The following is a 144,179-nucleotide window of genomic DNA, read 5'->3' as shown; positions in this document are numbered from 1 at the left end:
TAATTATTTTTAAAAATTCTAGATAGAAAATGTAAAAACAATAAATGTTTTTGTTATAAGCAGATTAATTTAATTTTTTTTGTCCTAAATTTAAAATCAAACCAACTTTTTTTTTTAAATATGGGGGATATGATGTATCATAATAATGTAATGTAATTTAAGAAAATACTATTTTAAAAATACTTAATGTTTATTAACATTCCATAATTTATTATTTTAGAGCTCTCCTTTTATATTAAAAATTTTGTACGTATTTGTTTATAAGTGACAGGCAAAGAACATTTTATTGTTTAGTATTAAAAGTATTTATATTTAAACACAATTAAAGCAACATTGCAATTTATTATCTTTCACATAATTAAGATAATTTATTTTGTTTTAATAAGGAGATTAAAGGACTATAAACAATTAGTTCTTAAGTAACAAAAATATTAATATTAAAACAACACAAAAGCTATATTGTTGCGTATTTTCATTCATTTAATTAAGACAACTTCTTTTATTTATAAAAGGAGATTAAAGGACAAAGAACATTTAGACAGAGAGAAAAAAGCAAGGCCCTCCCAACAGGCTACACCCTTAGCATATAAACAGAAACAGGGGGCGCTGGGACCACAGGCAATGGATAATATATTTCTTGAAAATTCTGATGGTGACAGTGGAAATCAGGTACATTGCAAAGTTATCATTTAGTACAGAAAATGTATGACTTAGCTCAATTTTCTTAGGAATCCAAATGTAAATTGTTTCTTGTATTTTAATTAAATCTAACAATTTGTATTTACAAAAATCTCTTCTCTTATAATTTCAGTCAAAAGTTCAATTTTGTTTTCATTCAATGTCTATATTTTTTTTAACATTTTTCACTCATTTTTACATTGAAATTTCTTAAGTCATTAAAATTAAGCTCATTTTGAAGCCACCATTGATGTGACAATGGAAAATACTTTTTTAAAAATAAAAATTGAAAGCAATAAGCTAAACTAACATATTTATTTCACAGGATAATCCACTAAATGGTGTTTCCAAGGGTTCTTATTTTAATTTTGTTCAAGATGACCATGATACTGAAGCTGATATTCATGATAGCGATATTCAGGTAAGAAAAGTTAAGGATTATACAATATATCAAATTACCATTCTACCCATCTTGATAACATTACTTTGTTAAAATAATAATGGCTTTTATATTTAAATTTCAAAATATTTTTCATGTCTTGATTTGATTGTTATAACTTAAATAAATATGACACCTTGTTCTAGTTTTAATACATTTTAAAAATAAGAATTGCTCTTCATAATTATCAACTTAACGTATATAGAGAAAATCACAAAAGTAAGATTTAAAATGTATAAACAGGTTAAATACGTGTTGTCATTAAAAACTAAATGTTTTTCATTTTGTAAACTGAATTATACATAAAAAATTCATAACTTTATATTTGCTATATGTAATTTTTTTTTCTTTTAGGTTGAAACATCAGTTTTACCATTTGATAATTCAGCATTGTATATACATAGTGAGGGTAATGACAATACTGACAACAACAGCAGCATTTACAGTGACTACAGTTATCAACCAAATAATAAAAATTCCTTAAGTCCATTTTACAGGAATGGGTGAGTTAATCACTTTTTTTACACTGTACTTTCTAACTTTAAATAAGAAATATTTTTAAAATAACACTTTGGAAATTTTGTTAATAACTTGAAATTTCTTAAATTCACTAACCAATTAGGTTTACATTGAAAGAAGCAAATATTCTTTTATTCTATTTGTTGTTAAGGCAAATAGTTAGTGTAGTAAAGTGATAAATAAAGATTTGGAGTTCATATAATAAGGAAAAATTGCTATTACATTATTAAAAAAAAGTATTATAAAAATGTAAATAATAACAAGATAACTTTCCCTATTGATTTTCAAATGATATACATTTGTAATTGCACTATACACTGCTATCAAATTCAGTTTGGCACATAAATATAAAATTTCTTTAACATTTACTTTGAAAAAAAAATGTAGGCCCCTACTTTCTTTACTGTTCATTAAGAAATTATCTTATTGTTATGACTTACCTTCATCAAAATTTTCCACCGTAGATCTTTGAGTACATTTAGAGGCAGTACGGACAGTGACATCAGCAATACTGGTGTCCCCTCAGAGAGTGCCAATAGTAAAAAGATGTTGCTGCCTGGCTCCTTAGCTAGAACAAAACTACCAGAGGAAAGTGGGGAAATATGGGAAAGAAGTGATCCAACTTTAGGTGCCATTTATGTCAATGTAAGTTGTTTATTGATCTATACTTTAAAAAAATATAAACTTAAATGTATAAATATTTATTTAGCCAATTTTATTTTCAAGTCATTATGTTAAGTTTGAAAATAGAATACATGGTATTTATGATATTTAAAATTGCATCAGAAGGGTTATGTTTAAGGTTAGTGTTATGGGCTCAAGTGAATTTAGAAGATATCTGCAAATTAACCAATTTGGTTGAATATTATTAAGTATAATTTTTTAATTTGTATTAAAAACTAAAAATGAAAATGTTTTTTAGCCAAATCTAAGATTTAGCAAAACGTTGTGTTCTACTTTCAGGACAACCTTGATGCAGATGCTAGTGTTGTTCCCACGGCCCAAAAGCAAGAACTTACAGTTTATTTTTAGTTGTTTTTTTTTCTTCAAAAGTAAGCAATTTATCATGATATTTTTATCATGATATAAATCATTTGATGTTATTGACAAAAGTACAAGAAAGTTATTCTGTAAATAGTGTTGTATTAAAATGTATATATTACAACTTGTGATATTTTCATTTTAATTAAAAATGAAACATAATATTGAATCCTGTAATTCTTTTCTCACTAATCAAAACATGATATATATCTGGTTAGAAATTTCTAATTAATCCAAGGCTGACGCCCTCATAGAAATTTGGTGGCTTTGAAACATGTTTTTCTTTTGTTTTAAACTTTCTTAGGCTCATAAACAAAAGAAATTCTTGTGTAAATAAAACGTAGTATTGTCACATATGTATAATAATTTGCAGAGGGAAAGTATAGTTGAAAAAATATATTTAACACTTTTAAGTGTTGTGTTTCTTTACTGACAATTCATAAAGACTTCCTCAAATTTGTTTAATATATTTGTTTAAAGATGCATTTAAAAATAAAATCGTTCAGCAAGTAGTATTTTATAAGTATTGATACAATTAGCAGTAGTTTTTATATATTTTAAGAATATCTATTTAATGTTAAATAATTAGTTGGCTTTTACTATTAGCTCTAAAGTACAATGCTCTTCCTTCTCAGCTTCAATTGTAAGTGATAGGTTAAAATAAATTTTTAGTTTAGACTTTTTATCCTTATTAATACTTGTTTTGATTCTTAATAATTAACTTATAACATTTTTAAATTTGTTGCCAGTAGTGAAAATAATAACTGTTAAAATATTTTAGAAATCTTTCAGAAATCGTAGAAAATAAATTCAAGTATCTACAAAATTTCAGATAATTATTGAACTTTAATAGTAAATTTTATTTGAATGGTAGTTTTTAGTGGAATTGTTATATATGAATCATTTTTATGAACATTATAGGATAAGGGCTTACATATATGATTAATTTTATGTCTAGATTTAAATATAAACCAAATGTTTTAAAAAAATATTTTAAATTAAACTTTTTGTTTCAAAAACATACTATTTCAAATGAATGGTATTATTTTAAAATTGCAATTTAAATCATACAAATAATAAGTTAACTATGTTTTTGTAAAAACAATAAAAATATTCATAAAATAATAGGATTAGGTCCCTGTTCATTTTTATCTATTTATTTTAGCATGATTTTAGAAACTTTGCCAAAATTGTTGTTTTTTTTACAACTTACATAAAATCATTAGTATGTTTTTTTTTAAAATTTGGAGCTATTGAAAAGTTGTAAATACTTTATATATATATATATATATATATATATATATATATATATATATATATATATATATATACATCGCCTAATCTATGAAAATGGATTCATTGTATTTAAAAGTATTATTTCTCTTTTGACAAACTTGACTTATGATTAAAATATGTGTTCCTTCATGTAAAAATAACTTTAAATTTGAAATGATAAATTACATGTAGAAGTCATGATTTTGACTTTAATTGTTAATGGATGTGACCATATTGCTCCAATGATTCAATTGTACTGAGAGGTCAAAGACAGTTCATAACGTTTCTAAAATGTCTTTCATTGTGAATAAATCCTCATAAAATGTATTGGTTATACTCCATAAATGATATATTATATTGGCGAACCCACTTACCCCACCATGTTGTCATACTTTGACATGACCCCTCCCCCCCCCCCCCCCCCCGCCCCCCCCCCCCCCCACCACCTCTCTCTTTTCTCTAACATGGGGTTTTATATTTTCTTACTATAAAATAATTTCCTTTTCAATGTATATCATCTTGTTTACATTTAAATCCGATGTACAAAAATATATATTCTACATCTCATTTCTTCATTCCCACAAACCTACCCAACAGTTAACATCACAAAAAAAAAATCTCAACCTCCCCGCCCCCAAGTATGTAATATCATTAACCTCTATACAATCTGGATAAGCCTAATAGACATTGTGCCATTTTCTTTATAGGCTTATTTCTAACCATGTTTCTTTATATGCATATTGAGAAGTAATTCATAAACATTTGTTTTCATTTTTTCAGCATATTTATTATTAATTACTCTTTGTTGTTGTCTATTCATTCTTTGTTTCGTTCTGATATTTTAAAATCTGGATTAGAGAAGTTGATATTACGAATGTACTGTTTTGTACAAATGAGAATGTTTTAATAAAAATTTTATAAATTAAAACTGAACTCTAATGTTTTACAAAATTGTGATCTTGACAAAGTTCAAACATAAGTTCCACCTTTTGAAAGGGATATAATTATACACTTTACACATTGAATTATATTTATTGTGTAATGAAAACAATTAGCATATAACCTGTCAAATTTATACCACATAGCTATTAAATAAAATAAAATAAAAGGGTTTCGTCGTTCATAACATTTTAGTGAAGGTATTAAATAGTGACACAGGCTTTTCTTTATACATATTTAAATAGTGATGCAGTATTACATTTTTAAAGAAAGCCATTTTATTCTAATGTCAGAGCATTTATAAAAGCTTGTAATTATAAACTATTTTTAAAATAAATTTTGCAATTATTGTTTCTGCCTGAAAGTTTGCTGCCCCACATCCATACTGACCCCGCCCTACCTGTATGGTGACCTGCCCCACCTGTATGGTGACCTGCCTTTACTGCACACTGAACCCACCCCCACACCCCCTATCCCTCTTACGTGACACACCCCACTCTATTGTTATATGCCCCATCTCCACAAAGAATATCCTTCAAATCAAACTTATCACCTACACTATCTCCTAACTTACCTCTAGCATTCAAGTCCTGAAAACAAGATTCAAAGATGGAACGCTTCAAACCACAGTTTGTTGTGTTTAAAAAATTTAAAAATGTAGGCGTAGGTCTACTTCTTTTGTATGTCATATGCATTAAATCACCATGAAGACTTATTCGAGTCAAGTACGCATTAGAGCTGGATGGACTCAGGGACGGTCTACTGTATTGAACCCGGATTCGAACTTTCGACTAAGCAGTCTAGCTCTCCACCGCTAGGTCACTCTGTCCCTTCATTAAATATAACCATCTCCGCATTACGCCAGGATGTCAACATTTGCCAATGTCAAGATGACATTTACGTCAAGTGTGACAAGTAGTGGGGTGGGGGTGGGGGATGTAGGTTACCAACTTCTCTTTAACCAATTATGTAAACATATACTTATGCCCATACACACATATGCTCTATAATCATTTATGCACAATGGCCTACATCAGGGGTCTCCAAACTACGGCCCGCGGGCCGGATGCGGCCCGCGAGGTCATTTCATCCGGCCCGCGACGATCTTATTGTCCACTGAATAAAAGTTTGTTGGAGATGGCTGAGGAGCTTTGCACAGAAAATTCAAAACTATTTTTAAATGTTGCTTTGTGTGCAAATACAATTACTCGCCGTGTTGCAGACATTGGTGAAAACATAGTGACTCTAATAGTGAAAAATGCAAGCAAGCTTCGCCATTTTTCAATTGCAATGGATGATTTGCTGGACAGTTGTTCCACCTCAACTTTTTGTGTTCATTAGAGGTGTGAAGACATGAACATAATACAAGAGCTGGCTTCCCTACATAGAATTATGACATTGTTACCGAAGTGGATATCTAACCATAGGTAGTTCAGAGACAAACACAAAATCGCAAGATTTACCATATTTCACATCAGTAAGATTGCTAATTTTGCGAGAAAGTTCTGAACAGAGTATTTAAGTTAAGAAAAAAATAGGTGACTTCCTTAAAGTAAAGGGAAGTCATAGCCATTATTGTCTGATGAAGAGTGGGTATAGAAATTGGCCTCTGCTGCTGACATAACTAGTCATTTAAATTTTCTTAACCTATAACGGCAATAGAGTGAAATCTTGTTTCTGATCTATACACCCACCTAAAGGCCTTTAGATACAAACTTGTCATATTTTTGGAACATTTACAGGCTAACAACTTGACACACTCTCAGCAGTGCAAGGTCTTTATGGCTGAACCAACCACTGAGTTCCTTAGAGACACGTTCAAAGAAGGGCGGATGGGTTTTCATACGTTTTTACACAAGGAAGACATTCCTAATATTAAAACTTTTGCATCAAAGTACCTTTCAAATTTTGGAACAACATTTTCAAGAATGAAATACGTGAAGAACAATTTGAGAGCAAACCTCGAGTGGGGTGGGGGACATTTGAAATTTGTTTATATTTCTATATAAATTATAATTCGTGGGGGGGGGGCGGTAGACGTTCTTCGAGGTGGGGGGGGGGGCTGAAAAGATGCCTTAAAGAAACTCTGGCCCCCGAACTGATATTTTATAGTTAATGCGGCCCTCGGGCTGAAAAGTTTGGAGACCCCTGGCCTACATGAAACTACTAGCCTGTAGATTTTTTATAATGGAACATTTTCTTCATACCTAGAAATTAGAAAAGACAATTTTAGCTACAATAGCCAAAAAACCAGAAAAAATGGTTTTAATACAAGGAATAATTCAATGCAGTATATTCAAATACTTTTCCATGGATTGCCCAACTTCGCATGTATCAGACATTTTCTTTTCATAAAAAAGTCTTAATTATTTCCATTTAGTTTTAATTGTGGCAAAAAGACAAAACAAATTCAAAGCAAAACTGAGTGGAAAAAAGATTTCCAAATGTTGTGGGGAAACGTTATAGATAGAGAAAACATCAATGGATTTCTGAAAAAAAAAAGTTTCCTCAAATTAAAAAAAAATTCATAAAAAACGTTTTAATAACAAGCTTTTATGTAATAATGCACTAAAAAGTAGAAAATAAATAATAGACGACTATTTAAATAATTATAAAGAAAAGCGTGGGTCACTTTATTATTTATTGGATACCTTTACTAATGTTAAGGAAGACACCCACGCTTTTCTTTATAATTATTTAAATAGTCGTCTATTATTTATTTTCTACTTTTTAGTGCATTATTACATAAAAGCTTGTTATTAAAACGTTTTTTTTATGAATTATTTTTTTCAGTACTTTACATGTTTTATTTACAATAGAGCTACATGACTAAAAACCATTGCGCGCCTACTGAACGTGATGGCGCAGCCATTGAACGTGATGGCGCAGCTATTGAACGTGATGACGCGTGTGGTGTGCTTGGATAGACATGCCTACTAATTCGGTCCAAATTTTAATTAAGTCATAAAAAATTAATTAGGCATCCAATTAAGTCAAATTTAATTTCAGATTGCATTGTCTTCATGTCTTGACCCACGTGCCTAGTGTGAATCGTATCGGTCAAGTAGAAGTTTCCGAATTTTCACTCCGGCGTTTCGGTCTAGACAGACTGACGACTGACGACATAGGAAGCGAGTTAAATAAAAGCTTGTAAAAACCAAATGAGATTGAGCTACGTCTTTGAGGTCGTAATGCATAACAACGCCATTAAAAATTATATTGGGCAAAACCTAATTACAAATGAAACGAACGAATAACACTTGAATCATAAACAGGACGTATTTTTCAGCCCAGGGCATAAAAACAAGTCAAGTAAAAAATGTAACCTGCTAGGCGCAATATTCCATTGCCCGTATTAAGATCTCGGTCATAGGAATGTCCGGGGCAAAGATCCTGATTTGTAGTGGAAGCAGAGTTTTCTTTCCCCCCCCCCCTTCCCCCGAAGAAAGTCTACCGCCCCCCCCCCCCCCCCTAACGAAATAGAATTTATATAGAAAATATATACTTTTAATAGTGTCCGCCCCCCCCCCCCCCCCAAATTTTTTTTATAGTCCACCACCCCCCCCCTCCTCGGCAAAAAAAATCTGGAAGAAACACTTAGTGGAAGTAATGTTGACCCTAATAAAAATAACACAAGTAGTCCAAAAGTTTTCATAGGCTTACATATAAGATTTTGTGTAGGCAAAGACTAATTAGTTTGATTAAGTTTTTAATTTATAAAATATCATTTTATCACAGTGGTGATCTGGTAGTCGGTAAATATTGCTAGGGTTTTCATTTTCTGTCTTTAATGTAATTTCGGGGGGGGGGGGGGGGGGGAACATCTAATGAAATACCTATAGACGGAGCTACTGTATTTGGCGAGGTGAGTACAGGCCGAGGTTTGGATGGTGAGTGATAGAGACAGAGAACAATGCACGTCATTTGGTAAGCGTAGACCCTTATGTGATGCTTTATAGTCAAAACAAGGTAATTAAAAAGTCTAGTGACAATTTTAGCGCAATTTCCTTATGTTATCTAAAAATAGCTCTGTCGTAGCGTAAATCAAGAGCAGGGTTAGAAAACCATTGGTTAGTTATTAAAAACGTTTTTTATTTTAAAAAATTCAGTATTTTTACATGTTTTATTTACAATAGAGTTACATGACTAAAAACCATTGCGCGCTAGCTTACCGAACGTGCGACTTGAAACATGTACCAATCGATTCCTGCCATAATTTAGAACAATATTGCCGAAGAAAGTTTTCAAAAAATATCCTTTCGTTTGGTCACAAAATTTTTTTTGAATTAATTAAAATTTGGACCGAATTAGTAGGCATTTTTATCCAACCACACACACACGCGTCATCACGTTCAATAGCTGCGCCATCACGTTCGATAGACGCGCAATGGTTTTTAGTCATGTAACACTATTGTAAATAAAGCATGTAAAGTACTGAAAAAAAATTCATAAAAAAACGTTTTAATAACAAGCTTTTATGTACTAATGCACTAAACAGTAGAAAATTAATTATACACTACTATTTAAATTACTATAAAGAAAAGCGTGGGTCTCTTCTCAAATATTAGTAAAGGTATCCAATAGGTACTAAAGTACTAAAGTGACCCACGCTTTTCTTTATAGTAATTTAAATAGTAGTGTAAAATTTATTTTCTACTTTTTAGTGCATTAGTACATAAAAGCTTGTTATTAAAACGTTTTTTTATGAATTTTTTTTTAGCTATTTATTTGTTACTTTGCTATGTTACTAATCATGTTGAACGAGTAGTAAAGCACATGGCGTTTTGACCAATTACTATTATAAAAATAAATTTTCAAACAAGTTTAAAAGTACTTAGGGCCTATGAATTAAGTGGAACGGGCACACGTGTCTAGTGAAGCAATAATTGACTCCCGCCCACATAAAAACGAAAAACACTTTCAAAGTGCTGACTGAAAATGAGTGAAATTGATAGCACTCTGAATATAAATTATCGGTATTGCGATCTTTCAGTAAGTTGTTGCGTTTGAACTTTATAACCCGAGCATAACTAAGCTGTCCACATGTCGGGTCACTTAATGGTGTCACCCCCTCAGAGGCGTAGCGACTCTTCCCGGGAACAAATTTTACGATTTGCACCCCACCTCGAACTTTTGATTTGCACCCCCCCCCCCCCCTCAAACATTCGATTTGCACCCCACCCCCCCTCAAATTTTTCTCTATATATTTTACTATTTTTGCCTTGTGTCACCCCCCCCGTAAATGGTGTCACCCGGTACGGTCCGCCCCCCCGCCCCCCCCCCCCCTCGCTACGCCTCTGCACATGACTCCACCCACTAGGCCATGATGGCTACTCTAGATTTTTAAAAAAATACAATTTTGAAATAATAAAAAAAAACTTGGGGTTTCGTTCATTTTTTTAAGCAAATAAACTCAACCCAAAGGAAAACAACACTCGTGACCAGCTTAAAGACATGCAGAGACGCAAAATAGAGCGTTATAAACCCACCATAATAATTTTTTGTGCAGGTTATATTTTATTAATTTTTTTCCAAACTCTTATAAAAAACAATAACTGCGGTTTTATTCTGAAATATTTACTGGCTGGGTCAGAAACATGTAGCCTTATACATTGTTTTTTTTTAATTGACAAAAAGTCATTTGCCAATGTAGACGCGTGTGGACAGAGGAATGTGGAAGTGTTTATAATCAATAATTATTAGGGACGTCTAAATGGATGATCCTTTGATAAAATATATTAATTTTTTTAAATATCAAATACTGATTGAGCGTCACTAATTTCTGATGTAATTTCAGAATAAAAAATAATTACACTTAGGACGAATGTTTCTAATATTAGTTTAACTGACTAATTAAAATTGTATTAAAAGCAAGCGTATTGAATTTCAAAATTATACAAAAATATTGTTTAATTATAAGTAAAACACGTAATATGAAAAGTTGTCCGAATGTGTCATTGCTCCAATCGCCATCTGTTTTTTTGACTCCACTTGAAGATCAATCATCGAGATCATTTTACGATTCATTGTTCTGAGTGGTCATACGGTCGGACGAGTACCGAACTGGGTTGTTACTAATACAACCATACGATTTATCGGAAAGTATTTATTTCCATGAGTCAGCACACCTATATTTAAAACTGTATTAGTTTGCGTAAAATAGTTTATTTTGGGATAATTAAGCTTATGGAAATATTTAGAGCCAAGCTATGTTATTAAATAAACCAGGAGTGATCTCCCCTAAACTTTCTCAAATATTCTATGGGATGGCAACTCGAAATATAGACATGATTTCTGTTTACTTAAACTTTTAAAAATAGAATAGAATCTAGTAAAAAAAAAGAATTGCGCACCAAGTGAATGCCAAATAAAAATGTGCATAATAGTGCGCAATATTATTAGTGCCTTATAAATTTACATTCGTTTTTAGAGAAATCGGAAATAGCGTAAATTAGTACTTTCGGTCAACGGAAATTACTCAAAATTTGACAGAAGGTAGAGAATTAGATCTTTTACTTACATGTGAAATTTCATTTATCTATCTGAAATAGTACTCAAGTTATAGGCTTTGAAAAATTCAAAGTAAAAAAGTACCACTTCCGTTTATCGGAAATCGCTCAAAAGTTAATACGGATCTACGATTTTGATAAAATACTTATATATGGAATTTCATCAACCTAGCTGTAACGGTATTCAAGTTATCGTGTTTAGTATAATAAGGACTTACTGCAGGAAATAACTAGAAACTTGGTTTTTATTCAAAGTTATTAAGGGTTTGTTTATATATATATATATATATATATATATATATATATATATATATATATATATATATATATATATATATATATATATATATATATATATATATATATATATATATATATATATATATATATATATATATATATATATATATAATCCTATATATATAATAATATATTATATTGTTATGTAATATATTTGTGTATATTAAAAAATTTCACGTATAAAGCGAGAATTGTGCTTTACATTTTTATGGGTAATGTTTGTGTTTTTAGACATCGAAAATATCCAAACTGCTACCTGATACGAGGGTGAGTGATTTCTGAATTGAAGACCCGTAATTTAAAGCCGCGCATTTATAATATAAGATTAGATTTTAAAAAAAACAATAAAAATAAACAACGAAGAAAACAACAAAGATGTATTTCATATGTATTAAAATAATCTTGACATATTTCAATGCTAATTTGTGCCAATATAAATGCTTAAATAAAAATATTAAAAAATAGATTTAAAAATCTACATAACGTGGCCGTCACCTTAATTGGTAACATGAAATCAATACTAATCGGTCCAATAAATGTCTTGTAATTTTTCTCTCCCCTTGAACATTTTTAAGTGGATAAAAAAAAAATGTTTCCTACAATGAAATCCCAACACCAGGTGCCTGGGTGTATTTAAAGACGGTGTAACACAACCATAGAAAAAAATATTATCTCAAAGAAAGTACTCAAGATATAAAATATGTGGGTATATGAAAGCTGGCTAACTCATTACATTACGGCATACAGTGTGGCTGTATGTTACCTATATCGAATCATTACATACACTGAAATAAACACCTATTTAGTGTATCTAATATAAATACCTTGCAAAATTTGTGTATAAAATTAAAAGTTTTTACAAAATAATCTATTTTTACGTTATATCAGGGGGGCGCCAAAATGGGTTGGAAAAATAAATTGAAAGGTGTGCAAATCGAAATCTCGACGGGGGGGGGGGGGGGGGGTGCAAATCGAAAGTTTGAGGGGGGGGTGCAAATCGAAATCTCAAGGGGGGGGGGGGTGCAAATCGAAAAGTTTGTCCCCGGGCGCCGGGAAGGGTCGCTACGCCTCTGCGTTATATGCTTTGCTTATATAAAAAGAGTTAAGGTTTATTAATATATTCACTTTGTAAGTCAAGATTCAATAAATCGGGAGTGATCTAGGGATATAGACATGATTTTTAATCCATTTTTATTTACTTTAACTTTTAAAAATAGAATAAAATCTCGTAGAAAAAAAAAAGAAATGTGCATCAAGTAAAGGGCAAATAATATCTGAATAATAGTGCGGAATATTATTACTTATACATTTCTATTACTTTTTTGAGAACAAAGAAATATTGTAAATTACTACTTCCGGTCAACGGAAATTACTAAAAAGTTGACAGAAGGCAGAGAATTCGATCTTTTACGTACATGTGAAATTCCATTTATCAGATCAGAAACTACTCAAGTTTTAGGCTTTTGAAAAATTGAAAGTAGAATAAGTTCAACTTTGAGTTATCGGAAGTCGCTGAAAAGTTGATGCAGAGCTACAAATTTATATAATTCTTATATATAACATTTTATCAACCTAGCTTTAACGGTACTGAAGTTATCGTGTTCACAGACATACACACACAAACATACACATATAGACACACGGACAAAGCTGCAAAACTATGTTTTTCCCACTCATGGAGGTTTAAAACGTCGAAAAAGATTTTTTGCACGATTACAATACTTCCTCTATATTTCGTATACGAGAAAGTAAAAAGCGCATAAAGTTGAATTATCCTTAAAATCTAAATGTTTTACAAAGAAATACTTCTATGACAATACAAACAGGTAAACCACCTGCTGTTGTAAATCACTAGAGAAGTGGTTCTGAATTTACAACCCTAATTAATGCAGTCTCTCAGTTGCACGGAGGCGGTATGGAAAGGGTGAGGATGTGATGCCAACGGTACCCTGGAGTGAAGGTAAATTGTTCTCATCTTCAGGAAGGAACTTGAACTTCTGAAACAAAGACGCCATGTAGAGGTACAGTTCCATCTTGGCCAGAGACTCGCCTAGGCACGCCCTGCGGCCCATAGAAAATGGAATAAACTCGTCAGGAATTTGGAGGTTACCATCCCCATCAATAAATCTTTCAGGTCGGAAAATTTCCGGATCTCCCCAAATGTTTTTACTTCTTAACACTGAGTCAAGATTTGAAATAATTTTCGTCCCTTTTGGTATGGTGTATGTTTCGAATTTCGTATCAGCCAAGCAGTCGTAAAGAGTAAATGGAAATAGGCTAGCGATTCTCTGTGTTTCCATGATGAAAGCAATCAAGTATTTCAAGTTCTGTTTGTCCATCATGTTAGGGGCTCGTTCTGTTCCGACCTTCTCTAAAATTTCCTGGTACACTTTCTCTTGTAGGTCTGGATGATGAATGGAGTACAGCAGACACCACAAGATTGTTGTACTTGTAGTCTCAGTCCCTGCGACAAAAAGATCATCAATACACCGAGCTAAGTTTTCATAACTTAAATGTGTCGGCTGGCCGGATTTTTCTTTTTTCTTCATTGCTTGAATGTATGCCACGATAAAATTATCAACATTTTCAGGATTCAATTCTTTCCCGATTTTTTCAACCATTAATTCGCTGTTTCTTTGAAGCTCATTCGTCGCATTCAATGCCTTTTTTGCTCCGAAGAAATCAAACGGCAAATATATCAGTGAAGGAATAATGTTAACAATGTTAAAAACGTCGCTGTATTCCGACAATATACCAAAGAGACCAATAATTTTCTTAAACTGTTGGTCATCAAATTGAAATCGTTGGCCGAAAATTACAGAACAAATGATATTTGACACGCTCATATTTGTCAGTGATTTAATGTCAGACAATTCGGCTTTCAACAGAGACAATTCCTTCAAGTATACAAAAACCTCCTCGGAAATTTTCTCCGCGAGTATATTTTTCCCCATGCCGAGATTTCTGAGGATGGTCAATGCCTCTGCTCGTTGTTCTTTCCATAGCGGACCTGTCGAAAAGATGAGTCCATTGTTTCTTGTGGGTACGTGGACTCCTAAAAAATCAACAGTTGTTCTTCCTGTCAATGTGTCAGCCTCTGTAATTGTCACTTTTTTAATTAACTCATAATCATTAATAAAAATAAAATCTTGTGTCCCCATACGAAAACTGAACATGGGGCCAAGTTTTTCAGTCCATTCTTTGAATTGTTTTCTGGAATTTTCGGTATCTAGCATATACAAGTGTCCGATAATTGGTAAACAAATTCCTGGAGATGGCGGTAGGTTCTTGGATCTACTGTTCCACCAGAAAAGCGTGAGAATTAGAAGAGATGTAAATATTATCCAGTTTAATAAAATAAACGTTGAAAACAATTCGGCTAGCATCTTTTGACCTGCAGATCAACAAAAACATTAATCATTAATAAACAGAGCACTATTTTGTATTGTCTCTTTCATTTAAAGGGACTTTTTATAAAAATCGCAACGTTTGTGTTTGGACGAACTTTCCGACCTTCCCGTAATTAACATCTTTAATAAAAGAAGAATTTCCTTTACAAGGGTCCACTTTTATTTGTTTCACCTAATCTCTTCCTCAAGAAAAAATGTAGTACTTTTAAACATGTGTTCTAGATTTAAAATAAAATACTAACTCCTGTTACAGATTAATTATGCTAGATCTTACTTTATATACACACATACATACACACATACGGAAAGAATTGCAAACCGTTTTTACTTTCTCGTAAATACGAAGTATAGAGAAAGTCTTGTAATCGTGCGAAAAAAAAGAAGAAAAAAACGAGATTTTTGCAAATCTCGACGTTTTACACCTCCATGAGTTGGAAAAACATAGTTTTGCAATCTTGTCCGTAATTAATAAACCGGGAGTAATCTCCCCTAAACTTTCTCGAATATTCTTATATAAAACAACAGGGGATGGCAACTCGGGATATAGACATTATTTTTAATCCATTTCAAATACTTAAACTTTATAAAATAGAATAGAATCTCGTAGAAAATGTAATTGAACACCAAGCGAACGCATAATAGTGCGGAATATTATTAGTACTTTATAAATTTACATGCGTGTTTTTTGAGAAATCAGAAAAAGCGAAAATAACTACTTTCGGTCAACGGAAATTACTTTAAATTTGAAAGTTGGCAGATAATTAGATTTTTTACTTACATGTAAAATTTCATTTATCTATCTGAAATAGTACTCATGTTATATGCTTTTGAAAAATTCAAAGTAGAAAAAGTTTTAATTCCTGTTATCGGAAATCGCTCAAAAGTTGATACGGATCTACAAATTTGATAGAATACTTATACATGAAATTTCATCAACCTATCTGTGACAGTACTCAAGTTATCGTGTTTACAGACACACACAGACACATACACATACATATACACACACACAGACATACGGACAAAATTGCAAAATTTGTTTTTCCGACTCAGGGAAGCTGTAAAACGTCGAGATTTGCAAAATTCTCGATTTTTTTGCACGATTACAAGCCTTTCTCGATACTTCGAATATACAAGAAAGAAAAAAATGAATTTAAAATCATATCTATATCCCGAATTGCCATTTCTCGCTGTTTTATATTAGAATATTCGAGAAAGTTTATGGGAGGTCACTGCCAGTTAATTTGCCTCGATTACGCGTAAAACGCCGAAATTTTGATAAATCTGGATTTAGAATTTGTGCCCTAGTAAATTAAGTCCCCTATAGGCCTACTCCGTAAAACTGAAAACTGTAAAAATTTCATGTGATTTTTGTGCACGATTCCAATACTTCCTCTAAATGCTGTATACGAGAAAGTAAAAAGTATGAAATAACCATGCGTTAATAGAAGTTTAATTTTCATTACCTTTCTACTTGCTATATATCAAACAGAAATTGTATGCTACTCAAGCTTGGTTGGGCTGCACCGTGTGGACTGAATTTAATATCGTTGCAGCCAGCTTCGACGTGGTCTGTTGAAAAGTGGGCCATGGTTCGCTTGCGCCTTGCTTGGACTGGCAAAGCGGGTGAGAAACCAGTGGCGTAGTTAGAGGGGGCGGCTGCCCCAGGCGCCGTCAATAGGGGGGGGGGAAGGAGGGGCGCCAAGAGGCGTAGCAGTGTTTCTTCCAGACTTTTTCTCCGGGGGGGGGGGGGGGGCACTTGATATTTCCGCCCCCCCCCCCCCCCCCGAAGAAATGCCTGGAAGAATTTCTGATGGATAGAAAAAAGTAAGAAGCTAAATTAAGTTGCAAATGTGAACAATAAACATCCAAAGTTAAGGAATTTACTGATTTTTTTGCCTAGTAAAAACTGGAGGATTTACTCTGGTAGAAGTGTGTTTAAAATTGTTTGTAATAAAAAAATAAAAATATTAGTCTTAAATTGTGAAATATACTGGATAATAATATTCAATTGCATCTTTTATTACTTGTCGAGTATAAATCCAGGATACATGTGTTACATCTCTGTTATTACAACTACAGTACTTTTAAAATCGTGCTTGATTATAACTTATCTTTTACAACTCGTAACTATACAAAAAATTGATTCAGATAACCAAATAAAACAAATCTCCCAATTCCTTTCTTTTAAATATGCCTACTGTTGTAAAAATGTTAAAGTTATAGTACTGCTTTCTATGTCCGATGGAAAACACAATATGATTATAATAATCATGTAACTTTATATTACTTTATTATTATTTCATTATTTGCAGATCTGATAATAAAGTAAGCTAGTGTTGTAATAGGGCATATACTTACAAGTCGTATTTTATATGCTAAGCAAGATCAATCAGAATTACATTATTATTTTAGGGAGAGCTCACGTTAAATAAACAATGTTTGACATGATGCGTTGACAGCTACAGTTTGCACTGTAGAGCGTGGGCGTTGATGTCAGTCTAAGGCTGCGGCAGACCAAATTTTTTCATCTGACGTCAGGTGCTGTCCAATCTGCCAAAGAGGGGTGCGCCGAGAGGCGTAGCCACCCTTCCCGGCGCCCGGGGACAAACTTTCAATTTGGCGCCCCCTCGGGAGCAAATTTTCAATTTACACCCCTCCCTCCCTCAACTTTTCGATTTACATCCCCCCTCTAACTTTCGATTTCCACCCCTCCTCCCCCCCCCCTTAAACTGCAAAAATTCAGCTAAATTGACTTTTTAAATTTGATTTTACAACCCATTTTGGCGCCCCCTCAGTTCGGCGCCCGGGGACATATGTCCCCTCCCCCTGTCCCCCCCCCCATCGCTACGCCTCTGGGTGCGCCCCAGCGGTTACACTGCAGCCCGTCAGAACGATTGCCTGACTAACGGCAAGCATTGTTTTCAAAACAAAAATGGACGACCTAATGCAGATTCCTTTTTTAGCAGAAAACATGCTTCTCAAGATTTTATTACTAAACGAAAAGGAATGGGTTAATCCTATATTTGCTGAGAGAGAAAAATGTGGCGAATTCCACACATTGTTGCCAAAAACTGCTGGAGCAGCCCCAGAAATTCTACGAGTACTTTAGAATGAACAAAGACACCTTTGCGTACATACTCAACACTATTAGGCCGTTTATAGAAAAACATAGTAGCTTCAGGAAATGCATTTCTCCAGAGGAACGCCTGGCGTTGACATTGAGGCAAACAGTGTTTCTTCCAGACTTTTTTCTCCGGGGGGGCACTTGAAATTTTCGGGGGGGCGGTAGACTTTCTTCGGGGGGGCGGACACTGTTAAAAGTATATATTTTCTATATAAATTATATAAATTTCATTTCGTTCGGGGGGGCGGTAAAAAATTTTCGGGGGGGCTTCGCCCCCCCGAAGAGATGCCTGGAAGAAACTCTGGAGGCAAATATCTGTAGTGTTAACACACTAAATAGCATATTTTGTTACAGATGTGTTCTATACATTTAAAAAAAAGCAATAACTAAGCTATAAATGTATTAAATTAGGTTGGAATGTCCCAGTAGTGGGGAGTAGATCAATACAGTCATTACCTGCTTCTAGTGTTTAATTTAATCAATTTCTTTTCCAGATACCTATCTACTGGATTAGCCTTCAGATCTTTGGCCTTTTCATATCGAATCGCCCACTCAACTATTTAAAGTGCAAAGGAGTTTTTACATAGTGGCAACTGAAAATTGGAATTTTGTAAGAATTTCTAGGATTATCTGTCTGATGTGTGAGTTTGGGGAAAAAAAACATGTAAAGAGATTTAGTATGATAATACTGTCATTATGTTTTAAGAAATAATCGCTTGTTCACTATTGTTCATTATAATAACCTCTCCTAGACAGAATGTTTAAGATACATGAGTACGTAACATTATTTAGCAATGGAAGGACACCTAGCTCCGTTATAGGTATCTGTTCAACGATAAGAATGCCCCCCCCCCCCTCCACTTGATGACTGAACCAGCCATAACGGTCAAAACAATTTTTCCCTTTGTGCAAATAAAATATCAAATATCTATTAGCAAAAATCTAAATTGTATCATTAGATTGAACCTGTTATTTGTTTTTTTTTTTGTCTGAGATCATTAAATTCCTGAGATTATGTGTAACACATACCATGGTTACCAGTCATGGTGGATATGTTATAATTTATTTGGTTGCGGCCCTTGTGGGACCGCAACTGTGATTTTACCCGTGTTCCCATGCCATGTGACCTCTGGGACTCTGGGTAGTTTGTAACTGTGTCCGCGGCATTCAAACCCCAGGCTGCTTGGACACCTACGGTGCCGTTGCCTATGTTAACTTGGTCATGTAGACCTAACGGAGGTTTTGTACATTATATTTTACTAGCAGTTGGTACCCGTTTCACGTGGGTTATAGGTTTATATTTTTTATGTTATAGGCCTACATTTTTCAGAAGAATATTTTATAAAATAGTTTTTGGTCAAAACGCAATGTGCTTTAGTACAGGTTTAACGATATTAGTGACAAAGCAAAGAAATAACTAAATAGCTATAAGTCCGACACAATTAAAATAACATAGGCTACCTATTACTATTAGAAAAAATATAACCAAATTATATACATAATTAGTCAACACAACACCATATCGAATGCACACATTGATTAAAAGACTTAAATGATTCCGTTAAAAACCCGGCTTTTCAATGGTATTTATGTTGTTTTTTAAAGTAATTTGTATTAGTTTTGGCCGAGGAAATTGTATAAATTTAATAAATTACGTCTCGATAAGTAAATCTATAGATCTAAATCAAATTTTAATGAAATTGTTCATTTCTTCTTTTTCTAAAATTGGAAGATTACGCCATTGGTTTTGTGTACTTTCCGTACTTCAAACATATGACATGTGACGTCATCGATTTCGGCGTTCTTGTCTCAACTATAAACACTTTTTCCGGTTGCATAATTAAAACTGTTTTCCTACATTTGAATATGCTTTTATTTTTTATTTTTGTTCTTTAAATAAAATTTTGTTTATACATTTAAAACATCTGCCATATTATTTTCAACAAAAGTCCGTCTCAAGTTCTCCATATATCGCTGAAGATTCTGATGTGATATCCTGCGAAAATATTTTGCGGACAGAGAGAGAGAGAGAGAGAGAGAGAGAGAGAGAGAGAGAGAGAGAGAGAAGTGCGCACATGGGCTTTTATATATTAGGATATTGTTTTTTATCATACTAGTGCAGACTAGGTATGAAAAATATATTATGTAGATTACTTGTGTATATTATTCCTACTAGTGCTGGGTATGGGAAGTATCTCATTTAGATTACTTGTTGGTATTATTCCTGCTAGTGCTGCATGTTGCGGACTAGTTAAGTTAAGTATGTATCATTGTAATACTTGTTGGAAGTATGGTGCACTAACCGTAACCTATTTTATGACACCCGTGTATTTTTGTAGCCTACACGTGGAAGTAATCTATTGTTGATTTCATTTGTTTTAGGGTTATATAGCTGTTTATGGCGTGGACATTCATGAACCAGCCGTATACGGAGTTGAAATAAAGCAAGGATCTAACAACCAAACGTCATTTCGTTGTGTGTTATCTCCCAGGGTCAGTCCTTTTAAACACTACACCTCAGTGGGTAATATTATCCCTACTGACTCAATTGAGGTAGTATTACACACATAACGCTTTAAATTAATGTTTCAAGTGTATTTATTTTCTAATTGAACTTTAAGTCAGTAGTTCTAACCTTAATAACTGATTTAGCCTTACAAACTCACAATCACATACGCAAAAAACGGATAATCTATAAAAACAAAAGCACACATTGACATTTGATAAACTAACGAATCATGTTAAGCTTTTAAGCATAAGTTTAATGAAAACGGTGATACTCTAATGTGATGAATGCAATGTGTAAAATAGCTTTAGTACACACATATTAAAAGTAAGATTTCATTAAAAAATCAGTTTAACACCCCAGCTCATTCTACACCCGCCTGGACGCCTGTCTGTATCATCACGGTAATAATCTGTCCACTGATTGGCCACAGCACACAGATCTCTAGAAGGGGCGGGGCCGCACTGTCCGCCATCGCCGTCAGGGTACCACGAGAAACACATCTTCGATGTTCTCATCCACAGTGGTGCCGAACTTGGGACCTCCAGCTTCCACTGCATCCTGCAACCACCGTTCCGCCTGTCAGTGTCGTCTCGGTACTCTGGTGTGAAGTTGTTGATGTTTGCGCAGAGTAAAGACGCATCCCCGCCTCCACATTGTCCACCATCTCCGTCAGCGTACCATTGGTAACAAACTCTAACTTGGTTAAACCAAGTTGGGAACCCGCTAGACTGGAGACCCCACTGCATACGACATCCGCCTGCGCGTCTGTCTGTATCGTCCCTATACACGGATGTCATAGAATTTGGTTTCGCGCAAAGAAGATTCGCTGCTCCACCTCCGCATTGACCTGCATCGCCGTCAGCCCGCCATTTAAAACATAAATTTGTGTTGTCTGAAAACCAATTAGGAACGATAATCTGATCTTCTATAAACTTCCCTAAATCCTCAACCTCGCTTTCAACCAGAAGAGCTTTGTTAAGCATTGTCGTGACTCTTTCATTACCTCTGTTCAAAACAGCGTCGTCGGATTTTCTTTTAGCTGCAGCAATAAGTCGAATCAACTCGTTCAAATAACTACGAAGAACGTAGTTTCTAACTGCTGTCTCCATGGACGTTCTCTTCGTCTCGTCTGATATTAGATCACTGATTGGTTTAAGCTGACCAGAAAAGAGCCATGGGTCAAGATCGACACTAGGTTGCCATCTCTGGAACCCGCTTTGGGTCAGAAGATTTGTGTCGCCCCCGTAGTACTTCACAGTTTGCGTGGTGGAGCTTTCAAATCTTTGATCAACTGTGGTGGATCCAGTTACCGTTCCTCCGCGTAAAGAAATGATTTTCAAGAAAGATGCCTTGGCGTTTCTTTGAATCTCTCTTTCTGTTTGGGAATAAAAATAATCTGTGTTTGTTTCAAACAGCATCCAGATGAAACCACCGAAATTGGCACTGGAGAAATAGTGAGTACCAAACTCATTGATAAACCGGTTGTAAGCAATAGGGTTAGAGGCGAAAGTTCCTGTAAGCATTCGATCTATGTAGATTTGGGCAAATCGATCCAATTCAAGAGCCCACGACGGGTTGACGTCAACACGAGTTGCTGACTCAAACGACGACACGTCACAGATATACTTGGAGCTGTTGGTGATTGTGTTCTGGAGCTTCTTGTAGTTCTGGCTGGCTGAGAAGGAAAATTTAAACAGAGAACCTTCTCCGCCCACATCAGAAGACATTGAGCGTCTGACTTCGTTGTAGGTTTTGTAGATGTTGACGTCAGCTGTCAGCCATCCTCCCGGAACTGACGTCATATGCCAGATCTGCAAAACGATAAAATATATTAGGTCTTTGTTAAAAATTAAAAGCAAATAAGTAATAGGATATAGTTCAAATTGACATTTGACCCGGAAGATATAGAAATTGTTGACGTGGTTTACGGACCTCCTAGTGACTACATACATGTAGGGACATGAAGCAAATAATTCGCAGTTTTCTTATGAACTAATGTACTGTTTATTTAAATAAAAACGCAGTTATTTAACTACAGAATTAACCACATAATGTCTACATCCAACAAGAGAAGAACAGGTGTAAGGGGTGACATCAAACAAAAAAAAACTAGTTGGTAGAAGTACGTTGGTAAATTTGTTTATTGTCAGTTCTCATTGTAGATTACTTTAAAATGCAAGAATACAAAAACAAATGCAGTTATATAGACCTCGCGTGACATGTAACAACTTGACGTCAATGATTCTAACCTACAAAAGATGCCCACCTTGGTATACACACATAAACGAGAACAAAAATGTGTAAAAAGAATATTTTTAGCAGCAGAGCGGCAGGGATGGGTCGGTGAGATGCGCAACGGAAAACTGCGCACAAACAAAGCGCGCAAGAGCATTTTTGTTTCCTCAGTTCGAAAAATTACAAATATAGACAAAAAATAACTACATGTACATTTTAGCGTAATAAAAAACTTTTCCGCGAAATATGACGGCATTAAAGTGTATTAGTATAACTAGTTATCATTTGCGCATTTTTCTGAGAACATGATTGGGCGGACCAAGTCTGCCGCATAAATTCTACCATAGTAAACTTCGGATCTCACCTGGTCAGGTAGCTGGTAAACCGTCCCTGCTGGACTTCTCCAGTTCCTACCACTGTTGCAGGAGAAATTGAGCACCGGATTCTTAAAGCCGCTGTTGCCTTGGAAATCGATGGGCGCCAAGTCTAGCGTGGTGATGTCAACACCTCGGAATATTTTCTGAACACCAGGGGGCGGGTTGGAGCACTCCGTGACACCAGAAGCACGTGTTATCAACAGGCACACGGAAGCGAGAAAACCCAAGAGATGCTGGTAGACTACCATCTTGTTTGAAACTGGAAAGAAATTACACAATTATTGCACTTGTTATAAAGCTGCACAAAAATAAAGTGGGTGGGGGAGGGTTTATAGTGGTAAGTAAATAAATTTAAATGTTCCACATCGTTTAAAGCAGATTTGGGATTACACATAGGACCTACAACTCTGGATCATATGATAACAAATAATCACGAAACATCTGAATGAGCAATATTTGTTATTAGCAATTCAATGAGTACGGTGATTTCAGAATCCATTTACAACCACATAATAGGCTCAAATACATGATTACAAATACTCTTCGAATTACAATTCACATATTCACATTATATATATATATATATATATATATATATATATATATATATATATATATATATATATATATATATGTATATATATATATATATATATGTATATATATATATATATATATATATATATATATATATATATATATATATATATATATATATATATATGTATATATATATATATATATATATATATATATATATATATATATATAGGGAGAAAAATCTTCATAAAACGAAATACTTACTTAGCCAAAAACGCATATATAAGGCTATGAAATGTGTAGGCCTACTGGTGTTATTTATAATGGGGCTGACAATGCAAACCAGGATCTTTGTCTAGCACATTTTTTATCCGAGGTGACCTATATAGTGGCTGGGGAAAACAGAGTTGAGTAAATTACCGGTTTTTTTTTCCACGTAGCTTCAAGTTGTGGCCGAACATTACGTCCGGTTTGAGATCCTGGTTTTATAAGTATGTTCCTTTTTTAATTAGTTCGGTTATTTAAGTACGTTCCGTTTTTAATTAGTTCGGTTATTTAAGTATGTTCCGTTTTTAATTAGTTCGGTTATTTAAGTATGTTCCGTTTTTAATTAGTTTGGTTATTTAAGTACGTTCCTTTTTTAATTAGTTCGGTTATTTAAGTATGTTCCGTTTTTAATTAGTTTGGTTATTTAAGTATGTTCCGTTTTTAATTAGTTTGGTTATTTAAGTACGTTCCGTTTTTAATTAGTTTGGTTATTTAAATACGTTCCGTTTTTAATTAGTTTGGTTTGATAAGTATGTTCCTATTTAAAATTAGTTTTGTTATTTTAGTATGTTCGATTTTTAATTAGTTTTGTTTCGTAAGTATATTTCGCTTTTAGGTTTTATATTATCAATGATGACTATGTTCGTGTTTAATTAGGTTTTGCCCGTTAAGCGTTTCGATTACTGTCTTTTTAAATAATAAATAGCACTTTGGTTAAAATCTACATCAGGGGCGTCGCTCTAAGCCTGAAGAAAATACACCGATGCATAAAACCTTGCATACCTTTGTAGGCCACATATTAATTTCTGCGAGGTAGTAAAACATGAATTTAAATGGTTTTTACATCTTAGCAAAGACATTAAGAATGAAGAAAGATTTTAGCATTAAAAAAATATAAAAAAGTGGATTACAAAGATTAAATTCTAATTTTTGCAGATATTTTCGTAGGTCTTTAATATTTGTTGATTTATTGCTATAATAACACATGTATTCGTAATAATCTTGACCACATATTTGGTACAGAATTCAAGTTAGTAGAGAAAAGCCGTCTGGTATTGCTTTCTATTGTTACTATAAAGGGAATATTTTGCATGCGAAGTAGTCCTTTTATAAATGTGTATTATATATTGAAAGTATGTATGTGTTATCCAGTGTCTAGAATATGCTAAAAGGATTAATAAAATTTCGTATTTGTTTGTCTTACATATTTTCTAGTTTCGAAAGAACCATACGATGATTAGACCTACATCATATAGACCACTTGCAAACGTTGTATGAATATATAGATATCGATAAATATATATAAATTATAAATGTAGTAGAATATTATATGTATATATATATATTTAAATTATTAATATACAAAGGCATATATATATATGTATATATATATATATATATATATATATATATATATATATATATATATATATATGCCTATATATGTATAATATGCATTAGTATATGTATATAGATGCTATATTATTATGTATATATCTAGAGAGGCCTTAATACTGATATGTTCGTGGAAATTCGAGACACCTAAACACGTGCTGTATAATGTAACTAGGCATACTGCCTAGCTTCGGTTAGATTTTCAAAAACATGATAATTTGAATACTAATTATTTAGTGATGGATGAGGTGTGGAGTGCTTAAATTTAAACAGTAATGCTAATTTTAGAGAAGATGTTGTTGTATGTTGTTTAAGTTTTCAGAGAAAATATCTGAAAGTACGCAATGTATGACTAAAATGGAATTAAAACTACAGAGGTTCCATTAACAGTATATCTAATAATGTATATTACATTTACTTTTAAAATTTTTTTTTTTAATTTAATAATGATACGTAGCTTAATTAACAACTTAATTGTTTACTAAAACAAATGCTATACTTTGTCATTTTCTGTTTCTGTTTAAAATAGTATACAATTATTTGAAAAATAATTATTTTAAAAAGGTTACCTCCCTTGAAAATGGACCTATGACGTATGTCTTTGTTTACTTTTTTTAAACAAACAGTTGCTATGCTTATATAAGAAAATACGAAATATGAACATATTTAACGACTACAATGGCTTTTTCATACGGGAATAAAGTTTTTTTGTTATCCTTCAGGGTCGGTTTACGACCTCAAATAATATTAAGGGGATTGTACGTCAATTTATATATATATATATATATATATATATATATATATATATATATATATATATATATATATATATGTATATATACATATATATATATATATATATATATATATATATATATATATATATATATATATATATATATATATATATATATATTTCACATAAGGAGAATTTCACTCGCGGTCATCTTTTAGCCTTGGTCGAGGGCTTTGAGTCTGACCAACAGTTTTTCCTTACGGCCTAGTCATCTATAGAAGTGTGTGCAAAACATTAGCATGATGTACAGAGGTTAAGTAACCTAAAAATTGTGTTGAAAATTCCCTGTTTTTCCCATAAAATACAAAGATTATATAGGGAAATACAACTGGTCAGTTTCGACCCATTTCCCGATTTTCCCGGACATGGCGAATTTTTTGTGACACCCCAAGGCGTTCTCCTACCACCTCACAAAATATCAAGGGGGGTCGTCGGAGGAAAAAAATTTTCGTAATAGAGCTCATATAAATAGAATTTCACTCGCGGTCACTTTTTAGCCCTCGTCGAGGGCTTTGATTGAAATCGACAGTTTTCCCTAAAGGTCAAGCCATTTACCTAAGAGTATGCAAAAAAATTAGCCAGATATACTGAGTGTAAGTACCCTAAAGTCTGCGTTGAAATGGCCCTCTGTTTTTCCCATAAAATACAAAGATTATATAGGGAAATACAACTGGTCAGTTTTGACCCCTTTACGAAGTTTTCCCAGATGCGCCGAGTTTTTGGTGACACCCCAAGGCGTTCTCCTACCCCCTCACAAAATTTCAAGGGGGGTCGTCGTCGGACATTTTTTTTTCGTAATAGAGCTCATATAAAGAGAATTTCACTGGCGGTCACGTTTTAGCCCTCTTCGAGGGCTTTGAGTGAACCCGACAGATCTGCCCTACGGCCAAGCCATTTACCTATAAACATGCCAAAAATTAGCTAGATGTAAAGAGGGTAAGTGCCCTAAAATCCGTTTTGAAATGACCATCTGTTTTTCCCATAAAATACAAAGATTATATAGGGAAATTGAACTGGTCAGTTTTGACCCCTTTACGAAGTTTTCCCAGATGCGCCGAGTTTTTTGTGACACCCCAAGGCGTTCTCCTACCACATCACAAAATTTCAAGGGGGGTCGTCGGAGGAAAATTTGTTTCGTAATATAGCCCATATAAGGCGCTGGTCCGTCGAGGTCAGTTTTGACCCCCTCTCCGTAGACTTTTCGTCCAACCGTCACCGCCCCTCGTGTTCAATCGCCCCAAGGCACCATCGTGCAAAATTTGACGCGCCAGCGGCGCCGGAAATTGCCCTATCGGGCACTTGACCACTTTGCTTTAAATATATAGATACAACTAGCTGCATCCCGTGCTCCGCCACGGTAAATCTTTTTTAAATGTACCAACTTGGGAACAGAACAAAACTAAACACAACACAAACGAACGCAAAAAAAAACACAAACGAAAAAACAAACACAACACTCATAATATAAACACATCTTAATTGCAATCATAAAGGCATATTTCTCACAGTCTAGCCCATAGCACCAAATCGCGCCCTTTCCGAGCGCCGGCGGACGCGTCTGACACAGTGAATGACTATAAAACAGAGGCGTGGCGACCATTTCCGGCGCCCGGGGACAAACTTCCGATTTGACCCCCTCAAACTTACGAATTGCACCCCCTCCCCTCAAAAGTTCAATTTCCACCCCATGCCCTTAAACTTTCGATTTGCACCCCCCTCAAACTTTCGATTTGCACCCCTTTTGATTTGAAATTCCCCCCGCTCAAACTTTTGATTTGCACCCCCCTCAAACTTTCGATTTCCACCCCCCCCCCCCGGTCGCAATTTTTTTCCAACCCACTTTGGCACCCCCTAAGGTTGGCACCCGGGGACACATGCCCCCCCCCCCCCCCTCGCTACGCCTCTCCTATAAAACCCCCCGCTTGTCCGCAAACCGAAAGATAGAATAATAATAAATAATATACAATAAATAATAGGCAATATTTAAAATATCCGTGTTTTACCTACCATTTATCACTTTATCAATTCACGCTTTTTTTTCCAGTACTTTAAATTTTAAAAATGTACAATAGAGTTTCATAACTAAAACCATTGCGCACCCAATGAACGTGATGGCGCGTCTATAATATTGCGGAATAGTTGATTAAAAATTATAATTAGTAAACAGTACATTCAGTGAATAAAATAAATAAAAGATAGCCTTTTATCAATCAATGCTAATTATAATATTCCAACAATAATGTACTCTTACACGTCTGCATAGTTTGCATTCACATTTTGCTAATTATATATTCCAACAATTATTCCGTCTTGCAGATTTTGCATTCACATTTTTAGCGTGAGTTCAATTTATTTTTAAAATACCTCCCTTGGCAAAATTACTAAACAGTTAAATTAGATTTTTCTAACCTACAGCTATTATGTTATTAAAATGTATCCACTTTTTCTGGGAATATAAACGAAAATAACATTTGATATTGATCTTTTTAATATGTTTGAGCAATGTGCGTGTATTTAATATTTTCTTTACGTTATGCAAAAAGTAAGAACAGTGGCAATTATAAAATAGCTCTATGTCATTATATAAACAAACCCTACTCTATTACTTATAATAAGACACTGCGGTGCACTGAAAAGCACAGTATGGTGCGATGTTTACTTTTATGGTTCCAAAATCTATAGCGATGACGGACTGACACACGCTCAGCCCGCTTATAATACAGATTCCGGTAGGCTTAAATAATTTAGTGTTATGTTTGTGATTTTCCCGGATCTATCTCCGCAACTGTTTACATTGAATAGACCATTCATTTTTTTCCTATAGAAAGACCTATAAGGGATTGATGAGTGGGGGCAGTTATACATCAGAGTAGTAGTTGGGTTGGTCAAAAAAAGGAATAAAAACAGACAGCATGCAAGCATAAGCGGTGAAGAAATGTTTGGAGTCATGAAAATCTTTAGCTGTCCTTGAGATCAACTAGGCAACATTGTAACTAAATAAAAAATGTATGGCTAAAAAGATTGCCTGAATATAGATATTTAATTTTGAGTTACACTTTTAATATTGTTATGGTTGAATTTAACAGATGTTCGAGCAACTCAATTTGCATTGACTAAAATTATTTCGTAAATACCTTTCACATTGCATTGACTATAGTACTGTTTTCAAACGAATATTCCTTATGATAAGAAATATATCATTAAAGACTCAACTTGGAAATCCCTCTCACATAAAAAGAACTTCTGGCCTGTGTTGTGGTGTGTCCAGGCAGCAGAAACATACTTTAACGAACTGACCCGCGACGTAGCATACGCCGCTATCTAGTTGTTTTATTTTCTACTGATCAACAATTCATAATTTGTGAATTCGAATCGTGTTTCTTAGACCTTTAACGTTAGAGCCAAGTTAAGGAGTAGATTTAGGGAATGTTTTTCAGTTTAATTATTATTATCCGCGTTCTAATTTATGTTTGTAAATTATAATGTTTAGTTCAGTTTTCCCACCAAAGTACTATAACAAGCAAAATAAACAAACATTTATTTAAAGATCGTGTAGTACCTTAGCCTATACAATAAAACAAAGATGTGACACAAACAGACCCACTCAAAACTTCAGACACAACAAATAAACACATCGAATTAAGAGAATTTGTGATGTTTTAAATTTAGATGTAATGAAATTCTTATCATTTTGCTTGTTGAACACTAGAGAACATCTTGGTTGATGTATACAGTATAGTTCATTGTTTTTCTGACCTTTCAAATATTATAAATACGATCTTATTAAAAAATCAGTTTGACTCCCCAGCTCATACGACATCCCCCATGCCTCTCATCTGTATCGTCGAGGTAATATTCTGTCCACTGATTGGCCACTGCACACAAATCTCTAGAGAGAGGGCCGCGGCACTGTTTAGCATCATTGTCTGGGTACCACGAGAAACACATCTTTAATGTTCTCATCCACAGTGGTGCTGAACTTTGGACCTCGAGCTTCCATTGCATCCAACACCCACCGCTTCGCTCATCAGTATCGTCTCGGTACACCGGTGTGAAGTTGTTTATGTTAGCACAAAGTGGTGAACCAACACCGCCTCCACATTGGTCACCATTTCTCTCAGCGTACCATTGATAACAAACTCTAACTTGCTCAAACCAAGATGGAAACCCGCTTGACTGGATACCCCACTGCATTCGACATCCCCCATGGCGATTATCAGTGTCATCCCTATAAACAGTCGTCATAGAGTTAGGCTTCGCACAAAGAGTGTTGGCAACTCCACCGCCGCATTGATTTGCATCATTGTCGGCCCACCATTTAAAACATAAATTTGTATTTTCGGTAAACCAATTAGGAACAATTATCTGATCTTCTATGAACTTCCCTAAATCCTCAATCTCGCTTTCAACCAGCAGATCTTTGTTCAGCATTGCCGCGACTCTTTCTTTAGCGCTGTTCAAAACAGCGTCGTTGGATTTTCTTTTCGCTGCAGCAATAAGCCGAATCAACTCGTTCAAATAACTGCGGAGAACGTAGTTCCTAACTGCAGTCTCCATGGACGTTCTCTTTGTCTCGTCTGATATTAGATCACTGATTGGTTTAAGCTGGCCAGAAAAGAGCCATGGGTCTAGGTCAACGCTAGGCTGCCAACTCTGATATCCGTTTTGGGTCAGAAGATTTGTGTCGCCTCCGTAGTATTTCACAGTTTGTGTGGTGGAGCGTTCAAATCTTTGATCAACTGTGGTGGATCCAGTTACCGTTCCTCCGCGTAAGGAAATGATTTTCAAGAAAGATGCCTTGGCGTTTCTTTGAATCTCCGTTTCTGTTTGAGAATAAAAATAATCTGTGTTTGTTTCAAATAGCATCCAGATAAAACCCCCGAAATTGGCACTGGAGAAATAGTGAGTGCCAAACTCATTGATAAACCGGTTGTAAGCAGTAGGGTTAGACGCGAAAGTTCCTGTTAGCATTCGATCTATGTAGATTTGGGCAAACCGATCCAGATCAAGAGCCCACGAAGGGTTGACGTCAACACGAGTTGCTGACTCAAAAGACGACACGTCACAGATATACTTGGAACTGTTGGTGATTGTGTTCTGGAGCTTCTTGTAGTTCTGGCTGGCTGAGAAGGCAAATTTAAACAGGGAACCTTCCCCACCCACATCAGAAGACTTTGAGCGTCTGACTTCGTTGTAGGTTTTGTAGATGTTGACGTCAGCTGTCAGCCATCCTCCCGGAACTGACGTCATATGCCAGATCTGCAATACGACGAAATAAAACATATTAGGTCTTTGTTTAAAAAAAAAGAATATTGCTTAAATTGGCATTTGACCAAGAAGATTCATTGAGCGGTGTCGTGGTGTGCAGGCCGCACCTAGTGGCTACATGCATTTGGGGACATGAAGCAAATAATTCGCAGTTTTCTGATGAACTAATGCACTATTCATTTAAATGAAATCGCAGTTATTTAACTACAGAATTAAACATATATTGTCTACACCCAACAAGGTAAGAACGAGTGTAAGGCCGGGTGACATCAAACATAGGTTACTATAGTAAAAAATCGGATCTCACCTGGTCAGGTAGCTGGTAGACCGTCCGTGCTGGACTTCTCCAGTTCCTACCACTGTTGCAGGAGAAATTGAGCACCGGATTCTTAAAGCCGCTGTTGCCTTGGAAATCGATGGGCGCCAAGTCTAGCGTGGTGATGTCAACACCTCGGATTATTTTCTGAACACCAGGGGGCGGGTTTGTGCACTCCGTGATACCGGAAGTACGGGTTGTCAACAGGCACATGGAAGCTAGAAAACACCAGAAATGCTGGTAGACTACCATCTTGATTTAATCTGGGGAAAAAATGACACAAATGTTGCACTGATAATAAAGCTGCACAAAAAGAACGGGGGGGGGGGGGGGGGTATAATAGTAAGTAAATAAATTGAAATGTTCCACATCGTTAAAAGGCAGAATTCGGATTACACAAAGGACCTACAACTTTTGATCATTTGATAACAAATAATCACGAAACATCTGAATTAGCAATATTTGTTATAGGCAATTCAATGAGTACGGTGATTTTATTTTACAACCACTTAACAGGCTCAAATACATGATTACAAATACACTTTGAATTACAATTCCCATATTTACATTATCTATATACTACTAAAAGTCAAGTTTGTTTACATGTTTGAATATTTATTTGTTTGCCTGATCGAAAATTGTGATATGTTCGACTCTATCTGGAAAGCTGTAAAATGGTATGCAGGTAGAGAATAATTTTTTAATGCAGACAGACTGTTGATCACAAATTTATTTAAAGACGTTAATTAATTTATTGATTTATTCCTACGCAGAATAACCCATTTTTTTTTAAAATATTTGAAAAGCCACTAGACTCGGCGGGACCGTGACGTCACAGGTTTTTGTTTACTCTTTAGTACAATAAAATGGCGGCGTCTATTGAAGAAAATTGTGTTCCCATTCAAAAGTTTAACGCGTTCTAAATCTAATTTTCTGTCGGTCATAACTTTAACAATACGTCCGTTTGCTGTATTTATTACGTTCCAACACTTATATCAATTTTCAACTGTCTTTTTCATTTAGTTTTACGATAAATTTCTCTAGATCTAAAGATCAGCTATCGAAGGAAATTTATGAATCTAGCCTAGATCTAGATCTAGCCTAGATGTAGGTCACTAGATTCAATGTAAATTCTACATCTAGAATCTATTTCAGGCCTTAATTATTTTATATAAATCTTTGTTTGGCTTATTTAAGATAAAATTTAATTTGAAAGTTAGTACTACTAGACTTATTTTTAGATCTAGATCTAGAATCTATACGCGTAAATCAAGTTGCATAAGGAGACACATAGTATAGTATAAAAATTCACTTGTGACGTCACGAGTAAATAGCTAAAATGGTAGCGTAGTCAGCTCTCATGCAGGAGGCACGGGTTCTAGACCAATATGTCAATGAAATTTTTTTTTTCAATTTTTTTTTTAGATGTGAATGATAACGTTGCCTATCTGAACTTGGCAAGATACAGGGCAGGTGAAGTAGAGTTCATCTGTTTCTTTGTCCTAAGCATATGAAAGGATAGTGTGGTCAGATACATGCTCGGCTGGAATTGTTTTTTAAACGATAAAAACATGTTGTCTGAGACTTGGCAGGACACTGGGCAGGTGAAGTAGAGTTGAGTAGGTCACCTGTGACGTCAGTTTATGAAGGGATAGTCCGAAATCGGTGTTTTCGGTGTTTTTAAAAGATAAAAAAACATATATTTGAATGTGGGGTCTGTTTTTTGTGACGATAAGTGACACTGCAGTAGCGTACCGAGGAGGGGGGGGGGCGGTAGGGGAGGGGAGGCGGGGGGGTGGGGAGGGGAGGCGGGGGGTGGGGAGGGGAGGCGGGGGGGGGGAAGGGGGGGGTGGGGAGGTGGAGGGGGGAAGGGGGGGGGGACATATGTTGGGGCGCCAAAATGGTTTGGAAAAATAAATTGATAGGTTGAGGGGGGTTCAAATCGAAAGTTTGAGTGGGGGGGGGGTGCACATCAAAAGTTTGAGGGGGGGGGGTTCAAATCGAAAACTTTGTCCCCGGGCGCCGGGAAGGGTCGCTATGCCTCTGAGTGACAGACGTGATGTTTTTTGATGGATGACCCCCGAAACCCACAGTTATCCAACGGATGACGGGTATTCTAGTATATATATAAAACGAAATACTTACTTAGCCAAAAACCCATGTATGAGACTGAAATGTGTAGGCCTACTGACGTTATGTATAATGGGGCTGACAATGCAAACCAGGATCTTATTCTTTGTCTAGCACATTTTTTTATCCGAGGTGACATATATACAGCTTGGGAAAAACAGCGTTGTGTTAGTTACCATATTTTTTGTCCACGTAGCTTCAAGCTGTCGCCGAACATTACGTCCATTTTGAGATCCTTGTTTTATAAGTATGTTTCGTTTTTAAATAATTCTGTTATAACCAGTGTTTCTTCCAGACTTTTTTCTCCGGGGGGGCACTTGAAATCTTCGGGGGGGGGGGCGGTAAACTTTCTTCGGGGGGGCGGACACTGTTAAAAGTATATATTTTCTATATAAATTATATAAATTTCATTTCGTTCGGGGGGGGGGGGGGGGCGGTAAAGAAACTCTGGTTATAACAAGTGATTAAAAATATTGTCTATATCCCGAGTTGCCATCCCTTTTAGTGTTATATAAGAATATTCTAGAAAGTTTAGGGAAGATCACTCCCGGTTTATTTTTTGATGTGTGCACTTTAAAGGTCGTAATAACCTCGTTGCAGATGTCTTGTCGTGTAGGCTTGTATGAAGAAAGTCATGGGGGTAGGAACAGTGGCGTAGCCAGGATCGTCTCAAGGGGGGGTGCCAATTTTTACCCGGGGACAAACTTCCGATTTGCACCCCCCCTCAGACTTTTGATTTGCACCCCCCTCATACTTTATATATATATATATATATATATATATATATATATATATATATATATATATATATATATATATATATATATATATACCGAGGGGTCTATGGGGGGGGGGTTATGACCCCCCTAACCCCCCTCCCCCCTGCCTACACCACTGGGTAGGAACAGCAGAACATCATAGGTAGTTTCCAAAAAAATAGCAATATTAACAGAAAGTGATATTTCAACGCCAGGGGTAGACAAAGGTACAGAAAATAGTCCAAGTAAAGACAGAACAGTCAGAACCGAACGGGATCCGAATCTACCATTCCACACGGCACCTATTCGCCTTCGCCTTCCATGCATCAAGTCAGACGTATAACCGCCTCTGCCAATCAGCCCTACAAAAATAAGGCTTTCAAGGCAGGCCACTATCATAGCTTGTGCAGGTAGACGCGGGGTGGCTTTGACCCTTGACCCGAATGATCAGACCGCTAGCTTTCAATAACACAACAAGGACCAATATTCGACCATACAAACGACACACACAAATACCGGGACGATGATACAGACAAATAGTAGCTTCCTTTAAATGGGTGTAAACGTGTAGAGGGAGTGGAAGCAGGCGTTGTAACTGAAATAGCAATATTAACAGAAAGTGATATTTCAACGCCAGGGGTAGACAAAGGTACAGAAAATAGTCCAAGTAAAGACTGAACAGTCAGAACCGAACGGGATCCGAATCTACCATTCCACACGACACCTATTCGCCTTCGCCTTCCATGCATCAAGTCAGACGTATAACCGCCTCTGCCAATCAGCCCTGCAAAAATAAGGCTTTCAAGGCAGACCACTATTTTCTGTTGATATTGCTATTTCAGTTACAACGCCTGCTTCCACCCCCTCTAGGTAGTTTCCAGATTCGTAATAGTTTCCTGCAGCGAAGTTATTCAACTTGTATAAGAAATAGTTTATAGATGCATAATGCGTAATCAAATGACCTTGTCTTTCGTCGTTTTTTACCATCTACAACTTCACCTGCTGAACCATGGTTGGAGAAAAAACAGCTATGGTTACCTCCACCATATCGGCAAGAAATCCTCAAGTTGGCCCATGAAAACCCGATGTCTGCACATCCACTTTCTGCCTCAGGGGATACTGCTACTAAGCAGATGGAGTCTACAACATTCAATACTCAAACTTCTGTTGGTTTATAGCTGAAAGACCATTCATCTTCAACTTGTAAATAGCATATCATTATCCGGGTTTTTCCTATTATTTTGACTTGTTTGCTTTTTAGAAGGTTTTTAGATTGATTAAAAGTTCTACTACTTTCAAAAGGTCTTTTTTAACCCTAGACAATAGATTTCGAGTCTACGAACAGTTTTTTTTTCTAGTAATCTTTTATAGTTTCGTATAATTCATCAGTCTAGAACCATCCCAAAAGAATCCGGGTGTTGCGTAATATATATCAGTAATAGATTTACGTAACAGTTCTACCTGTGAATTCATTGAGTGACCTTGTTTTCTAAAACTGAGTTATTTAAATGTATAGAAACCAGGCGCTATATTTATTGTATCTGAGTTGTTATGGCGCTCGTTTGTTCATGATACCACCCAAAATGTATGAAAGTCTTGAGTCCCCCACTGTAATAGTGAGGTAAGCACCCTTCGGCGATCGCCCGATGGTCAATGGCGTCGCGGGACGCTCTAGAAGTCACCGGTTACACTACCGCAGGGTCGCCGGCAATCATTGAATCGCATGTGCCACCGTGACCATATCGTATTTTGCTGTTTCAAATAAAAGTAGGCGCCATAGTGCTTGCGGTGATCAGTGGTGTCAAATTTCATCCTACTGGGTTGCTGCCCCTTCAAATTAGTGTAGTGTTTTATAATATATTTAAAGAAAATCATGTATTTTCTCATTTTTAGTGCATTATTACATAAAAGCTTGTTATTAAAACATTTTTACGCATTTTTAAATAATTCTGTTTCACGAAAACAACATTTATATTATAATTTTTTATTTTATCTGACTTTTCAAATATTGCTAATACAATTTTCTTAGAAAATCAGTTTAACTCCCCAACTCATACGACACCCTCCATCCCTGTGATCTGTATCATCACGGTAATAATCTGTCCACTGATTGGCCACAGCACATAGATCTCTAAAAGGGGCGGGGCCGCACTGTCCCGGATTATCATCTGGGTACCACGAGAAACACATCTTCGATGTCCTTATCCACAGTGGTGCCGAACTTGGGACCTCGAGCTTCCACTGCATCCTGCATCGGCCGTCTCTTGAATCAGTGTCATCTCTATATTCAGGCGAATAACTGTTGACATTAGCACAAAGTAAAGTATCTGCTCCGCCTCCACATTGTCCACCATCTCCATCCGCGTACCATTGATAACAAACTCTTACTTGGTTAAACCAAGATGGGAACCCGCTAGACTGGAGACCCCATTGCATACGACATCCGCCATTGCGATGGTCAGTATCATCCCTATATTCAGATGTCATAGAGTTAGGTTTCGCACAAAGAAGATTAGCCGCTCCACCTCCGCATTGACCTGCGTCATCGTCACCCCCCATTTAAAACATAAATTTGTGTTTTCCGTAAACCAATAAGGAACAATTATCTGATCTTCTATAAATTGCCATAAAGCTTCAACCTCACTTTGTACTAGAAAGGTTTGGCTCAGCATACCAGTGACGTTTTCTCTAGCGGTATTCAAAACATCATCTTGGGTTTTAAGTTCAGCTGAGGCGACAAGCCACATCAGTTCATTTAAGTAACTTCTGAGCACGTAGTTCTCAACTGCTGATTCCGTTGACTTTTTTTTTCTTTTCGTCTAGTATTAGATCACTAATTGGTGTTAACTGGCCAGAGAAGAGCCAGGGATCTTGGTCAACACTTGGCTGCCAACTCTGGAATCCGTTTTGTGTCAGGAGATTTGTGTCGCCACCGTAATATTTTATTGTTTCTGTGGTTGCTTGTGAAAACGTTTGATCTATTGTAGAGGTTGTCGATGTACCTCCGCCATGTAAAGAAATAAAGTCTAAGAAAGATACCTTGGCGTTAGTTTCAATATCGCTTTCTGAGTGTGAATAAAAGTAGTCTTTATTTGTTTCAAACAACATCCAAATAAAGCCACCAAAATTGGCACTGGAGAAGTAGTGAGTACCAAACGTATAGATAAATTTAAAGTAAGCAGCGGGATCTGACTCAAAAGAGTCTTTAAGCTTTCGGTCTATGTAGTTTTGGGCAAAGTAATCCAATTCAATTGCTTCAGATGGGTGAAGGTCTACGTGAGTCGCTGATTCAAATGACGATACTTGATAAATATACTTGGATTTATTGGTGATTGAGTTCTGAAGTTTCTTGTAGTTCTGGCTGGCTGAGAAGGCAAAGTTAAACAAAGAACCTTCCCCACCAACGCCGTAAGACATAGATTGTCTGACTTCGTTGTAGGTTTGGTAGAAATCGACATCAGCCGTTAGCCAACCTCCAGGTTCTGACGTCATTTGCCAGACCTGTAAAACATAATCTGCATTTTTTTAAAACTGCCTGTTTAAATATTATATAGGTACAGGGGCGCAGCGAGGGTGGGGGGGGGGCGGGAGATGCGGACCGCACCGGGTGACACCATTTAGGGGGGTGACACCAAGGCAAAAAATAGCAAAATATATAGAGAAAAACTCGAGGGGGGTGCAAATCGAAAGTTTGAGGGGGGGGGGTGCAAATCGAAAACTTGAGGGGGGGGGGGGGTGCAAATCGAAAGTTTGAGGGGGGTGCAAATCGAAAACTTGAGGGGGGGTGCAAATCGAAAGTTTGAGGGGGGGTGCAAATCGAAAACTGGAGGGGGGGTGCAAATCGAAAGTTTGAGGGGGGGGGTGCAAATCGAAAATTTGAAAGTTTGTCCCTGGGAAGGGTCTCTATGCCTCTGGGGGGGTGACACCATTAAGTGCCGCACCGGGTGACACCCGACCTCGCTACGCCACTGTATAGGTATTTACTTATGGATAAAAGGCGGCTGAGAAAAGTGCTACCACACCTTCCCTTCCTATACCCCGGTCAAGAAATATATGAACTCTACTTCATCTGCCCAAGGAATCTCTAGGTCTAAAGAGTATTCTTTTTCTTTAACTTATGGATAAAAATATTTAATACAGTTTACGCTTAAGTTTAAGTTAATTCTGAGTTTTATTTTTATATGTGTATGGGTATTCTGCGTATAGTATTTTAAAAATTTGTTTACCTTCTTTCTTTGAGCTACAGACGAAAGTAACTAATTATCATTACTGTACTGCATTGTATTGTTATTTTGTACTTTAGATTAAAAATTTCTATTGTTTGAGTAAAAATGTACGTCCTAACATCACCCCATTTTCCCTTTCGTATTCTCCACGACTTCTAATGTTAAATAAATCCCACCTGATCGGGGAGCTGTTTAACAATCCCACTTGGACTCTTCCAGCTTCTGTCGCTATCGCAGGAGAAGTTCAACACTGGCTTCTTAAACCCATTGTCGCCTTGAAAATCAATGGGCACTACGTCTAGACTAGTGATGTCAACACCCAGTATCATTTTCTGTACACCAGTGGGCAAATCAGAGCATGCAGTGAAACCGGAAGCACTTGACATCCATGGAGCCGAGAGAAAGGTAAAGATGAGCCAAAAGGATATCATACTGGAAAAAAATATAAAATTATAAAATCATAAATTATATAAATATGTTAGATATAACGCCACCTTTAAGAGCCTTTGTTCAATTCTGCGGATGGGGTTGCTGTTGACCAAATTCAATTAAGTATTTGTGGAACTGGTTAACTGTTTGTAATACTCGTTCATTAAGTGCATCAGGTGGAAGGAATACTATTTGCCTGAATATTACCCGCCTTCCAAATTTCCTCTCAGTCTATTTCTTCCAGGTTCAAGTCAATAGAGTGTCCCTGAGTACACCTACCTCTTATATGTACTCTTATTTCATGTTAAAGAAAGTAAAAGAGGCTGGGCATCGTGCTGACCACCTTATCCCTTCATATGCCGAGGTTGAAGAAACAGGTTTACTATACTTCACTGGTGCAATGGATCGTCAGGGTTGAAAAGGGAACTTCACTTTTATTTTTTTCCATATTTACGTCTAGAATACCTCGCGTAGTTACATCACGTGGATACAGTAGGGTTGTTCGGGGGTCGGCGTGGTTGACTCGGTAAAGCTCGTGGTTGCTATGCCAGATAGTATTAGTTACCTCACAAGTTAAAGACAGTTACAAGTACTATGGACGTTTCGACCCAAGGTTTTCGTCAGCACACAACAGCGTGATTACAGATTAGACAAATAAAGACAAACAGTAACACATTTTTTGACTTAGCTCGACAGTGAAAACACGTCTTGTCTGCTAGCCTTCTCACGCGTCTTTTCTTTTGGATATCGTGGCTAGCAGACAAGACGTGTTTTCACTCTGCTCTAAAATGTTCCAGTGTGCTTCACTTAGTCCTAGAATTTGTAGCACTTGTAGTTTGTCAACTATATTGCAACTTGAGCGCATCTACCAGTAGAGTTCGGACATCCCATGTTCTCAAGCCGTACGATAGTTTTTGGAGGAAATGTTTCTATTCTTGAGTAGAGTAGTCGTCATTACGGGACTATTTTGACATTTCCCACACAGATTCATAAATCTAATATGTGGAGCTCGGCTCTCGCCTCATTCAGTATCTTGTCGTATTTAGTTTTGTTTTTTTGTGGACCGTCCACTATAAAACTGATTATTAAAATTAATTTTAAATATTAAAAAAAATCTCCTTACCTTAGCGAAAATGAATTTGTCAACTGCAGATAGATTACATGAACTATATTTATAATGTTTTGAATTGCCAACTAATCTTTCTAGAAGCTATAGAGGCTTATGGAGCGGATATTGCGTAGTAGAGGAAATTACGAAATATGTCAACCTCCTACCATCGCATGCTGTGAAGGAAAATTGCCTCCGTTTTTGAACATGATTGTTTATTACTACTGCACGCTTTAATCAGTTATCGATCAGCTCATACGGAGACACAATTCTATCCACACACAACATTTTTGCTAGCAGTTTCGTCTATGCTAACAGTTTAGTCACTTTTCATTCAATAGAATCCTGTGCGTTGCATTGTTTCGTATTTCCTTGATTGAAACGTAGCTTCGGTTCCCTGTAGAACACAATGATTAGTGTGGGCAGTACATTGCGCTGGGTGACAAGAAAGATGCTCAACGGAAAAAGCTTTTTTCTGTTTGCGCTTTTTTCTGTTGCGCATCTTTCTGGGAACCATTGCGCTGCTGCTTTTTTCTCTCCTTACATATTACTTTATTTCAAATTAAATACAATTACACCAACAAAAACATCTCAAAAGTTTTTTGGTCCATAAAGTTAGGCTTTGTCATAACAAATGCTCAACTTACATTGGTATATATAGGCTATTTATATATTTAGGCTATATATATATATATATATATATATATATATATATATATATATATATATATATATATATATATATAAATTTATATAAATATAAACAGAGACTATATATAGTCCTTTATAGTGTGTTATAAGTTTTCTCACAAATCAAATGTGTACTCGATGTGTAAGTTAACTCCTGAAAGATAAGCTCAGCATTGAAATCCCCACCAATTCCTTCGGCCACTGCTGTTGCACAGTATTTCAAATCCTAAATTAAACATGCTTTTTGCCAACAGCTATAAGTTAAGACACAATTGACACAATTTTTTTTTGAGGGCGGGGGGGGGCGATTTTTAATTAATCCCCTTGCCTAAGCCACTGCATATAACATAAAAGTTGTTGAATATAAGAGCTGGTGTGAAAGCTAGTTAAGTCATGGTGTGTGGGGCTCAACTGGAATAGGCATTGCTAATATAAGCACCACATGTTGTGATTGTTTTTTTTTCTCTGATGAGAAATGATCATCTAGTCTCCATGCTAGCTTAAGTTTCCTCTGCAACAAAGTTTGGAAGTAATATCACATTTTGGTACAACATTTGATTTATTCATTTCTGTACACTTAATTAAAAAAAAACGAATTTAATCAATTATTTTGGTCAAACATTAAAATAAAAAAATTCGTGAGGTAAACATAAAAAGATGTGTCTGTGTTGAGTGCTGTGACACATGATAGATCAAACATAGGCTACCATAGGTTGGAACAGACTTAGTACTCCACAATTTTAATCAGAGTGTATTGCCGGTAAAGCTAGTATTACATACATATTTTAACATAATTAAGACTAAAATTAAAATACTTAGAACAGTGTTGTTTTGCTTTAAGAATGACTACGACTGAATTATTATTATTTCATATTTTGATGTTTTCACAATAATCTGCAAGAATAGTTGGCAAAAAGATATGATAAACTAAAAGCTAAGTAAAATAAAACTTTTGGTACATAGCTCTGTTTGTTAGAGCATACAAATTATGTAATCATACCCTCCAGTTACAAACTATATCATTTTTATTTTGCACTGATCACATCACCACTATTTTTTTTGTTGAACTCACGACCTACAATGAAAATCAAAACAAATGAAAATATTAATTTGTATCTATTGAAGATAACAAAAAAGCATACATTTGGTAAATTAACTTGGGACAAACATTGTTGTTTACTGTACAAGCTGATAGGAAACTGTAGTTACATTAGCTATGAACTCATATGTAACTCTCAACGCCTGAACTGCTTGAACACTACTAACAGTCAAGAAAATGTCAACAAAATGCTGGCTGTCACTTGAAGTACACAAAGCACGACCTTAATTGACAAATGGTTTTGAAATAGTTTTGTACAAACAACAGTCTTTGAAACAGCTCATTGTAAGGTTTTAACCCCCGGATGTTTATGTTTTTTTTTATGACATCATCATACCAGATCATCATCAAACAGGTCATCAAAATCTGAAGAAGAACGAATATATTAAGAGCCTAGACAAAACTTAAATTTTAAGCATCTCTTGTTTGTAATGACATTTTTTGTTTGTTAAATATACAGAAAGGTAGACTCCACTATTATATGACTTATTCAAATTATGTATAGAGCAAATGAAATAGCTGTGTCTGCCTTACCACATAGGAAAATACAACCAAAAACTAATATTCAAAATCTTCAAAGAATAAGCCTATATTGAATTTTAGAATAATCCTAATAAGATGTGTATAACCTAATCGTTTGCATGGATCAGAAAAATGAAATGTTTTAAAACCTTCCAAGGTTATGTGGTTTCGAAAACACAGTTGTAAAAAAATAACTCACCATTGAAAAAATCAGAGTGGACAGCTTTTTCGTTGGCAGCAAGATCCATAAAACATTTAAGGTTTCTGTATAAAGTACTAATTAAGTCACTCTGCTAACAACAATCGATGGGTTCATTTAGCGGGCAAGTATTTTTAATCAAGCTTTCTATTTGATTACCATTTTTAAAGTATTGGAAACAGGTTTAATAAAAATCTTTTTAATAACAAGCTTTTTATATATTTATATACTAACAAAAGAAAAAAAATGATATTCTTTAACACACACACGGTAACATAGAGAAATAAACAACATGAGCTGTAGTATGTGTAACTACAAATTCGTCAACCACTTCTGACACCATTGTAACAACAGTAATATCCAATGTTGATAGGATGATACGGTTGTTGTGGGTTCGTTTGATACACTAACACAACAGTAGTTTGCAACTTTAAACTTTATTTACAATATCCACAATGAAATGATAGTGATCCATAGTAGAAGAAAACAACTGTTATAGTACAATCAAGAAGCAAAGTAACGTGGTGACATCATACTACACATTCACAGGCAAGCACACCTCGTTCACCTTGCGCTCCACCTTTTATACACAACTTTCTCTCTCCTTACGTCAATGAACGATCTCACAAAAAAGCATGTAGTGTTAAACAAGACGCCAAGAAGTCACAAAAGCAAACAATCAAGTATTGACATAACATTAAGTTGATCATAGTTAATGACCAGTTTCAAGTTGGTAATTTCTGTGATGTAAGTTGTTGTTTTTATTATTTTTTTTATTTTTTTTTTATTTTTTTTTTTTTGCATCAGTTGGGACCTGTTTTAAATTTTATTTATACTTATCTCAAAAAAACAACAAAAAAAAAGCAAAAAAAAAAAACAGCGCCACTCTTCTGAAAATGGTCCTAGTGGGAATGGCCACTACCCCTAGCTTCTTCTTCAGAACGCCTGTTTCTAATCAAATTAAACGCCAAAGAGTTTTCAATCTCAATTTTCAAATGTGTTGAGTTAAGAATATAAACCTGTGTGTAGAAGGAGATATCACGTTTACACTTGCGTGTATGTATAATGATCCATATGTATAATCTGCTGGTTGGTTTGTAGAAAGCACATAATGAAACAAGCATCCAATGAAACAAGCATGTACATTTTATATTTCAAAGCTAACTCTTTAAAAAATAAAACCCACAATAAAACAATTAAGTGAAATGTATATGTAAACGCATGAAGATAATAAAATCCCTCTTCCTCCACCTGGGAAAAAAACAATTTCACAAACCATTGCAAATTTTAAGAAAAAAAAAACACCTATATAATATCAATTTTAAATGCACTACAAATAAAGAAATAAAACAAGGTTTCACTATTTTTAAATAGACGTTTTTTTGTTTTTTTGTGTGAAATATTTGACACTTTTAAGCAAGAAACGATATAAAAAGTAAGGATTCCTCTCTAGACATAGCTATTTATTGGGCAGATGAAGAAGGGTTCATATTATTATGTTTTTTTTTACCTCGGCATATGATGAGATAATGTGGTCAGCACTAACCACAGCCGTCTTTACTTTCTCTAACATGACTTAAGTATCCATCAGAACTGGGTAGATCAGGGACGTTCCATTGACTTGAACCCGGATTCAAACTCGAGTCTTTGGTATTAGCAATTTAGCGCTCTACCTCCAGGTCACACCGTCCAATCCAAGAAACGATTAGCAACCAGCCAATAAAATATAATAAAAGCAATTAATTTTTATTTTACTTGATGACACCATTCCCGAAGCTTTAGAAGGAAACCAAACAGTAATCAACCTTTCCAGAACTGTAAGTAGATCAAAGCTTAGCTGGACTGAGTATTCGTGTCGTGCATAAATATGAAAATTATAAGAAAAAACAGAACTAGGAAGATTCGGATTCATTGCATGTGATAATTTGAATACAGATTCTATTACTGAGAAAAACAAACAGGTCGCAGCTCTGCCCACTAGTACAAATTTTATAGACACGATTCCATTGTAGACTAAGAAACTAATTGTGCCTCTCTTCTTTATCATCCAGAAAACACATAATTGTATAAAAGCATTGTAAAAACTCATGAATAGATAATTCGAGACATCTCCGTGAACATCATTTAAGTAAGGAATATCTAAGCTTTCTGTTTTTGTATTTTGCTTCAGGTGTTCCATGACTCTTTGTATTTTAGCTGCAAAGAAAAATTAATAATTTATTTCAGCTTAACTAAACATTTATGAGCAAACATTGGGCAGTCTATATTTTAGGTTTAAGTATTTTTTTTTGTTGTTGTTTGAAACTATTCATTTTATAGATATATTTTTTTAAGCTGCCTTAATTAATAAATATATTTATTGTGTCATGTTGTATAGAAAAATAGCAATCAGTTTCCCAGCTATATTCACGGATAACTAGATAGATATGTTTAAAACTGTTGTTCCTACGTTTAATATTGCATTAAAATTGAACAACATTCAAACCGTAAACCCATTATTGAAAATATAAAAAGACGATATAAACAAAAAATCTCTCAACATTTAGAACGCGCACCACATAACTTTAAGTTTAAGGCGAAGATTGTTTGGGAAAAACGTCTGCAATGTTTCTTTTAGACATTTTTAGTAGGAGGGTTGGGGCACTTAAAACTTTCAGGGGGTGGGGGGGAGGCACTGGTTTAAATATATATAGTCTCCATTTAAATAAAAAAAAATTCAATTAGGTCCAAGAGGGGGGGGGGGGAGTGCCTTCCTGATAAGATGCCTTAAAAAACTCGACAAGGTCTTCTTGTCTTACAATGATTTCTATGGTACAAGTTGATCTATCAAAAAATATTGTTTTAATTGGATAATGCAAATATATTTTATCGGTCGTACATTATAGATATAAAGTAAAGAATCAAGCGATCCATTGGCAAGATAAAGTAGTTTATATGTTTCTTAGACTCGGCAAATGTTGGAAAGGTGTAGTCTGTACTTTGCCCTGAAGCTGGGTAGACTCACTAACTTGGACACAGATTCGAACTTGAGACTTTCGGGTTAGCAGCTTAGCGCTGTACCGCGTAAGCCACGCCAATGGACATCTAATGCTTCTTTAGAATGAATGCAAAACACATTTTTAAAAATTAAAATAAGCATCTAGAGTGAAGCAGCAATGTTGTCTAAATAAACAATGTTTGCATCGCTCACTATTCTCAAAAATCAATTTAGATACATTACGCTTTTTTTTTTATTTTTCGCCTTGAGCTGTGGTAATTTTTGGCGATAGATAAAAATGACAGTTCAATTATTTGAACCGCTTACTTGCCGCTAGCATAAAATTCCCTGATATTTTTTCTATGAGCTATCGTTAGTCTTAGAACATTCTTCCACTTTTAAATGACTATTTTTATGAATTTGTATGAATTAGTTCTTGAATTATTTTGTTGAAAAACAGTTGTCTACAACAAGCACGTGAGCTCGTGTTAAATTAAGACTGCTAAAATTAAATAATGGAATAATCGTTATTGTATAGAGATCCAATGGCTTAAAAGTTAAAAATTGAGATCGGAGTTAGTTACAAATTGCCTAAGGGAACAACTTGCGAATAAAATGTCACTGGAGTTATCGAATATCATTTATCCTCTTGACTCACATACAGGGGACGTAATAGAGCATATCAATGACACACAATTTCTACAGTCCTTGGCTTTAGATTAGACCTAAGGATTTTTTTTTAAAGACAATAATAGTCTCCATGGGCCAAAACGTTTTCGGTTAACCTCGACTTATACACAATTCTATCGACTGACACGTAAGTGTTTTACCTGCAAAAATGTAAATGGAAAAATGTTCAGAAGTCACTTTAATAATATTTATTGTATTCAATTTTTTCAACACATGGACGCCTATACATTAAACGTTTTCTAAATTTATTTTGGTATACGTTGCTCAAATGTAACCGATGTAAAACACGAATTTTAGATCAAAATAAAATATATGTATTTTTCAGATCAAGTTTAATATATTATTTAACATTTAAATAAGATTTTCAACAAGTGAGTTAAATGTATAAAACCATTGTATTTTTTGACGTGGAAAAGACATATATACAGGTTATATATATATATATATATATATATATATATATATATATATATATATATATATATATATATATATATATATATATATATATTTATATGTTAAAACTATCTCACACACCCACTGTGCCTGCCTGTTTTAACTTTACCCTACCAGCTTCGCCAGCCTGTTATAACTATCCCACGCCCACTACGCCAGCCTGTTATAACTATCCCACACCCACTACGCCAATCTGTTATAACTATCCCACACCCACTACGCCAGCCTGTTATAACTATCCCACACCCACTACGCCAGCCTGTTATAACTATCCCACACCCACTACGCCAGCCTGTTATAACTATCCCACACTCCCACTACCACTGCATGTTGTATTTCTAAACGTAATAGTAAATATTTAAAATCGGTTGTGGTTACTAATCAATGCATTAGTTATGTCTTTATAAACAAATCCAAAATTATGTATACTACATCTTTAAGTAGTAGCCTATTTTTTTTTTACGCTCCCATTACAATTTTTCAGACGTGTTATCTTACCGGTTATAAATCATTATTAAAATTATTAGCATCTCACCTTGATAATAGATCGATAGGCTGACTAACTATTTTGAAACGCTTAAAATACAGATTTAAAATGTTAAAACAGTTGTATGTTTGTTTTCGTTAAAATAAAAGTTAAAAAAAAAAACAGCATGTTTCATGTTAGCTCATAAAAAAAAAATAATAATTGTGGCGCTTTTGCTTTACTTTAATTATTAATTTTTTAATTTAATTTTCCATTGACTGACTGCTTAAATAGGAAGGCTGTGTCATTCTTGTTCGCGAAAGTGATTCAGAAAAAAAGTAAAAGCGAATGCACACACGTTTACTTGTTGACTTCCAAGTGACAGATCAATAATGCGAAATGAATTTCCCTTCACATTTCTCACTATTGACACATTAATATTCGTTTATTCATCTCATTTTCTCAGCATCCAGCGTGAGTTTTGCCAGAAAGAAATGGAGACATATATCTCGCAATCAACCAACCTGAACTCGCTGCCCATAAATGATGCGGCGTCAGACACTGACAACAACCGTCTCTTTTATGAAATCGTCAACGAGATTGGTCTCGGTACACTGGTTGTCTTCTTTGGTCTGCCGGCCAATGTCATTAACCTAATTATATTTTACCAACACGGACTCAAGAACAGCAATAACCTTGTGTTTTTTTGCCTCTCGCTCACAGACCTCGGTTGCCTGGTCTGCCTACTGTGGTTTGGGATCTGCAAGAATCCATTAAACTCAGCCAGCTTGAGTTATACGCCTGGCGAGTGTAACATAACTGGGGGGTGGTCACGTGGTTATTTCTCGCGAGTGACCGGATGTATAACAGCGTACATCGCAGCGGTACGTTACATGTGCATCACTTACCCGCTCCGGTTCCGACACACGCCGAGCTACGTGAAAACTTTTTTCATTCTACTGTTCATCTACACACTGTGCGCTGCGCTGATTATACCAGAAAAAATCATGGCCTACATCGGTGGGAAAATCAGTACTTACAACAATGAAAGTTATATTGACCTCTACTTGAAAAAAAACTGGTCAGAGCTTGAAAAAATGTCTTCTTTTATTCACTCAAATTTCGGACTTGTGATATTTCTTGCAGTTACATGTTTCACCATCCTGCTTGCGATCAGCCTAATGAGAAACTCGAACGTACGCCGATCGATAACTTCCAACGCGGAGCTCTCAAAAAACGGAAAACAGAAGAAAACAATAAAAATGATTACACTAATCGCCTTCATACAAATCCTAACGAACGCCACAGGTGTTGCCATTGGCATTACGTCGTTCATAGAGCCAAGATTCACCCTGCGGGGGGAATTTTCGGACTTTGTCTTGACGGCTTGGACGTTTGCGAATTTGTTGGAGTCCTTGAATTCTGCCGTGACCATTGCTATTTTCTACGTTATGAGCTCGAAATTCAAAGCAACATTTAACAACGTTATTATGAGACAGAAATAATTTAGGGTTAATAAGATCAATATAAGTTAAAACCAGCAGTATATTAAATAGGATTAAAACTTCTAAATAAGTAGATTCTTATTCAATTATTAGAATTCAAATACTAAAACTATTTCTTTCTCTCTCTCGCTAAATATACATAGGCCTAAACATATATCAATATATCCATCTACTTATATATATCTATCTGTATATCTAAAAAGCAATGTATGTGTGTGTGTGTGTGTGTGTGTGTGTGTCTTTGATGCATTACTACACCTCTAATCACATCGCAGTGAAAGTTTGGGAAGTTCTAGTGAATATTCCTGGGAAGGTTTTTCTGCGGAAAAAAACAACTCATATTCGCAGGGGTGGCGCCCCGGCAGGGCGCAATTTGTTTTCTGTAAATAAACGGTATATAAAAATAAAAGTCGATTTTGGTTTGACACCGTTCATCCGATTGCCATAAGACTTTGGGGAGTTGATTAGAACACTACCGGGGGGGGGGGGGGGGGTCTGCAAAAATATTCTTTAATTTTGCAAGGGCGGCGCCGCGGGAGTGCCATTTTTCTATATGTACGGTATATACTAATAAAATACGATTGCGGTTCGACACAGTTTATCCGGGTGCCATAAAACTTTAGGGAGTTGATGAATACTCCCGATAAAGTTTCTGGGGTGGGAGAAGGGTCTGGTGGGTAGGTGGTGGTGGGTGGGGGATTTAGTTTTGCATGGGAAGCCCCCCCGGCAGGATGCCATCTTTACCGTGAGCGGTATGGCGACTACGTTGGGTCCAAACAGCGTGATAGACAATCAATAGAATGTGGCGTTACAAACGCACACTAAATTGAACAGGTGTGTCCACCGGCGCCCTGGTAGGGTGCAATTGGGCTGCAAACAAAAATTTCAGTTTCGGCCCCTAAAGGCTCACATGGGCTCACATGTAATACTTTTTATTTTAATAATCAGAAAAACTAACCAAGGTTAGATTACTAACTGGGGTGTTTCTTTTGTCCATAAAAAATCAAAACAGTTTTGTTACTTTGCGAATGATGCAATTAGCATCTATTTTTAGACAATCAATCAGAAATTGAGATCGAGCATCTAATAATAGACTATTATTAACGCTAACATATTGCATCAGTCACACTGATGTTTAAAGCACGTCAAATACTTTTTTACGTGCTAAAGAAAATAATCCTGTCACTTGAGTCACTTTTGCGAATGAAGCAATCTGCATCATTGTTAACAGGATGCTATTTGGCACGATGGCGCCTGTTAGTTTCAAGGAGCCAGGGACCGTACGTGGCGCCTAGGCGGTAGTGTAATCAAGGGGAGGTGCTCCTGAGAGCGCCCCTCTACGTCACTGACACATGGGTGGTCACCGAAGTGTGTTCTACCTGATTTTTTCGGTGAGTGATTAATGTACACATAAGGTTTTCACGCGGTAGTGTAGGTAAACCCGTGTCCCGGTATTTATGATCCAAGCGCAGGCATTGTTTACATTTAAATAACTCACTTTTAGAAAAGAAGGTCACGCGTCTAAGAACATATGATTGGTAACGCGTTGCTGAAATCCTTCTAATATATTTCGTCAAACTTTCTTCTATCCCCGGGGGACGGGTACGCTTTATATATATATATATATATATATATATATATATATATATATATATATATATATATATATATATATATATATATATATATATATATATAAATAAATATATATATATATATATATATATATATATATATATATATATATATATATATATATATATATATATATATATATATAAATAAAGCAATGCATGTCTGTATGTCTGTGTGTCTGTCTTTGAAAGCATTACTACACTTCTCATCACATCGCTGTGAAACTTTAAGGAGTTGCTGAGAATTCTCCCGGGGAGGTTTCTGCAGGAAAAAAAATAGCAAATTCGCAGGAGTCGCGCCCCAGCAGGGCGCGATTTGTTTTTTCTCTATGTAGTGTGTATTGTAAAAGGTAAAAGTTGATTGCGGTTTGACGCCGTTCCAGGGGAGGTTTTTGTAAAAAAAAAATACTTTTTAATTTCGCAACGGCGGTACCCCGGTATGGTGTCATTTTTCTCTATGTACGGCATATAAAAATAATATATCCGAGTGCCATCAAACTTAAGGGAGTTGATGAATACTCCCGATAAGATTTCAGTGGGTGGGGGGATTTAACTTCAAACAGGCGGCCACCGACAGGATGCAATTTGGCGCCCTGGTCTTTCCCGTGAGTGCTATGGCGACTACGTTCGTTCTAAAAAGAGTGATAGACAATGGATAAAATGGGACGTAATTGTCGCTCACTAAATTGAATCAGGCGTGTCCGCCGGCGCCTTGGTAGGGTGCGGTTTGGCTGCGAAAAAAAAAATTATTCAATTTTGGCCCCCAAAGGCTTACATGGGCCCCTGAGGGCTCTTTGATACATATTTTTAATAATCAGAGAAATTAACCAAGGTTAAGGGGTCGGCGTGGTCGAGTCGGTAAAGCTCATGGTTGCTAAACCGAAAAGTCTCGAGTTCAAACCCTCGGGCAGATGAGGCTCGTTAGCTGGGGACAGCCACTCTTCTAGGAGAGACAACTCCAAAATTAAACAACTGCTGCCTTGTAGTTTGTTCTTGGTTGGACAAAGGCTGTGGAAGCAAATCCAAAAAGAAAAGCAGGCTGAAATCGGAGTCAATGGCCTCAATCGTGCATAACCAGTTGACACGTAACGCTTAATTGTGTTGGAGGCGTGGTCGAGTCGGCAAAAAGCTCATGGTTGATAAATTTGAACAAAGTCTCGAGTTCAAACGCACTGGCAGATAAATCTCGATCCCCTTCAACACTAATAATTAAAAACGAAGAAGAAGAAGAAGAACCAAGGTTAGATTATTAACTGGATTATTTCCTTTAGTCCGTAAAAATTCCTGTTTCGTCACTTTGCGAATTATGCCATTAGCATCTATTTTTCGACGATCCAATTTGAAATTTAGATTGAGCTTCTAATAATACACCATTTGTAACGCTAGCTAATTGCATCATTCACACTGATGTTTATAACACGTCAAATTTAAAAAATTCTACGTGTTAAAGAAAAAAATTCTGTTGATTTGTGCAACTTTAGCAATCTGCATCATTGTTTCAGGATGCTATGTGGCGCTCTGGGTTATCCTGTGAGCACTATGGCGCCTATGTTAGTTTTAAGGAGCCAGGGGCCGTACGCTGCGCCTCTGCACTCGTGTAAACAGGGGGCTCGCGAGAGCGCCCCTCTAAGTCACTGACACATGTGTGGTCACCGAAGTGTGTTCTACCTCATTATTTCGGTGAGCGATTAACGTAAACTAAAGGTTTTCATGCAGTACTGTAGGTAAACCCGTCCCAATATTTATGGTCCAAGCGCAGGCATTGTTTACATTTAAATAAGTCAGTTTTAGAAAACAAGGTCTCGCGTCTAAGATTAAAGGATTAGTAATGCATTGATGAAACCGTTTTTATATATTTCGTCTTTCTTTCTTCTATTCCCGCGGCAACGCGAAGGACGGGTACGCTAGTATATATATATATATATATATATATATATATATATATATATATATATATATATATATATATATATATATATATATATATATATATATATATATATATATATATATATATATATATATATATAAATCAAAGTTGATATCACAATACAATATTATGGAGGAAATGATATAGGAAACTTATACAGAGCAATATTAAAAGTCGAGCCGACCCGCGGCACATCATACGCCGCTATTTAATTGTTTTATTTTCGACTTTTCAGTAATTCATAATTTGTGAATTCGACAGTACCAGTGCTGCCACTGAAAATATTTGCTTTAAAACACTATAAGTAGGACGATACTACCACCACCCTCCTTTCCCCCAACTCCTGCCCTACACCAACACCCCCCCCCCCGTGAAAAAGCCTTCTCTTAGTTACCTCCCCTAAGTTTAAAATCGCTTCAAACTAAATTATCTGCCCATAATAGTCGTCACTAAACCTGCCTCTACGGCTCTCGTATTAAAAAAAAAATTCTTTAATGATGTTGCTGTTTTCTTTATATATATATATATATATATATATATATATATATATACATATATATATATATACATATATATATATATATATATATATATATATATATATATATATATATATATATATATATATATATATATACGAGAAAAATGGCCCGTTGAGGAAGGGTACAACGGGCGCTAGGCTGATAGTGCTGTCTCTTTTCTCTAAACTAAAACCAACCCACCCCTCCACACACACCCCCACCCCCCACACCACCCCCCCCCCCCCACACCACCCCTTCCCACACACCGCCCCCCCCCACCCATCCCACCCCCCCCCCCCCAAAACATGTCTACCGTCCCATTCAACGAAATATAATTATATACTTTTTTCAGTGTCCGCCCCCTCCCAGAAAATTCTACCCCCGCCCCCGAAAATTTCAAGTACCCCCACCCCTCTCCGGGGAGGAAAAATTCTGAAAGAAACACTGGTGTCGCGCTTAGCCACTACCCGAAGAATTGCATTAAAGAAATTGCAAGAAAACCACTTTTTAGATTAGACACATTAATTAGGCGGTAATTTTATTATAGAGTATCGATGAAGAAATTTCTTTTGAGTTAGGGAGGGGGGGGGGGCTCAGACGTTCTTACGCGGGGGTGGGGTTCGCCCCTACCCGAAGAATTGTATGAAAGAAACTCTTCACGCAAACCACTTAGATAAGACAAAATTTCCTTTTTATTCAATGTTTACTCTCCGGTTTGAGATTATTTTCTACTCTGTGCTAAATGTGTCGACGTCATACTTCGTTTTTCGAAATACTATGCATGTTTTTAATTTCCTTGTGTTTTCTCTAGAGCGTTCTTGTCAGACAGAGCGTTCTTGTCAGATAGACAGACAGCGAAACTATTAGTATTAATAATTCACTTCTTGGATACCCTAGAAAACACCAAGCTGTAAGCGCGCCTAGCAGCCCCCTCTCTTCCTCTCTAGATACATCCCTACCAACCCCAGCCCCACATGGTCTGGTGAGCTGTGGTTCACGCTAAATGTTTACAATCATAAGTAGTATACTAGGACCCTTTTGATTATTATTTGGGTGGCGCAGTCCGCAGGTACAACGAGATATAGGAAAATACTCACCCACCCACTGGGTGAGGGTGGGTGAGGCGGGTGGGTGAGGGTGGGTGAGGCGGAGGTACAATGAGATATAGTAAAATACTCCCCCACCTGGTGGGGGTAAAGGTGGGGGTGGAGGAGAGGGGGAGTAATATTGGAGAGGGGTGGTGGTGGTGGAGAGGGGAGTAATGGTGGGGGGTGGAGGAGAGGGGTTCGCTAACGCCGACAAAAATAGAAAGTTCTTTCTCTCAACATCCATTTAACCACAGCTGTTACTCATTAGCGACAGCTGTTACTTATCGATTCACCGGCTAACCTTCCCGGCGCTGCCCGTTTTTTAATGCGAATGTATTGATCGACCCGCATCGAGCCCGTGTATACATTAACCAACATGCGACAGCTGGTCCCCCACTTAGCGTTGGCTCTCGGCTTTTTTCATTACCTTGTTTTTAAGTTTTCTGATACGCGTATGCTACACGTATGCTACACGTATACACACACACACACACACTAAAATTAGAACAAAACTCTTCTTATATTTAATTTGTTTATTAACGTTTTTCCAAGGCATCAAAGGCTTTTAAAATATCATCCTGTAAACTTAACAGGCGCTCAAAACACACTCGACTCATAGTAACACCAGAATTTGTAGGAAAATTAAGATCGGTCCCATCTATAAGCTCTCTAAGATTTAAAGTGTTTTTGTTCATGAATTGGCTGACAATCGCCAATTTAAAGCCGGTGTGATTCGTCGTTCGTATTTCCGTCACTTTATTGTTACATCTGGCCACAAGTATCCAATCTTCAGTAGACATCTTGAAATAATCTTTTATAATTAGTTGCAATAATTTGAAGTGTTAAACGTGTTATAATACGATCGTTAATATATTGACGACTCGCTGACGCCGAAAAGGGTTGTAATATAGCTTTTAAATTTGCACCGCGAGCTTTCTTCAAAACAAAATAAGCTGCATATAAACCACAACTGTTGGTTAGAAAATCTTGTAACACTCTTGAATTGTAAACGAGTGGTCTGTTTGAATTATTTTTTATAAAAGACAAAATGGCTGGCTGCCGAGGTGGTAATCCAAAAATATCGAAATAAGTAAATTGCGATAGACCGTTGAAAAATAGACCAACCCAATGACTCCCTGCCTCCGCGGACGAATCTAAATTTATAATGAACGCCGCTTGCTTCGTTCTATCGAGACGTGCGGGTAACTGATCACACGATAAAACAGCAAAGAGAGTCGTGCGTCGGACAAATAAATCCGCGGTCAGTATACTTTGTAGTTCTATTGTATTGAATGTCCTTTAAATGGTGATTTAGGCGGTGTAATCTGTCAGCACTTGCCTCGTTTTCGAAATTTCTAACACCGAATCAAGTTCAGCATACACAATAACTTGAATCGGGTCAGCTGTAACTTGTGAAAATTTAAGTTCAATAGAAACAGGTCCCGATTTAGCCTATTTAAATTGTTCACCATCCAAAAGACTAGGGCGTAAATCAAAAGCAAACACGGTATACCCGTTCTTAAAGTTTTTATAATCTATCCCATTCCCAACATCTTTTCCAACCATACCAAGAGAGAGGTTACTATTGAAAAACGCTCTAATGGCTTGTTTCTTATCAAAGTCCATGACCAGTGGTTTTCCCGATAACGAGCGTCCATCAACGCTTACATTTAAATACGTCAAGTGAAAATGTTGAAAATTGAAGGGGTTTTTCGTGTAACTTCCATTAAAGGCTGTAGAGGCGACTAGACCGATCACTAAACGGGTGGGTGTTTGACTCATATACACATTGTCTTGGTTGTGACTTAACATACCTTTCGGTATAGCAAATGATTTTATAACAACTCGTTTAAAAGGGTATTTTGCATTTGTTGTCGTTAAAGACTTTTCGTGTGCGATAGAAATGGCGGGGTTAAGTCTGGCTTTTCTAACCACCAATGCTGAGTACGTTATAACCGCTTTATATCCCTTGTTTAGTTCTGCTGTCAAGAGAGTGAAACTGTCTTTTGCGGGTGTAAGTTTAATTTTAATGTCAACACCATTCAGCATATACCGATCTTGGGCGAAAATGTCAGAGCGTATACGTCCCATCATATCGATCTCATGACTTTCAGCAGCGGTGGTGCGGCGAATCCTATACCCTTCATTATTGTCATCTTTGAATTCCTCGAAATAACAGGCTAAGTCCCTCGCATAAAGAGCGGCCGATAGAGACCCGTGATTTAACGTAGCCTCCAGATAGGCGCGTAACGGATAGGTGTTCTCGCTAGCAGTAATTAGCGTATCGTTTAGAGAAATATCCACTTGTGAAAATAAACCGTGCAAAAAATAATTGACGGGTGCGAGATCAACGTCAGGTGGTATTGAATCACCATTCGCTAAGGTCACTTTAGCGCGCACGTGTAAATAAGTATTAAACAAATCTAGATAGTCTTCACTGTTACAAGAAATGGCATATTTCTATAGGTGCACTTTGTGCCAAGGATGCCAGGGGATGTATTTCAACAAATTGACCCTCCTCGACAGCCGTTTGTGTCGGGGGTGTACTAAATAAATCCAATCAAGAATGTAAGCAATCACATGAACTCGGTTGAATAAGAGCCATGGTTAAGCAAATATATCTGAATACTTGGGATGCTTCTTCTTAGCACATGTTTTAGAGTGTTTGTGGCTTGGTCTGCGTGGTAGTTTTATCTCTTGTTCGAAGGGTTCACCTGGTGGTCTCGAGAGCCCACGCTTTCTTCTCAACCCGCTTCCTTATTGGTTTTGTCCCAGGTGATCAACGGCGCCTTGCAATAAACGATGTCCAGCTTCCTTGGCGTGTTCTTTGAACGATTCTCCAACGTCTCTTCCCGCTAATGCGTCGTTCGCTACTTGTAACCCAGTACTAACACCTTCTCTGAGTAAAGCCTTACCTCCCGTCTTTATCCAAGAGAGGACCATTCGACCTAGACTTCTAAAGAAACCACCAATACCGTGTCCTCTCAGGTTTCGTCCACCGATAAAAACGGGTAAACCATCATCGTACTGGTTACAGTAAAAATCTTCGTACAATTTAGGGTTTCGGTGTAAAAGTGTGTTTCACCATGGTGTGAGTTATTCCAGATCGAAATGTTTACGTGTTCTAAAATGGAGTGTCAACACTGACGTTCCCATTGTGAATGAGAGCGTTTGTCCCAACTCGTCGCATAAAAGTATTTCCACAGTGTTGAATGAAAATCGGTTCAGGGGGTTGTAGTGGGGTTTGTCGTAAATACGAAAAACGGAACTTGGTTTCTTCTCAACGATCGGTACGGTCCGAAGCAAAGGGACCATGACATCACCAACCGGTCTCGTTTTTACGAGGTCACGATAGACGAATACCGTTTTTACTTCGTCTTCAGCGAGATGTTTCTCTCTAACTCTACCAGGAACATGCAAATAGCCTGTCAACCTGTCACGGACGGTACTTTCTATTCCCGCCGCAATTACTTTTACGACAACTTTCTTAAATACCTTGTTACAGTTTAAAGTTATAACTTCCACTTTTCCTTCATCTACCTCTCTTTTTACTAGATTGTTTATAGCGTTAACAAGCGAGTCTATATATTGATATTTGGACTGTCGTAATCCATGTAGAAAAAGGTTAACGTCTTCACCTTCTGTGCTGGAATGATACTGGAGCTAAATTTCATGTTCTCTAAGCATACAAAACGCGTTCGGCATTTGAATCTCGACCAGACCAACTTCGTAGTGTAAACTCACATCGATAGTCTGTGGTAATTTAACGAAAAAATGCCCAGCCTCATTGTCTGGAAATACATTTGGTGATGTATTGCTAGGCAGGGTCACATAAAAACTCATTGTAAAATTTTGGTCCTTGCAATGGTTGGGTTAGGTAAAATATATCCGAGACAGCTGGATAACAACACGACCCAAAGTTTTCCCTCTTTGTCGTCGACCGTGCCACGCGTCAGATTAAATAGTGAAAAAGCAATGACGACAAATATAACCAACATTTGAGAGATGAAAACGATTTCCGGACGTGTCCTTAGTCTACCGAACCAACTCGAAATGGTCGAACCGATAGAAAACGTGGTGGATCTAGGTCTCACCACGATCCCACCGAACGGTCTGAGCGTTTCTTCCACCAAGGGCTCATCCAGATTTAGGCTTTTACTGTTTCCTCCATCCTTAGTCTTATATTTCGAAATGTCTCTAGCTGAAATCCAACTGTTGAATGAAGGGTTATAACCGAACCACTTGACTAAATACTCTTTACCACCGACACCCTTTCTTTCTTGTATAATTTGTTCGATGCGGTACACTTTTTTGTCCCCTACTTTCTGAAGCTCCTCTTTGTAAAACGAACCTTTCACTTCTTCACCTGAATCATCTTTCAAGACGTACGTTACGGGCGTTGTTGTGTTAACTCGGCTCACCGTAAACAGTTCTTTGGCCACGAAGGGGTATAACCCTTTTTAAACGTGTTTCGGCTTTGGCCGATCCGTACACGATCACCTTCGTTAAATACTTTTCGATAAGTAATGTCCCCTGGCTCGTATAAAGTATTCCAGACCCTTTCTTGATTAGTCAAATTAACATTCACAGGGGCCATACGAATACTCCCAGGCGAATTAGCTAAACACATCGATGCAGGTCACTAGGTAAGAAGCACCACCATTGTACTTTCGTAACATGCGCATATCTATGAGATCCGCTTGAAACTGGTGATTTATCCCACCGGTGATGGTGGCGCGCCTCTGAAAGCGTCGCCGAAGAGGTTTTTGTAACGTGTAGGTATCCTGATGACTTAACCAGGGGCGTAGCGAGGGGGTGGGGGGTGGGGGGTGCGGACCGCACCGGGTGACACCATTTAGGGGGGTGACACCAAGGCAAAAAATAGCAAAATATATAGAGAAAAACTCGAGGGGGGGTGCAAATCGAAAGTTTGAGGGGGGGTGCAAATCGAAAACTCGAGGGGGGGGGGGGGGGTGAAAATCGAAAGTTCGAGGGGGAGGGGGTGCAAATCGAAAACTTGAGGGGGGGGGGTGCAAATCGAAAGTTTGAGGGGGGGGGGGGACGCAAATCGAAAATTTGAAAGTTTGTCCCTGGGAAGGGTCTCTATGCCTCTGGGGGGGGGTGACACCATTAAGTGCCGCACCGGGTGACACCCGACCTCGCTACGCCACTGGACTTAACCATTCTTTAATTTTCTTAGTTCCTATTTCAGGGTGCTTAAACACGCCGCCGTAAGCACCTGGTCCACTAGGGTCATAGTAATGTCTTTTTAGTGTTTGGTTTTTTCCCACGCGTCCCATTTGGTAGTGCTTGTTTTAGTTTTCTTACTTCTGGTACGTTTCGAGGGTGGTGTTTTTTCTACGTATGCCTTCTTTTTCTTTGAGGGGCGAATTTCAGAGTCAGGCGAGACGGATTTCGTTTTAGTTTCAGATTCTGTTATGTCTACCGTTTCTTTTTTAGGTTACGTTATGTTTTCTAGTGGTTTTTTAACCTCGGTTGTTGGGGTATTCACGGTGGGTGGTTTCACATCGACTAATCCTAGGGACTTGTTTCTATAATCGCTAAGTCGCGTCGTGTAGAGCTGTAGTGTCTTTTGATATTGTTTCACTTTGTCGTGTGGTGACAAATCTTCCCTATTTAAGATATGTTCCATTTGCATATCCAAAAGGCGTAGACTATCGTTGAGTGTGTCGTTTGGTACATAGGTTTTTTGTTGCATAGACTCTAATATACGAGGATCCATTAAAAGCATTTTCCTGGCCATCCTTAAAATCCCAAGACACCTTTAAGCACACCGAGGACTGGTCCGAGTAAAGCACCTAGGAAACCGCCGGTCTGCAAAATTTGCTTTCGTCTTTTGACGGTTAATTTCTTTTTGGTAAGTTGTCTCAAGTTCACTTTGTGACGATGCAAACGTCTCTTCTGACCCGGCGTGAGGGGAACGTTGCCTTTTTAGACATTGTGACAGCACTCGCATAACGTTTTACGAGTTGTGGCGAAGCATTTTCGACAACGGCTTTCACGGCGGGTGGTTTGGCCCGAGCCAAAAACCTTAGCATTTCACCTTGTCGTTTTACCGACTCAGACATGGTTGCTTTTATTTTGGGACGTAAACAACTTGCTGCTCGTTAGAAAAGATACAACTGCGTAATCTCAGATTATCCGGTGTTTCCTGTCGAAGGTCGATCAACAAATAACCATGAGGGGCCGATGTTGCGTCCTTAAAACTTTCCTGGACATACGAAACGCGACCGGGGTACATTTGTTTTGCCAAATTTGTAATTTGTGAACCGTCTCTAGGGTTCTTGAACAACACTATGTAATGCGAATTGAGACTGATGGTTCTTTGTTCTTTATTTTTCCCGAATAGGTTTTGGACAATATACATGACACTAATATTACGATGGTGACTTCCTTTCGTAAACAATTTTGTAATTCGCTCATCTGTTTCCGCCATCAAACCATCGATGACGACTAGACGTCGACGATTTCCATCCCCCATTGATCCATTTTCTGAGTCAGGAAGACCTTCCACAAACTGAACGTTCTTCATGGTATCAAATAAAGGCTGCCACTCCCCGTAACAGTAATAAATTTCCTCAGGTGCAGGATCCATCATCTCTGACACCTGGGATAAAAACGTTTTAACAAATACCGTTTTACCACTCCCAGTTGGTCCAGCGATCAGAGCGGTAAAGGGATGTTTCCATCTCGGATCCATCGTTTTAAATGGTTAATTTTGCTTCCAGTCAAAAATCTTATATAGGATACCGAGTTACATAATTTACAGGGACAAGTAACAAAACAATGACACACATCAAAAAATCACAAAAGACCGTTTATATAATAAATTTTTATTGAATAAAAAAAAACCCATCAGCACACAGTCACGGTTCTGTTTTATTTACATATTTACATTAAAGGCTCGTTAAAGTCATGGTTGCTAAACTAAAAAGGTCTTATATGTCTAGGGGAGATGTTGTCACATTGTCGGCGTCTACTTGTGTAAAACTAAGAAAGTGAGTTTCTATGTTGGGAATGTCTGTGAGAAGTTATTCTATGGGATATTCGTTGAGGTGATAGAGAAAAAAAGGTGGTGGCTGGTATGACCTCGACCGCATATTTTGTATTCGGCCTAGTGTGTTGTGCGTAGTTTAGTATGTCTGCATTGTTTAAGTGTTCTAAAAAATCTTGAAAATCTTGTCTATTGTGAATTAATTTAGGAAGCTCAAGGACGCATGCATTATTATTACTCAAATGAAAGAACCTATATTCCCCTGTTTCTTTATGTTTTAATATTGTGTGATGACTGTAGTTGATTTTGAAGCGTTTAGTTTGTGCAGTAAAAATGGTGTCTATAAGTTTTGAATTCCAGTCTATTTGTGTAGTGTCTAGTGGGTTGTGAAAAAAATTGAATGTGGATAAATGTTTACCTGTATTAGCGTGTGTCTGTATGGCATCCCAATTGTCAATGTATATGTTTTGCAATTCTCTGTTTAGGTTATAAAGGGTGCCAATTTCGTCTAATGGTAAGTCAATTTCGTTTACGTCTTCTAAGTGTAGGTCTACCACATCTCCTCTTAGGTCGTCTACAGGAAAAATAGTGGCGTGTGAATTAACCGTACTGTCTGTTTGGGTCGCTGATGGGGGTTCTTCAGTTTGTCTATCGGTCGCGGAAGTGGTGTCGGTTGGTGATGTTTTGTTGGTGTGTGCTATCGTAAAGTGTTTCGTTAAATTTTCTCGTCGTGTAAATACTTTCCTGCAGGTTATACAGGGATGTCTTCGTCGGTTGTGTACAGAGTCATGATTTCGTTTCAAATCGTTTTTGCGGGTGAATACAAGTTCACAGAGCTCGCATGTGTATCGGATCACGGTTAGGTCATCTTTAGGAATAATATCACTTTCTAAATTAAGGTCACTGTCGTGCGGTGTCTTTACGCGTTTGTCGTTTGATATGTCGTCATACGTCCTTTGTCGTTTTAAGGGCCTAGTGTTGGTCGCAGTAAGGTCTGTTTGGGTCGCTAATGGGGGTTGTACTGTTTGTCTGTCGGTTGATGATGGGGTGTCGTTCGGTAAGGTTTGTTTGCTGTGTGCTATAGTAAAGTGTTTCGTTAAATTATATTTTCTTGTAAATACTTTCCCACAAGTTGTACAGGAATGTCTTTGTCGTCCGTGTGCAGAGTCGTGATGTCTTGTCAAGTGATGTTTAAGGGTGAATACTCGCTCACAGAACTCGCATGTGAAACGGGACTTGGTTGGGTGGTTGGTTGATTGGAATGATTGCATCTTATTCTAGTGGTTGAATCAGATGGATGACTGGGTAGGTCGGTGGCTGTGGAATAAAATAAATAAAGATTAAAATAAAATACATAAAATAAAATACATATGAGAACTTTCAAAACTTTAGTGGGGATACTTAAAATAAAACTAATAAAAAATTAAACTTACCTATGGGTTTGAACGTGTAAGCCGGATCTGGGGTTGTGTAGCTGGATGTGGTTGGATCCTTTGGTTCAGTGGATGGATCGGAGATGGGTGGGTAGCTCAACAGGGTCAGTGGATGGCACGGCTGTGTCGATGGGTCGGTTGTACACTAAAAAGGAATACATTGACTACTTATTTAGATAAATAGATATTTAAAGGGTATTTTAATTGGGTTAGCTCCCTTAAAACAAAAGTAATATTTACCTTACCTCGGTGTACGATACAAAAGTAAATTAATTAATTAAAAGTTATTTTAATGTGGTTAGCTCCCTTAAAACAAAAGTAATATGAACCTTACCGTTAATGTTAATTGCGAAGGTTCCGTAAACACTAACAAACGATGCGGTCTGTGGTTATTTAGGTGGACGTATTGGTTGAGTCCTAAGCTGCCGTGGGTTTAGTCTCGGGGGTCAAAGGCGGTCTCAGGCTGGATAAATCGCGGTGATGCTTGCTTTGGAGTCCTAAGTCGAAGTGAATTAGAACAAAATTTTCGCGTTCATTTATACGGCTGCTCGGTCTAATTGTGGGACCAGCTGTCGCATGTTGGTTAATGGATACACGGACTCGATGCGGATCGATCAATACATTCCCATTCAAAAACGGGCAGCGCCGGGAAGGTTCGCCGGTGAATCGATAAGTAACAGCTGTCGCTAATGAGTAACAGCTGTGGTTAAATGGATGTTGAGAGAAAGAACTTTCTACTTTTGTCGGCGTTAGCGAACCCCTCTCCTCCACCCCCCACCATTACTCCCCTCTCCTCCACCCCAACCATTACTCCACCTCTCCACCACCACAACCCCTCTCCACCATTACTCCCCCTCTCCTCCACCCCTTTCCACCATTACTCCCCCTCTCCTCCACCACCACTCCCCCTCTCCCCCACCACAAGGTGGAGGAGTATGGTGGTGGAGTATTTACTATATCTCATTGTACCTCCGCCTCACCCACCCTCACCCACCCGCCTCACCCACCCTCACCCAGTGGGTGGGTGAGTATTTTCCTATATCTCGTTGTACCTGCGGCCTGCGCCACCCTCTTCGCCCACCCTCACCCAGGTGGGTGGGTGAGTATTTTGCTATATTCCGTTGTACCTGCTGACTGCGCTACCCAAATAATAATCAAAAGGGACCTAGTATACTACTTATGATTGTAAACATTTAGCGTGAACCACAGCTCACCAGACCATGTGGGGCTGGGGTTGGTAGGGATGTATCTAGAGAGGAATAGAGGGGGCTGCTAGGCGCGCTTACAGCTTGGTGTTTTCTAGGGTATCCAAGAAGTGAATTATATATATATATATATATATATATATATATATATATATATATATATATATATATATATATATATATATATATATATATATATATATATATATGTATATAAAGAAAACAGCAACATCATTAAAGAATTTTTTTTTAAAAATTACGAAATCCTAGTCAAGAAACAAGCAACCCCTCAATACCATAGGATTAAATGGCACAGAGAGTACAATACAATAGAAATATGCGACACTTTCAGGAAATTACATAAGAAGCAAATAACACCCAAAGAAAGAGAGATTAGCTATGTGTTAATATTTAATTCAACACCAATCTCACGCAACACCAAGTCAAGCAAAAACATTTAAATTACATGCCAGACCTGCAAACGAAACATACACGAAACAGAAAAAGACATTTATTTAGAATGCAGTACAATTCAATTAGCAAAACAAACACTAAAATCCATCATAAAAACAAAGCAAACAATCACTGCATACAAAGCTATTACATTTAACACAATCAACAAGACTGGAATTGCAACAGATGACGATGACAAACTGATTGCGACAGCCGTCTTTAGATCGCTAGTCTGGTATTTACTTTATAAGATTAAGAATGGCGGAATTTAAATATACAGACAAAGCTGTAAATGATATCTTTAAATCGAGACTTAGATCAAGACTCAGTCAATACACATACAATTTCGACGGACAGCAGACAGTATAAAACACAGACTATTAAAATAATTATGTATAAGTGCCATTATGGTGGGATATTCTTTATGGTCTTCTTTTTCCCACAGCAACGGTATAGTCTTTGCCCTCATTGAAAACAAAATACTATTTCATCAAAAAGTGTCGATATGGCCTTAGCTTGAGACTACTGCTCTACTAAAGCATGCCAAATTTGGCCTTGATCTGCAAGTTTTTCTACTAGGATTATAGAAGACTCTTGTATATTGTACACGTTTTGAAGCTTCATATGTAAGACGAGTCAAATACGGACTTGAACAGTTTTTACACTTCTCTCTCCACTGCACAGTCACATGTCTTTTCATGACGTAGAAAGTAGAACATCACTTGCCTCATCCGCAAGTTAAGCCTAAAGGGGAATAATTTCCATTAAACAAAAAAAAAAAACAAAAAAACATAACACCACTCTCCTCCCATTTGGTATCGAATTATTTTTAACTATGCATCCCTTTTTTTTGCTTTCTACCTTTCTATTTACAATTTTTGTTAATATTTCCTATTAATTTCTCACTTTTTTTATATTTTAAAAGAATCTTAACAAAACTGTAAAAAACATTCAATGGTAAATATACAATTTTCGTATTTCTATGATTTTAATTACCTTCATTTGAATTGTTGATCGACTAATGCTTTTTAGTAATGTTCACCATGTTCTTCTTCATGTAATGATACTTTTTGTAAATGTTAAAATTATGCTACAGACTAAAGCACACACACACATTTGTATATGCTTTTGTAATTATTTCTATTTGAAATATATATATATATATATATATATATATATATATATATATATATATATATATATATATATATATATATATATATATAACCGATATAATATCAATTTTAAATGCACTACGAATAATAAAATAAAACAAGGTTTCACTATTTTTAAAATAGACGATTTTCTGTGAAATCTTTGACTGTTTTAAGCAAGAAATGATATCAAAAAGTAAAGATTCCCTTATAGACATAGCTATCTATTGGGCAGATGAAGAAGAGTTCATATAATTCTTGACCTCGGCATATGATGGGATAATGTAGTGAGCACTAAGCCCAGCCGCCTTTACTTTCTCTAACATGACTTAAGCATCCATCAGAACTTGTTAGGTCAGATACGTTCAATTGACTTGAACCCGGATTCAAACTCGAGTCTTTGGTATTAGCAAACTAACGCTCTACCTCCAGGTCAGTAGCGTAGCGAGGGGGGGGGGACATATGTCCCCGGGCGCCGACCTTAGGGGGGGGGGCGCCAAATTGAAATTTTGAGGGGGGGGGGTGCAAATGAAAAGTTCGAGGGGGGGTGCAAATCGAAAATTTGCTCCCAAGGGGGCGCCAAATTGAAAGTATGTCCCCGGGCGCCGGGAAGGGTCGCTACGCCTCTGCTCCAGGTCACGCCGTCTAATCCAAGAAATAATTAGTAACCAGCTGTAAAAATAAATCAAAATTCAAACATATTGGCACAATAAAATATAATAAAAGCCATTTGTTTTTTACTTGATGACACCATTCCAGATGCTTTAGAAGGAAACCAAACAGCAATCACCCTTTCCAGAACTGTAAGTAGATCAAAGCTTAGCTGGACTGAGTATTCGTGTCGTGCATAAATATGAAAATTATAAGAAAAAACAGAACTAGGAAGATTCTGATTCATTGCATGTGATAATTTGAATACCGATTCTGTTATTGAGATAAACATACAGGTCTCAGCTCTGCCAACTAGTACAAATTTTATAGACACGATTCCGTTGTAGACTAAGAAACTAATCGTGCCTCTCTTCTTTATCATCCAGAAAACACATAATTGTATAAAAACACTGTAAAAACACATGAATAGATCATTCGAGACATCTACGTGAACATCATTTAAGTAAGGAAGATCTAAGCTTTCTGTTTTTGTATTTTGCTTCAAGTGGTCCATGACTCTTTGTATTTTAGCTGCAAAGAAAAAATAAGAATTTATTTCAGTTTAACTAAACATTTATAAGCAAACATTGAGCAGTCTATATTATAGGTAAACAATGATCAATTGCACAGTAATCAAGTATTTTTTTGTTGTTGTTTGAAACTATTCATTTTATAGATATATTTTTTTAAGCTGCCTTAATTAATAAATATATTTATTGTGTCATGTTGTATAGAAAATATCAATCATTTTCCCAGCTACATAAACGGATTACTAGATAGATATGTTTAAAACTGTTGTTTCTACGTTTAATATTGCATTCAAATTAAACAACATTCAAACCGTAAACCCATTATTGAAAATATAAAAAGACGATATAAACACAAAAATTTTCAACATTTAGAACGCGCACCACATAACTTTAAGTTTTAAGGCGAAGAATGTTTGGGAAACGCGTCTGCAATGTTTCTTTTAGATATTTTTCTTAAGAGGGTTGTGACACTTAAAATTAACAGGGGGAAAGGGGGCACTGGTTTAAATATATATAGTCTCTATTTAAATTTTAAAAAATTCAGTTAGATCGAGGAGAAGCGGGGGGGGGGGGGGGGGGGAGGGGGCAGTGCCTTCCTGAAAAGATGCCTTTATAAACTCGGCAGGGTCTTCTTGTCTTACAGTGATTTCTATGGTACAAGTTGATCTATCCAAAAAGATTATTTTAATTGGATAATGCAAATATATTTTATCGGTCGTACATTATAGATATAAAGTAAAGAATCCTCTTTAGACCAAGCGATCAATTGGCCAGATAAAGTAGTTTATATGTTTCTTAGACTCGGCAAATTTAGGAAAGGTGTGGTCTGTACTTTGCCCTAGAGCTGGGTGTACTCACTAACTTGGACACGGATTCGAACTCGAGACTTTCGGGTTAGCAGCTTAGCGCTCTACCGCTTAAGCCACGCCAAATGACATCTAAAGCTTCTTTAGAATGAATGCAAAACACATTTTTAAAAATTAAAATAAGCATCTAGAGTGAAGCAGCAATGTTGTCTAAATAAACAATGTTTGCATCGCTCACTATTCTCAAAAATCAATTTAGATACATTACGCTTTTTTTTTAAATTTTGCGCCTTGAGCTGTGGTAATTTTTGGCGATAGATAAAAGTGGCATTTCAATTATTTGAACGGCTTACTTGCCGCTAGCATAAAATTCCCTGATATTTTTTCTATGAGCTATCGTTAGTCTTAGAACATTCTTCCACTTTTAAATGACTATTTTTATGAATTTGTATGAATTAGTTCTTGAATTATTTTGTTGAAAAACAGTTGTCTACAACAAGCACGTGAGCTCGTGTTAAATTAAGACTGCTAAAATTAAATAATGGAATAATCGTTATTGTATAGAGATCCAATGGCTTAAAAGTTAAAAATTGAGATCGGAGTTAGTTACAAATTGCCTAAGGGAACAACTTGCGAATAAAAAGTCACTGGAGTTATCGAACATCATTTATCTTCTTGACTCACATACAGTGGACGTAATAGAACAAGTCAATGACACACAATTTCTACAGTCCTTGGCTTTAGATTAGACCTAAGGATTTTTTTTTTAAAGACAATAATAGTCTCCATGGGCCAAAACGTTTTCGGTTAACCTCGACTTATAAACAATTTTATCGACTGACACGTAAGTGTTTTACCTGCAAAAATGTAAATGGAAAAATTTTCAGAATTAACTTTAATAATGTTTAATGTATTCATTTTTTTCAACACATGGACGCCTATACATTAAACGTTTTCTAAATTTATTTTGGTATACGTTGCTCAAATGTAACCGATGTAAAACACGAATTTTAGATCAAAATAAAATATATGTATTTTTCAGATCAAGTTTAATATATTATTTAACATTTAAATAAGATTTTCAACAAGTGAGTTAAATGTATAAAACCATTGTATTTTTTGACGTGGAAAAGACATATATACAGGTTATATATATATATATATATATATATATATATATATATATATATATATATATATATATATATATATATATATATGTTAAAACTATCTCACACACCCACTGTGCCTGCCTCTTTTAACTTTACCCTACCAGCTTCGCCAGCCTGTTATAACTATCCCACGCCCACTACGCCAGCCTGTTATAACTATCCCACACCCACTACGCCAGTCTGTTATAACTATCCCACACCCACTACGCCAGCCTGTTATAACTATCCCACACCCTATACACCAGCCTGTTATAACTATCCCACACCCACTACGCCAGCATGTTATAACTATCCCACGCTCCCACCAGAGTTTCTTCCAGGCATCTCTTCGGGGGGGCGAAGCCCCCCCGAAAAAATTTTACCGCCCCCCCAAACGAAATGAAATTTATATAATTTATATAGAAAATATATACTTTTAACAGTGTCCGCCCCCCCGAAGAAAGTTTACCGCCCCCCCGAAGATTTCAAGTGCCCCCCCGGAGAAAAAAGTCTGGAAGAAACACTGGCTCCCACTACTACTGCATGTTTTATTTCTAAATGTAATAGTAAATATTTAAAGTCTGTTGTGGTTACTAATCAATACATTAGTTATGTCTTTATAAACAAATCCAAAATTATGTATACTACATCTTTAAGTAGTAGCCTATTTTTTTTTTACGCTCCCATTACAATTTTTCAGACGTGTTTTCTTACCGGTTATAAATCATTATTAAAATTATTAGCATCTCACCTTGATAATAGATCGATAGGCTGACTAACTATTTTTAAACGCTTAAAATACAGATTGAAAATGTTAAAACAGTTGTATGTTTGTTTTCGTTTAAATAAACGTTTAAAAAATACAGCATGATTCATGTTAGATCAAAAAAATATAAATAACTGTGGCGCTTTTGCTTTACTTTAATTTTTTTATTTTTTTATTTCCTTGTTCTATTGACTGACTGCTTGAATGGGAAGGCTGGGTAATTCTTGTTCGCGAAAGTGATTCAGAAAAAAAAAAAAGTAAAAGCGACTGCACAAACGTTTACTTGTTGGCCTCCATGAAACAGATCAATAATGCGAAATGAATTTTCCTTCATATATCTTACTATTGACACACTAATATTCGTTTATTCATCTCATTTTCTCAGCATCCAGCGTGAGTTTTGCCAGAAAGAAATGGAGACATATATCTCGCAATCGACCAACCTGAACTCGCTGCCCATAAATGATGCGGCGTCAGACACTGACAACAACCGTCTCTTTTATGAAATCGTCAACGAGATTGGTCTCGGTACACTGGTTGTCTTCTTTGGTCTGCCGGCCAATGTCATTAACCTAATTATATTTTACCAACACGGGCTCAAGAACAGCAACAACCTCGTGTTTTTTTGCCTCTCGCTCACAGACCTCGGTTGCCTGGTCTGCCTGCTGTGGTTCGGGATCTGCAAGAATCCATTAAACTCAGCCAGCTTGAGTTATACGCCGGGCGAGTGTAATATAACTGGGGGGTGGTCACGTGGCTACTTCTCGCGAGTGACCGGATGTATAACAGCGTACATAGCAGCGGTACGTTACATGTGCATCACTTACCCGCTCCGGTTCCGACACACGCCAAGCTACGTGAAAACCTTTTTCATTCTACTGTTCATCTACACACTGTGCGCTGTACTGGTTATACCAGAAAAAATCATGGCCTACATCGGCGCGAAAATCAGTACATACAACCAAAGCTATATTGACATCAACTTGAAAAAAAATTGGTCAGAGCTTGAAAAAATGTCTTCTTTTATTCACTCAGTTTTTGGACTTGCGATATTTCTTGCGGTTACATGTTTCACCATCCTGCTTGCGATCAGCCTTAAGAGAAACTCGGACGTACGCCGATCGATAACTTCCAACGCCGAGTTCTCAACAGCCGTCGACGAAAAACGGAAGAAAACAATAAAAATAATTACACTTATCGCCTTAATACAAATCCTTACGAACGCCACAGGTGTTGCCATTGGCATTACGTCGTTCATAGAGTCAAGATTCACCCTGCAGGGGGAATTTTCTGACTTTGTCCTGACGGCTTGGACGTTTGCGAATTTGTTGGAGTCCTTGAATTCTGCCGTGACCATTGCTATTTTCTACGTTATGAGCTCGAAATTCAAAGCAACATTTAACAACGTTATTATGAGACAGAAATAATTCAGGGTTAATAAGATTAAAAATAAGTTAAAACCAGCAGCATATTAAATAGGATTAAAACTTCTAAATAAGTAAATTCTTATTCAATTATTAGAATTCAAATACTAAAACTATCTCTTTCTCTCTCTATTTATATATATATATACATAGGCCAATATATATATATATATATATATATATATATATATATATATATATATATATATATATATATATATATAGCTTTTGAACACCATTTTGTGTGGTAATAAAGCGGGAGTGAACTCCCCTAAACTTTCTTGAATATTCGTATATAATGCTAAGGGAGTTGACAACGCCAGTTCAATCGGAGTAGGCCTAAAGACATGTTTTTTTTTTGTTTTTTTTTTACTTTATAAATAGAAAAGAATCGCGTAGGAAAAGAATTGCGCACCAAATGAATAGCAAACAACGCGTGTATAAAAGTATTTATAGTGCGAAAAATTAGTAGGCCTACTTCATAAAGTAAACATTAATATTTTAAAAGTTAATTAATAATCTAAGTAAATAACATTTATCTTCCGAGTCTTGACCTACGTGAAAAGTTTCAAATTAATAGGTCCGGTAAAAGTGTTCAAAATTTTGCTCGTAGGTTTTCATTCATGACGGACATAAATTTTTATGGTTTTTGAAGAAATCGGAAATGGCATAAGTTCTACTTCTGGTCACCGTAAATAATTCAAAAATTGAAGGAAATTTAGAAAATAAGATCTTTTACTTATACGAGCTGACTCGCGAAGTAGCATACGCCGCTATTTAGTTGCTTTATTTCCCACGTTTTCTTTAACTTGCTTTCGCGTCTGTTTGTTTGGTTCTCCAATCAAATCTTGCGATCGATATTTCGGGCACTTCCCAGTTAGCTAGCGCGCTGAAATTTTCAGGGAAGCTTCGTTTCCGATGACCATAGAATATTCAATTTTTATTATTACTAAATTGATCCATGGAAACATTTTATTGAGCATTTTAGACCGCTATATAATTGTAGTAAAAACGTGGGGAAAAGGGGACATAACCCAGTAACTGTAATTTGATGAAAACAAGGTTCGGTACTCTCCCTCTTTGCTTACTGAGTAGTGTTCACGCGTTGTTTGTGTACAAACAACCGTAACAACTGGTGGCCAGAATGGGGGAGACGATATGGTCGAGTGGTTGGGCACACGATTGCTATCCCACTCGACACGGGTTCAAATCTATGTGTTCTAGTCAGTAACGTATTCACACAACGTGTTTTTTACGAGTTGTCTTTTTACGAGTTGTCTTCGTTTACCCAAAAAAAAAGTGAAAAGATAAAATCGATAGCAAGATTTTAATGCAAACAAACAGACAAAGACTAAAAAATAGAAAATAATAATCATTAAAAAAGTTTAAAAAAACCCACGTTTTCTGAATGAACTAAAAAGTAGAAAATAAATGCTATACATCACAATAATGCAAGCGATCACTCTACTATAAGCGATCAAAACGTGGGACGCCGTGATTTTCTTACAGTTTCTAATACTGTTGACTCTCTACAAGCTCCCTAATAAAAGTCAATAGTATTATCTAATCAATAGTAATATAACTTTTACTTCGGCGCCCCACGTTTTTCATCGCTTATAGTAGAGTGATCGCTTGCATTATTGTGATGTATAGCATTTATTTTCTACTTTTTAGTTCATTCAGAAAACGTGGGTTTTTTAAAACTTTTTTAATGATTATTATTTTGTATTTTACATATTGTCAACACTACCAATGCTGCGACTGTAAATATTTTGCTTTAAAACATTATCTGTAGCTAGTGAAGGACGATTATCCTCACCCTCACTTCTCCCCCCCCCCCCCCCCCCGTGCAAGCAGCCATCCGTGACGACAGTTTACAGACGACAATGAAAAGATCAAGAAGAACGTGTTATTGCCTCCACATATATTATTCGTTTAAAAACTAAATTATCTGCTCCTAATAACTAATAGTCGTCACTAATTCGACCCGAATGTAAACAGCTCACCAGAGGGGGGGGGGGGGGGGGGTAGCAATATGGTTGTTGAGCTTACCTCTTGGTGGTGTCTCGCATGGTCTCAATGAAGAGAAATTATATATATATATATATATATATATATATATATTATATATATATGAAATTTCATCTATCTAACTGAAACAGTAATTCTGTTATAGGATTTTAAGAAACCGAAATGGGAAAAATTTTCACCGAATCAGAAGCCCATGTGGCAACACTAACCAAATTCTATTTATATTTTGGTATGAAAAAAAATTATTTCCTGGACATTTTTGTATTCCTTTTAAGCCTACAGAAACATTGTGACTATTTCCATGTCTTTTTTTTTTAGATGAATGCCATTTGCAGATGAAGTGGAGTTCACCTATTAGTTAATTTATTATCTGCATGACCGGGGAGCCGGGGATGGTGTGGTTGAATATGAGAGCATATGACTGCTAACCTGAAAATCGAGTTTGAATCAGTGTTCAAGTCTGTAGAACATCCCGGAGTCCACACAGCTCTAATGGGTACCTTACTCACGAAAATTAATGGCAGCTAGACATAGTGCTGACCACACTTTACCATCATATGTCGAGGTCACGGAAACAGGTGAACTCTACTTCACTTGCCCCATGGACCGACAGGTTCAAAAGTGAACTTTATTTTATATGTATAGGAAACGAATTGAATTGCCAGTTCTGTAGCTTCCTTTACTTAATGTCAGATGCTAATCGTAACCAACTCTAGACTTTCAGGTAAGCAATTGTGTGCTTCATCCCTAAACCATGCTATTTATTTGTAATCTTAATGTAATGGTAAAAACATGAACACCAAAATCCTAAATCATATTATATTTTTTAAAAGCACTGACTCCAATAATTATAACAAATGTATTTCAAGTTGTGTTTTTAAACCCATACAAGTTTTCCATTAATTTTAAGACATGTATAAATAAAGATTTAATATATACACAAAAATAGTCAATAAGTAAACCATTTTATTTTATGAGAGAAGCAAACCATTAAATCAGTGCAGTAAAGAAATCATGGGACCAAATAGGTAGTACAATGTATGTGTTGGCTGTAGCAGTTCTCATGAGAAAGTAAATAAAATAGTTTAACAAAACTCCTGAACACTATTAACAGTCAAGAAAATGTCAACAAATTACTGGTTGACACTTAATGTACATGGAGCATAAGCTCAAGTGACAAATGGTATTGTCTAAACAACAGTTTTTGAAACATCACTTTGTAAGGTTTAAGCCCCAGAAACGTTTCTTTTATTTCATGACACCATCATGCCAGGTCATCATCATCAAACAGGTCATCAAAATCTGAAGGAATAAAAAAAAACATAAAAACATAAGAGCCTTGAGATAACATAAATTGTAAGAATGTTCTTTTTTTTGTGAAGAAAAATGTTAAAACTACAGATTGGAAGAATTCTACTATTAAATGAAACTTGTTCAAATTATAGATGGGTCTGCCATAACACATAATAAAATAAAACAAAAACATAATATTCGATTTCAGCCAAGTCTCCTCATAAGATTTTCATAACCTAATCATTTGCATGAGTCACACAGGTCAAATATTGAAGACCCTCCCTGGTAATGTGGTTTTAAAAAAAAGTTGTAAAAAAAAAACAACTCACCATTGAAAAAATCAGAGTGGACAGCTTTTTCATTGGCAGCAAGATCCATGAGCAGAGCTGTAGAACCTCCAGCCTGGAGATGAGATACATAATAATCACTACATACACAAGTCATTCCCTACATTTGCTGAGGTCAAGAAACATATGAACTCTACTTCATCTGCCCAATGGATAACTAGACTAGGTTTAAAAAGATTTCTTTTCTTACACTTACACAAGTCAACAATCACTTCAATCAGGATTAAATAATGAACAGAAAAATCATTGGCCCAGTCACCATTTAAGTCAACTATCAGAATTAAATAACGAAATGAATAATATAATAAAAATGAATACAAGTGAAATTGTAAAAAAAATAACAGCATTAAGACATCCTTTATCTGCAAAAATAAATGCTGTAAAAACTCATTGAACTCTTATAGGTTAGGTAACATCCCCTTAAAAAAAAATGTTTTTTAAGAACCTGTGACTGTGGAATAACATTTGTTTTCCTATAATTTTAACACAATTTTAAGTAATAATTATGATATGCCTAAGCTAATAATGGCAGTATTTATAATGGTCCACCATCGCTACATAACTATCTATATCATGTTATATAATCCCACCATTGCCCAAAATAAATCACTTTTTAAAAAAATCACATCTACTCATTATGATTATCAGTCAGCTTTAAATAAATATTATTAATGAGTCGACCAGAGATATTGCATACACAGCTATTTAGTAGTATTGGTCGCTACCTTGGAGGCGTGGCTGGTTGCAAACAACAATATGGCGTACAGACCTGATGCATGACTTTCAACAATTTTTCGTCATAGTTACATTGGCCTTCTTAGAATTACTTTTAAAAATGTTTACCACAAGCAAATTGGCGGGCCTTTACGTTACAAAAACAAGCTATAGGTGGCAGGGCTAAATATACCAGAAAAGCATTTTAAAATTTGTTTAGGAGAATGAAGGCTAAATTTAAAAGTCTGTGTCATTAAAATTAATAGAACTTTTAGAATATCAGCCCGGAGAGGTTGGTGGTTGTAGAACCATTAGGTTTATCAGTCTATGAAAAAATAAATCAAATAGGCTATTGCAAGCACTTTTTTTAATAAGAAAAGACATCTGAATGACATCTGAATGACAACCAAATTTTTAAACCATGTGAACACTATTAGGTGATCACTAGTGAGGAGCTCTGATGCATAGGCAATTAAAAAGTCGAACCAGGTTTGTGGTTTGCCTTTGCCTCAATCGAAAGAGTGATATGATATGATATAACACGTGCTGTCATGGAGAGGTGTGTCGTGTCATGGCAGTGAGTGACAATAAATATTAAATTAAGTAATTTAGTTTAAAATGAACTAAAAGCTTCAAAATTAGTGCCTAATGGCTAATGGGTTAAATAATATATATCGATGTCTATTATTCAGTGGTCATGATTAAATTGAAAATTGCGTAAGATTTAGATTTAGTGAGAAAATCTATAGGCCTACTAGTTAGATCTAGTTGTTTTATTTACTACTTTTCAGTAATTCATCATAATTTGAATTAATTTGTGAATTCGACGCTACCAATGCTGCGACTGAAAATATTTAGCTTTAATGCGACTATCAGTAGCTCGTGAAGGACGATTATCCTCACCCTCACTTTCCACCCTAAACTCAGTAAACAGTGAACACAAACTAAACTGGCCTAAGCCCTAAGCTAAACTAAATATATTTTTTTTAAAACTAGGCTAAAAAAACACATAGGGTAATCTATCATTTTAGGGACATAGAATTGCCCGCGACTAGTAATGTACGAAAAAGTTACCTCATTGTCAAGGCTTTAATAGTAGTAGGCCTATATTGTAGGCCTATATATATCAATATAGGCAAGAAATTAATTTTAAACAGCAGTGTTTGCGAGCAGGATTTGCTATATAAAAAGCGACCATCTGTAAGTTAGAGTGGCTTCCTCCTGAATCTCGCGCTATAAGTTTATAAAAAAAATACTTCAACAAGATGGCTGCTATAGTTAATGAGCAATGTTGCATCTGTTGGAAACATCGCTAGTTTTCATTTATTACTGAAAAGTTTTAATTTAATTGTTTAAAAACAGGTACATAGGCCTAAATGAAACAGTGAAACATTTTTGTATTTTTCAAAACATAAATCCTCCTCAAAACGTAAAATAATAACTAAAATTTAAGGAGTCACCTGTTTTTCACATTACTAGTCGCGGGGGATTTTACGTAGAGAGTCTACCTAAAACGATAGATTACCACACATAGATAGTAGATAGTAGGTTGAATTATGGATTTTTTTAAAATAAAATATTCTGTTATTTTAAATACACCATTAACTTCCTTACCCCTTAAGAGAACATTTGACACCACATTTAAATATCTAGCTTACTCGGTTGACAAGAAAAGAGAGAATTTAAAAATTATCTTAAAATGGAAAATGAACGAGGAAACAGCATTCTTACTCCTCGACCGGCATAACATTACGTCGTGGACTTGTGTGCACGAGCTTTTAATTCCCGCCATGGTAATTGCGTCAGCTTAGGTAATTTACTCACCGGAAAATAACAAAAAGCAACTGGTTGATAATAAAACTAGATCTAGTTATTTTTATTATTTATTAAGTTCTACTCTACATGTTATTCATACCATTTTATGAAATAATGAACACCTGCATAAATCAAATGACCATAATAAATATTTTTATTTCAAATTCTAATTTTCTAATTTTAAATAATAAATATGCTGACGTTCATACATGGTATTAGTTTTAGTGTATTTTTTTTTTTACATTACATTTTTTTTCATGTTGAAAGCATGACGTATGTGATTTTTTTTTTAAAATAAAATCTCCAAACATCGTCACTCGCGTGATTGCTTGCTTACGTTTACTATCCCATGGATGAAAAATCCCACCACGGTCACGGGGTCACCGTGACTTCAGCAGGCCTATAGTACACGTCATAGAATGAACACGCGTACACGAGATGGTCAGTGTCTTCACTTCTCTCTCTCTCCCCCCCCCCCCCTCTTCAAGCAAATTGAAAAACAGACCTACTTCCCTATTTCTGGACATTTTTTTAAAAGTTCGGTCTTTTTTTTTTAAAGTTCCATATCAGGCATGCTAGATTATTTTTTTTAACTAGATCTGTCTACGTCTAGCTTAAAAAAATAAATAAATAAACACTTAAAATGCCCGTAAACAGATTATTTAGCGCCAAAAAAAAAAGGCTGCTGAACGAGCATTTTTTTTAAATACGCAGCAATGAAAAAGGCTAACGGCCGATCAATTAAGTCTAAAAATCGCCCGTAATTAGGCCTAGCTCTGAAAAAGGCCACTGAACGAGCATCACTAATTATATAAACGAATAGGCCACGCAGCGTTGACGAGGTTAACCACCGGTCACGAATTAAATTCAATGCAGCTACTGTCGGCCCACAGTGAAGAAAAAATCAATATACTAATAAAATTACTAATACAATAATAATGTCCATAATTTTACTTTTTCCGCACATGCTACAATTGAATTATAATTAAAATACTAGACTTAACAGTTCATTCCGCAAAAAACAAAAACTAGTTGTTTCTGTCTGGCAACTAGCGTAACAATGACGCAACGTTACTAAAAATAGCAGAGAGAAATTGTCGCATGGTTACTTACGGGGTAATTGGATTTTTGGTAAAGATCATCCATAATACTGTAAATATACATGGTAAATATCTCAATTATATATTAATCTACTGTTATACGGGCCGTTTTCCCGGTTATACGGTCATTTTTGGCCGCGGTTCAGTTTATACGGAGAGTGCTCCACTAGAAATCCTCTCATTATTTACAACTACAAATCTAGCGATTTTTTCTGGCATTCTAAGGCATATTATCCATATTATTAGCATCTTGTGTTAAAATAATGATAAGAATTTGCGAGATTAACAGCTTTTTCATTTGTCGTGGATAGGACCCCTAAAATAAACGTAAAAACCGTCAGAAAAGGGTGTTGGGAAATTGCGAGACGCGAAAAGCGAAATGGCGAGGCGGGAAAATGCGAGAAGATAATGCGAGACATACCTGCGGAATCAAGGGTAAATAGCGAGACACTTTTTGCGAAAAAAAGTTTTTTTTCATGTTTTTTACATCTTTATTTATTGAAATTATTCTTTTTGTTTTAAAATAAACAAGCATGTAGCCATACCCTTTAACACGAGTGTTGTTTGTTGTTGTTTTTTATCGATTTTATGATATATATAGACAGATACTAAGAAGATAGATAGATCTATATCTAGATCTATCTATTAAAAATTCCTAACATCGTTGCTGTGCTACTGTCATCGCCCGCTCTCGTTAGCGAGAGCAAAAATCCCGTCTCAGTCGGCATTAATTTTAAAAATCTAGCCCGCTCATGTTTATACAAACGTGAATTGGTATAATCTTGTCAGCAGGAGAGATATTCTGCAACATGTATTTATGGATTGTTGTACTTGCAAAAAGTGTAAAAGTATAAACAATTCTAAAAAGTGTAATTTATTTTTTATTAAGTAATTTTAATTACAAACAAAATTTACAAACAAAATCTCAAACACACCTCGTCACACCATCTTTCACAGCATAGTACATCCAACCCAGTTCATTAGACACCTAATTATACTGTGCTAACACAGAACACGAATATGAACAGAATGGAAAAAAAAATGCGTCTGTAGATAATCTGAATAAAGTCCGCTGTCGACAAAACTACCATTTAATAGCTAAAAGTTGTCATCCATAAATGACGTCACACTTTTTGACGAATTTTACCCCCACAAAAATCCAACCCCCCCCCCCTCTCACCCAATAAAATGACGTCACACCTCAGCCTACAACCCCCCTCAAAATTGCAGTTGATTTCTTTTTTTTAAAAAACATCGATATTTTCCCAAAATCTTGTCTAATTTCTGTCAAAATAGAGTATTTTAATCAATTCCTATTACAATTTACTAAAACAGATTTCTAAAACGCGAAATAACGTCTAACATTGCTTTTTTATAGTGTGACGTCACAACATCTAAACCCCCCCCCTCATTTCTATGCAACAATACAAAATATGTTTGCGGCGGCAGCGGATTCGGCCACGGTGATCTTCAAAGACGGTAAATCAGGCGGCCTCGGTGTTCCACACAAAAGACAGAAGTTGATCTATCGTCGGCGGTATTTCCATCAGTTTCGAACAAGGTGGTATTCTAAGTCGACACAAAAGATGGGGGGGGGAATTCACAAATCATCAGTATGTCCAGCGGCGGAAAAATCGGAAGTTTTAACAATGTAAACTAAACGTCTTTGAAGTCTGGACCAAATAACACTAAAAATCGGGTGCTGTAAATTTTTCGCAGAAATCTTCGCATTTCAACACCACCCAGCGTAAGTATCGGCTTGTGGTAAAATGCGAGACAAAAAAGTCACGTGACCGACCGTTTTCGCGCCCTTCTCGCATTTTCCCGCCTCGCCATTTCGCTTTTCGCGTCTCGCAATTTCCCCACACCCGTCAGAAAACGACGCGTGACGTTTCAGGGTCAGAGGTCAATCCAGCCATCTAAGCAATGAGGCGGCCTAGTAGATAGGCCTAAAACAAATTTCAAATTAACAAACAACTAGGCCGCCTAACAACCAATTTTTTTTTTATTTTTAGGCCTACCTCTTCCATTTCCATGTAGGATCCTGCTCCTTCGGGAAACATTTCGTCTGCGACAATCGCAGCGGGTCTCATTTTACTAGCAATTTTGAAGCTGTGCTGTTTATTATTATTGATATAAAAAAGATAAGGCTAGGTCTAGTCTGGATCTATTCACCGCTCAAGCAAAATCAGTTAGTAGACTTCTCTCAATGTTTATAACCGGAAGTCTAAAGGTCTAAACCTGCTTTTTAGTGAAAGAGATTTACAACTACCAGAAAGACGTGTCTAACTCCCGATAAAACAAAACAAACAAAAAATACGAAGAAGAAGAAAAGATTTTAGAAAATAATGGATAATGGTCAGCATATCTTAAAATTATATATTTTTAAAATAATTAAAATAAATGTGAGGGTAATCCCTTAGTTTAGCGTCGGTTATTATTCCGGAATCGTATAGCAGTAAAAAACAGTAAAACAATGCCAAAGTCTGTCACACACTTCCGGAATTCACCGGAAGTACCGTAAACCATACTTTATTTGGCGTCTTCTTTTATTTTTATACAGAATGTTTAAAATTTGGATAGATTTATTTTTGTAATCATTTTTACATTTTGTAATCATTTTTACTATTTTCGTAATCTAGATTTTTTTACTTGGCCTAGCAGCTAGATATCTAGCTAGATCTAGATCTAATTAATTAGGCCTAATGGTCGCAAATCCGCTGCAAGCCAAAAACATTAAATTATTACATTTGATACATTATTTATATTTATATTAATATATGTTTTTATTTTTAGATCTACTAATTTAAATCTACTATTATATTTATTCTTGTTTCCTTTTGTCGATTAAACTTAAAAAAATAAAACATTAATTTACTACAATCGACTTTCAATTTATTATTATTTCAATGGTCAAATAAACCATGGTTTACCGTAACTCTAATTACCGAAACTCAACAAACATTACCCGATAATTTCCGACGCTAAACTAAGGGATTACCAATGTGAGAATCACACAATTTTAAAGAAAAGTTAAAAAGAGTTTTAAATAAATAAGTCAATGTCTCAGTCAGCGACGTAGGTAAGATAGGGTAATGGACACCAGCGAGAAAAGTCTCAAAGGTATTTGAGAGGTGTATAAATTCATTTAAAAATCATGCACAGCGTAGTTACAATAAATATGGTTATAAAATCCTGTCTATCTGGTTTTTTTCGGACTTTACTAAAGATTGGATGTATTTGATGTTTATAATATTTTCGGTAACTAAATAAAAATTTAAAAAAAAGCAAAAACAATTTGGTTTTCACGTGTAATGGCGACATAAACAATGGCATCCTGCTATTGGATAGGCCGCCATTGATTTTATTGTACACATTGTAAGCTAAAAATAGAAAACTAGTTCATGGGGTTTTAAATTTGCATTGTTATTTAAAAACTTGATCTGCAAAGTTTTGTAAACAAATAGTTATCGATCACTAAGTTACTGTACAGCCAATCAATATTTGTCTTACGAAAGGGAAACATCCGGTTATAACTTAGGCTTGATGAAAATAAATAGAAATGTAGCCTTAAACTCAACAAATTATTTTCAAGTTCTCTGGATTTGCAACTTTTATAGCATTTATTCTAAAAATATAAAATTTCTAAATTAATTTTAGGCTTAAGTTTTTATTTTTTATTTTTTTTTACGGTCTAAATCTAAAAAGCACGTTTTTACTCCATGTCAACAACATTGGGGACGGAATCTCGTCAACTCGCTCGCCTCCATTCTCAAGACTTTGTGCGTCAGTAAATGCGGAATAGGAAAAATGCGCAAACAGAAAAATGCGCTAATACAAACTAATTAGGCCTATACTAGTACACTTTAATTTTGTCTTATTTCTTTGAAATATGTTTTATTATGCTACAATGTACATTAAGTCACTCTTTGTTTATGTCACGAAATGCTCGATTTAAGAAAATAAAAATGCCCCTGCACACTTTTTTGTGTGTAGTTTTCCTACGGTCACCAGTTTTATTAGGCCTAATCATTAAACTTAAAATTTGAAACAAAAACCTGAATTTGTAGGTATCCACACCTAGATCTATATCCACCATTATTAATCCTAGAATCCTTATAAGCTACTATTAACAAATCTGCTGTGATTGGACATTTCAATGCATCACATAAATTTCAACGCCATTTGAAACTTATTGTAAGCCTATAAGTGGCATCAGCATTGAGTTGCATCATCTTTAAATAAGCAACTTAATTCTTCCATACTGTAACAATAGAATTTCTCACCCCGTGTCTGCCAGGTGACATTTAGTGAGCCCTGTTAAAAATTAAGATAACAAACATCGTCGTCATTTATCTTTTATATTTCATTTTAAGATGATCAAGATTAATTCCTTAGGCAGATATCCAAGCATCTATAATAATAATCGTAACACAAAGAGAGAGCTTATTGGTCATGAACAGAAATAAATAAAATAAAATATGTTTGTTTGACAGATTATTGTATTGTTCATATTATAAATATTTGAGAAGATTGTATAGACCTATTGATCATAAATGTACAAGCTCCTTATCTGCTAAAACATTTTGCTGTGAGATAAAGCACTAAAGAGAAATAGCAATGTAGTAAAGTGTTGCTTGAGAGGGTGAAAAAAAAAGAATCTGTTATAATGAGGGGATAATCTTATTATTATTGCAATATTTAGATCTGCAATATTTAGATCATGTACACTGTAAAAAAAACTTCACATTAAATAGTTTTTACAAACCACAAAAAGGATTTTTACAGATATTTTGATTTATCACTTCATTTACACACACTTTTATTCTTATTCATTTTAACAATTTAATTTAAATACGTTTTATAATGAAATATTTTGGCATTGAATGCAAGAAAAAATGCACATCAAAATCAAAACGTTTTTTTTTAAGTCACAACCATCAGTAAACATAAAAATTGTAGTTTTTTTTTTAAATTGAATGTGTTCTAATGTTTTGAATATATTCATACATTTAAAAAATAAATCTGAAAATTACATTCAAAACTGTTTAACTTGTGACTCCAGTTATATTATTTCTTACACTTGTGACTGTACTGTTCTTATCTGGCCATATTTGCAGCATCTATTGGTATGGGTGTCCCACTGATCGAAGATGCTGAATCGGAGCATAGAAATGCAATGAGTTCAGCTACTTCGGATATAGGAATCAGTCTACCCATGGGTGTACGTTTATCTGCAAACTCAGCCTGCAAGGGTCAAAAAACATTCTGTAATACATCTCTGCATTGATTTGGTTTCAATTTTGTAAAAAGATATTAAAAATCATAAAGATTTAATCAAACGATAATAATGAAAAATTGAAAATGCTATGGTCATTTAAACCATCGTATGCTGACTTACTTTGCTTTCCTCAACAGTCATACCAGTTTCTGATGCCAGCTTTTCAACTTGACTTAATCCCACTTTGGAAAAAAAAAATTGACAAAATTTAGTAAAATAATAAAAAAAAAAACATCTTGCTATTCTTAAAAATTTGTCACTAGACATATTTAGCTAGAATGAAACAGTGTATTTTGTGACTTAATGTAGAAAACCAGAGTAGTAAGGTTACATATAACTGTCCTGTATGTAACAATTATTAACAACATTTTTTGACACTATCAGGTTTAAAGTGTGCTAGCAATTTAGCTTTTTGTAATGCAGTGCTGTGTCAAAATAGCCAATGACAAAACATTTCCTATAAAAAGTTCTTGCTAAATCTTAATTATGACCAGAGACTTAGGCCTACACTTCTGTTCATCAAATTGTTTAGTGCCTAAAATGAAAAATTGTGTCCAAATTTTATTACATACTTGGTGCATCTACATATCCTGGGCAGACTGCATTACAGGTGACACCAAAGCGTGCTCCTTCAATGGCAACAACCTAGGAAAGATGTGACATCTAACTAATTTTAGGGGGACTGTGCAGCAAATAAATTAAATTTATTTTTGTTAATCTTAACATTGTATAGTAATGGTGGGATAAATATTGAAACAATATGTAGAAACGTTTAAACAAAGGGTAGCAGCATTGAAAATAAATATATAACTAATGATGATTACATTCTATAACATGGAGGTTATTCATTTTGTTACACAGTATGTTATATAGGATTTGGACATAAAAGACTAAGCTATTAAAAAAAATTATTTTAATTTCCTTTACACTAACGTTGTTTTAAGAATATTGTGATTCTCCCTAAAATGTGTGATACTAATTATTTATTTTAAGTTTGCTAAGTTTGCTCTCATATAGTATGGGCCACATCCCTAAAATTTAAAGTAAAATGTATAAACCTTCAAACGAAATTATTGGCCACATCCAATCTTACCCTGGAGAAACCAATAAGTCCAGCTTTTGAGGCACAATATGCAGATTTGCCAGGGTCAGCTATCAGCCCCATTTGAGATGCCATATTGATAACTCTTCCCCATCCTACATATGAAATAGGATACATCTGTAACTTTTCCCTTAGAACTTCCTTAAAAATTGTATAAAACAAAAACTTTCTACTTCACTTATCTGAGATTAGTTTAACTATTATATTTTCTAAAGTTTAAACCGCTGCATACAGATTAAGGTTCCTTAAGAAAGAAATATAAAATCTTAAAAGTTTGCAATATTGTTTTCAAAATCCAATGCAATTTAACTTTAAATAGCAATAACTGATTAAGTTGTAGTTGTATAGACTGTGGCTGGACCATAAATGCATACAGGTTAATAAAAAAGAATGATTATAAAGATAATGCTTAATGTTAATGTAATGATTACCTTTCTTCTTCATGCTTGGAAAAAATGCTCGGGTCAAAATAAAAGGAGCTGTAAGATTGACAGCTAATGTGTCAAGCCATACCTCTGTAGGAAAACTTTCTAAAAGGCCCCGCCCTGGCAAGCCTGAATAGATTGGAATAATAATAAAAAAGTTAGATCACATAATTTTTGTGACTCAAATATAAGAAGAAATTGTTTTTCAAAAAATGACAATGGTGATATAATATGCCTACATTGAAATGGTGTAACAAACTTGCTGTTGGAATGAGGGTCATAGCAAGGTAAAAAAAAAAGGGTTAAACCCTATGTGGTGAAATAAGTTTATTAAACAACTAACAGTTTTTTAATGCCCGGTGACATTTTTACAACTACCCTGTTATACAAAAATTATTAGTTTATTCCTATGTTGAATAAAAATCATGGACTATACATTAGGCAAAAATTCATGAAATTGTTAGGTTCATATCTGAAAACAAATTTTAAACCATTGCTACTAGTTACAATTGGTCTATTTCAAAAACAAAATGTAAAAAGTATAAAAACTCTTTTATAAGAAGTTAACATTATGCAAGTACCTGCATTGTTGACTAGTATATCAACACCATCAGGATAAGCATCAAGTACATCTTTAGCAAACTGTTCAGTTTTTGTTGTTTCAAGGAAATCTCCAGGGATAAATTTAAATTCACCGTTGTATTTTCTTGAATAGATAGTTTATAATAGGTTAACGTTTATTAAAACAAAACCTGTTGTTTTTTTTTTATTTATTTTTTAACATAGCTATGCATAATGTTTTGCAGATTTCATTCCAAAGTCTTTACTCTGTAATTATCATCAGAAAACTTTTTTATAATCATTTTACAGCAGAACATTAATTACTAAACACAACTTGTTTTGAAAATTATTTTCAAGTTCTTGGACAAGTGGTTGCCTACATCATAGGCATATATTCCTGGCAAGTGAAAATACTGAAACAGTTTTATATCACTGATTTAATTCTTTTTATCTGAGATCTAGTAATATTTCTGTTATTTCCTTTTAATGCTGAAAGGAAGAAATTTACTCAAGGTTATTAGGTTCAATATCATTCTTTTATAGCCTACTGCTTTTACAAAATATCAACATAATAGGTTTACAATAATAGGAAAGTACATGGGTCACAGTTAAATTTCAAAAGGCAAGGGTCAGTAAATTTTTGTGTATGGCTTACTATTCAGCATCATCTAGCATCAGTTCTACTGGTATATGGTTCACCACAAAAGGTTCTCCTGTGTTAAAAATCCTTCACAATTTAGCCAACCACTTCTATAACAAGAATTAATCATATGTTTAAGAATAATCAGCTTTTGTAGTTCTAATTTGTGATTTATGCACAGAGTAATACTATACAATTTTATGATAGGATTTCTACATAACTTACGAAGTAAACTCCTGCAGAAAGTCCTCAATCTTTGACTCCTCTATCAATCCCGTGAGAACCACTGAACAGCCTTTGCTAGCCAAACAATGGGCTATCCCTTTCCCAATACCAGTAGTAGAGCCAGTCACTAGTGCAACTTTTCCTTTCAAAGTTTCTGCCATTCTTGTAAATTAAGAGAAATACATTAATCTATTGCTTTTTAAATTAAATGTATAGAATAATTAAAATTAAAACACCTAAGCTATTCATAATACGGTAACTAATCTATTGTAATTTAATAGTCTAGGGCCTATTATAACATATATGTTCTTTTTACTTACTAACATTGATTTATTAAATTTACAATAAATTATTATATTGCAAGTTACTTTGTGACTATATGAAAATATATATATATAGGCCTATAACTATATATATATATATATGTATTATCATTATATACACACACATATATATATATATATATATATATATATATATATATATATATATATATATATATATATATATATATATATATATATATATATATAAATATATATATATATATTATATATATATATATATATATATATATATATTATATATATATATATATATATATATATATATACATATATATATATATATATATATATATATATATACACACACACATATAATAATATATTTAGTGATAGAGCAGCATATTTAATAATTAATAACTGGATATTAATTTAATTTACTACAGGGTTATAGAATTATAGACCTCAATCTTAGTTTATGCTTTTAAATCGTCATAAATTAAATAGGTTTTTCTATCTAATCGTGTCTTGCTTTTTAATTATTAATTAATGAATATAAATGCGAATCAAAGGTAGAAAAGTTAGACTACCGTGCACTAAAACACTGGGCCTACCCCACACTAAATCTAAGCTTGAGTTATTTTATTTTTTTAAATTATAGAATCTAGATCTAAATATAGGCTGGGCCTATATGCTACATTTTAAACTGACTCTTTGGCATTCGCGTATGCATTATCAAAGTGGATGCAAGTATTGCAAGAGGAGTCAGACTTTGTTCTAGCCTGCACTACAACCACTATCTATTTATTTATTACGTATCAGTTAAACTTTCCCTTGACCACTTATCCCAACGTCTTTTTCCAATCGTGATACTACTCACAAAAATACTTATACACAATACACTTGCCTTGTCTGCCAAACAACACAGTGAATCAATCAAACACACATCCAGTGAGTTAGTCAGTGTTTCTCCCAAACATTTTTTTTCTCTGGGGGGGGGGGGGGGGTCGGGCACAGGTAAAAGTATGTTTTTTACAAAAATTCCATTTTGTTCGGGGGGGGGGGGGGGGGGGTCAACTTTCTACGGTAGACAGAGATCCCTCCCCCCCCCCCCCCCCCCCACTGAACTGCCTGTGGAGTTAGGCCCGAACTAATTTTAAAGTAAACAAAAAAGAAATGGGGACCTATTTAGAATCTTAGGGTTACCGGTGTCCACTAAAGTAAGTGCTCTACAGATCGCTCCCATCTGTCGAGGTCAGAGATTGACAACAACGACTTGTAAAGAAACTTTTATCTTGAGACCTATTCTATTCTCCATGTGTCATGCGTTGGCTAGATCTATAAGACTTTGTAACCAGCAGTAGGCCTTTAGGCTACATTGGTAAAATTAATGGTAACATTGATACTAATGTAACTCATACTAAACGAAGTGGAATATCATAAAAATTAGAATTAAAAAGGACTAGACTAAATACATTTTCTTTTAATTTTAGATGCAGTGTTGCTTTAGGCTTTAGGGTCGTTCTTGAAAGACACAACGCTACTTTAGACGATCCCTTAATTCTTACAGTTACATGAAATCGTCACTAAAATCCAGGCCCCACAGAACTACTTCCCAATTTCTAGACCCAAGTTCAAAGATCAGAACCCTGTCATCACATTTATACCAGACTTCCTAGACAATATTGATGAGTTACGGTTGGGGGTCATCCTTAAATGACGTCACGCTTTTTTGACGATTTTTACCTCCCCCCTCCGTCACATGTCGTCACAAAAAACCAAACCCCTTCCCCTCCTAATTGCAGTTGATATATATATATATATATATATATATATATATATATATATATATATATATATATATATATATATATATATATATATATATATATATATATATATATATATATATATATATAATACAGATGTATGTAAAATTGTTTTCTCTATAATTATTTTATGTTATGTTGTCACACCCCCCCCCCCCCTAAATGGTGAACCCAGTGCGTTCTGCACCCCCGTCCCCGACTCGTGACGGATCTGCCTAGGGTGATATGGATAAATTATTTGGAGACAGACCTAAGGCAGCTGGGAGTGCATATGTTCAAGAAAGCAGACAATTCTGAGTAGAAAAAGTTTATGAACCCATCAGGTCTAGGAACTTCATAGGATGTAGAGCCACACTCGAAGAATTGGAAAGGTGAACACGAACGCATTTTTAAAAAGAACCCTATTGTAGGAATATTAGTTCTATTAGCATACGGCTATAAGGTTTAACCACGCATCTGAAGCCTACTATATATTTAAGTACTGTAGTAAAATATAAGTGTATTACCTGTTCCTTACTAAGCCTCGTTATCTTTGTCTTGTTTAAAACGTACAGTGACAGTCGGCAGATGTAAAGATAAGAAATAAAAAAAAAACACACAACAGTATCGTGTCTTTGAATAAATTAACAGCCAGGAATGCGTGGTGACGGTGAATCTAAAATCTAATGTTATTTTTTCTTCTATCCAGGGTAATTAGTGTTTATTAATCATGTCAGCCCCGAACTCTAAACTATCTGAGCATTTTTTTAAATAACCAAACAATAGGCTATTTGTTAAATATTGCAATCAATAAAATATTTTCCATTAGTGTTTATGAACCATGTCACACACGAACTTTGAACTATATGAACATTTAAACTATTTTTTTTTCAATAATAGCCTAAGTATACCTATTTAATAATGCAACAGTTGTCTTAGAGATTTTAAAAATAGAATAAATAGAATTGACTCTCACCAAAATGTTAATTCTTAGGTTATAAATAAAACTAACCTAACCAGTTATGAGTTTTACACATACGGCCTGCAGTGTTTCTTCCATTTCTTCCAGACTTTTTTCTCCAGGGCACTTGAAATTTTCGGGGGGGGGGGGGGGGGCAGTAGACTTTCTTCGATAGGGGGGGGGGCGCTTGCCCGCCCCCCCCCCCCCTAAGAGAGATGCCTGGAGAAAACTGACGGCCTGATGGGTAATAGTAATAGTATAGACCCTTAAAAAGTTTTTGTCATATAAAAGTTGTTAGCCTACATTTTATAACACTATGTTGTCAATCCCATAACTGCCACTAATACTTAATCACATATTCCCAGGAAAGGACTATTGTAACATATTTCTTTATTTTTGTATACATTCATAAAGTAAAAGAATCTTAAGTAAATGATCACTTCAATAGACCAACACCCGCCCAGTGTTTCTTCCAGACTTTTTTCTCCGGGGGGGGGGGGGGGGACACTGTTAAAAGTACATATTTTCTATATAAATTATATAAATTTCATTTCGTTCGGGGGGGGGGGGGGAGATGCCTGGAAGAAACTCTGCACCCGCCCCTCCTTTGATTACACGATGCTGCAGAAAATATGTTCTGTGTTTGAAAACAATACACATACATATTTGAAACGAAGTATTTTGCTATTTATAACATAAAAAATACAGGAAACTAGAAACAGTAACTTTTTTAACAACGAACCAAAAATATTTTTCTACAAAAAACTAACTTTTTTTTAACTAATCAGAACACGATAACAATCCTTATCTACACTTTGGAAAACATTCTTTTTCTTCCAAGAGGCCACAAGAGAAAGACATTCACATCTTTAGTATAAAGTGCTGAGGTGTTGCACACTACTATGGCTTTATGTCTCAGGTTTGGTGTTGTCGTCTGGTTGTTGTTGATCTTCACGTCTGCTGACGCTACTGATTTCGACAAGGTCAAGCAGTGGTTAGGCGTGGGTTACGACTTGGTCAAGGCTAATCCAGCGTACGGCAACGATGCCTCGCAAGGTAAGGGTTAGGGCCATAAATCGTGTTGTAAAATAGGATGGGTGTAGTTTATTTTCATTTGGCATTTTGATAAATATTAGCTTTGTTAAAAAAGGTGACTAAATCAATCACGAAAGTAACGAAGAAGCTTTAGCTGGAAGCTGAGTGGTACCGAATAAAGTGTACTTGATCTAGATTCAGTTATATTTGTTATGAATTGTAAAAAACTAGCAGTGAAATAAAAAAAAACGCAAAACAATGCGTGATTCCTCATATTAATAATATAGATGCTTGAAAAGTACTTTTTATATATTCTTATTTTAAAGTAGTTACTGATTCCATACATACATTATGTGGTTGTACTTTTCTTGCCAAGTCATCGGTATGATAATCGATTCACTTTATTTCGATTAACAAATAGTTACTTTTGTGTTTAGCATCAGACCCTGGGTTCCACCCCACTAGACGAATTTTACACTTAAGCAACCCGGTAGCGTCAGACTCCGCAAGTCCGGAAGTCGAGTGGGTGCCCAGGGCGACCTGCAGTAATGGAACCGTCGAGAAGACGATTTTCAGCGGGAAGAGCTATCAGCAGAAGTTACTGGAGTATGTCCACATTGATAGCCAAAGCGACGCTGATATTCTTAGTGTGGCTTTTGTTGAAAGCGACCGTAAGTAGTGATTTTTGTTGTTGCTGGAAGACAGTAAATAATGTACAAAATACTAACTGCGTTGGTTAAAATATAAATCGTCTTCACGGATGTGTAGGAACTATACGCTTGGAATTATAAATGATAAATGCCTGTGTTTGCCAGATGAGTAAATATTAGTAGGTTGAGTAATCAGATTATTACGTATAGTTTTTTTTATTTCTGAAATATAATCCGGGCTTACAAAAAGAATACCAGCGCATATTTGGTGTAAACAAAATTAAAACCATAAAATAAAACAATTTTTTAAGGGTCTGTCACATTTAACACATTTAGTCCCCTCTTATCTGTTATAATAACAAATGCATCGATTTTAAATGAGAACCTTACAAAAAAAGTCCTAGAATAATAGCATATTTATATTTTGTTTCTGATCGGTGGTGGTGTGTGTATCCAGGTATGTAAACGTGAGTATGCGTGTGCAACGTCGTTGCTAAATATGTGCTTAAAATACAGTATTTTAAAACTTCTGTTTCTGATCGAGTTTGGTGCGTGTATAGAGGTATGTAAGTATGTGCAAGTGTGTGCAATGGCGTCGCTGAATAATTTTCTGAATATGTGTTTAAAAATAAATTATTTTTAAACTGTGGTTATCCGAAAGTAACGTAGCACCAAATAATATATAACTCAAGATACGCTGTTTATCACACCCCCCCCCCCCCCCCGCCCCCGTACAGAATACAAACGAGTGGTCCGTGACACCGACGAGGCAGCGTCTAAGCTCATCCACGAGATCGACACCCAGTGCACCATGGGAACCGTCCGGTACAAGACGGAACTTCTGGCCACAACCTTGATTGACACAGCCTTCGCGCATGCGGTCTGCGCACTACCCACAACGTATGCATCGGGCCCTTACCTGGACTTTATTAAAAACTGGGGAACGGTGAGTCATTAATATCTGGACCTCATTAGGGGCTGGGGAACAGTGAGTCATTAATATCTGGACCTCATTAGGGAGTGGGGAACGGTGAGTCATTAATATCTGGACCTCATTAGGGGCTGGGGAACGGTGAGTCATTAATATCTGGACCTCATTAGGGAGTGGGGAAGGGTGAGTCATTAATATCTGGACCTCATTAGGGGCTGGGGAACGGTGAGTCATTAATATTTGAACCTCATTAGGGGCTGGGGAACGGTGAGTCATTAATATCTGGACCTCATTAGGGGCTGGGGAACGGAGAGTCATTAATACCTGGACCTCATTATGGGCTGGGGAAGGGTGAGTCAATTATACCTGGACCTCATTATGGGCTGGGGAAGGGTGAGTCATACCTGGACCTCATTAGGGGCTGGGGACGGTGAGTCATTAATATCTGGACCTCATTAGGGGCTGGGGACGGTGAGTCATTAATACCTGGACTTAATTAGAAAGTGAGAAATAGCTAGTCATTATAACTTGGTCTGTATTAGAAAGTGGGGAGCGGTGAGTTAATTATACTTAGACTTTATTCGAAATATTGGGCAACGGTGAATCATTAAGGGTTAATTTTAAAACTAAATCAAGAACTTTTAAATTTAATTTGGTATGGTAGTTTTAACTTGACTGAGGAATCTCGTTTGTTAAAAGCTCGACAATTTAAAATTTGATAGGTAAGCTGTTAGTTTTGTCTGGTGAATTTTGGATAGGCTGGTGAGAAATATGTTGGTAGGTTCGGCATGGGAATGCTTGGTTAATAGGTAGGTTTTCGACTGGGAGTATATTAAATGTGGCTAAGTTGGTCAACTGGAGATTTTGTAGGTCGGACAAATGAATACGATAAGCTGATAAGGTTACCTGAGCACTTAACCAAATGTTTGACACAAAATAGCTTTTTAAGTTAATAGCGTTCAATGCAATTATTATTCTTAGAGATGTTGTGGTGAAAGATTTTGTTTATTTAGACAGGCCACTACACACTAAAACACACACTACAGAAATCATGATTATTAATTAATTACTATTATTAATTAATTACATCGGTTTTCCCCTCAGCATGCTGCAGTAGGATTTAATTACGGATACGCTGAGGTACAACAGAAGGAAGGAAGTCGAAGGGACTTCATCGCTGCTCTCATCCACGCTGTAAGCTACTTATTGCTACTTATTGATGTAGTGTTTTGAAAGCCAACTTCATCACACTTGTAACTTTAAAAAAAAACGATGCTGACGATCATTACAAACCAGTCAAGTTTAGAAATTACTAAGTAGTTGTCTAACATTACATTAGTATCATGTTTAGAGCAACGCATGATCAATTTTTCCAAGTTTCCCTAACTTGAGTCAGGCACCCCCGAACGAGGTACAATCAGGGTGAGTGTACCCGGGATCCGAACTCGGGACTGTAGGGTCTTCAGGCATGTACTTAACCATCCAACCACACCGCCCCTTAGACTAAATAATAACATCGTTATATAACTACCGTTACGGCCTTTTAAATAGACTAATAGATTTTTTTGTACTCCAAAGCTAAGATTATTTTAATCAAGATCGGCGCAGTTATATTTAACTGTAGGCCTACAAACTTAAACCTGTTTTAACTTTTCGTGTTCAGCAGATTACATAGTGCAGTATCATATTGGTTATTTGTATTGAGAATATAATCTACACGACCAGTTCAGTGTCTGTGTCACCCCCCATATAAAAATAATTATATGCTAATTATATATATATATATATATATATATATATATATATATATATATATATATATATATATATATATATATATATATATATATATCATTATATGTAAGCCTACGAAGGCCTCAAGAGACATACGGTTGCAATTGGTGTCACATCCCTCCTGTGTTTTTTCTCCGAGGGTGGGGGGGGGGGGGCACTTGATATTTTGGGGGGGGGGGGGCGGATGCCAGTAAAAGTATAAGTTTACTAAATAAATTCTATCTCTTTCGGGGGGCGGTAGACTTCCATCGATGGGGGGGGGGGGGGGGGTTCGACCCCATCCCCCCGAAGAGATGACTGGAAGAAACTCTTCATCCCTCTCATTTTGCTTAATAGCGTTTATTTGTGCGAACATTAATCAATCCACCTTTTAATTCTTGTGGGGAAGGAAGCATCGTTTTCATAATTAAAATTATTAGATTTGGTGTCACCCCATCCCCGATCGTTGATTGACTTATCAGTTATCAAAAATAATCGACAATACCTTTTTCCCCACGTGATAGCCCTAAGTGTGCACATTTTATAGTAACGTCATTTATATGTCGGTTAATAATACAGCTTGATGATGCATTGGTTTCTCTATACTTAGCAAGTTCATATCATGGTGTCCTGACCCCCACCCCCTTTCGGGACCATCAATGTGTACTTAAAGAGGTTTTTAAACTCTAATTCATAATTAGTTACCCTTCAAAAAGAATTTTTCTTTTATATAATTTGCAATTTTCGCCTTGGTGTCACCCCCCTAAATGGTGTCATCCGGTGCGGCCAGCACCCCCGCCTCGCGACGCCTCTGGACCAGTTCTTTAACTACTTATAAAAATACCAGTAATTTTGAAATCCAGTCCGTTTGCAACTAAATAGTTTTATATTGCTTGTTTATAAGTGATTCCTCCTTCACCTATTGCTAAAGTCAAACATATCTCTAGAAATGAGCCCATGTACAGGTATATGCCTCAGGTGTATCACCAGTATCTCACAGCGCTAATAGGGCTTGTAAGTAGGTCACAACTTCTCTTTCTCGTACTTGCCAGCTAGTAGATTTCGAGACCGTAGACTTACAAGCCCTATTGGTTATCACCAACTGCTGATTTCTCGATCACCGTCTTCTCTCTCCACAGGACAGCTCACAAGTACAAAACACTGGACCCGTCAATAACTACACGGAATCGTTCACTGTAAAAACAGAGATCATTGCTTCATACAATGTTCAGCATCTACAGGTTAGAGCTTTCTTTTCTTTTTTTCTTTAATAATCTTTTTACGTGTGTTATCATCGCCAAACTTTCAACTAAATTTAGTGAAATTTTATGAATAATATGTTAAAATTTATTTTGTTCATCTATCACAGTAGTGTGTGAAAGGATAATCGCAATGAACTACATTTTATATTTAGGTATTTGTAGTAGGAGTGATTGGCATGTTTTACTTAGCCCAGTAATCTGTTAGGTTTATTTTCGGGAAATCGAAGTAGATGCAAAGTTATTCGCACTTTCAATAAAACACAATATTTCGAAAGACATGTTTTTGGATGATCTTTTTAAATGTTGTTATTTTACTCGAGGTGTTTGGAGAAGCTTCTGAAAGTTTTGTTATTTTACCTCTGACTTTCGGAATACCTCAAAGTTTTTGTTTTACTCATGAGGTTCGGAAAAACCATCTCAAAGGTTTTATTAGTTTACTTATAAAGATTGGAATACCACACAGATTTTGTTATTTGGCTCATTAATTTCGTAATACCTCAAAGTTTTTGTTATTTTACTCATTAAGTTCGGAAAACTTAAATTTTTTCTTGTATTAATCATGAAGTTCGGGGCAACTTCTCAAATTTTTGTTGTTTTACTCTTAAAGTTCGGGGAACCTTCTCAAATTTTTGTTGTTTTACTCTTAAAGTTCGGGGAACCTTCTCAAATTTTTGTTGTTTTACTCCTAAAGTTCGGGGAACCCTACCAAACTTTAAAGAGAGGAGACAGCCAAAACCCCGAGCCCATCGACGTGACGCTGCTGCCAATCAGTGAAGTTTTGACCAAGGTCCACTGGGAAACATCCGGCCTACCGTCCGACTGTCCGGCTAATTTGGCCACACTATTGCCACAGTATGCCGCTAATCTCAAGACAGCTACCACCGAATACGCTAAAACTTTTGTTGCTCCTTCTGCGGGTAAGTTAAACCAAATTATTTGAGTGTTTTCTTTAATAATAAATTAAATCTTTTTTTATCAATATTTTTTAATTTATAGTTTACATGATACATAATACACAAAACAAATATATTTTTGTGAATTAAAACTGGTCTTGTTCAAGAAGATTTAAGCAAAGCTATTTAATCAATTACAATTTTTTTAAAATTATAATTATATAATAATAATTTCATTGCTGTAGCACTGAAACGCTTTAATTTGTGTATAATACCTTGAGGCATACGTTTGATAAAAGAAATCCGCCATTTCAAACTCCGTGTTGACTTGTGTACATATCCAGCAAAATTCTGTTAAGTCCCATTTTGGTCAACCATCCAGTTTGATTACTTCAAGCCACTACTGTTTTAAGATCAAATTACCTACTTCATATTTCAAATGTTTTAAACAGCTTAGTGTTTCTTTCAGACTTATCTTTTCTCCGGAAGTGCACTTGAAACTAAACTTTGGAGCGTAGGAGGGAGGGAGGGGGGGGGGGGGGAGGTGTGTGGACACAATTTTCCGGGGGTGGGGTGGGGGTGGAAAAATTATATATGTTGATGAAAAATTCAATTTCGCTCAGGCGGTTGACCCCCCCCCCCCCTTCCCACAACCCCTAGAACAGATATCTAAAAGAAACAGCGTTTAAACTGTCTGGAAAAAAAAAAACAGCGTTTAACCTTCGAATTTCCTCTGTAACAGAACCAGCGACGTTCGTGACGCCCCTGTCATGGCCAGCCTCACAGTTTGGGCTGTTCAAGCCTCTGCTCGGCTGTTCCAGTGATGGCGTCTCCAAGTTTGAGAGCGGCGTTAGAGAGTTCTCTACTGAGACGACATTCAACAACAACAAGTGGTCTGCACCCTTACATTTGGCTGGTCAGTCTGTTGGGTACATGGGGGGTGACGTCATTACATTTGGCTGGTCAGTCTATACAGTAGATGGGCGGGGGGGGGGGGGGCGAGGAAGGGGGAATATTTGGCTGGTGAGTATGTTGGGTATATGTGGGTGGGGGGATTCGGCTGATGAGTCTGTTGGGTAGATGGAAGGGGGGGGGGCAATATGGACAACAATGCGTTTGTCTGTCGAGGTTGTTGGGTACATGGGGGGGGGGGGAGATGTACGTCATTCCATTTGGCTGGTGATAAAATTGTTAGATGCTGGTAGGGTGTGGGGATAGACGTCATTGCATTTGTCGAGTCGGTAGAATAGATGGGGGAGGGGGGGGGGGGAGGGATGAAAGTCATGTTGCATTTGTCGTTTGTCTGTGTCATAGTTAAGGTTACTACACGCTATTATTTTTACTGTCACCACCGCCGTCACTTTAAACTAGACCACAGATTTGTATCAAAGAAAGACATAATGTATGTATCACGGAATATTTAACACTATCTCATCATAACTTCAATTTTCTACATCTAACTTGAATGATGATGACCACTGACTAAGTATACTATTATACAATAGGAGAAGATTTCCAAATTTTGTTTTCTTTTTCTTTGTAGGCGAGTTTAACAAGAACAAAATGACAAACGAGTTTTGTGTTAAAGCTGCCAAGACTAACGCTTATGATTGGCCAAAAGGTTCCTACTGTATCCATAGATACAGTGGTGCTTGCCCTACAGGTAAGGGAATTAGTCCTGGAATTGGTTTTTGTGTGTTGTTACAGGTAGGTACTTTAGGACTGGAATTGGTTTTAATGTATTAGCCTGCTTAAATATTGATGCCCTCGGTTTAGCCGTTATATGTTCGTGTTAGGCTTATATTCAAATTGAGATCAGGGTTTTATGGTTGGGTAAATGTACTTAGTGTAGGGTAAGCTGTAACGTTAATCTAGAAGGCGTGTAGGGTTAAATATATTATAGAGGCCTATTTTTTTCTAAGTTTAAGTGAAAGCTTGGTGTAAAATTGTTACATGTTTTAATAATGGATGAGTGTAGATTATCTCTTTACTTTAGGTTTCAGAAAGGGTTACATGTAATTAATCTATTTTTCTTTCAAATTTCAGTGAGGGATAGGTTTAATATGTATATTTTCTGTGAGGGGTATAAAATATTTCTATTCCTGCCAGGGTTTACCGAGGGCTGGGTGTAAATTTACCGAGGGCTGGGTGTAAAATCTTTCTATTCCTGCCAGGATTTACCGTGAGCTGGGTGTAAAATATTTCTATTCCTGCCAGGATTTACCGAGGGCTGGGTGTAAAATCTTTCTATTCCTGCCAGGATTTACCGAGGGCTGGGTGTAAAATATTTCTATTCCTGCCAGGATTTACCGAGGGCTGGGTGTAAAATATTTCTATTCCTGCCAGGATTTACCGTAAGCTGGGTGTAAAATATTTCTATTCCTGCCAGGATTTACCGAGAGCTGGGTGTAAAATATTTCTATTCCTGCCAGGATTTACCGAGGGCTGGGTGTAAAATATTTCTATTCCTGCCAGGATTTACCGAGGGCTGGGTGTAAAATATTTCTATTCCTGCCAGGATTGACCGAGGACTGGGTGTACAATATTTCTATTCCTGCCAGGATTTACCGAGGGCTGGGTGTAAAATATTTCTATTCCTGCCAGGATTTACCGAGGGCTGGGTGTAAAATATTTCTATTCCTGCCAGGATTTACCGTGAGCTGGGTGTAAAATATTTCTATTCCTGCCAGGATTTACCGAGGGCTGGGTGTAAAATATTTCTATTCCTGCCAGGATTTACCGAGGGCTGGGTGTAAAATATTTCTATTCCTGCCAGGATTTACCGAGGGCTGGGTGTAAAATATTTCTATTCCTGCCAGGATTTACCGAGGGCTGGGTGTAAAATATTTCTATTCCTGCCAGGATTTAGTGAGGGCTGGGTGTAAAATATTTCTACTCCTGCCAGGATTTACCGAGGGCTGGGTGTAAAATATTTTTATTCCTGCCAGGATTTACCGAGGGCTGGGTGTAAAATATTTCTATTCCTGCCAGGATTCACCGAGGGCTGGGTGTAAAATATTTATATTTCTGCCAGGATTTACCGAGGGCTGGGTGTAAAATATTTCTATTCCTGCCAGGATTTACCGAGGGCTGGGTGAAGTGGGACGACGAGGACGGCTCAGACAATCACAACAACTTCGCCGGCACTGTACCTGACGGTGACTACACACACGACACACGGATGTTATTCTGTTGCAGGTAAACACACCGCCTGAGGTACACATCAGTATATCGCTACACACCTTCATACATAGCCGACCTATGTTATAGGTGTAATAGTCTCCTCAAGGATTTTAACAAGGGAGATGACTCAGTTATTACGACTTATATAAGGATTACACAAGGAGTTACGTTAACCTAGGGAAGCAGAGGCAATGCTTTTATTAAGGCCTGTAATATTTAATTACACCTACTTAATGTCGACGTACTCTGTTTTCTTGACTCATAATTATCTTACTTGGAAGTTGAGCTTTTCCAGAAATAGGGTAAAAGAGTGGGTGCTATGCAGATTGACGTATAAGCATATTTCCTTCATGAGCATAGGAAACAAAGGAAATGTAGATCTAAACCCCACTGTAAAAAATATATATACATGCACCGAAATGTAACATTCGCCTGTAAAAATTAGAAATGTATATAATTTAAAGACTACTTTTGAACCCTATTATGTTACTTCTTTAGCAACCGTATGTATATACGTTTTTTTAAACCAATGTTGCGTAAACTTCTGGAACTATTAATACACACATACGTTTCATTAAATAAATTACTCAGTTTGTATTTACTAGGAGCCCCTTTGTTATTCAAAGGGTACATTGTGCTTTTCAAAAGTTATGCCTTTATGCATGGTATATTATGTTTTATTTTTTGTGTGTCTAACAACAAAATCGTCATTTTGTATTTTAAAATTGTTACTAATTTCTTCTAATACTAATTTCATATCACTCTTTACCTTTTAGAATGGACGGGCCGTCAACATTTAAAATCCTACTCCCAAATCGATCACCGTTTTTCCTGCTCCGGTTTGGAGTAAGTATTCTTGATGTTGTAGCTGATGAAATGCATATTATTAATTACTAAAGCAAAATATAAAAACTTGCACTATACCAGGAGTTCGATAACGTTGCCAGATAAAGTATTAAAATTGTCAAACATTGTATATCTACCTCAAACGAAAGAGAACATTGTAAATGCTACCCATAGTTGCCTCCTAGGGGATTCAGTTTTCCTATACTATCAAGAACAAATTTGAACTGATTGTACATACAATCAGTGTTTCTTTCAGGCATCTTTTCTGAGGGGGTGGGGGTGTCATTAGGGGTAAGGTCACGAGGTCTATGATGACATGCTTGAACTATTATGAAGGCTAATGTCAAAGGTGAATAATGATATGCTTGTACTGTCATTAGGACAAATGTCAGGAGGTCTATTATGACATGCTTGTGTTGTCATTAGTTGAAATGTCGGAGGTCTATAATCACATGCTATAAATTTCATTAGGGCAAATGCCAGGAGGACTATAACGACATGCTTGTGTTGTCAATAGGGTAAATGTCAAGAGGTAAATGACATGCTTATACTGTCATTAGTGCAAATGCCATGAGGTGTTTAATGACATGTTTATACTGTCATTAGTACAAATGTCAAGAGGTGTATAATGACATGCTTATACTATCATTTGGGCAAATGTCAAGAGGTCTATAATAACATGCTTGTGTTGTCATCAGGGCAAATGTCAAGAGGTGTATTATGACATGCTTGTGTTGTCATCAGGGCAAATGTCAAGAGGTGTATGGCATGGATATCATAGAAGAGTGGGAGGAGTTTGACACTGAGGACACGTTCCATGACAACGCTGACGACCACCACGCCCCCTATCCTGATGATGGATCACTGAATAACATCAAGTTTATAGTAAGGTTTTAGGTTAGATGTATGGGAAGTGATCTGAATAACATCAAGTTTATAGTAAGGTGTTAGGTTAGATGTATGTGATGGACCACTGAATAACATCAAGTTTATAGTAAGGTGTTAGGTTAGATGTATGTGATGGACCACTGAATAACATCAAGTTTATAGTAAGGTTTTAGGTTAGATGTATGTGATGGACCACTGAATAACATCAAGTTTATAGTAAGGTTTTAGGTTAGATGTATGTGAAGTGTCATGAATAACATCAAGTTTATAGTAAGGTGTTAGGTTAGATGTATGTGATGGATCACTGAATAACATTAAGTTTATAGTAAGGTGTTAGGTTAGATGTATGTGATGGACCACTGAATAACATCAAGTTTATAGTAAGGTTTTAGGTTAGATGTATGTGAAGTGTCATGAATAACATCAAGTTTATAGTAAGGTTTAGGTTAGATGTATGTGATGGCTCACTGAATAACATCAAGTTTATAGTAAGGTTTTAGGTTAGATGTATGTGAAGTGTCATGAATAACATCAAGCTTATAGTAAGGTTTAGGTTAGATGTATGTGAAGTGTCATGAATAACATCAAGCTTATAGTAAGGTTTAGGTTAGATGGATGTGATGGACCACTGAATAACATCAAGTTTATAGTAATGTTTTAGGTTAGATGTATGTGATGGATCACTGAATAACATCAAGTTTATAGTAAGGTTTTAGGTTAGATGTATGTGATGGATCACTGAATAACATCAAGTTTATAGTAATGTTTTAGGTTGGATGTATGTGATGGATTACTGAATAACATCAAGTTTATACTAAGGTTTAGGTTAGGTGTAGGCTATATAAAGTGGGCTGAATAACATCAAGTTTATAGTAAGGTTTTAGGTTAGGTGTAGGCTATATAAAGTGGGCAGAATAACATCAAGTTTATAGTAAGGTTTTAGGTTAGGTGTAGGCTATATAAAGTGGGCTGAATAACATCAAGTTTATAGTAAGGTTTTAGGTTAGGTGTAGGCTATATAAAGTGGGCTGAATAAAAACAAGTTTATAGTAAGGTTTTAGGTTAGGTGTAGGCTATATAAAGTGGGCAGAATAACATCAAGTTTATAGTAAGGTTTTAGGTTAGGTGTAGGCTATATAAAGTGGGCTGAATAACATCAAGTTTATAGTAAGGTTTTAGGTTAGGTGTAGGCTATATAAAGTGGGCTGAATAAAAACAAGTTTATAGTAAGGTTTTAGGTTAGGTTTAGGCTATATAAAGTGGGCTGAATAACATCAAGTTTATAGTAAGGTTTAGGTTAGATGTATGTGATGGATCACTGAATAACATCAAGTTTATAGTAAGGTTTAGGTTAGATGGTTGTGATGGATCACTGAATAACATCAAGTTTATAGTAAGGTTTTAGGTTAGGTGTAGGCTATATAAAGTGGGCTGAATAACATCAAGTTTATAGTAAGGTTTTAGGTTAGGTGTAGGCTATATAAAGTGGGCTGAATAACATCAAGTTTATAGTAAGGTTTTAGGTTAGGTGTAGGCTATATAAAGTGGGCTGAATAACATCAAGTTTATAGTAAGGTTTTAGGTTAGGTGTAGGCTATATAAAGTGGGCTGAATAAAAACAAGTTTATAGTAAGGTTTTAGGTTAGGTGTAGGCTATATAAAGTGGGCAGAATAACATCAAGTTTATAGTAAGGTTTTAGGTTAGGTGTAGGCTATATAAAGTGGGCTGAATAACATCAAGTTTATAGTAAGGTTTTAGGTTAGGTGTAGGCTATATAAAGTGGGCTGAATAAAAACAAGTTTATAGTAAGGTTTTAGGTTAGGTTTAGGCTATATAAAGTGGGCTGAATAACATCAAGTTTATAGTAAGGTTTAGGTTAGATGTATGTGATGGATCACTGAATAACATCAAGTTTATAGTAAGGTTTAGGTTAGATGGTTGTGATGGATCACTGAATAACATCAAGTTTATAGTAAGGTTTAGGTTAGATGTATGTGATGGATCTCTGAATAACATCAAGTTTATACTAAGGTTTAGGTTAGATGTATGTGATGGATCACTGAATAACATCAAGTTTATAGTAAGGTTTAGGTTAGATGGATGTGATGGATCACTGAATAACATCAAGTTTATAGTAAGGTTTTAGGTTAGATGGATGTGATGGATCACTGAATAACATTAAGTTTATAGTAAGGTTTAGGTTAGATGGATGTGATGGATCACTGAATAACATCAAGTTTATAGTAAGGTTTTAGGTTAGATGTATGTGATGGATCACTGAATAACATCAAGTTTATAGTAAGGTTTAGGTTAGATGTGTGTGATGGATCACTGAATAACATCAAGTTTATAGTAAGGTTTTAGGTTAGATGTATGTGATGGATCACTGAATAACATCAGGTTTGTGGTAAGGTTTTGGTTAGATGTATGTGAAGTCGCCTAATCCTTAAAGTAAGGTTTTAGGTTAGATGTATTTGAAATCTTTAGTTAAGTATTCTATGGCATGAAAGGTAAAACGCTGAAATATCCCAAATTCTAAATACTTTACTTATAAAGGTAAAACAATTAAATATTCAATATTTTAAAAACTTTACTTGTAAAGGTAAAACAATTAAACATTCTATATTTTAAAAACAATAAAATATTCTACGACCAAAAATCTTTACCCGTAAAGATAAATACAATGAAATATTCTATATCCAGAAATCTTTAAAGATAATACAATGAAAAATTCTATGCCTTGAAATCTTTGCTTAAGTAACAATTTGAGTCGTGGTTTGTCAAGATTTCTTTATTTTCTTTTTCTTAGCTGTGTTACTACCAACCCAGCAGCAATATGCCAACCCCTAGCTCCGTGGTTGGTTAAAGTAAATAGACGTCTTTGCTCAACCTGACACTCTCTTAATCCACACACACAGAGATTATGGTTTGGATCAGGGATGTAACTGTATATCAGATGTCAACATTTTATTGAGATCTAAAGTGGACTGGTTTATTTATTTTATTAGCGGTTCCCCTACTTGGAGGCGCTTCATGATTATTGCTAAAATCGTTTTTGGAAAAATAAAACTTTAAACCTGAATACTTATTTAATTGTCGTTTATTATGTTCGCTACATGCTTATGAAGTAAAAAAGTAAGGATTCCTGTTAAGACCTAACGATCCATTGGGCAGATGAAGTGGAGTTCATGTTTCTTGACCTCGGCATATAAAGGAATAATGTGGTCAGCACTACGCTCAGCAGCCTAACGTGAGTTAGGTACCCATCTGAGTTTGGTGGACTTTCCACTAATTTGAACCTTGATTCGAACTCGAATCTATCGGGTTAGCAGTCTAGCACTCCACCGCTGCGCCACGCCGTCCCATTATACATGTTTATGATTACAATAAAATGAAAGAGAGGCGCCAATCGTCGTTTAAATTATTCTTGAGGAGCATATCAACAAACATTTATAAAATGCCGTTTAACATGTGTGTTTCTTTGTTTTGCTTTGTATTATTACAATATCCAACTTTATCGAATCTGAGTTTTAATGGTGAGAGAAATTCAGTTCAGCGCAAGAAAAAACATTTTTGAAGAAAAAAAACGATAAAATAAGTTGGTTAAGAAATAAAAAAAATCGCTGACTATTTAAAAATAAATACTGGAATGGAACTTGATAACACTAGTGCAGTGGCGTAGCTAGGGGAGAGCGGGTGGAGGGGGGGGGGGGCGCAAAAGGGGTTGAGAAATGAATTTAAAACCTCATTTTAAGCTGAAGTATTAAATTACACACAGTCGAAAAATAAACTACTACACGGCTTTACACACTGATTTAACAATTTTTTGGCACCAAAATAAAAAAAAGATTACGGGCTATTAACTGGAAGAAGCGCCACAATCCATTCCTAATGGTGTGTGTGTGTGTGGGGGGGGGGGGGGGGTTAGTCTTTTTATCTCCCTACCACACCATTTAAAAAGATGTGGGCATCTCAAACTGACTTGAATGAACAGGAAATAGCCTAGACCGCTGTATTGACTTTTGAGGTTGTTTAAGTAAACAGTAAAATATACACAGGGAACACGAGCTGTATTTTTTATAGATAAAGATAAAAAAATGGAAAACCATTTTTGCTAAAACAGACTGGTTTTACGCAACAAATATAATTTACGAATTTCCTAGAATTAATATACTTTTTAATATATACCAATGTGTATTACTTTTATAAAGAACAAAGAGAACGCACACATTAAGCGGTGATTGTTTTGAACGTGGGTGTTGTTTGATAAGTTGAACGCCCTAGTATTAAACACATTTTGTAGGTTTCTGATTTTATTTTCGCCTTTGGATGCAGGAAATCAATCGGCGAGATCAAATTGGTATAGATCGACACATTAAAAAATATGTAGGCCTAATAGTCTGTGTATTGTGGATCTTTAGTAATGTTTCATTAAATGCACAGCGTTATGATTTATTTACAAAGCTAGATGTTATAGAAACAGAAAAGCTCTTATTATCAGTTTATTTCGATCCGAGTAGCAACGAAAAAGCCTTGTTACTGTATTGTACTTTGTTCCCAAAGTCTATGCGTTTTTTATCACAATTTCCAACACATGTGTCATTTGTTATAACAAAGCCCGAATATTTATTTTTTGGTAATTTTTTAAATTGAATTTAGTAATTTAAATCACTAAATGCAATAACAAAAGGGAAATAGTTTGTTAGCAATCCAGCTGAACATAACTAAAAGGTGGATAATACGTGATTTGAATAAAAATCTCGCAAGTTACTTTACAGTTTAAAGAAAAATAATGTAAATCACGAATGTTTGTGATAATAAAAGATTTAAAAAAATGAAACCAGAAATACAATTTTAATCCGTGAGTCGTGATGAAAAGGTTTTGACTTCGTGTCATGTAGAAATTTCTTCCTCATCCTTTCCTCTGTAGCATCTGAAAGTACTATATTTAGAAATAGGTGATTTCCACCACATTTTCAAGTAGGTACTAAATTACTTCATTGAAAATGAAGAATGACTTAGTTTTCTAACTTACCTAAAATCACAAGCAACATTGTGAACTTAATTTCACCAACGGAATGACAAAATTATAGTAATCAACTATAATTTGAAAGTAGAAGGTGATTTCTCATTTACACACAAGGTAGGATTATAGTAAAACTATTTCCAATATCTAGGCTTAATTAATTTTAACATTTTGCCATAATCAACAATTTTTAATTAATAAAATTTAATAAAATCCTTGAAATCGGACTCGATTTAGTTACTTATATAAGTATAATATTAAAACTTCTTTTCAAAAGCCGTGTTGTATTTACATTAGTCTCGTTAAATTTAAGATATTTTAAGATTTAATGGTCACAAATACACCATTTCGTGTTGCATTCGTGTTTTCATTAAGCTTCATTTTATTGAAAATACATCAATATTTCTACAGGAGATCTAAAAATTTAGAGAACATGACTAAAACAGGATTTAGTACCTATATCAGTTTACTAATCTTCTTATTGGTGCTAACCAAACGATCGCAGCCTTCTCCCACCAATCGTACAGTAAACTACCCCCCACCACACCCCCTACAATTTTTCAAGTCGAATCCCTCCTCCAACCACCTCTCCAACTGTTCCTTTGATCTAGGCACCAACCTCTGCGATTGCTCAAGTCTCGGCTACACCGCAGTACCACAACTGTACAACTGTCTCACGCTGGATGTATCCAATAATTCCATCTCCACCATCACCAGCACCGCCTTCATCTTCATGAAAAATTTGGAAATCTTAAACCTCAGCAACAACAAAATTTCCGTATTACAAGTTTGGTTTTTTAACGATCTTACCAACTTAAAGCATCTAAGTCTAAGAAAAAATACATTAACAATGAATTCAACTAATTTCCCTAACGGTGTTTTTAAAGATCTGGTGTCATTAATCTCTTTGGAGATTAACGAGAACAATCACAACCTTGACAGCGATGATTTAATGTATCCCGTTGATGCTTTATCTGATCTTAAAAGTCTTGAATCTCTAAAGATGGATGGTCTTAAGAACAAAGATTTTGGAGATTTCACACCATTGACAGAACTACGGGTCTTATCCCTTGGCTCCGGGTCTAAAGAATTTTGTCATTTAGGAGAAATTGACGACACAACTTTTCAGTACTTAGGAATGTTGCGATTCCTAAACATAAGCAACTGCGGAATTCACGGAAACAGACTCAGCCCCAGTACATTTTCAATGTTTGAAAATCTGGAAACTCTTGATATTTCAAACAACGAAGAACTGTATGTCAAGCGTCTGTGTTCAGCTATAACAAATGACACGACTAGAAATTTAAAACGGCTGTACGCGAATTATATTAACCCCAGATATTCAATCGGCGTGGCACTGAGTAGAAACACTATCGAGGATTTACCATGGTCTTTAGAGGCGATAGAAGCCAGAGGTAACAGCTTTGAGTCTGTGAGTGCTGATATTTTTGAAGCGATGCCTCCGATGTTATCTTATCTAGATTTAAGTGAAAACAGGTTTATTTTCGACGCGTATCTCAAAAATATTTCTTTGATGGAAAATCTTGAAACGTTGATTGTAGATGGAGGAGATGTTGTGCATGACTTCCCCATACATTACCATAAAACCGACAATTTCGCTGATAAAATTGTCAAGCCCATATCAAAAAGATTTCAACAAAACGAGATTAAAAATGAGAATGATATAACTTTCATTCTTCCAAAAAAGTTAAAAGTTTTAAGTCTGAACAATGCAAATCTAAACTATATACTAAAACAAATACAACTTGACCCCAGGAATGATTTGAGAGAGCTCCACCTCAACGGTAACAATTTCCCTCAATTAAGTGGCCCTCTAACTGGCCTACAGAACCTTAGAAAACTATTTATCCGGGGTTCCAGAGTTCAAAGAATTCATAGAGCATTTTTCCAAAATCTAAAATCATTGACAACTTTAGATTTGAGCATGAACAATATCGGATTTTCTCTTTCAGAAGAAGAACAGCCCGCTATTTTCCAAGATTTGAACAATTTGTTACTTCTAAACTTAAGTTAAAATTCGATAGAACACACACGTTTTCACGAGCATGTTTTTAACGGCTTGGAAAAACTTCAGGAATTACATCTGCAGTCGAATCGATTATGGGAATTTAAAACCGATATTCGGAAAATGATCCACCTGAAGGTGTTAAATCTTTCCGATACTTCTATGGTCAGGCTTAGTCGTGAGGTTCAAAACAGCCTAGACATGTTGAAAAAGGAATACAATTCGACAGTAACGTTGGACCTGTCTAGAAATCTTTTTGAATGTGTCTGCGATAATCTAGATTTTATCGAATGGTTAGTGCAAAACTTCGGATCAAAAGATTCATTGGAATCGCAGACCTACTTCTGCGAGTATCCAGATACATCAGAGGTCAAGACTATCACAGACGGCTACCAAGAAGTAATTCGAATCATGATGGGCGAATGCCGGCCAAAGACGACTCTGTTTCTCATAACAACAGCAGGGTCTATGCTAGTGCTGTTTGTGATTGTGGGTGCTGTCTTATACAGGTTCAGATGGAAGCTGAAGTATCTCTACTACGTGGCGTATCTAACTTTTAGAGGAAAGGTTACAGTACAGAAGACAACAGAGTTTTCTTACGATGTGTTTGTGTCCTATTCCTTCTCTGATGAAGACTTTGTTCTACAAACACTGGCAGTAGGTGGGTATATTGCTAGAACTTCACTCCAGATGAGTTATAAAGGTTTTATTTTTCCATGCTTTTAAAAACTATTAAGGTATTGTTATTATTATTTAATGCCAAGTATATTTCAATAATTTAATTAAACCATTGAGCAATACTCACTTAACATGTGGTCAGTATTTATATTATATATTATATTATATATTTATATTAGCCTATATATTTATATTATATACTTATATTATATATTTATATTATATTAATATAGTTCCTTTTGGAGTTAAACTTCAACTATACTTATAACACGCATTATTTTAGCTAAAGTATCAAGACGTTTTAAACAATACAAGTTAGTTATTCTAAACCGAAACATTCTGAGAAATGTGTAATAATCAGCTACTACTTTAAAAACTCAACGCTTTACATTGAAAATAAATATTCCCTTTATATACTTGTACACTGACGGGCAAAAGTGCTAGTATTATAGATGTTTAGATAGGCCTACATAATGTATGTTTACTGTTTAACTATAACCAGAGCTGGGGTGCCGAGGATTGAAGCTACATGTGCACGGACGGGACTTTAAGGCAGGAGATTTCATCGCCTCCAACATCGTGCGTGCCATCAAGGAGAGCAACAAGACATTGGTGGTACTCACGAGAAGTTTACTGGCCAGCACATGGTGCAACTATGAGCTACAGGTGAGAGCAGGAGCTGACGACTATGTGGTGGGGGTTAGGTATACATGAGTCGATTTGTAACAAGTTAGTATTGTGATACAATCGACATTTTGTGGTAGTGGGGATGTAGAGTAAAAGCTATCCAAACCTGACGGTCTAGGGGCAAGTAAAATAAAGTGCATCTGTACTATAACTTCCTCGAATAGCATTATGCCCAGAGTGCAGATGTGGGTAGGCCTCATTTTATTTAACTGCAAGACGCATAGTCTTAGTCAAACATTTTATTCTTCTGTCTTGAACTTTGTGAACAGCAACTGATATCGAGTGATTTTTTTTACACAAGTAAAAGGAAGTTTAACTAAATAAAACGGCAGGTGTGGTGCATCGCTTCCTGGAAAAAAAGAAATTCGACATTTGTTTACTTAAAAAAAAATATTCGCGGAAAATTCGTTCGCTTGTCAAATATTTATTCAAACTCATTTTTCTTTCAATTAGAAACTATGCGGCATGATTTTTAAGTTTACATCTGTAAACTATTTTCTAGAAAAATTAAACTGTATTAAAATAATTGAATGTTATATCTTTTTAATAGTTAATATCATGGACGAGTGTTCAGCATCAAATCAGCTAATATACTTATTTCTAAACGTAATGTTATAATATGCAGCATAGAGTTATAACTTAAAGAAATAAGCCTAGCAATAATTTAAAAAACGGCCGAAAAATTTCCTGCCGTTGCCATGGTGAAAAAAATCCAAGACGACCATCATCACCATGACAACGGCAGGAAATTATTCGGCCATTTTTTATTTTTAAGATTTAACTCTTTGAGTTATACCTAATGCTTAATATTATAACATTATGTTTAGAAATAACAATTTTGGCTTATTTGATACTGATCACCTGCGTCCCATTACAACGTTTTTGATGTTTCAGATGGCAAACATGGAGTCTGCTTACACAGGGCGTCAAGTTCTGGTCTTCTTGTTGAAGGATCAGATTCCCATCAAACAGTTGGGTAGAGATGTCCTCTGTTACGTCCGCACCAACACGTACATAAGTTATCCGAGAGGTTCGGCTACAGGAGATGTGGATCATATGGCAGTCTTCTGGGATAAGTTGGCCGACGATCTCAAGCAGTAGAGGCTTGAATGCAAAAACAGTCACGAATTAAAAAAATAAACCGGGAGTGATCTCCCCTAAACTTTCTCGAATATTCTTATATAAAATAACAGGGGATGGGAACTCGGGCTATAGACATGATTTTTAATCCATTTTAAATACTTAAAGTTTTAAAAATAGAATAAAATCTCGTAGACAAATTAATTGCACACCAAGTGAACGCCAAATAAAAAAGCGCATAATAGTGCGCAATATTATTAGTACTTCTAAAATTTACATTAGTTTTTTGAGAAATCGAAAGTAGCGTAAATTACTACTTCCAGTCAACGGAAATTACTCAAAATTTAACAGAAGATAGAGAATTAGATTTTTTACTTACATGTGAAATTTCATGTATCTATCTGAAATAGTACTCAAGTTATAGGCTTTTGAAAAATTCAAAGTAGGAAAAGTACCAATTCCGGTTATCGAAAATCGCTCAAAAGTTGATACGGATCTACGATTTTGATAAAATACTTATATATGAAATTTCATCAACCTAGCTGTAACGGTACTCAAGTAATCGTGTTTACACACAGACACACAGACACACACACACACAGACATACGGACAAGATTGCAAAATTATGTTTTTCCGTATCAGTGAGGTGTAAAACGTCGAGATTTGTAAAAATCTCGATTTTTTTTTTGCACGATTACAATACTTTCTCTATACTTCGTATATACGAGAAAGTAAAAAACACTACTTAACTATCAACTAGATGAATTCGTTATAGTACGTTTTCAATAGATCTAATTTTAGCAAGAGGTAACAGTACAACAGCTGTCTCCTTAAAGTTTTCAAATTTTACGCTATAAGCCGAGATTTTTATATTACGTCATCCTCAGCACATTTTCAATAGATCTAATTTTAACAAGAGATAACAGTACACCAGTCGTTTCCTCAAAGTTTTCACATTTTTACGACATAAGTCGAGGTTTTATACTAGGTCATCCTCAGTACATTTTCAATAGATCTAATTTTAACAAGAGATAACAGTACAAAAGTCGTCTCCTCAAAGTTTTCACATTTTTACGACATAAGTCGAGGTTTTATACTAGGTCATCCTCAGTACATTTTCAATAGATCTAATTTTGACAACACATAACACAACAGCCCTCTCCTCAAAGTTTTCACATTTTTACGATATAAGTCGAGATTTTATATTACGTCATCCTCAAACCTAGAGGTGCTAAACTGATCAAATTGTATTTTCATCAGCCGAAAACGTACATGTATCATTTGTTTCACTGCACTTTAAAAAAAATCAGTTTCATCTTATATTTTTTTATATATGATGTTTGCTATAAATTATAACATTAAATACACAAACAGTAATATATTGCAATGTTTCTTCCAGGCATATCTTCGGTGGGTCAGAGCAAACTCCCCCCCCCTCCAAGAAAGTCTACCCCCCCCCCACGACGTAATGGAATTTATATAGAACATAGACACTTTTAACAATGTCCCTCCCCCCCCCACCGTTGGACGTTTTAGTCCCACCCCCCCCGAAATTTTCAAGTGCCCCCCCCCCCCCCCCCCCCATCGTAGACAAAAGTCTGGAAGAAACACTGATATGTTGTTTCTAGAATATTATTATATATTTACGATTAGATTCATACACAATTATAAGACTAACACTGATTATAATATATTTTTAAAAAATGAATATAATATAAAATAATAAACGAATAGTATTAATTAAATACGATATCTAATTTTGTTTATATAGTGTGTTTAAACTATGAGATTTTATTCATTTAATTCATTGAAATATTTATTAACAAATTTGAACTAATAATCATTATGAAACTTAAAATAAGAGTATATCGTCAGTGATGAATGTTTAGTTTATGTGTCAAAATATTAGACATAAATAAAAAAAAAATTATTTACTCAGTTCTGAATACATTGATTCAAATATGTGTATGTCGTATTTCTGTTCACAAGTGTGATAATAGTAATAGAAGGTTCAAGGGTAGTAACTGTGGAAAGTATTTACAAGATATTAAATTGAATTGTCTCCTATAAATTAAGAACAACGAACTATTTAAATCTAAGCAGGTGTTCTCTTTTATGCTTCGCGGAACACTAAAGCCGTCTTGAACCAACATTAACGTTTGTAGGCCAAAGTTTTTTGTTTTTTTTTAAATAAAATTTTGAAAACACCTAAGTGGCTCAAGGTTACAGTGACACTACACTCTAACTGTGTATCCCCGTGTTAGGGAGTTTAAAAAAAATAACCAAACGGAGTTTTAAAGGTCACGTAAATACCATGTCTTGTTTTGTTTTGTATTGTTTTGTTTGTACTACTTGTTTAAAAACAATTACACTGGCTTTCTTGTTCATAATGTTGATGGATGGTTGCGTTTAGCTGATGTGTACCTTTGGTGTTGGAATAGTGATCTTAAGCTGGTAGTTTATTACTGGCTTTATAACGCAATGTAGAGACAACACTACGGAGCATTAGTCGTTTAGGAATTAAAAAATAGATTAGCTATAATAGCGGGACTCAAAAACGAAAATTTACAAGGGCAACTTATCTCCTTGACCCTAATCTGCACTGTGTTTGATATGTTACCACTTAGACAAGTTGTCTCCCCTTAAAAAAAGTTAAGTACGTCTAACACACTGGGACTGGGCAAGGTAAAATCAGACCCACACAGGCTAAACAACAAGTAATTTGGTTGGTGTTGTGATTGTGCAACACTTGTATTGTAGAGCTACACAGTTGACATATAACCCGCGGCTCATACTTAAGGCGTGTACGCTGTAGCTATCTTTCTTTACATAGCAGATTGTCAAGAATACTGACACACGTAGAGTATCCGTTTTGACTTGAGCGCATCTAAAGACAGATGAAGTAGAGTTTATCTAAATCCATGACATACACATTTAAGGGTATTGTGTGGAAAATGCTAATCCAACTGAATCTAGCGTATCTATTAAAGATATATCTATCAAACTCAATGTTCAGTATTTACGTTATGGTTAGGCTGTACGTTAATTTTGGTAAAAGTTTAAAATGTAAGCATTAAAACGACAGTACGCTTACAATATTTGAACAAGGTCGTGATCAATTCTCACGGTAGAACAACGAAACAACTATCTCTCATATGACCTACTAAAGTAACTAAACAAAAGCTATTTATAATTCAAAACTTCATGCAGTTTCGGTTTCTCTGACTCATTTAGTGTGGCAGATATGAATTTTCCTAGAAAATCCTAGATATTTTTAAATGTTTTTTTTATAGTTCTTTTGTTAAACACATATACACATTGACACAATTAATGGATTAAAAAGTTCAGTGTGCTGGTATGTGTGTGTCGATAGTGTGTTGCTGTTTTACTTCAGACTGATATAATAAAACACAGGTAGGCTCTTATACATAACAAACGTTTTTTTATACAACTCAATGTTTTGTTTGAGTTAAGAAGTATAGATATTTTTTTTGTTGTTTTCATTGTCAAATAGTGCTGTGCTTGTCTTATATTTTGAATTAGGCGTAGAGAAAACATGATTGTGTTGTTAAAAATACCTCTCCTATTGCTTGGAGATCAGTGTTTCTTCCAGACTTTTTTTCTCCGGGGGGGCACTTGAAATCTTCGGGGGGGGGGGGCGGTAAACTTTCTTCGGGGGGGGGGGGGGCGGACTATGTTAAAAGTATATATTTTCTATATAAATTATATAAATTTCATTTCGTTTGGGGGGGGGCGGTAAAAATTTTTCGGGGGGGCTTTGCCCCCCCCCCCCCGAAGAGATGCCTGGAAGAAACTCTGTTGGAGATGTGTTATTGTCAGTTTGAGATAGTAAAACATTGGAGGCTAAACCATTATTTCTGAATCGGTGGTGTAGTGTTTGGGTGATAACTTCAGCTTCAACTGATTAGGGTCTGTTTTGACTAAAGATAGCAGGCATGTGCTGATACAGGGTTTTTTTTGCCGTTTATAATATCTAAGTGCCTTTGACAATGTGCTTGTGTGTGTGTGTGTGTGTGTGTGTGTGTGTGTGTGTGTGTGTGATACAGAGAAAGAATGAGAGAGGGAGGGAAGTTAACTAAACGTACACTCCCCTGTTAAGGGGTGCCAATAAGCCTACATAAATGCAAATCACTGCAATAAACCGATTATTATATTGTGTTTACGTGTATTTAACAACGCAAAAAAACAATTTTATATATCCTTGACTTATTTGACTTTGATTTAGTCCTTTTTGCTCCTTATGGAACATAGGGCCTCCACCATTTTCTTAAATTTCGTCCGATCCCCGGCTATTAATTTTGCCGCCCCCCCCCCCCCCCCCCCCACCTCAAGACATCCCTGTTGGCTTCAGTTGATCCTTATATACTTTTCCTAAAAAAATAATAACGGATCATATTTTGGTTTTAAATGATGTTTTTTAAGTGAAGGGATAAGAGTGGTATTTCCTAGAATTGATATGTAACAAGAAGTGCAGTGGAATATATACAAGTGAGAATGATATGTCATAATATGAAGTGTAGAGGTATAAACACAGTATACAGTTACTCAAATAACTTTGGAAACTCTCCACGCTGTCAAGTTTACATTACATGTTATTTACACGATCCTGACGAAAGTCTTCTAGAATCGTTGTGACGTGTCTTACTTACACTGATTTGCGAAGATGTGTCACTCTCTAGTTAACAGCAGTGTCTCTTTCAGTCCTTCTTTTAAGGTGGGGGGGGAGGCTGTGGAAATTTTCGGGGCGGCGGACTACATTTTCTGGGTGGGGGGGGGGGGGGCGGGAGAGCGGACATTAGTAAAGGTATATATTTTGTATATAAATTATATTTCTTTCGGAGGGGGTGCGGGGGGGGGAGGTTAGACATTCAGTTGGATCCCCCCCCCCCCGATGATATGCCTGAAAGAAACTCTAATTAGCAGACGTACGCACTCACGCACTTTACAGAAATGTCGTCGTGTCCTGTCGAAAATAAAAATCCCATCTCCAGAAATTGAAATTGAAAATAGTCTATTTTAGACAACACAGTCAACAATATCCACCAATAAGAAGACGACCTTGAACTACCACGTGACGTCAGTCATTAGTGACACACCGTGACCTTGGCATAGGGAAGTAAACACTTGCTACGTCGCGTAATCGGAAGTAAAAAAAATATGCATATACTAGCGAGCAAAAGCACAATTGTTATGTAGAACAATGAGCTAAAAAAGCCTTTCAAAAAGCAAGCATAGAAATAAAATAAAACCCCACAAACATATTCATTTCTAAAAATCATTTTATTTGTCGCCCTTCCCCTTATCTCCTGGCGTGGTTGTTCCCCTTTGGAGTTGACTCAGCCTTATTCTGTCCCTCAACGTTATTTTTCCCAAGTACATTACACACTCAACGACACGCAACTCACTGAATATACTCATCGTTCAAAGTTTGCCCTTAAGTATTTAAATTTAGTTTCGGGGATTCCCATCTCATAATTACAACACTTAGTTATTCTAATAATAAAAATGTACATGTTTAAGAAGTAGACATTGTCTCATGTTATGACTACTGTATCTCGTTTCCCCAAGTCGTAAAGTTTTGTTTGATCCTGATAATAACGCGCTTCTTAAGTTAAGTGAAACAACGGTAGCTAAAGATAGCATCTAGAACAGTGACATGTAGATCTAAACAACGTTCGGACAAGTGGTTTTTAAAGAAATACTTCAACATGTTTTGTTCATTTAGTTTTGGGAAAACAATGTAGGACGTAGATAGGGAAAAAGGAGCGGGTCGAGAAGTCAAGCTGACCTTAAAGACACTTACAATAAAATGCGTGTGTGATTTAACTATTTTTAAATAAAAGCTAATGAAAATGTGAAACATTATTTGATTCTTTTTCAGATTGTTTTTAAAAATCATGGAGACGTATACACATGTGAATGATTTTCAATTTCCTGTATGTGATATTCAATGACTTATCTATACAACCTGCTACACGTTTTCTAGCCACGAATATGCGAATATTGTGTAGCAGCATTCAATTTGAAGCTAAGGTATTATTCATTATAGCCTAATCAAAAGTTTTGAAGTAACAAAGACTAATCCACAATCCATATTCTAATGACGGATAAACCATGGATCCCGAAGACAGTTTTTACCAGCAGAATAGTCTGATCTCATTTAGCAGTGGTTCTGACAGCGCACGCGGGGACTCTAACGATTCCTCTGGGTCTTTTAATTCTGCAAGAAACACAGTGCTGCAGTCATTGAAAGACAACCACCGTTTGAGAACCGCTACCAGTTACAATCCAAATATAAAAGACAGTGGCAGTTGCAATAAAAATGTGAGAATCACTTCAAGTCGTAAACGGATTACTCAGGACAAGGGGAGTAGCATCGATAGCTTAAGATCCCTTGTGACAGACAATCACCCGAATATACACGAGAAAAACAGTACCAATGAAAACGTGAGATCCTCAAGTAAGAAAAATTGTATACGTCAAAATGACAGGTCTCATCCTTCTAGACATCGAGGATGTAAAACACTTCCAGAAACTGACTTAGAGAACGATGTAGACAGTAAATATTCCAATACAAGATCTGAAAGTAGTCAGCGATCTAGACTAGGTTCTGATCTAGGAGTTCTAATGCAGACACCGGAAGTAGATCACTCCGTTCAAAACGTATTGTCAGACGAAGCGCTTCCGGAGCTTCGTGTTGCAGCATCGATGACGTTCGACATAAACGTTGATTACATTTCCGGCAGCGACTGTCTGGCTCCACCCCAACCGCATCTTATACCGGAAGTACGTCAAACACACACATCACACAACCGAACGTCTGCGGATTCCATGAATTTAAACAGACGACAGCTCCCACCTCTGCCCTCGCAGACGGGTAGCGAGACTTCCTGTTACATCTCCTACGACCAACCGGTGGAGCCGGTCAAACGAGTCAGAAGGAGAGAACCCAGACATTCTCTCCATGCCAGACGATCTCTGATCCTGATCACAATGCTCTCCGTCCTTCTAAGTCTAGCGTCAGTTGGGTTTCTAGTTCTGCTGATTACAAGACAAACCCCTAGCCCCAATAATAAACTCTTCAAGGGTCTGTACGAAGCGTGTGTTGAATGTTTAGAGAGCTTTGATCATATCGATCTATTGACAGTTAGAAAAGAGAAAGACAAATCTTTTTGTTGCGCCACTCTTGATGATCAAATGTATGCGCTTGTACTTATGGTGAGTATTTTCTCTTGTGTGACACATTTTATTTAACATACTGATTGGTGATTGTATATCATGAGTGGGTATAACAGTAAATGGTTCGCATTTTGGATACAACGGGACAAGTAACTGCCATGTAGATTTCATTTGCCTAATTCTTCGATTAGTGGTTAGGGTTAGGGTTAGGGTTAGGGTTAGGGTTAGGGTTAAGGTTAGGGTTAGGGTTAGGGTTAGGGTTAGGGTTAGGGTAAGGGTAAGGGTTAGGATGACAAGCCTGTAGGTCTCGAGTTCGGATCTGGGTTTTGGTGTTTAGAGTAAAGAACGTTCTTGAGCCCGCTCAGGTCTAATGGGTACCTGACCCACGCTAGGGAAAGTAAAGGTGGCTGGGCATAGTGCAGCCCATTACATGCATTCACATGCATTAGTAAACAAACATCTGCCTTCTTGACCGTTAGGTCTGAAAGCGTAACCTTACTATTGACATCAATGGAATCGTTTTAGCTCTGACCAACATCAAAAACATTTACTAGAAATAAGCAGAGGGCCTTGTCTATCGTGTAATTGTTAGAGTTATGGTGTTAATCCTGACGGAACGAGTTTGTTATTTCGAAATGTGTGGAAGTAGGTTACGGGTATTTTTGTTTTCATTCGAAGAAGCGCTAAGTAGATTCATGTAATGCAATTGTTGTTTTCATTTTAAAAGAAAAACATGTTCTTAAAAAATACAATGGCTAGTGTATTGTTGAAACCGCATCGTTCATTATTTGTTTAACCGAGTTTTCATGATAAACTTTTGTCGTAAAACGTGTTTCACTATATATATATATATATATATATATATATATATATATATATATATATATATATATATATATATATATATATATATATATATATATCTAGTCTTTTCTTTTTAAATGCAGATTCGAAACAAGAAAAACCAAAGTAAGCAATATACAATATATAGGCTACAATCTTTATAATATATATTTAGTACTCAACACATTAAATCTTATATATATATTTACATTGTATGGCTTAAATGCATACTACTTATTATTTCTTTTTCGATAGTTATTTATGGATACCATCTACTATAATGTTTCAGCAAGCATCAACTTCAGCAAAGAGACCATCGAACTGAACGTCACACACACCCGCTACCACCAAGGGGTAAAACGTCAAAAGAGATCCAGACCAGACAAAGTATTCACGGTGACTCGAACTGGCTGGTACCGGGTGTCCTTGAACTTGAGGGCAGCCTGTTTACCGTCGCAGAAGGTTAGCATCGTCAGTTATACTTATATATAGTGGTCGGCGTGGTCGAGTCGGTAAAGCAGATAGTTACTAAACCGACAAGTTTCGAGTTCGAAACCCTGGTGGATGAGGCTCGTTAGCTGGGGAGATCCAGTCATAGAGGGAAGACAACCCCAAATATTCTATGGAAGCAAATCCAAAAAGAAAAGCAGGCTGTAATTGGAGTAGAAGGCCACAATGGCGTTTAACACGTTGAAACGTATACTTAACTGTTTTGCAGTGGATCCCTTCCAACACTAAAATTAAGACCGAAGAAGAAGAATATACTTGTGAAATGTTAAAATTAATAAGTATTTAGGATTATTCCGTCTTAATATTTATACAATCATGTTGCATTTTAAATGCACTTTAGTATTAAATAATAAGTTGGTTAAAATATTTTATGATTACAGCTATCTTCTCAAATAACAGATGCAATCCTAAATTTTAATTACATCTTCTGATTAAGTTCTTCTTCTTCGTTCTTAATTTTTAGTGTTGGGAGGGATCGAACCTTATCTGCCAGAGGGTTTGAACTCGAGACTTTTTTTTTCGAATTTATCAACCATGAGCTTTGCCGACTCGACCATGCTTCCATCACAATTAAGGATTACGTGTCAACTGGTTATGCGCCATTAAGGCCATTGACTCCGATTTCAGCCTGCATTTCTTTGGGGATTTGCTTCCATAGCCTTTGTCCAACCAAGAACAAACTACAAGGCAGCAGTTGTTTGATTTTGGAGTTGTCTCTCCTAGAAGAGTGGCTGTCCCCAGCTAACGAGCCTCATCTGCCCGAAGGTTCGAACTCGAAACTTTTCGGTTTAGCAACCATGAGCGTTACCGACTCGACCCCGCCGACCCTTCTGATTTAAAATAAATTTTATTACATATTGTGTGAAGTTCTAAACATGATTTTGTATATTTTTCATTAAGCCTTGGTCTGAAAGTTGACAAATTTAAAACCCGCAACGAAGACTAATGTTCATTTTTTTCAAATCAATAAAAGTAGGGTAACATACCCTTTGAGACCGGATGATCCCCATAGAAATAAAATGAAATCTGCATATGTTATTGCCTGATCAGCGCTTTGTCCAAACCGCCTTCTATACCTTAATCAGATTTAGGTACCACTTAAAAAAGCTCGGCACAAGGACATCTAGAAGAATCAACCTTGGAAAGATAACTCTTTGTATAGCCAAGCACGAGTCAGACACTGGCCCCTGCCCACCCCACTCAGGGAAAAATTATATGGGGCACCTGCCAAACTGGAGACCACAGTCCGGTTTGTTCACGAAGTTGGACTTGTTGTCTGAATCCTCCACCATATTCTCAATTAAGAACGAAGAAGAAGAAACTCTGGTTAACAGTCGTGTACTCCACCACCCCGATACATAGTCTCATTTTTGTTCTTACAAATACAGATTTTCAAATGTTTGTAACAAAAACACACTGTAAAACCAGTTCTGCAAGAGATATAGATGGAAAACCCCACATCGAGCTTATTTTAAAAATGTTGCTCGTCACAGTTCACTGAATTTTAACAGCATTTCATTGAGAACTAGGTCACCTGCGTTTATGCTAAAAGGCATACAATAGAAAGGCGCCAAGGACGTTTCTTTTTAGACTCGGCTCCTTAAAAAAATATGTTAGGGGCAGGTGGTGCCAGTGGCGGCGAGAGGTCAGGTGTAACCCGTTGTGGTAGGTTCGGCTGTCACCCCTGCTTCTTCTTCTTCTCTTCTTCTTCTTCGTTCTTAATTTTTAGTGTTGGGAGGGATCGAGCCGTATCTCAGTTATCTGCCAGAAGTTTTGAACTCGAGACTTTTTTTTAAATTTTATCACCCATGAGCTTTTGCCGACTCGACCATGCTTCCATCACAATTAAGGATTATTTGTCAACTGGTTATGCGCCATTGAGGCCATTGACTCCGATTTCTTTTTGGATTTGCTTCCATAGCCTTTGTCCAACCAAGAACAAACTACAAGGCAACAGTTGTTTGATTTTGGAGTTGTCTCTCCGAGAAGAGTGGCTGTCCACAGCTAACGAGCCTCATCTGCCCGAGGGTTCGAACTTGAGACTTTTCGGTTTAGCAACCATGAACTTTACCGACTCGACCACTCCGACCCTTACCCTGCTTCTAATCAGCTCCATATACACACATACACACAGTGCAGAACATCCCTAAACAGCCAACACCCATATCACAACAATTCAAAGCTACGTTAAAGCTTGCACTGCAGTGAATAGGACGAGTGGCATACCAGCCATTCAACTTTTTCCCTCGGTTTATTAAACTTTTCATCAGACATGTAATTTAAAAACGTCTCACCGCTTCGTCCTGGTGAGTCAAGGTGGTCTGATCAGTTATGTAACGTACAGGTGCGTGTCTGGTCACAGTTGGCTGACTTGAGTTAGTTCCAGTTTCGGTTGAGTTTCGAGAAGGCAATACCTGTCCATACAGGGACACTAAAGGGAGTTTCTACTTTCATTTCGATGCTTACATTGATGTGTTATTGAACGCTGTCCACAAAATATTACAGCAAAACAAGCAAAACAAGCTTGGTGAAAATCTGGGAGTGGCTAACAATAAAGCTGCTTTATAAATTGCATACTGCCAAACTGTGAGAATGCTTATAGATATATATATCTGTGTGAAGGGGGAGGGAATATATATATATATATATATATATATATATATATATATATATATATATATATATATATATATATATATATATATATATATATATATATATATATATATATATATATATATATAGGGGTCATCCATAAATGACGTCACACTCGCAGCAGGGGGGAGGGGGGTCCGTAATTTTGTGACGATGTGTGATGAGGGGGAGGGGGGGGGGGGTCAGATGTTGCGACGTCACATTTTTGCATTATAAAAAAGCAATGTTAGAAAACGAATTTTAGACGTTATTTCGCGTTTTAGATAACTGTTTTAATAAATTGTAATAGTTTAGACGAGATTTTGGAAAAATATCAATGTTTAAAAAAAATTCAACTGCAATTTTGAGGGGGGTTGTAGGTTGAGGTGTGACGTCATTTTAGGGGGGGGGTCTGGCTTTTTGTGACGAAGTGTGACGGAGGGGAGGGGGGGGGAGGTAAAAATCGTCAAAAAAGCGTGACGTCATTTATGGATGACCCCATATATATATATATATATTAGTAGTAGCGGCAAGATGCAATAAATATATACATATATATATATATATATATATATATATATATATATATATATATATATATATATGTATATATTTATTGCATCTTGCCGCTACTACTAATCATGCAAGAAGTGTGATGTTCTTTGTTAGGTTGCGTTCAAACCTTTTTCGCAACACCCAAAAGCGACAGAGGTGTATAACCACCTGTCTGTAGGTTTTCCGACACGGCTTAGGAACTTAGCTGCTAAGCTGTAGACACCCTTATTTGGTAAGGACATATCCAACTCTTGTAACAAATCACACTCCGACTGCAGGTTCGAGATTACAACAGTTTATTTGTTGATGAATAATCAGTGTTCAAAGAATAATGTGAAAATCTATAGACATCCAATGCTATAAATCAGGGGTCTCCAAACTTTTCAGTCCGAGGGCCGCATTAACATGTCTTTGATTTTTCTGGGCAAAGTTCCTCAGCTATCACGAACAAACGTTTTTTTCCGTGGACAAAAAGATCGCCGCGGGCCGGATAAGAGGACTTCGCGAGCCGTAGTTTGGAGACCCCTGCTATAAACTATAAACCCAAACTGTACCACTAGTATCTGAAAATAAGAAATAAAACAAACTTGCTCTTTTTAATGAAAGTTTTAGATGCGCGTGAGGTCTGTTACATATTTCAGAGAGTAAAGTTTTATTTAAAAAAAAACAACTTGATTTTTTTTTTATTCCAGGTGCACTTAAAAACCTTTTTTAAAAATGGTTTTTATTTCTATTATATTGAGGTTATTTCCAGGAATTAAGTGCGTAGGATGATTTGGGTTGAGTTCACCTAACCGTATCGCGTATACAGCCTTCAATTTAAAAAAAGGGTCATAAAATAATATTAAAATTAACTAAAATATATGAAAGGTAGAACCTTAATTTCTGAACTTGTCTTTTATAATTTTAAACTTTTACAACTTTCAAAACCTGCACAATTCTTACGTATTGTTTCAGTAATTATTTTTCTTTATGAACCAAGCATACTATTCTACATTTTTCCATTTCATGGCTATTTCAATTTATCTTAAGTCATCATACAATGATTAAAGCTGTGCATTTTTCTCAAACTTCACAGAACACAATTATAAAAGTTTGGCGAACATTTCTAAATCGACACAAAAAAACTTGTAGGGAACAGATCTCAAGCGTTAGATGCCCTTTAGTTTGGTTAAAAGACTACTTTTACGAAGGTAAATTTTACATTTGGATTGCGATTTTGGTTTGCATTTAACCACGTGTTTAGACTTTAAAATGTTTTTTTAAAAACTAATTAATATAAGTTAACTAATTAAAGAAAAAAAAAATGAGAGTAATATATATATTAAATATATAGCCGAAAATGAGGCTCGCCTAAACATTAGATAGTGCTCTATATCAGAGGCGTAGCGAGGGGGGGTCGCGGACCGCACCGGGTGACACCATTTAGGGGGGTGACACCAAAGTAAATATATAGAGAGAAACACTTGAGGGGGGTGCAAATCGAATCGAAAGTTTGACGGGGGGGGGGTGCAAATCGAAAACTTGACGGGGGGTTGCAAATCGAAAGTTTGAGGTGGAGGGTGCAAATCGAAAATTTGAAAGTTTGTCCCCGGGACAACGCCTCTGGAGGCATTAAGTGCCGCACCGGGTGACACCCGACCTCGCTACACCACTGCTCTATATATCACAACCATGTACTATTTGCATATTCAAATTTCAAAAAAAGCAGGAACTAGATATCGATTTTTTATCCAACGCCCGAGTTAGACATGTTATCAAACACTTACAATTTGTTACTTAGAATCGCCTTCCTTGTAACCCGGTATCAACTTTCCTGGTTGATATAAAGTTCTGATAAACATGTCAACATTGCCTTATCGTTTTGCATGGAAAACAATCTGTATTATTTTTTCTTTCTCGTATAGGAAGTATATAGGAAGTATTGTAATCGTGAAAATAAATCGAGATTTTCACAGATCTCGACGTTTTTGCACCTCCCTGAGTCGGAAAAACATAGTTTTGCAATTTTGTCTCTGTGTGTGTGTGCATGTGTGTGTGTTTGTGAACACGATAACTTGAGTACCGTTACAGCTAGATTGATGAAATTTCATATGTAAGTATAATATTGAATTTGTAGTTCTGTGTTAATTTTTCAGCGATTTCCGATAGCCGGAAGTGGAACTTATTCTAGTTTCAATTTTTTCAAAAGTCTATAACTTAAGTACTATTTCAGATAGATAAAAGAAATTTCATATATGTCATGATTAAAAGATCTACTTCTCTGCCTTTTGACAAATTTTGAATAATTTTCGTTGACCGGAAGTAGTAATTTACGCTATTTCCGAATTCTCAAAAAACGCTTGTGAATTTATAAAGTACTAATAATATTCCGCACTATTATACACAGATTGTTTTGCATTCACGTGGTGTGCAATTCTTTTTTCTACGAGATTCAATTCTATTTTCAAAAGTTTAAGTAATTAAAAATGGATTATTAAAAATCATATCTATATCCTTAGTTGCCGTCACTCGTAGTGTTATATATTATTACGAATATTCGAGAAAGCTTATGAGAGATCAAGGTACTCAAGTTAGCGTGTTTACAGACACACATACACACACATACATACATACAGACATACGGACAAAATTGCAAAACCATGTTTTTCTGACTCAGGGATTTGTACCCGGATTCAAACTCGAGACTCGGGTTAGCACTCTAGCGCTCTACCGCTAGACCACGATTTGAGAATGGTGTGATAAAAAAAAAAAAATATACAACCATCTATTTAACAGCATGATAAAAAACAACCATAAACTAACACATATTACTTGTACTTATAAATCATTTGAAAGGAATTTAAACATTCACTTTTTTTCAGCCGGCGTATTTGTACTACATAAAGATGATCACATATATGCTACAACCACAACAGATGGAGATGGAAGCCAAGTTACTATAGCGGGACTACTTCATATATCAGCCAGTCTTAACGTATCTACAATTGAAAACTGAAACTTCACAGTTTAAAGAACAACAGAGTTTTAACAATACTAATAAAAAATGTGTACAATTCCGAGAAGCGCTTTTTTTGCGCATCATAAAAACTGAACTAGAATTATAAAATGTCAGATTATGATTTCATGTAAAAATGTGCAGATTCCAAAATGGATTGATTATCGTCTATTTAAAAATAGAACAATGATGTTATAGTAAATGTAATATACATTTTTGTAAATATGTAAATACATGAAACACATAACTTTCTTTCTTAATGAAAAGAAGTACTTCATTTTATAACAAGTTGTTTAAAGATGTTATTTAAATAATGCCTGATTTGGGTTGATAAATGAGTGTTCTCATGTTGGTTTAACATTCTCTGCAATTTCAGACACAAAATTCATCTAAAAATCTATTATTCTACAATGCCTCGACATATTCAAACATCGCTTTTATAGATGTTGTTTTTAAAATGTTATTTCAATTATTATATGATGTTGTCTTATCATAATTAAATTAGTATAATATATATAAATACGCTGTTCTTTTGTTTTTAGATCTAAAAAGACTTTGTTTCAAGTACAAATTGAGCATTGCAAATCCATATATATATATATATATATATATATATATATATATATATATATATATATATATATATATGTGTGTGTGTGTGTGTGTTTATGTGTTTTATTGTGTGTAAACATTTATTTATTTATATTTATATTTACAACTACACATACTGTTCAAAGAAAAGCTAGTCGTTCAGGCTTTGTCAAGTATTTTTTTAAAATTAAGCGTTTGTTTAATGAAACTGAATATGAACTCTAAACATAAACTAAAAACGAAAACATCAATACAGATACACTACTTATTTACATTTTTATATATAAAAAATAGAGGACGCTTATAATGTCAGATAAGTTCTATAATAAGCAATCGATGGCAAGGCCTCGTATGAATTGGGCAAAACAAAACAAAGTATAAATGACCATTATTGCCTACATATTTACCATTTAATATATTTGAAAATTTACTCTCAATTTTAGCTCAAATACAATAATGTTTCAACCATGGATATTTTCCGAAGAAAAAACATTTTGCAAAATGAACAATGGCAAAAAAAAGACCATATTGTTAATTTATATGTAGGAGTCAATGGCCTCAATGGCGTATAACTAGGTGACAAAAGTATACTAAATTGTTCTTAAGGGAATCATACGAAGAAGAATTTATATGTGTACTCATAATTTAAGTAAGGTAAATTTGTTGTATTATGAATGTAAGACAAAGAAAGCTGTAACTTAACGTAAAAGATGACATTTTGTGGCTTCATGGGTATAACACCCTCTAACACCCCCCCTGCCATCGCCAATGGGTAGGCCTACAACTGTGTGGGTTAGTCGTTCGAATCGTGTTGTGTCAATTTATATGATCGTATGTGAGGATATTGTTCATAACTTGTGTTGCTGTTTGCCGCATGTAAAACAAAATGTATGTTTTGTAAACATAGTATTTTATTTTATTTCGCAATAGCGGACATATGAATAGTTTTCGAGAGTTCGAGTCGACAGAGAAATATTCACAAAGCGGGGAAAAATATCTTAAAATAATTTCAAAAGAAAAGTTGAGCAGGATGAGGGGATTTCTTAGGGAAACGTCTAAAACAGTTGATAATGCCCTAAATTGTGATTATACTTCTTTTTTTAGAAACCTCTACACAGGAGCACATATAAAATATAGTAAATTTTACCGAGCGTGAAATTCTTAAGTGCCCCCCCCCCCCACTTCCCCAGAACAAACGCCCCCCCCCCCCCGCCCGCTGGGTTTCCTACCTGTGTTGTAAGGACTTTGGTCTAAATTCAATTTGGGTTTCCCTGCAGTTCTTCAAACGTTATGGAGTAAGAAGGTAAGGATATTTCTGTAGTGTTACCTGTTAAACTAGCTAGTCGGATTTGCTTACGATTTTCGATAGGACTTCGCTATGTAGTTATGCAGATAAGCGTGCTCCTCATATTAAGACAGCCTAGTTTTGCAATGTTTATACATGCTATTATTGGTCGTTGCAGGGCAGATTAATGCGCATAGACCATTCGCCAAAATAATTGAATATGTTTTAATAGACACCGTACTACACTGCTTTACCTTTGGGGTTCTTCTTCGTTATTAATTGTACTTTTGGGTCGGATTTCCTCCAACACAATTAAGTTTTTCGTGTCAATCTGTTAGGCCGTTGCCTCCGATTTCAGCCTGCTTTTCTTTCTGGATTAGTTTCAAGAAGAGAAAAACAGCAAGGGAGCAGTTGTTTGATTTTGAGTCTTCTCTCTTTGATTAGATGTTGTAACCATATTTAGAGCCTCATCTTCCTGGAATTTCAAATGAACACCGTTTCCTTTTAGCAGCCAATAACAGATAGATTGGATGGTACATTAGCATCATACGGCATGGAAATCAATGCTGACAAGACTACGGCCATAACCAACATCCCGTATAGCGACATCCTCCTCTTTGGATGTGAGGCATGGACCGTCAACTTAGAACTCCTGCGAAGAATCCATGCCCTGGATATGAGATGTCTACGCAGACACCTATGGGTATTATACAGAGATCACATAACTAATGAGATATCCGGGAAGGGATCACTAATCCGATTGTTCCCTTTGAGAGTCCACTGATCATAGTCAAAACAAGAAAATTGAGTTGGTATGGGCATGTTACAAGATCCAAAACAATGTTGCAAGGTACTGTGCTAGGAGGGAGAAGTAAGGGGAGGTAAAGACGAAATTGTATTGGTGACATCAACAATTGGACTAGGCTGCTCGTCTCAAGTACTCATCAAAATATCAGAGAACCGGGATGGATGGCGAAGAATTATGAAGTCAACCGTGGTGCCCTCAACGACCAACCCCCCCCCCCCCCCCACGTAAAAGATTAAGAGACAGTGATGATCATGAACCATGAACCAAAATATACATTTGGAACTTGTACAAAAAATTAAGATTTTAATACTATAATTTAAATCATTTAAAAGAAAAGAAATAACACATGGTACTTGTAACAATTTTTTTCCCGTGAACAAAATTATAATTTTTTAAATTAAAATATTTTCACTCTGCTTTAATTTGTTGTTTAGTTAAAATTTAAAAGTATACTTGATATTTTAAAAAAAACTATGTAAATGACAACATAAGTCAATTTAAGTTACATTCAAAATAAAGACGACTCATTATAATAATGTCCACGAAAATTAAAGAAATGTGATATCCAAATTTTTTAAATCTATTTTAGATGCAATCCTGTTTAATTATTTGTTTTCAGGACAAGTAGATAAAATGTTCATAACATTATAAGAGCTAATAATATTCAGCTGCAAACTGTAGATGAAACAATCATGTCAATGGAGGCGAATCATTTCAGCTTTGACAGAAAATGTGATTCAAGAAGCGACCTGTACACCGCGCTCTACAGCTTGCCGGGGGAGCATCAGCACTTCCAGAGGGTAAAGACGCGTCAGCCCCCTAAGCGTACTCACAGTCTCCCCCCGGGTCACTACAACAACCACAGACCCTCATCAGCCCCACCGTTGCCCCCTAGCCCCGGGCACATCCCGACCCAGAAGCTGCTTCCCGAACGTCCTCTCCAGCGTAAGAAGAAAACTAAATGTCTCGAGAAAAAGAACGTGCTATATATAGCGTTGATCGCGCTAGTCTTGGTGCTTACTGTTGTTCTCTTGATGATTTATCTGACTCGATCAGACTCGTGTCAGAAAAAGCTCCCAGAATTCCAGCCCCAGAACTGCAGTAGCGTGTTACTTAACTGTCAGACCGGAGAAGTAATCAAAACTACTGGAGCACCGGAAACTACATCGTTTCAAACTTCCTTATCTGACGTAAGCATGAGTTTAAAATTTCGAACATATTTACTTCTTAGTGTGTTATACACTTCTTTCTTTCAAACTTACGTTTATTTTTTACTTATTTATAAAATATACGTAACAGTAACCATGCAACGTATTTTCTAAGTTTTTATCAATGTTTTTTTTTTTTTTGCTTTAAAGACGTCAAACAAATGTGTAATATTAAGGGATTGGTTGGCTTATTAATTTTTCTGCTTTTTTGTATGTGGTGGTGGTGGATGGAAGTGTTTTGTAAGACCTATTTTAATTCAAATTTTTAGGAAGTTTTCACTGTTTGTTTATAGCTAGACAAAGACTTACAATGACTGTATATAAAACTATCACAGGAATACTAGTAACAATTATTCGAGGACTTACATTAACAGTATATAAAAATATCAGTAGTACTAGTAACAATTATTCGAAGACTTACAATAACTATATAAAAATATCAGTAGTACTAGTAACAATTATTCGAAGACTTACATTAACTATTCAAAAATATCAGTAGCACTAGTAACAATTATTCGAAGACTTACAATAACTGTATTTAAAAATATCAGTAGTACTAGTAACAATTATTCGAAGACTTACAATAACTATATAAAAATATCAGTAGTACTAGTAACAATTATTCGAAGACTTACAATAACTGTATATAAAAATATCAGTAGTACTAGTAACAATTATTCGAAGACTTACAATAACTGTATATAAAAATATCAGTAGTACTAGTAACAATTATTCGAAGACTTACAATAACTGTATATAAAAATATCAGTTGTACTAGTAACAATTATTCGAAGACTTACAATAACTATATAAACATATCATTAGTACTAGTAACAATTATTCGAAGACTTACAATAACTGTATATAAAAATATCAGCAGTACTAGTAACAATTATTCGAAGACTTACAATAACTGTATATAAAAATATCAGTAGTACTAGTAACAATTATTCGAAGACTTACAATAACTGTATATAAAAATATCAGTAGTACTAGTAACAATTATTCGAAGACTTACAGTAACTGTATATAAAAATATCAGTAGTACTAGTAACAATTATTCGAAGACTTACAATAAACCAGAAGATTTTGTTTAATCTTCTTATTTTTATTGCATTCAAAAGCTTTTTAGTTTAGACATTTTTTATATATTATTTTGTTGTAAGCTATTATTGAATTTTTTTTTTCTTGAACAGACCATCACAGTGACGGCTCCCATTAAACCAGCAAGCACAGGTAGGTAACTTACATTGGTAATGTTTTTAAATCCCGGTCTTCCAATTTACATTTTCAAACATCAACTATCAATATTTTAAAATGATAACTAAAAAATTTGTGAATAAAATAGTCTACAAATAGACAAGGCAGAAGTATGGGTCAGTGTGTGTCAGTGTGGGTCAGTGTTGGTCAGTGTGGCTCAGTGTGGGTCAGAGTGTGCAGTGTGGGTCAGTGTGGGTCAGTGTGGGTCAGTGTGTGCAGTGTGGGTCAGTGTGGGTCAGTGTGGGCCAGTGTGTGCAGTGTGTGCAGTGTGTGTCAGTGTGGGTCAGTGTGTGTCAGTGTGGGTCAGTGTGGGTCAGTGTGGGTCAGTGTGGGTCAATGTGGGTCAATGTGGGTCAATATGTGTCAGTGTGGGTCAGTGTGTGTCAGTGTGGGTCAGTGTGGGTCAGTGTGGGTCAGTGTGGGTCAGTGTGGGTCAGTGTGGGTCAATGTGGGTCAATGTGGGTCAGTATGTGTCAGTGTGGGTCAGTGTGTGTCAGTGTGGGTCAGTGTGGGTCAGTGTGGGTCAGTTTGGGCCAGTGTGTGTCAGTGTGGGTCAGTGTGGGTCAGTGTGTGTCAGTGTGGGTCAGTGTGTGCAGTGTGGGCCAGTGTGTGTCAGTGTGGGTCAGTGTGTGTCAGTGTGGGTCAGTGTGGGTCAGTGTGGGTCAGTGTGGGTCAGTGTGGGTCAGTGTGGGCCAGTGTGTGCAGTGTGTGCAGTGTGGGCCAGTGTGTGTCAGTGTGGGTCAGTGTGTGTCAGTGTGGGTCAGTGTGGGTCAGTGTGGGTCAGTGTGGGTCAGTGTGGGTCAGTGTGTGCAGTGTGTGTCAGTGTGGGTCAGTGTGGGTCAGTGTGGGTCAGTGTGGGTCAGTGTGGGTCAGTGTGTGTCAGTGTGGGTCAGTGTGGGTCAGTGTGGGTCAGTGTGGGTCATTGTAGGTCAGTGTAGGTCAGTGTGTATCAATGTGGGTCAGTGTGGGTCAGTGTGTATCAATGTGGGTCAGTGTGGGTCATTGTAGGTCAGTGTGGGTCAGTGGTAACTGTATTTGTAATCCAATCCTATATAAGTTTACATGCCAGCCAATGCGAGTTGTGAAGCAGTTTTTGCTTGTAACACTGGAAGTAGAGTGATAAATAATGAAAATAACGACACCCCCCCCCCCCCATCACCCCACCAAAAAAAGGGAAAATGTACTCAATATCAATGAAAATATAAATGATATTGATCACTTAATTACTGAATCATTTTAACGTGCTTGTGAAAATTAATCAACAAAGCACACACACACACACAGTTGCAAAAAAGGCAAAACACGAATAATTTGCGATACAACTTGTATGCTTTAAAGGTTAAAAAATTGAGTACACACGAGTAATCTTTATCGGTGACTTTAATGTTGATTTTTTTTTTGCCAGATGACGTCACGAGTCCACCTGACAATACAAAGAGCTGTGGGGAGGGAGAGGCGTGTGTCAAGTTGACCTTTCAGATACCCAGCCCACCATTTCAATGTGAGTAACGTTATGAATGTGTCCAGTTTGGGCTTGAACCCTAGACTTCATTGTTTCTTTATTTTATTTGACCGTGAATAACAATTGGATGAATTTACAGAGCTTAACGGTCAGAGCTTAAAGATTGCATGCAGCATGTCTTAATTCTTGTGGTGGAATTGATTCCCTCCAACACAGTAAAGTATTACGTTTCAACTCTGATTTCTGCCTGTTTTGTTTTATGGATTTGCCTCCATAGCCTTTGTCCAACCAAGAACAAACTACAACGCAGCAGTTGTTTGATTTCGGAGTTGTCTCTCCTAGAAGAGTGTCTGTCCGTAGTTATCAAACCTCATCTTCCCGGGGGTTTGAACTCAGACATTTTCTGAGCTTAACTGACCCGACCATGCCGACCTCTAATGTGCTTAAAATATTTTAAAAATACTATTTCATTTTATTACTTTAAACTTTAGAAAAACATTTCAAATTGTTCTTATCTAGAACATACCATAGCCAATGAGCTTTGTATTGCTAAGCTAAACCACTCGAGCACGCTATTCTACTTGATAGATTGCTCATGATAAGTTCCAGTAGCGTAGTGAGGACGGGTGTCACTCGGTGCGGCACTTAAAGGTGTCACCACCCAGAGGCGTAGCGACCCTTCCCGGGGACAAACTTTAAACTTTTGATTTGCACCCCTTCAAACTTTTGATTTGCACCCCCCCCCCCTTCAAACTTTCGATTTCCATCCCCCCCCTCAAACTTTCGATTTGCACCACCCCCCTCAAACTTTCGATTTCCATCCCCCCCCCCTCAAACTTTCGATTTTCACCTCTTTAAAGACTATTTAACATTCGAATTAATCACTTAATTAAGTGGAATTATCATTTTTAGCTATATATTTTGCTATGTTTTGCCTTGGTGTCACCCCCCCCCCTAAATGGTGTCACCCGGTGCGGTCCGCACCTCCAGCCCCCCCCCCCCTCCCTTGCTACGCCTTTGATTAGTTCGCCTTTTTCTAAACTGTTGGCTGTTGAGCCATTACAACGTTATCTTATCGTGGGGACGGTTTCGGAGCTTAAGTGGAAATAAGGTTAGAATAAGGTAAGAAAAAGATTGGAAGCCCCCGAGTTCCCTAGCAGCTAGCTGAGCATATGGGTCCCTTAGATAGAGGTGCTTGCAAAAGGGGTCAAGGGTGCTACCTGATTCATATGTCAAACTGCATCTGGAGCGTCCTCCGTTGCCCCGGCTATCAAGTGACCCAGGGCGTACCTAGGCTCCCATATGAGCACCAATATTCTCTTAAACTGTAGACTCCCTCATCATCAGCATAATTTTTTTCTTTTTGTTCCAGAGCCTCTGTAAAAGCTTTCCACCCCCTACAATCTCCTGCCACTCTTTTCATCTGTTCCCAATCCTTCCTAATCCTTTGGGCCTCCACTACAACCCTATGTCGCCATGTCTTCCACGGACCCTGGCTACTCGGTTACGCCTTTGCGAGAAAGAATTATTATTATTCCATTTATATATTAGACTAATTACCTAGATCCTAACAAATCTTTATTCAACAGGTAGTCCAAATAACGCATCAAAAAATCTCAAGCTGAACGACAAGGCGGTGTTTGGCACAACAGACAGTGGTATTAGAATTAGCAAGAATGTCTCGGTCAACGTGTCTAGGTCTGGATGGTATTTCATTTATTCCAGTCTAGCGTTCACTTTCGACTGCACGTCGACATGTAAAGGAAATGGTGACACGGTAACAGCATCGTTACGTTAACTTTTTCATGTTTACATTCATACATTTCTCATGTTTCATTCATACATTTCTCGTGTTTGCATTCATACACTTCTTATGTTTTCATTAATACATTTTCATGCTTTCATTCATACATTTCTCATGTTTCCATTCATACATTTCTTATGTTTTCATTAATACATTTCTCATGTTTTCATTCATTCATTTCTCATGCTTTCAGTAATACATTTCTCATGTTTACATTCATACATTTCTCATGCTTTCAGTAATAAATTTCTCTTGTTTGCATTCATATATTTTTCATGTTTACATTCATACATTTCTCATGTTTACATTCATAAATTTCTCATGCTGTCAATAATAAATTTCTCATGTTTGCATTCATATATTTTTCATGTTTACATTCATACATTTCTCATGCTTTCATTCATACATTTCTCATGTTTCCATTCATACATTTCTTATGTTTTCATTAATACCCTTCTCAAGTTTTCATTCATACATTTCTCATGCTTTCAGTAATACATTTCTCATGTTTGCATTCATACATTTCTCATGTTTGCATTCATACATTTCTCATGTTTGCATTCATACATTTCTCATGTTTGCATTCATACATTTCTCATGTTTGCATTCGTAACTTTCTCTTGTTTTCATTCATACATTTCTCATGTTTGCATTCATACATTTCTCATGTTTGCATTCGTAACTTTCTCTTGTTTTCATTCACACATTTCTCATGTTTTAATTCATAACTTACACATGTTTTCATTCATAACTTGTTTTCATTAATAACACACTAAGATAACATCTGCATACACATTTATTAAAACAAAGCCTCAAAGAAAATACATAAAAAGTAAACTATTAATATGTTTGATACGTGCATATGCTAATGGACTGTTATTAATTGAAACCATACTACTGTACATGTTGCTGTTGCAGATGTATCATAAAGTGAGGTTGTATCGGATCCTTGTCAACACAGACCCAACTAAAGACATCAAAAAAGAGATCTTTAGTGCGTCTCATTCGTGTTGTAAGGGCTGTGGTACAAGTCAACGTGTCAGCGTAGCTGGTGAGTCGTTTGTATTAAACTGTGTGGTGGTGGTGGGGGGGGGGGGGGGGGTAGATGGGTGGGTGAATAGGTTGGTGGGGGGTAGGTGGGTGGGAGGGGGTAGGTGTATAGGGATGGGGGTGGGGGGTGGGGGGTAGTGGCACAAGTCAACGGGTCAGCGTAGCCGGTGAGTCGATGTCTTAAAATGTGTGGGGGGGTGGGGGAGGGTAGGTGGGTGGGGGTGGGGGGTAGTGGTACAAGTCAACGGGTCAGCGTAGCCGGTGAGTCGTCTGTCTTAAACTTTGGGGGGGGGTGGTTGGGGGAGGGTAGTTGGGTGGTGGGGGGGGGGGGGTTGGGAGGTAGTGGTACAAGTCAACGGGTCAGCGTAGCCAGTGAGTCGTCTGTCTTAAACTTTGGGGGGGGGGGGGGGGTGGGGGAGGGTAGTTGGGTGGTAGGGGGGGGGGGGGGGTCGGGGTAGTGGTATTTTTGTTGGTACGATGTTTCGATTTTGTGATGATATCTTGATGCTGCCATATTTTGATGTTATTGCTAGTTAATGTGTTTTTGTTAGTCAGTCGGATTATTGAAAAAAAATTAAATTACAAGTCAGAGTATCACGTCTCTGTGTATAGCCATAATAGCTTCTATATTACAAATTAAAAGTAAAGATATATTTTAAGGTAAAGGGTTTTGATTGCCCTGTAGTAATAAAAGTTCCTTTTCGAACCTGACGGTCCATAGGGCAAGTAATGTAGACTTCACCCTTTTTATGACCTTGGCATCCGAAGGGATAGTGGCATCAACACTATGTCCAGCCGCATTTACTTTCTCTAATGTTTGTTATGTACCCATTAAACTCGGGTATTTCCTACGGAAATGAACCGGGATTCGAACTCGAGACTTTCAATTTAGCAGTAATAAGCTCTATCATTCCACCACGCAGTCCCATCATTGCTATGAAGCCGTGTATTAACCTCCCGGTGACCTTCACCTTAATGTCTTGGTTCCCTAATGTACGCAGGTGGAGTATACCAAGCAGTGAGCAATGACTTCATCTACTTTGATAGCACACGACCGGACCTCATCAACTTTGACAGCCCAGACACATTCGTCTACATCTCTCTTTTACACACTGACAACTGGGCATGGGATAAACCAGCGTCTTAAATAGCGGTTGAAAAACGTATGAGAAGACAGATTGCATAACTACTATAACCTATCGATTGAGATTTCTTATAATTAAATAAAAAACACATTCACACACGCACACATATACATACGTATATATATATATATATATATATATATATATATATATATATATATATATATATATATATATATATACACATGTGTGTGTGTATATATGCATTTTTATTAACCAATGTTTTTTTAATAATGGGTTTCGATATAGAAGGCTTGGTTATAAAACTTTTGATTCTAAAATTAATGTGGCATTACTTTTAGCTTTTAGAAAGCTAGCTATATTGTTTTTTTTTTTACAATATTGTTAAAACTTATTTGATTTCCTTTTATGAAATTATTCCTTTTTTGTGTTCAACTGAACAGTATTAGTGTTTTATTAGGTTGATAATGCACGTAGTTAGTGAATGCACTTAGATGTTGTTTTTCGCATCAAGGTAACTGTTACTTTTTCTTGAGATTGATCATGAACTTATTTAGTGAACGTATTTAATCATATGTAGCATTTAGTTGATTTTTTACCTTATATTTTTACAAACACTGCCGAATATTTGTCTTAGACAAAGCCTATATTTAACAAATGCAGCATATTTCTAGTATACGTCAATAACATACCTTGCAAATTGTATATGCATGGTACATGGCTAATATATTCATATTCTAGACGGGGGTATTATTCGAGCTTCCACATTTTATTTTGCATTTAATTCGTTTGTAGTAAAATAGTAAGATATTGAAATAGTGTGCATTTTTAATTGTTACGTTGCTCTTATTGTATATACTTTAAAGTTTACTTGCTTTTATCTATACATCTTATGGACAAATGTAGGATAGCCATTACATTGTCATAATATATTACTTCCCCACTAAAAGGCTTAAATTAAGTTGAGGAAGAGCATTTCGACCTTTACTTGGCTCAATGTTGTTTTTTATATGAACTATTTAAATTGACTTTCTGGGCAATTAAGCATTTGAAAATGACAAATGATTCAAGACAATAAAACAACTGTGATATTTTTTTGTACTTAATCATCGTAAACCTGTGAAAAAAAATCAGCTTTCTTCTTTTAGTGTATAAATTTTGCATTTATTGTTTTAAATTTTTACACCTATAATCTTTCTTATCACCAGCATTTAACTGCCAACAATTATTGATGACAAATAAATTTCAAACTGCTCTTAAATGTCATCGATATATTTGTTTTATAATAGATATAAATCAAATGGTTTTACTTAACATTTTTTTAAACAAAAAAACATTTTTTTTTATAAAACACTTTTTTCTGACTTTTATACTCGTCTTAAAAGTTAAAATGGTTCCAACACATTTTAAGATATTTTAAATTTAAAAAAAGTGTGTATATCTTGTTCAAATTTTGACAGTTATATAAAAGGCTGTTTTTAGTAACAATTTTTATCCAAAACAAAATACTTTATATGTATACATTTGTTATGTAATGTTTTTAATCAACAGAATTTCTTTAACTTCATTTTAAGAAAAAAGATTGTTGAACAATATTTGTGATTTATTTTTGTTGAACATTGCTTGTTTATTGCTCAAATATTTTTTACTAATGCATTTTACGCTTCGATTTGCGCTTCAAACTATTCCAAAGGCATTTTATGTAGGCATTTATTTTACATACTTTGGTGGCTATTTTATTAAAAGCTGTTTTAAAAGTGTTGTTGTCCACGATACTTGATAATTTCTGTTTAAGTTTGTAATGTGTTGTTTTTTTCAACTGTAAATAGAACTACGACAAATTAGAGGAAATAATTGCGTTAAGAAAGATAATTAATAAATAATTTAATTCGCCAGAAAAAAATACGTGAAAGCCAGCGTAAACGATGTTATGACACATTTGCTTGTTGATGGCGACGGGGTGGTCAAAGGGTAGAGCTTACGAGTGCTAACCTGAAACTCTCGAGTTCGAATCCCAAAATCTAGTCTGTAGGACGTCCCTGAGTTCACGGATTTTGTGGCGTATACCCGACTTACGTTACTAAAACAAAGATGGCTGTGTATAGTGCTGACCACACCCCCCCCCCACCCTGAATACTGAAGTCCTATAAACAGATGGACTTTACATTATCTTCCCATTAGGCACCAACAGAAGCAGATGAACATGCACCATGGTGTACATATAGCAATATTAACAGAAAGTGATATTTCAACGCCAGGGTAGACAAAGGTACAGAAAATAGTCCAAGTAAAAACTAGCATTCAGACACCAACGAGATCCGAACCTACCATTCCACACGGCACCTATTCGCCTTCGCCTTCCATGTGTAGAAATATTTGCACGGAAAACTATTGTCAAACACTATTGTCCAACTTGGACGATACACATCATTACGTATTAGCCTGATCTGGTATTCGCAGCTTCAGAAATTAGCATCGGCCATTTGTGCTGAGGTTAATTAGTGCGCTTTTCTTTATATGTCGCCTTGATGTATGAAGCTTTGTGTTTTTTTTTTAAAGAAGCTACGAATTTACTCGTTGGAGAAAATAAAATAAATATCATACACATTTAAGTGAAAGCAGTTCCTATTTTACCTATTATGTAGTTATGTGTATACTTGAACATTAATAAACAACTGCTAAAGTACTGATTACAATTATAAATAAAATACTCAAGCATAAAAAAATTGAACATTTTTATTTTTTTATAAAAACAGCCAAATCAGTAAATCGCTAATTTTGTCCATTCGATTTAAAAATTACATTAAGTTCAAATATTCGATTTGCAAAAAATCAGGTATAGAGAAGCAAATAATCAAGTGTTATGAGTGCCAATGTTCTTACAACAAGGGACACAATAAATTTTCGACACAGTAGAAACACGCACGTCAACATTTAGAAATGAGTCACAATTGTAACAATACGTCTGAGGTGAGCATCATTTGTAGATTGTGTCATGTCACTGACACTTGCATGTCAAGCTGACATGTTGTCTCAACTGTTAGTGTAAACTTGTTTCTTCCAGGAAATCAATTTTTTAAAGGGTGAGTTTAACTACTATTAGGTTGTCACATGTAAAGGACAACACCATGTGTGGTTGTTCGCGAGATGTTCTAATTGCCTGACTAAAGTAAATCTATTTGCCGTCTATATGACACAGGTACATCGTTCTACCACCTGTATGAGTCGGGTACATCTTTCTGTTACCTGTATGAGACAGGTACATCGTTCTACCACCTGTATGAGTCGGGTACATCTTTCTGTTACCTGTATGAGACAGGTACATCTGTCTGCCACCTAAGACAGGTAAATCTGTATTCCGCCTGTCTTACACAGGTACATCTGTCTGACACCTGTCTGACACAGGTAATCTGTCTCTACCCGTGTGACATCACGATGCCTCATCTGTCAACAGGACTAGTCCCAGGTAAGAAGAGCTGTAATCAAGATTCTCCAACTCTATTCCTGATACGGTCACGTAGATCCTGTCCCCAGCTGTCAACCTTATTACACCACCTGATATATCAGACAGTTATTTCATTATTTTTGTGATATAACACATACACATTACAGAGTTTTAAATAAAACAAACACATTAATTGAAATACACATCCACGAACAGTTAACTATTGTATTGATAAACCTATGTTTACGAACAGTAGATGCTGTCAGCGATATGTTTTAAATAATATTAAGTTAGTTATATTCTAGAGAGTTTTATATTTTACCTATAAAATAACCAGAGCAAAATTCACATGGTGTATTTGAAGAACTGAACAAAGGCATTGAAGTGTCTTCAGGCCCCATCAGTTGTATAGTAAACCGACTCATCTGGAGATTTAAAAATTGTATGGTTTTACTTTAATTTACCTTGATTTAGTTTACTTAACACAAGTTCAAATTATTGGTGTAATTGAATTTTTTGTTTAGTTATGTGATTTATGTTAAAGTTGACTTCAACTACCCCTTTGTAAGTTTGTTTTGTTTTAATAGACTGAACCTTTTCTTAGATCTCACACGTATCAAAGCTCAAGATAGATAATCTAAATCTTTTTATAAATCTGTGCAAGAACTCGTATTAATTAACCCGCACAGGTTAAATTGTTGTCTGATTGTGTGAGAACGTAAAATAAAACTGCTCTTAATGCTGAACTCAAAATCTTTCATATTCTTATATCAGGTGTGCTCTACTTCACCAGGTTAACGAGCACGTTGAGTCCACGAATTATTAACTAGATGTCTGGTGTTCGCGTATTACAATTGAGAACACAAAACGTCATGCGATATGTTTATATAACGGTAGAAACAAATACCTTATAATGGGTGCCTTCATCAGAGCTAGCTGGTCTAGGCTTTAAGTTGGTGGTAGAGTAGACAAAATACAATCCCGACTTGGCTACTTTAAGAAAGTCTCCTTGTATTTCCACACCTCTGAGGTAATTTTTACCTGGGAAATGATTACCAGCAGGGCTGTTTGTGATTGACAGCTGTGTTGGTTTGAGTCTGTCTACTGGATGAAGGGAAATTAAAATGTGTATACTGTACACCCTATAGAAGTGCAATATTAAAATATATTAAACCCGAAACGCCCGAGTTAGAAGCCTCAGGCAGTTGAGGCTCGCCAACTGGGAACAGCAACCCGTCTAGGAGAGAAAACTCCGAAATCAAACTGGAGTGAAGCTCTTTAGGCGATAGGATTACCAATCCTGGTTTCCTTTTTACAGCTCCTGCGACACTGCTGATTCCAAGCTGTAATGTAACGTCCTGTCCCTTGGGTTTATCAGGTGTGTGGAGAGGGGGGGGGGGGGCTGAAACATGGACAACATTTTGCTCTTCTCAACTTAGAACCCAGGATTTGTGCTTGGATTTCCAATGCGTAATCAACCAATTGTCTACTAGACTAGGGCGCTATAACTACAGCTAATTTTTTAAAAATATATTTATTTTGTTTTTGAGAAAAATGAAACTTTTTTCATTAAAAAAATAAAATAAAATAATAAAAATGCTATCAACTGCTCAAAATTTCAAACGCCAAAAATAGCAAGGCTAGAATCTACAATTGCCCAAAATTATTCTGCCAAAAAAGAGAAAATGAAATGGCCAAAGACATCCAACCCAGAACACAATAACATTGAAACAGTTCCTTTTAAAACATCATTACTGTGTTTGATGTTACCTCGATTGTCAGGTTTCGGCATGTTTAGTACCACGTGAGCGATCACTTTCTTGAACTTGTTAGGTTGACTGGAGTTGTCGATATCTTAGAGAAGAAATCAACTGTATAAATGACGAGCATAAATAAATAGCGTTAATTAAAATTGTAAACGATCTAGTTTAATTATACTAACACATATCTTAAATTTAGAAAACAATTCTTTGACTGATTTCAACTGAATGACAGCTTCCAAAAACAATTTCAAAACCCATTTTCTCTAGTGAAATTAAACAAAAAAAAAAAACAAGCCTAACCTTACCATCATGCTCTTGTGGAGTCAACTGAAAGTTACAAAATCAAAAGTTGCAGAAGTTCGTTTTATAATAGTACATCCTTCTCAGATGGAAAAATCAGCAACGAAAAAACAATATAATTACTTTTAAAAAATAATTACATAATTATGTCGGTTTTGAAAAACAATGAAAAATTTTAAAAAAGTAATACAATTTTTAAATTACAAAAATATACATAGAAATAGCAGAATTTCTATAGACAACTAATGCGAGTTCTCTGTTATTTAAATACTTATATTATAATGAACATTCTGTAATTCGAATTTAATTGGTATTGGCGGAAAAAAATGTTGCAATAAAGGAGTCATCCATAAATGACGTCACGCTTTTTTGGACGATTTGTACCTCCCTCCCTCCCCTCCGTCACACGTCGTCACAAAAAGCCAGACCCCCCCCCCTAAAACGACGTCACCCCTCAACCTACAACCCCCCTCAAAATTGCAGTTGAATTTTTTTGAAACATTGGTATCTTTCTAAAATCTTGTCTGAACTCTGTCAAAATAGAGTATTTTAATCAGTTTATATTACAATTTATTAAAACAGTTTTCTAAAACGCGAAAAAACGTCTAAAATTAGTTTTCTAACATTGCTTTTTTATAATGCAAAAGTGTGACGTCTGAACCCCCCTTCCCTTCCCCTCATCACACACCGTCACAAAATTACGGACCCCCCCCCCCCCTCCCCCCTACGAGTGTGACGTCATTTATGGACGACCCCTAAAAATAAATTTTAAAAACCTTGTAATTTAATAAACTTACCAAATTTATGATGGACGAACAGTATTTTCTAGAAAAGCAGTCATTATTTCTTCCTTGATCTCCTACATTTTCACATTCTTTCATTGAAATGTTGCTAGCTAGATCTAGACACTTCCATAGCATACTGGAACATGCTAAACGAGAATCGCATACTGTAGTGGACGGATCAGAATCATCAGACGCTGAAAGCAAGTACTTCACAAAAATAAGTCCCAGAAGGCTTAAACAAAATATGTTTAGGATAAAAGACGACACGCACAGGATTATTAAAGTCCGTCTATGAACGTTAAAAGGATGGGTCTTTATCTTTTTGGGCTTTACGTGGCGATGTGGGTTTGTTTGGTTGTGTGGTGGATCGGGTTGAAGAGAGTGGTATTGATGTTCAGAAGGCAATGTCGGCAATGGCCGGTTGCGGTACTGGTTTTCTGATGTTGAAGTCGGCAATGGATGATCTTCGGGGTTATGTTGTGATGTCGATGGAATTTGGTGATGAGTCTCTGTTGTTGAATTTAGTAACGGCCGATCTTGCTGTTGATTGTTCAATGAATCAGTGGAGAGTGTCCGGGTTGGTGGATGATTCAACAATGGCACATCCGGTAATGGCCGGCTCTGGATAGAAGCGGAGTAGAACGTGGAGCCGGATCTCAGAGAGAAGTCGCAGCTCTGGGAGCTGAGGATGGAGGAGATGGAACTCTCGCTGAACCCTCGCTGTCGGGCTGGGTGGAAGTAGTACTCACTCTCGGAGCGGAGGCTTCTCGTACGTCGGCCAGACATGTTTTGGGAGCTCAGTTACAATCTGTTTGATTCTTCAATGATAGCAGGACATCGGGATAAGCTCAGTTACAATCTGTTTGAACGATGGATTCTTCAATGATAGCCGGACATCGGGATAAGCTCAGTTACAATCTGTTTGAACGATGGATTCTTCAATGATAGCCGGACACAGGCTTAATTTGATTGGCGGCCAGACACAGTATCATGGTCAACTTAATTCGCGGCCATACATTGTAATAAACTCAGTTTGAATAGTAAATTGAAAGCGTAGTAACTTCAATATGATAAGCTCCAGGAAATATACATAAAGCTTAGTTTGAAGAGAGCTAGCCTTATTAATAAGCTTACTGTGGTTGGTGGTGACTTGACATGGTAATAAGTTCAGTTCATAGTAGTAACATAGTGACAATTTACATTTGTAGCAAAGATGCCTTGTTCATAGGCCTTTGACAAACTATTTAGTTCATCTAGATCTAGTAAATGTTTGAACATAAGCTTCAATAACAGAATACTAACTTAGCATTATTTGTTTATTTTCTCCATACTACGAGATTATATGGCCCAGATTATACTTTTTATGTGTGCTAGATTAGACAACCTATGTTGTAAGTTTTTAAAAATAGCGTCGATTATTGACGTTTATAGCACAACTCAAATTCAGGTTTGTTTATTAAAATCCACGAGAAATGTATTGACATTTTCGTAATACTTAACTCTAGAACGTCAGAGTAATCAAAACAACAATTGTTACTTAGAAATATTTGGTAGACGGTATAGTCAATTCACTGTTTGATTGTACTTTAAATACGCGTAACAATTAGAATATCTCAAACTCCACAATTTTAGAATCGATCAAACAAAAAGCCAACAAGAACGCATCATTTAATACTTTATATATCGAGAATAACAAATCTTCCATATAACATAAACAAAACACAATTTAAAATCAACATCATTGAATTAGAATATGAACACACAATTGTAATAATTTTAGAGTACACATACATCAATCAGCTGACTAAAGACAACATAAAGTTATGCTGGCCAGTCGAGATTATGAGTCAGACACATATCATATTACGTCACGATAACAAAGGTCAACGCTTTGTTTACTAGTGTTGAACTCTAGGGTCGATTACGATAACGTATCTAATTTTTTTTTAACTTGGCAGAGAGTACAACATATTTTACATTTTATTTGTTGATAGCATGAACTATAACATTGTGTAAACGTGTTTGTAAACAAACTAACAATAACATTACATAATTTAAAAAAAAAACAG

General features: G+C 36.0%; 11 protein-coding genes across 11 annotated transcripts in view; 5 read left to right on the top strand and 6 right to left on the bottom strand.

The window, feature by feature from the left end:
- Window positions 1-2,708, top strand: part of LOC131929723 (protocadherin-15) — a 16,142-nt gene extending 13,434 nt beyond the window's left edge. Inside the window, exons 13-17 of the mRNA XM_059286063.1 lie at window positions 513-669; window positions 1,004-1,099; window positions 1,472-1,620; window positions 2,101-2,281; window positions 2,600-2,708. Coding sequence (XP_059142046.1) covers window positions 513-669; window positions 1,004-1,099; window positions 1,472-1,620; window positions 2,101-2,281; window positions 2,600-2,668 — 652 coding nt within the window. The 3' untranslated portion in view covers window positions 2,669-2,708. The remainder of the gene's footprint in view (window positions 1-512; window positions 670-1,003; window positions 1,100-1,471; window positions 1,621-2,100; window positions 2,282-2,599) is intronic.
- Window positions 2,709-13,583: 10,875 nt separating this feature from the next.
- On the bottom strand, window positions 13,584-14,654 carry LOC131929722 (cytochrome P450 2U1-like). The gene has a single exon (XM_059286062.1). It carries the CDS (start codon window positions 14,652-14,654, stop codon window positions 13,584-13,586), a length of 1,071 nt encoding a protein of 356 aa, XP_059142045.1.
- Window positions 14,655-20,996: 6,342 nt separating this feature from the next.
- LOC131929733 (perivitellin-2 67 kDa subunit-like) lies at window positions 20,997-23,610 on the bottom strand. The gene is made up of 2 exons (XM_059286080.1): window positions 23,346-23,610; window positions 20,997-22,557 (listed from the first exon to the last, which is right to left on the bottom strand). The coding sequence occupies exons 1-2, from the start codon at window positions 23,604-23,606 to the stop codon at window positions 21,082-21,084; spliced, it is 1,737 nt and encodes a 578-aa protein (XP_059142063.1). The 5' UTR covers window positions 23,607-23,610; the 3' UTR covers window positions 20,997-21,081.
- A 6,529-nt stretch (window positions 23,611-30,139) lies between these two features.
- Window positions 30,140-32,192, bottom strand: LOC131929721 (perivitellin-2 67 kDa subunit-like). Its single transcript, XM_059286061.1, has 2 exons — window positions 31,932-32,192; window positions 30,140-31,615 (listed from the first exon to the last, which is right to left on the bottom strand). The coding sequence occupies exons 1-2, from the start codon at window positions 32,190-32,192 to the stop codon at window positions 30,140-30,142; spliced, it is 1,737 nt and encodes a 578-aa protein (XP_059142044.1).
- A 5,236-nt stretch (window positions 32,193-37,428) lies between these two features.
- LOC131929734 (perivitellin-2 67 kDa subunit-like) lies at window positions 37,429-40,688 on the bottom strand. Its single transcript, XM_059286081.1, has 3 exons — window positions 40,607-40,688; window positions 39,231-39,486; window positions 37,429-38,329 (listed from the first exon to the last, which is right to left on the bottom strand). Exons 2-3 carry the CDS (start codon window positions 39,483-39,485, stop codon window positions 37,610-37,612), a joined length of 975 nt encoding a protein of 324 aa, XP_059142064.1. The 5' UTR covers window position 39,486; window positions 40,607-40,688; the 3' UTR covers window positions 37,429-37,609.
- A 41,981-nt stretch (window positions 40,689-82,669) lies between these two features.
- Window positions 82,670-89,177, bottom strand: LOC131929724 (D-beta-hydroxybutyrate dehydrogenase-like). Its single transcript, XM_059286064.1, has 8 exons — window positions 89,110-89,177; window positions 86,491-86,652; window positions 85,646-85,770; window positions 85,071-85,193; window positions 84,631-84,734; window positions 84,110-84,182; window positions 83,658-83,719; window positions 82,670-83,503 (listed from the first exon to the last, which is right to left on the bottom strand). The coding sequence occupies exons 2-8, from the start codon at window positions 86,649-86,651 to the stop codon at window positions 83,357-83,359; spliced, it is 795 nt and encodes a 264-aa protein (XP_059142047.1). The 5' UTR covers window position 86,652; window positions 89,110-89,177; the 3' UTR covers window positions 82,670-83,356.
- A 1,207-nt stretch (window positions 89,178-90,384) lies between these two features.
- On the top strand, window positions 90,385-104,090 carry LOC131929737 (uncharacterized). Its single transcript, XM_059286086.1, has 12 exons — window positions 90,385-90,599; window positions 91,016-91,249; window positions 91,966-92,174; window positions 93,264-93,353; window positions 95,072-95,173; window positions 95,886-96,111; window positions 96,830-97,003; window positions 97,631-97,750; window positions 99,165-99,285; window positions 100,047-100,116; window positions 100,861-101,001; window positions 103,815-104,090. The coding sequence occupies exons 1-12, from the start codon at window positions 90,446-90,448 to the stop codon at window positions 103,869-103,871; spliced, it is 1,698 nt and encodes a 565-aa protein (XP_059142069.1). The 5' UTR covers window positions 90,385-90,445; the 3' UTR covers window positions 103,872-104,090.
- A 2,791-nt stretch (window positions 104,091-106,881) lies between these two features.
- On the top strand, window positions 106,882-110,523 carry LOC131929720 (toll-like receptor 4). Its single transcript, XM_059286060.1, has 4 exons — window positions 106,882-108,018; window positions 108,097-108,718; window positions 109,238-109,401; window positions 110,317-110,523. Exons 1-4 carry the CDS (start codon window positions 106,882-106,884, stop codon window positions 110,521-110,523), a joined length of 2,130 nt encoding a protein of 709 aa, XP_059142043.1.
- A 6,115-nt stretch (window positions 110,524-116,638) lies between these two features.
- LOC131929719 (uncharacterized) lies at window positions 116,639-128,555 on the top strand. The gene is made up of 7 exons (XM_059286059.1): window positions 116,639-117,742; window positions 118,651-118,672; window positions 118,836-119,008; window positions 123,324-123,438; window positions 127,112-127,137; window positions 127,628-127,822; window positions 128,547-128,555. The coding sequence occupies exons 1-7, from the start codon at window positions 116,639-116,641 to the stop codon at window positions 128,553-128,555; spliced, it is 1,644 nt and encodes a 547-aa protein (XP_059142042.1).
- Window positions 127,098-135,935, top strand: LOC131929726 (uncharacterized). Its single transcript, XM_059286065.1, has 7 exons — window positions 127,098-127,137; window positions 128,547-129,117; window positions 130,332-130,371; window positions 131,801-131,896; window positions 133,447-133,634; window positions 134,580-134,712; window positions 135,713-135,935. The coding sequence occupies exons 2-7, from the start codon at window positions 128,620-128,622 to the stop codon at window positions 135,856-135,858; spliced, it is 1,101 nt and encodes a 366-aa protein (XP_059142048.1). The 5' UTR covers window positions 127,098-127,137; window positions 128,547-128,619; the 3' UTR covers window positions 135,859-135,935.
- Window positions 135,936-138,746: 2,811 nt separating this feature from the next.
- Window positions 138,747-141,105, bottom strand: LOC131929717 (uncharacterized). The gene is made up of 4 exons (XM_059286056.1): window positions 141,033-141,105; window positions 140,170-140,366; window positions 139,585-139,687; window positions 138,747-139,372 (listed from the first exon to the last, which is right to left on the bottom strand). Exons 1-4 carry the CDS (start codon window positions 141,052-141,054, stop codon window positions 139,248-139,250), a joined length of 447 nt encoding a protein of 148 aa, XP_059142039.1. The 5' UTR covers window positions 141,055-141,105; the 3' UTR covers window positions 138,747-139,247.
- Between the last annotated feature and the right edge of the window lie 3,074 nt (window positions 141,106-144,179).

This window comes from Physella acuta, unplaced genomic scaffold (assembly GCF_028476545.2).
Source record: "Physella acuta isolate Inbredline_101_S28 unplaced genomic scaffold, ASM2847654v3 ptg001665l, whole genome shotgun sequence".
Classification (NCBI taxonomy): Eukaryota; Metazoa; Mollusca; class Gastropoda; family Physidae; genus Physella; species Physella acuta.
Note: the sequence above shows the minus strand (reverse complement) of the source record. Positions and strands in the feature narration are given on the sequence as shown.

Bases quoted from the DNA above. Each gene is read 5' to 3' on its own strand.
- LOC131929722 (XM_059286062.1), bottom strand. From the start codon at position 14,654: ATGGGGAAAAATATACTCGCGGAGAAAATTTCCGAGGAGGTTTTTGTA.
- LOC131929733 (XM_059286080.1), bottom strand. From the start codon at position 23,606: ATGGTAGTCTACCAGCATCTCTTGGGTTTTCTCGCTTCCGTGTGCCTG. The intron at 22,558-23,345 runs GTGAGATCCGAA...ATCGTTTTGCAG, and splicing joins TTTACCAGCTACCTGACCAG to ATCTGGCATATGACGTCAGT.
- LOC131929721 (XM_059286061.1), bottom strand. From the start codon at position 32,192: ATGGTAGTCTACCAGCATTTCTGGTGTTTTCTAGCTTCCATGTGCCTG. The intron at 31,616-31,931 runs GTGAGATCCGAT...GTCGTATTGCAG, and splicing joins TCTACCAGCTACCTGACCAG to ATCTGGCATATGACGTCAGT.
- LOC131929734 (XM_059286081.1), bottom strand. From the start codon at position 39,485: ATGATATCCTTTTGGCTCATCTTTACCTTTCTCTCGGCTCCATGGATG. The intron at 38,330-39,230 runs GTGGGATTTATT...TATGTTTTACAG, and splicing joins TTAAACAGCTCCCCGATCAG to GTCTGGCAAATGACGTCAGA.
- LOC131929724 (XM_059286064.1), bottom strand. From the start codon at position 86,651: ATGGCAGAAACTTTGAAAGGAAAAGTTGCACTAGTGACTGGCTCTACT. The intron at 85,194-85,645 runs GTACTTGCATAA...CAATCTATTCAG, and splicing joins TATACTAGTCAACAATGCAG to GCTTGCCAGGGCGGGGCCTT. The intron at 83,504-83,657 runs GTAAGTCAGCAT...TGACCCTTGCAG, and splicing joins TGACTGTTGAGGAAAGCAAA to GCTGAGTTTGCAGATAAACG.
- LOC131929737 (XM_059286086.1), top strand. From the start codon at position 90,446: ATGGCTTTATGTCTCAGGTTTGGTGTTGTCGTCTGGTTGTTGTTGATC. The intron at 91,250-91,965 runs GTAAGTAGTGAT...GCCCCCGTACAG, and splicing joins GGCTTTTGTTGAAAGCGACC to AATACAAACGAGTGGTCCGT. The intron at 100,117-100,860 runs GTAAGTATTCTT...TGTTGTCATCAG, and splicing joins TTTTCCTGCTCCGGTTTGGA to GGCAAATGTCAAGAGGTGTA.
- LOC131929720 (XM_059286060.1), top strand. From the start codon at position 106,882: ATGAATTCAACTAATTTCCCTAACGGTGTTTTTAAAGATCTGGTGTCA. The intron at 108,019-108,096 runs GCTATTTTCCAA...CGTTTTCACGAG, and splicing joins TTTCAGAAGAAGAACAGCCC to CATGTTTTTAACGGCTTGGA. The intron at 109,402-110,316 runs GTGAGAGCAGGA...TTGATGTTTCAG, and splicing joins GGTGCAACTATGAGCTACAG to ATGGCAAACATGGAGTCTGC.
- LOC131929719 (XM_059286059.1), top strand. From the start codon at position 116,639: ATGGATCCCGAAGACAGTTTTTACCAGCAGAATAGTCTGATCTCATTT. The intron at 118,673-118,835 runs GTAAGCAATATA...ATAATGTTTCAG, and splicing joins TCGAAACAAGAAAAACCAAA to CAAGCATCAACTTCAGCAAA. The intron at 127,138-127,627 runs GTAAGGATATTT...GTTTCCTTTTAG, and splicing joins AAACGTTATGGAGTAAGAAG to CAGCCAATAACAGATAGATT.
- LOC131929726 (XM_059286065.1), top strand. From the start codon at position 128,620: ATGTCAATGGAGGCGAATCATTTCAGCTTTGACAGAAAATGTGATTCA. The intron at 131,897-133,446 runs GTGAGTAACGTT...TTTATTCAACAG, and splicing joins ACCCAGCCCACCATTTCAAT to GTAGTCCAAATAACGCATCA. The intron at 133,635-134,579 runs GTAACAGCATCG...TTGCTGTTGCAG, and splicing joins GTAAAGGAAATGGTGACACG to ATGTATCATAAAGTGAGGTT.
- LOC131929717 (XM_059286056.1), bottom strand. From the start codon at position 141,054: ATGCCGAAACCTGACAATCGAG. The intron at 140,367-141,032 runs GTAACATCAAAC...CCCTTCATCCAG, and splicing joins GCCGAAACCTGACAATCGAG to TAGACAGACTCAAACCAACA. The intron at 139,688-140,169 runs GTATTTGTTTCT...TTAAATCTCCAG, and splicing joins ATGAAGGCACCCATTATAAG to ATGAGTCGGTTTACTATACA.